This window comes from Bufo gargarizans, chromosome 2, assembly GCF_014858855.1.
Source record: "Bufo gargarizans isolate SCDJY-AF-19 chromosome 2, ASM1485885v1, whole genome shotgun sequence".
In the NCBI taxonomy this organism is placed as follows: Eukaryota; Metazoa; Chordata; class Amphibia; order Anura; family Bufonidae; genus Bufo; species Bufo gargarizans.
Window position 1 is genome coordinate 111,749,144 of NC_058081.1, and position 144,179 is coordinate 111,893,322.

Consider the following 144,179-nt stretch of genomic DNA (forward strand, 5'->3'; position numbering starts at 1 on the left):
TATGCTTCTCGGTGTACACGGATGAAAACATCCGGTGTCTAGGGGAAGCAGCCAATGGCAGGGGGTGATGCTAGGGACTCGGGAGGCTCGTCCCCGTCTGCCATTGCCCCCCCCCCCCCTCCGAAACCGGATGTTTTCATCCGTGTACACCGAGAAGCAGCAGCGGCGGTGCGGGGACCAGGAAATGTGCAGGGAGCTGGGTAAGTATATTACCTGTGAGGGGCCAGGCACATGGGGGGGCTGTTGGAGACATTGAATAACCCCTTTAATGCACAGCCAGTTCACACTAAGAGAAGCTAGTAATTTTTCACTGCTGTCATAACTATGCCGAGCTGAGGTTTGGAGGGAAAAGCCAGAAACAGTTAACTTTTTACTATCTGGTTTAGCTCTGTCAGACTTGTTTAGGACTGAAAACTGCTTGGTCATTCCCACTGACTTGCATTCCACTGACTTGCATTGAGGCTCAATAAAAGCAGCCTTAAAGACTATGTACACCTTCGAGGGCAATATTTTTTATGATTGCATTTTTTTTATATTCAGCCATTTGTGTCACAAAGTGTTAACTATCTAGCTGTGTGAATAGCACTTTCACTTTGTACTGGCTATCTAATGAAAAGATGTACTGATCCCCTAGGAAGGAATGCTGGCTAGCATCGATGTTGAAGCATTATATTCCAGTACTCCACACTCCCTGGGCATTAGAGCAGTTGAGCATTTTCTAAGTACCCGTGGATGTCAGTACCGCACCCAGAGCCTCTCTGTTCTCTCCTTACTGGACTTCACGCTGGCTTGCAATGTGTTTTCCTTTAATAGTAAAATTTACCACCAGCTCAGGGGCACGGCGATGGGGAGTTTGTGTGCCCCTTCGTATGCCAACCTGTTCCTGGGCTGGTGGGAAGAGACCCTGCTCTTTAGAGATGAGCGTTCTACTCTCATGGACCAGGTGGGGCTGTGGGCGCGGTACATCGATGACATGTTCATCATATGGAACGGTAGCGTGGATTTGTTCCGTTCCTTGGTGGACTTGCTCAACAATAACAATATTGGCTTGCACTTCACCTGTGAGTCAGACTATAAACAGTTGCCGTTTCTGGATGTTCTCATTTCAAAGACGAATGACGGTGAACTTGAAACGTCAGTTTATAGAAAACCCACATCTACCATCCTCTCCCGCTTAGGCGTGGCATCCCCAAGGGACAGTACCTCCGGCTTAGGAGGAACTGTTCTACTAGGTGTGAATTTATTAGGCAGGCAAAGGACTTGCAGGTGAGGTTTCAACAATGGGGCTACCCAGATAAAGTCCTGAGGAGAGCCTTTATTTCGGCGCTCTTTGAGAATAGAACGACTCTCCTGACTCCTAAATCCACTCAAGTGCAGAACACCAAAGTGATTCGTCCAATCACTACATTTGATAGGGCTGTAAGTGAGATCCGTGAGATCTTTCGAAAGAATTGGGGAATTCTTTTGCTGGATCCTGATCTGAGAGAGGTGGTGGGTGATCATCCACACCTTACCTATCGCCGCGGGCGTAGTCTCCACGACAGGCTAGTATCCAGTGAATTTATTCTGCCTACTTTCACTGACTCTGCATGGTTAAAATCTAATGTGAAGAGCTGCTACAGGTGTAGTGGCTGTATTGCTTGCAGTCATTTACGTACTAGGAAAATGTTTCGCAGTGCTGTTACTATGGCAAGGAATACTCCATTCACCATTTTATCAATTGCCGTACCCGTGGGGTGATATATCTCCTGTCATGTGAATGCGGCAGGGGATATGTAGGTAAAACTATCCGTGAGCTCCGTAGAAGGGTAAGCGAACACTTAAGTGACATTTCAAAGGCCAAAGATACACCTGTGGCCAATCACATTCATAGCCATCACAATGGGAAAGCCCGTATAACAGCAATGGGCATAGACTGTGTTTTCCCCCCACGGCGTCGGGGTGACTGGGATCGCGCCATTCTCCAGCGTGAGCTTCGTTGGATTTATTACCTGAAAACTATGGCCCCATTAGGCATGAATGAACAACTCAACTTCAGCTGCTACATATGACATCCCATTTAACTTCAGCTGCCACATATCACATCCCTCCTTTTGTTTAACATATGTATTGTTTTGGGTTTTCTTTGTCGCTCTGGTTCTCATACTGTACTCTAGCTAATTAGTCTCCTGACTGAGGCTGGTGTCGTTCTAGCCAGCCAATCACAGCTCTGTACATTGATCATTTTTTTAATAATGTGTTACTAGGGGCAGTGTTATACTACAGCCTCCAACTTGATGCCTGGCTCACTAGCCTTTGGCATCTGGGTTGCTACAGACACAGCCCGCCCCCTGATTAGATATTAAATCGCCTTCACTTTGGCACGCATGCGCTTGTTGGGAGGTGCGGCCGCAGTGCGGAGTTGTTTCCCCTGGGTCGGAGCAGTCCGATCACGTGACTATGTCATGTGGTCTGTGGCGTCATTGCAGGGCGCCCGATCACAGGGTGGTCGCGTGATTTGCGGCGTCACTCCATGACGTTGCGTCTCCTGGGACGCATCGCAGCACCGGCCGGCCTCTCCCTGCGTTCCACCGGCCATGTGACTTCCTTTACTCGGAGTCACGTGGGCGGAAGTTGGGCGGATCCGGTACACTGGCTCGCTGGTATGGGTTTTAAAAGCGCTGACAGGTAAGCGTCCTTTGCTGACAGCTGTTCTTTGGATAATCTATATCCTGGGTCATATCTGGACCTTTACGCGCGTCACCCACTGGTGAGCCTGTACTTAAGCTACTTGTGGTTTGTGGTGGTCTTGGCTCCACTGGCCTCGCCCGCTTGATACTTGCTGGAATAACCGTATACCAGCTCCAACCACTGTATGCTCATTCCTTTTTCACAATTTTTTAGTTTTTTTTCAATGCAGGCTCTACCACCAGCCTGACATTGTATTTGTACATCTCTCCTAATGAATTCGCATTGAATGAAACGTGACACGTCGGGAGTCTACCATTATAGGGTGTACTAGGGATTCCGTCCGTTTTAGGGAAAGGTATCTGGACGGGGACGCTCCTTGCGGGGCAAGTACCTCGTATAGGTAGGTAGGGTGTATTAGCCCCCACCCCATCACCATGGTTGACTAGGGACTTCTTGCTCCCGTTTCCTGCCTTACTGAGGTCTCTATGTTTGGAATCATCTAATTTGGTAACACATCTATGCAAATCCATTGTATGGGAAGCCGCACGCATCAAGTGACTCCACCATCCACGTCCACAGCACCTGATGGGTGAGAATGTTCCTTTTTTGCCTGCTTTCCATTAGTGTTACCTATTTGTTTTTGTATGTCCTGGCCCTATTAGTCTGTTTAGAGGCCCTCCAGGCTGATGCTATATAGGAATAAATGCTAAGTTTTACCCCTTTGTCCCCTAGGGGATCAGTACATCTTTTAGCTTATTATTGGGAGTAACCAGTCAAGTGCATTACTTGACATTATAGACTTGTGGTTATCTAATGAACCTAATCTCTAAATTACCAAAAGATCATAAACACTTATTTAAGCCCATTATGTGGCTTAAATAAGTGTTTAAGAGGTCAGTGATAAGGAGCCCATCAGCTGAGCTGCCTGATGGAACACAATAAAAATACAGAGCCTGCAAACTAGAGAATCTCAAGGCTGTATAGAGAAAGGGGCTCAAAATTTCTAATAAAGACCAATTGAAAAAATGATATTTAGCTCAAAATGAGTACACTGCAATAATAATAAAAAAAAAGATCCCCAAAGTGTTTATAGCCTTTAAACTACAACATTGTTTCTGTTAGCCTGTGCTTCTCCAGCTTCACCCCTCCCACTACAAGCTGGACCAGTTAGAAACTGTATAAAAGTATAGCAGTCAGAGCCCTTAGTTGTCTGCAGATAGGGACCAGTGTTTAGTAGGAGAGACTCTGCCAGACTGTGTGACCAGAAGAAGATGCTGAGACAGGGATGCTCTGCCACAGACCCTGGGCTAAGCCTTTGGCCTGGGAGCAGCCTTCTAAGAGAGAGAGAGGAGGTTAGTTAGCTCAGGCCTTTCCTCGGCACCAGGGAGGAGACTGTAGAAGCCAGCTCAGTAGCTTACCTGTATGGTTTTGCACTTGAGTTCTTCCTGTAAAGAAGCACACTGGTTTATTGCAGACCCTGACTCTCTGTACTTATTTACCATTAGGGTGCACCACACTTCGACGGTGTCCGGAGGACCCAGTGTAGCATTAAGGCCACCCTAAACCTGGCCACCCTACAGCAGCATAATGCATACCTGTGTTATATGGCTTTCTGATCACTGGATCGGAGACCACACCAGTTTAACCCCAATACTACTATTGTACTAATTAGCACTAACAGTACTAAAGCTAAAGAAAATACACAAGAAAGATGAGGATTTCTTCATATTTCTATATTTCTGATGCAGAGTTGTTCCATCACTTCTCAGAGGGGCTCTACAAATTACATCACAGACATAACATACCGGCAGCAGACTGGATTTGCGGCAGAACATGTTCATGGCAGCGAGCGTGTCCTGGCAGATGTAGAAAAAGTAGGAAATAATGTACACTGGACACTATGGACATTGTATTGTCTTGTAGTGGGTAATTAGATGGTACTACCAGTGTTACGTCATTCTATGGTAAGAGGTACACTTTAGGTATAGGCACCGGCTCCCTCTTGCTAGTGCTGGCTGGGCAGGTGCATTACCATCCTGGTGGCATTACTAACTGCATTATCATATAGGTGCTTTTGGCAGCAGTGGGCCTTGGTCAATTGCCCAATACACCCATAAGATAATCCAGCACTGAGCCCATTAGATGACTGTTACCAGTGATCTGTACACACAGGCATGCAGAGGGTGTTATGGACTATTGATACAAAATGGATACTTGCTTGTTGAGGACTATGTTTAGCTAAGATGGCGGCCAGGCATTCAGCCAACACCTATAAACTAGAATCTTACTTTGTGTTTTTATCATGTGTTTCTTTGTGATTTCTGTTCAGCTCAAGCAAGCAGTTACAAAGAAAGAAGAAGTAACGGTTTCACCCAGGAGCAAGGGGGGATGGAGGAGGAATTTCCTCTGGCCGTCAAGGTTACAGAAAAGTATAGAGTTCATAGCCAATAGAAAAGATATACTTTATCTTTCACCCCCCTCCCACTCCTTCCTCTCGTGAAACCTATGTATTGTCTGCTGTTTTCAGAAATAAACCAGAGATACTGATTAACTCCATGTAGTGGGTTGTCTGTCTGATCTCTCCGTGCACGTATCTTAATTAATTTGGAGCAGTACATCAACCGAACTGGCAGCTTGGCCAGAACCAGAACAAGGGAATGCAGATCCCCTCCTCTACATAGGAAATCACTGTCGTAGTAAAGGATCTGTCCGTCAGTGTGCAGGAGTGCGCAGTGCCATTAAAGACAACACGTCAGTTAATGGGCATCTACCACAGGGATCAGTCCAGAGAAAAAATGTAATTTTAATATATGCAAATGAGCTGCTAGGTGCAACGGGGGCGTTGCTGTTACACCTCAAGGCTCTGCTCTTTCTGCAACTTCTGCGCCATCTCCACTCTGATTATATAGAAAAAATTCACAGGACTCGGAAATATAATGCAACTTAATAAAGAATATTTATTCCATCCATATGAAATTTATAACAGATAAGGCCAACGTTTCGGTCCGTCCCGGACCTTGATCATGGCCTATAAAAATACATATAATACAAATGAAAAATACATATGAGCAAAAATTACAATAAATAAAAAAAATTGAAGGAGGAGGAGGAAGGGAATGAAGAAAAACAATAATGATAATGGGGAGTAGTCTGTGAAGAACATAGGTATATATCATGTAAAGAAATCATCAGAAAAACTGTAGACAAATAGACATATAAAGACCAATTAATGTGATTAGAAAAGTAGAGTAAATCAAAATGTGTGGCATGGTAGTTTAATAAGGCCTCTTTCACACTTGCGTTGTCCGGATCCGGCGTGTACTCCATGTGCCGGAATTACACGCCGGATCCGGAAAAACGCAAGTGAACTGAAAGCATTTGAAGACGGATCCATCTTCAAAATGCGTTCAGTATTACTATGGCACCCAGGACGCTATTAAAGTCCTGGTTGCCATAGTAGGAGCGGGGAGCGGGGGAGCAGTATACTTACAGTCTATGTGGCTTCCGGGGCGCTCCAGAGTGACGTCAGAGCGCCCCATGCGCATGGATGACGTGCCATGCAATCACTTCATCCATGCGCGTGGGGCGCCCTGTCGTCACTCTGGAGCGCCCCGGGAGCCACACGGACGGTAAGTATACTGTTTCCCCCGCTCCGCACTACACTTTACCATGGCTGCCAGGACTTTAGCGTCCCGGCAGCCATGGTAACCATTCAGAAAAAGCTAAACGTCGGATCCGGCAATGCGCCGAAACGACGTTTAGCTTAAGGTCGGATCCGGATCAATGCCTTTCAATGGGCATTAATTCCGGTTCCGGCCTTGCGGCAAGTGTTCAGGATTTTTGGCCGGAGCAAAAAGCGCAGCATGCTGCAGTATTTTCTCCGGCCCAAAAAAACTTTCCGGTCCTGAACTGAAGACATCCTGATGCATCCTGAATGCATTTCTCTCCCTTCAGAATGCATTAGGATAATCCTGATCAGGATTCTTCCGGCATAGAGCCCCGACGACGGAACTCTATGCCCGAAGAAAAGAACGCAAGTGTGAAAGAGCCCTAAGTAATCTGAACAAGATCCTACTGGTCATAAAAAAGGCATAAGAGAAAATGGCCTGATGCTGTTTAATATATAGTCTGCGCAATATACTCCTGGTAAAGAGAGACTGACATGAGCGGAATTAGCCTACTGCTTGAGTATAAAAAAGTTGGTGAGAAATATATTATGAGCCCAGAGTATAGCCAGAAGTAGTGCTGAAGTATAGGTAACCTGTCAGTACATTTATCAAGTTATGAGGAGAGATTTAGATGTACATACCGGAAAGGCAGGAGCGCGCTGTGTGCTGGATGGCATTGCGCTTACTGTACTGCGCATGCCCCATTTAAAAGCGGTACTTTGGCGCTCTGGATGTGTCACATGATTAACGTCTGACATCACTACGTACGCGCACATGCGCGGACAGCTAACTGTGGGTAAAGTGGGCTGATATCTGCCAGTGATACAGCGCAGAACCGTGTAGATAAATGGAAATCAAGTAAACGGCCAATGTAGAATAAATAGCGACCTGACTATGTGCGAAAAGCAGTCACCAGACAGGACAAATATCACAAAACATCTAAATCTTACAATAGGATTAATAATTTATGTTCAGGCGGTAGTATAGATTAGCGAACACCTGAGGTTACTGTACCCACAAAAGAAACATATAGGTCATACAGACAAGCAAGGTGTATGTTCGGATATAATCGCATTCATGTGGGAGAAAAGGTAAGTAAGTATACAGGGGCACTGCGCCAACAGTGGGTTAGTAGATGCAAATATATTAATTGTATATGAACATGTATTTACTAATGAGTTACTATACCTTCAAAATAGCATCACTTAGTCTGTGGAAAAAGAGAGTGACAGTTAAAAGAGATAAAGAGAAAATGCTCGGGTTACGAAATTACATGATCCAATCAAAATTACATGATCCAATCAAAAACTGTTGAGTCCCATTGGACACAGACTCATCAATAGTCTCATCCACAGACTCCATTCTTACACCGCTTTCAATCTTCTTGGAAAAAATATTGACTCCTTTGACACGACTCACTAAATCATACTTATTGGACACTTCACACTTTCTTCAGATTATTTCAACATTACAACGTATTCCACCTGACTCTTGGTTGACTTAGATGTAAACAGTCCTTACACTTCAATCCAACATGAAAAAGGATTAGACTCAACTTCTGTGCTCTTACAAACATCCTCATTAAGTGCTGTTGCGCTCTGTTCTGTATAATAACTTTTTTATGTTTGGTGATAAATATTACCTCCAAAAAAGGGGACCGCAATGGGGGCTAATGTAGCCCCCCCCCCCCCCCCGTGCTAACATCTTTATGGCTAAGTTCGAAGACAATTTTGTATATCCCCACTCATTATATCAGAAATATATGCCATTATGGCACAGATACATTGATGATATCTTCTGCATTTGGACAGGCGATAGAGTCATTTAACTTGTTTCATACTTACCTCAATAGTATTGATAGTGACCTTCAATTTACTGCTCATACCAATGAGACCAGTATTAACTTTTTGGACACCAGTATTATTAAAAACTAGGATGGGGTCCTAAATATAGATTTATATACTAAACCCACTGATAGAAACACACTTTTATTGTATTCTACACTGACCAAAAATATAAACGCAACACTTTCGGTTTTGCTTCCATTTTGCATGAGCTGAACTCAAAGATCTAAAACATTTTCTACATACACAAAAGACCCATTACTCTCAAACATTGTTAACAAATCTGTCTAAATCTGTTAGTGAACACTTCTCCTTTGCCGCGATAATCCATGAATATTGCACTGGTGTGCCTTAGACTACCCACAATAAAAGACTACTCTGAAATGTGCACAGTTTTGCCTTTTGCCAGTAAACCAGTCAGTATCTGGTGTGGCCACGATTTGCCTCACGCAGTGCAACACATCTCCGTCGCATAGAGTTGATCAGGTTGTTGATTGTGGCCTGTGAAATGTTGGTCCACTCTTCTTCAATAGCTGTGCGAAGTTGCAGAATATTGGCAGGAACTGGAACAGGCTTCCTCACTGTGACGTAGTCGGCGCAGGCGCAGCGAGGAAGCCGGCACCAGGATCGCATCATTCACTCACTGCGCCTGCGCCGAAGACCGAAGTGAACGGCGCAGGCGCGGGATTTCGCCAACGATGCAGGGAACAGTGGCATCAATCAAGAGGAGCGGGGCGGGCACAACACAGGACCTGGGCGGAATACAGGGTGAGTGGACGGAGCCTCTAGGTGCTGATTTTACGCCCACATAGCACCTAGAGGCTCATTAGCATATAACAAAAGTGCATTTTTAACTAAAACGGCTGCAGGGACTAACGTTAGAAACACACTGTTATGTAGTGCTGACATGGGCGCATCGCTATGTCAGTCAGCTACATAACAGTATTTCTGGTGGTAGAAACCCTTTAAGTTGCATTATATTTCCGAGTGCCGTGAATTTTTTCTAACTAATTCCGGGACATTTCATCCCATCACTGAGCACCGAATCCCTGGACACGGTGGAGTGCCTGCCAGTTCTAACACTCTGCACTGTGATAGACAGGGCCAGGCAGTGAAAAGGTGATCACTGACCCTGACTTCTTCCAAAGTCTCACACTGCAGATTACGGACGCCTCCTAGGTCCACTATTGCAATAGGTCTACAGCAATAGTGGACCTAGGAGGCATCCGTGATCTGCAGTTTGTGACGTCACACTGAAGACTCTTCTCCCTGGAAATCCAACAACGCGGCTTTCTGCCATGCGTGCGAGCGGCCGGCCGGCGCCGCACATGTGAGTTGTAGGAAGCTGAAGACCTATTGCGAGATTTACATCGCGGCAGCCTGGAAGTCACTTGCGGAGTTAGCGGGAAGCAGATACAACCCGGCTTGGTTTGAATCGCCCCCATATTATCATTGAGGCAAGTACTGACTGAATGTGATATAATATTGCCCTTCTTGCGCACTTTTGAGGCAGTTATTGTAATTTACCTTACATTCCCATTTCTACTCTCACCAGCTACAGCTCAAACTTGTGAGAGACTAAGGGTCAATTCACACGTCCGCATCCGTTACGCAATTTTGCGCAACTGGTGCGGACCCGATCTTCGGGTCCGCAGCTCCGAAAAAGATAGAACATGTCCTATTCTTGTCCACAGCTGCGTACAAGAATAGGCATTTCTATAGGGGTGACGGGCGGGTGTGTTGCGGATCCGCAATTTGTGGGTCCGCAACACACCACGGACGTGTGAATGGAGCCTATTAAATAAATGTAGCGGACTACACAATCTTTATCAGCACGGGTTCAGATCTACCTTTTTAGTTTGTACACACTAATACCGGGACATAGGCAATAACCCGGGTAGAACCCAGCAGCGACACTATTATAATTAGAGCTATTTATAACGACATTGGCTCTTGGCGGCAGCGCAGGTATTCCATCCTTGATTGATATATTAAAACAGGCATCCTCAAACTGCGGCCCTCCAGCTGTTGTAAAACTACAACTCCCACAATGCTCTGATGTAGGCTGATACCTGTAGGCTGTTTGGGCATGCTGGGAGTTGTAGTTTTGCACCAGCTGGAGGGCTGCAGTTTGAGGATGCCTGTATTAAAACCTCATTTTTCTCAGCAATGCGGGCACATATGAATATGGGACCCACACAGATGCCTTCAGCTGCCAAGTGCACATGGAACAGGTCAGCCAGTGTCATAGGGACAAATCTGCTGATGGATGGCCTTTAAAGGAGTACTCCAGAATTTTGATATTGATGGTCTATATTCAGGATGGGCTATTAATATCTGATCACTGGGGGTCTACCACCCCACAACACCACCATAGTTCCCAAGCAGCTCCAGCATTGAAATTACACAGATTTATTTGCTATGTAGTGGTTGGGATGGAGCTGATTACTGATTCAGTGGGAGTAGTACTCCATTAGCTGTGTAATACTAGTGCCAGAGCTACTCTGGGACAGCTGGTTGGTAGGAGTAGGGGTGTCGGAACCCTGCCCATCAGATATTAATGCTAGAGATGAGCAAATCGACTTTAGATGTTTCATCCGAAGTCGATTCGCTCATCCCTAATTGATGCATAGACTTATCCCTATCCAGACGGTTGGACCTCGAGCGATCACGAGAACAGAGGCCCCAAAATATGACATGAGAATTGTACGGTGGTGCGCATGAGTGACCACTGCTCTGTTCACTTCTATGGGATTGCCGACTACATTGCTCTTATATCTCTGGCAGTCCTTTAGAAATCAATGGAGCGGGGGTCCCTCGGGTGCGCCACTCTTCCATTCTCATGGGGAACGTCAGGGTCTCCATTCTTGTCTTCACCGGGGATTTCCAGTGGTCCACCGACCAGCACCTTCATGAGGGTGGAGATATTAGGACGTTTCACGCTGGTCTTTGCATCCTCTTGCGCTGCTCTAGAATTAGCCTAATTTATGATGAACCGTTTCTAGGCGTACGTTGGTAAATTTGCCGGAGCCGGGACTGCCCCTGCTCTGCCCTCGTACCACTCAACTGTCAAACTTCTCTACACCAACTATTTGACTTAGTAATGTCACTAGCCGGTCAAAAAGGGGACTTGTGATTAGTTTTATGTCTAAAAATAGTTGATAACTAGTGGGAACACCCCTTTAAGTGCACTACTTCCTCTAAGAGTGCTATGCTTCTTCATTAGGGGGCTTCACACGTGGCAGATTTTGTTGCAGAAATTCTTTGCGACTGAAAATCAGTTCCATTCACGGGCCTTGCAGAAATCCATGTGCTGGCCATTAAAACCCCATTCACATGAATGAACTGATTTTCAGCAGCAGAAATTTCTGCAACAAAATCTGCCGCGTGTGAAGGCGCCCTTAGGCCTCTTGCACACGAACGTATGTGTTCCGTTCCGTGGCATTGGAGACCGCAATTTGCGGTCCCCAATGCACGGAGAACGTTTGTGCGGCCTCCGGGACAGATCCAGACCTATTCAATGTGATCAGTGCAAGTTCTATCTTTTTGCGGAACGGAAGTACGGAACGGAACCCTACAGAAGCACTCCGTAGTGCATCCGTAGGGTTCCGTTCCGTGCTTCCGTTCTGCATTTCCGGACCCATTCAAGTCAATGGGTCCGCATCCGTGATGCAGAATGCACACAGAACGGTGCCCGTGTATTGCAGATCCGCATGTGCGGTCCGCAATACGGCAACGGGACACCTACGTTCGTGTGCAGGAGGCCTTAGACTGAACTACGGGCAGCATGAACTTAGTGACAGGTATGCTTTCCAGCCTTGTTCACACACCGCAGTTCTGGTGCAGCTTTCTCTAGTGATAATAGCTTATTCTCAGAGGTTGGGGAAAATTTATTTATAGTGGCCATGGACGAAAAATCCGCCAGTGTATCCTTGGCCAATCAGAGTGTAGAACAGGGTGAAATAAGCGGCTGCCAGTAGCGGGGAAGAATGGATTGGGCAGGATACAATCCTACATGCCCGATCCTACTTTCCAGTGATTTGGGAACTCTAAGTGCAGACAATTAGACATCTGGACTATACAAGCAATATATACGGGTGACCATGTGTTTGTCTCATTGGGCCCAAAGCCTCCCTTGAAAACCAACTCATGGGAGACAATTAGACCGCTTTCACACAGTCTGTGTCTGATCAGTGATTTCCATCGTGAGCCAAAACCAGGAGTGGAGTCTGCACAGAGATAAGGTACAATGGGAATATTTTCTACTGTTCTGTTTTTGACCTGCTCCTGGTTTTGGTTGACAAACACTGATCAAATCACTGACCAAACACTGACTGTGTGAAAGCGGCCTTAGACTACATGCACACGACCCCTGTGTGTTTTTTGCGGTCCGCAAATCGCGGATCAGCCAAACACGGATGGCGTCCGTGTGCGTTCCGCAACTTGCGGAACGGCACGGACAGACTTTAATATAACTGCCTATTCTTGTCCGCAAAGCGCGGACAAGAATAGGACAGGTTATTTTTTGTGGACCATGGAATGGAGCAACGGATGCGGACAGCACACGAAGTGCTGTCCGCGTCTTTTGCAGCCCCATTGTAGTGAATAGGACCGCATCTGAGCTGCCAAAACTGCGGCTCGGATGCGGACCAAAACAACAGCCGCGTGTATGAGACCTTATGAGGAGTAGCACGGCACAGCTGAAGTCGGGATTCGGTTTGTCCACCTATGTAAAGGAAGTGTGAACCTCTAACGGACTATACACCAAGACAAGAGTCCAGTCCAGGCCCTTTCTAAGCATTTGGCCAGGTTCACAATGGCATATTTTGGCTACATTTCCCAGCCCAAGCGCGAGTCTAATGACCTGAGAGCATCATGCCTGGACTATGGCCACAAGCCCTGACCCAACCCTGGCTCTAGGGTTGCCACCTGGACACAGAGGGGCCATTGCCGGTATTTAATCTGTGTTGTTGTTGCTGGAAAGGCCATTAATCCTTTAATGGATTCTCAGTATAAGGCCTCCTGCACATGAACGTATTTTCTTTCCGTGTCCGTTTTTTTTTTTGCGGACCGTATAAGGAACCATTCATTTCAATGGGTCTGTAAAAAAACGGAAGGTACTCCGTGTGCTTTCCTTTTCCGTATGTCCGTTCCACAAAAAAAAAATAGAGCATGTCCTATTATTGTCCACATCACGGACAAGGATAGTACTGTTCTATTAGGGGCTAGCTGTTCCGTTCCGCAAAATATGGAATGCACACGCACGTCATTCGTGTTTTTTGTGAAACCGTTTTTAACCGCCGTAATCTCGCTCATTTGGCGCATGCACAGTTTGTTCCCTGAGGCTGATACCAGCATAGGGAAGAAACACCATGCCGACAAGCGCATGTGCGAGATTACGGCGATTCAACCGTGTGACGTGGGGAGCAAGTAGTGGATTTGGAGGATGCGGGGGGCGGTGCTCGGCTCATTCACAGTGGGTGTGGCTGGGCTCCTTACTAGCCTTATTTGCATATATATAAAAATCATTTTTTTTTTTACTAAATAAAAGCATTCAGAGCTATGGGGAATGTATATTGCGGACGCGCTAGTGGCGATCTAGCAGCACATGTCCTCAGCTCTATAGGCTAAAACTAGCTGACAAAATCCCTTTAATTTTCTGTTTTACCACATTTAGGCCTCATGCACACAACCATATGTATTCTGCCAGCTGCAAAAGCCGGATCCGCAGAACACAGATGATGTCTGTGTTGCAGCCGTTTTTTTTGGGAGGACTTACGTGGTCCGCATTTTGCAGCCAGGTACAGGACATGTTCTACCTTTTTGCACAATCAATGGGTCCACAAAAAAATGCAATGCGGACGTCATCCGTATGTTGCAGACTGCAAAATACATCCGGCTTTGGGCCACCTTCCCAGTCAGTGTTTTGATCAGTGATTTCCACGAGTGGAGCCTCCAAAAGGGTGCGGATCTTTGGATAATTAGCATATTATAAAAGTTTGATTTCTGGCGTAATGGGGGCATAGATAAAAGTAGGCATAGGCTAGTTAGGGTTGGGTGCAGTGGGACCTGTTTTTGTGTGTTTTGCTGCTATGCCAGGAGCTGGACCCATATTGAAAGAAAAGGTCATTAAGCCCTCAGTGTCACCAACTGTGCGCCTTGGGGATGCAGCTGGCACCTCTGCCCTGTACATGATTTATCAAAACCACTGCACTGACTGCGGGCACCCACACACATCACACCCTGGCATACCGGGCAATTCCTTCCCGCATTTAACTGCAGCAGAAGGCAGCGATCCCTAGTCAGCCAGCCGATTGGCTAAGACGCAAGCGAAACTCCGCCCACCATCCAGAGACACTAGAGACTGGCAGGCAGTATATAGCGGGACCTGGAAACAGCTACTGCGCATGCGGAATAGTAGGTCCTGTGGACTACATAACCCGGCATGCTTTGCGGTGTGCGCTGTTGTACTGCTCCGGTTGCTGTGCGTCTCCTGGTGTGTCAATGACGGCCGCCTGGGGTTTATCCCGGACAGTATGACGGATCTGGCAGGTAATGTATGAGTCTGCTGTGGTGACGCTGGGTGTGCATGGGGGCATTCATGAGTGGGGAAGGACGCACTAGCTGGCTGGAGTCATAGGGGCTTATCCACACTGATAGACCCACCACAGGGCGAGTTCTGGGCAGTTTCCTGGCCATGGACCCATTTCAATGTTTAGTTCACGGAACCACTTCCTTGTGACCGGGTCACCACCATGCTGGAGAGCGCATCGTCCATCACCGGGCTGCTCCTGGACCATCACCGGGCTGCTCCTGGACCATCACCGGGCTGCTCCTGGACCATCACCGGGCTGCTCCTGGACCATCACCGGGCTGCTCCTGGACCATCACCGGGCTGCTCCTGGACCATCACCGGGCTGCTCCTGGACCATCACCGGGCTGCTCCTGGACCATCACCGGGCTGCTCCTGGACCATCACCGGGCTGCTCCTGGACCATCACCGGGCTGCTCCTGGACCATCACCGGGCTGCTCCTGGACCATCACCGGGCTGCTCCTGGACCATCACCGGGCTGCTCCTGGACCATCACCGGGCTGCTCCTGGACCATCACCGGGCTGCTCCTGGACCATCACCGGGCTGCTCCTGGACCATCACCGGGCTGCTTCTGGACCACGGGGAGAAGTTGCTCTTGGAGCACGTTTTGGTCCAATTTTTTTTAACCCCTTAAGCCATGGAGGATATCTGTGTGAGGGCTTTGGTTTAGGCCCCTTTCACTCGGGCGAGATTTCCGTGCTGGTGCGATGCGTGAAGTGAACGCATTACACCCGCACTGAATCCGGACCCAGTCATTTCTATGGGGCTGTGCACATGAGCGGTGATTTTTATGCATCATTTGTGCGTTGTGTGAAAATCGCAGAATGCTCCTCTTTGTGCGTTTTCCACGCAACGCAGGCCCCATAGAAGTGAATGGGGTGCGTGAAAATTGCAAGCATCGGCAAGCAAGTGCCATGGAGATGCCGGCTGCGCGAACAACTGGATTAAGGTGAGTTAAATTTATATATATTTTTTTAACCCTTCCAGCACTATTATACTATGCATTCTGTATTCAGAATGCTATTATTTTCCCTTATAACCATGTTATAAGGGAAAATAATACAATCTACAGAACCTCGAACCCAAACCTGAACTTCTGTGAAGAAGTTCGGGTCTGGGTACCACATTCAGTTTTTTATCACGTGCGTGCAAAACACATTGCACCCACACGATAAAAACTAAACGGAACGCAATCGCAGTCAAAACTGACTGCAAATGGGTACCTACTCGCGCGGGATTGCCGCATTGCACCCGGGACGCCTCCAGAGCCAAAACGTGACCCCCGTGTGAAAGAGGCTTTAGGCTTTTTTTTGTTTTCTTTTGTGGGACAAGTTTTACTTTCTAATGACATTTGAATAATGTAGACAATGTAGTGGGAAGCTGGGCAAAATTCCAAGTGGTATTGGGGTGGGAAAAAAAATGCTATTCTGTCACAGTTTTACTGGTCTTGTGTTTGTCATTGTCCGTGAGGTAAAACTCCCTTATTGCCTGCATTCTCTGGGTCATATAGTTTTTCTTTCTTGTTTTAGTAATAAAAAAAAAAATAAATACATTTTTCTTTTCTTCACCTTATTCCAACCCCATACTTATTTTTTTTCTTCTTTAATAGTTGCATAACTTTTTATTCCGGGATGATCTGTAGGTTTTTTTTTATTTTTTTTTTTTATACCTTCTTAGGCTACATTCACACATCAGTATTTTTCTATATCCCGAATTTCGGTCCGTTTTTTGCGGATCCTGAAAATGTTTTTGTATGTCATCCGTTTTTTGCAGATCCATTGACTTTGTCTTGTACCAGGATCCGATTTTGCGGATGATAATAATAGGACAAGTTTTATATTTTTTCGGACATGCGGAACGGAACAACGGAAACGGACAGCACACATTGTGCTGTCCCAATTATTATTATTTTTTTTTCAGGACCCATTAAAAATGAATGGGTGCACAACTGGTCCAGATCTGTTCCACAGAAAACGGAACAGATCAGGAAAGAAACAACGGGCGTGTGAATGGACTCTTAGGCTACTTTCACACTAGCGTTCGATCGGATCCGTTCTGAACGGATCCGATCATAATAATGCAGACGGAGGCTCCGTTCAGAACGGATCCGTCTGCATTATATTGGCATATAAAAGCTAAGTGTGAAAATAGCCTCGGACGGATCCGTCCAGACTTTCAATGTAAAGTCAATGGGGGACGGATCCGCATGAAGATTGAGCCATATTGTGGCATCTTCAAACGGATCCGTCCTCATTGACTTACATTGTAAGTCTGGACGGATCCGCACGGCCAGGCGGACACCCGAACGCTGCAAGCAGCGTTCAGCTGTCCGCCTGTCCGTGCGGAGGCCAGCGGAGCGGAGGCTGAACGCCGCTAGACTACTGCAGTCTGAGCGGATCCGCATCCATTCAGACTGCATCAGGGCTGGACGGAAGCGTTCGGGTCCGCTTGTGAGCCCCTTCAAACGGAGCTCACGAGCGGACAGCTGAACGCTAGTGTGAAAGTAGCCTAAGAGTGTTTTGGCTTTGCTTTTTATTCAGTTAGTTTTTTTGAAAGTGAGGTGAGTTTTGATTTATTTTTCCATTACATGTGGTGTTATCCTATGGAGACCTGCCACCTGCTGGCCGCCATAAGAACTACAGCTCTGATACGCTTGGTTTCTTAACCAATGACCCGCATGTTCCATGGCGTACGTCCCGTTGACGAATCTGGTGCACGCTCCTGTGCAGGAAGATAATTGCACCATTTTGATAAATTCCTCCCTGTTTATCTTGTGTTCTATATTGAAAATGGGCCGGACCTGCTTATCTTCTGCTATGTATCTATATACTGGTTTTGACTTTTTTATATTGGTCTAGGAGGATTAGGCACCAATAATGATCGTTCATGAAATGTACACTATTCAAGTGTCTCAAGGAGATGGAAGGACCATTCCCAGATTTGAGGGAGCTGCACAAGAAGTTGCTGCAAGCTGCACCCCTACATGAAGACGTCTCTGCTTGTGCAGCACTATTAATGCCACGTCTTGCAAATGAAGCCTCTAACAGCTCAGGTAAGGCAGCTTGGTGCATCTTTGTCATGTCTAAGGGCATCCACCGGCTGGGGGGCATCTGCACATGGCAGCAGTGTCTCATGCGGCAGCTCCTACCGAAGTCACTTGAATGGGTTGTGCCGCAGTATAACGTCACAGCCGCGTGTATAGATGTACATTTGTGTCTGGGGGCAGGCATCACAGCCACTATATCCTGCTACGGAAAACGGATAACACAAATCAGATTAGTGGCCTTCTTGAGTTTGGGCCATTAAAGGGGTTTTGCTCTGGCATGATATTGATGACTTACCGTATTTTTCGCCCTAAAAGACGCACCGGTCCATAAGAGGCACCTAGGTTTTAGAGGAGGATAAAAAGAAAAAATATTTTCCATTACACCTCAGTTCAGACCAGCAATCAGCCTCACAGGAATTGGCTGTGTTCCCTTACTAACCGGTGGGCGGTCACCCGCTATTGCGGACGCCTTCAGCAGTCGGGGCAGGTTCCCATGCAGCACGATAGAGGCTGGGAAGGGGGCAGAGCCACATTATAATAGAGGAGGATCGGCCTGGTGAGTCACGTGCTTGCAAACCCCGGGATATCTTGTGGCATCATAAGATCCCGTGAGATTTTGTCCCTGCAACCAGGAAGTGCGGTAAAAACTGATTTTAAATTCAAGTTCCTAGCTAGAAACCGAGGATCCTTGTCGGGAAGGTCCGGATCCGGGCTGTTTAAAGGTCATGGAGAGTCTACCTCTGCACCTGTGGTATGGATGAAGGGTATGTACGGTGATATGTTCTGTTCTATTGAATACTGGCTTATGGCAGTCTGTTGTTTTTCAGGATAAACCTAAGGCCTCATGCACACAAATGTATTTTGTGTCCGTTCCGTTTTTTTTACAGGTGGGATGCAGACCCATTTATTTCAATGGGTCTGCAAAAAATGCGGACAGCACACCGTGTGCTATCCGTATGTCTATTCCGTAGCCCCACAAAAAAAATATAACATGTTCTATTCTTGTCAGTTTTAGGCATTGTTACAATGGATCGCCAAAATGAACGGATGGCATACGGATGTCGTGTGTGTGTTTTTATTTCGGACCGCAAAAAACACATACGGTCGTGTGCGTGTAGCCTAAAAAGGCATCCTCTAGAACAAAATATAAAGAATGTGGATTGTGTAAAGCAAAGTTGGCTCCTACCTATACTAAGCTACTTTGTCGCCCTTGTATTGAGTCTACAATTGCAGAAGAGTTGCCTTCCATGATGAAATGCATGAAGGAGTTAATTAAAGAGGAAGTGGGGAACGCACTTAAAGGAAACCTGTCACTGGGATTCTGTGTATATTGCTGAGGACATGGGTTGCTAGATGGCCGCTAGCACATCCGCAATACCCAGTCCCCATAGCTCTGTGTGCTTTTATTGTGTAAAAAAACAACAACAATTTGATACATATACAAACGCAAAAACACAAATACAATCGCACTCTGCAACCAGCACTCTGCCCTGCCTCTATGCTGGATGTTGAATGAGGCATTAGTGTACATTTTGGCCACAGCGTAATAAGCCACTCACCACGTCAGGGTCGCCTCTGAGTGGTCCCTAACACTAGTTCCTACCTGTTATAGGCCATGACAGCCACACAAAGTCCAGGGAGTGCAGGTACAGCATTCGCCATAGCAATGTGCACCTGCATACAGGGTTGTGCTGACTGAACCCCCCACATTTTTTTTCTTTGTAGTATATATTGGAGGTGTGGCGATCTCCATGCAGTCATGCACACCTGACCAGTTAGACTGCCCTGGAGGGTGGTTTTAAAGTCAGTATAAAACGGAGTCTGCTTTCATAGCACCTACCAGTAGCCATTTGGCTCCAGGAGAAGTATATAGTGGGCTCAGCATGCATGTTGGTACTTGCATCCCTGGATCCAATGAAAGCTGTAATGGCACCGGACGGGGTTAAAAGCAGAGTGTGCCTGGCGTGCATGCTGTACCTGCACTCCCTGAACTTTGTGTGGCTGTCATGGCCCATAACAGGTAGGAACTAGTGTTAGGGACCACTCGTAGAGGCGACCTTGACGTGGTGAGTGGCTTATTACGCTTTGGCCAAAATGTACACTAATGCCTCATTCAACATCCAGCATAGAGGCAGGGCAGAGTGCTGGTTGCAGAGTGCGATTGCATTTGTGTTTTTGCATTCTGTATCTGTATTTCGCCATAGCAATGGGCACCTTCATACAGGGTTGTGCTGACTGAACCCCCCCACATTTGATTTGATACATATGCAAATTAACCTGAGATGAGTCCAGCGTGAAGGAACCCAGCACCGCCACCGCATCCTCAGAATCTCCTCCTTGCTCCTCGAAGTCAGAAAGCTAGAGCGCCGTAATCCCGCGATGCGCGAGCTAGTACATGCGCAGTTCCTTCCCTGAGGCTGATGCCAGCACAGGGAAGGAACACTATGAGGACATTGTGCATGCGCTAGCTCGCGCTTCACGAGATTACGGCACTCTAGCTTTCTGACGTCGGGGAGCAAGGAGGAGATTCTGAGGATGCGGGGCGGTGCTGGGCTCCTTCACGCTGGACTCATCTCGGGGACAGGACTCATCTCAGGTTAATTTGCATATTTATCAAATCGTTGTTTGTTTTTTGTTTTTTTGCACAATAAAAGCACACAGAGCTATGGGGACTGGATATTGCGGATGTGCTGGCGGCCATCTAGCAACCCATGCCCTCATCTCTATACACAAAATCCCGGTGACAGGTTTCCTTTAAGTGCGTTCCCCACTTCCTCTCTAGTGAACTTCTTCATGCATTTCGAGTCTTCTGTAATTGTAGACTCAATACAAGAGCGACAAAGTCACTTACTATAGGTGGGAGCCAAGATTGCTTTACACAATTCACATTCTGGTGACAGGTTCTCTTTAAATCCAAGAAAGTTCCTCATAAGTCCCAGGATAAGTCTCCATCAGTTTACTCTGAAAACTCTAGCTCAGAAGATGATGAGTTTTTGTTAGAAAGTGAGGAACTGGGCTCGGATTCGCCTTCTGAGGAAGACAGGGGTGGTAAACTCCTTTTTTTTTTTTTTTTTTTTTCTCTCCCTATTCAGGATATGGATCAGCTATTAAAATCTGTTAGAGCTACTATAAACATCAAGGAACAAAAATGTATTTTCCATTCAGGATGTAATGTTTGAAGGGCTAGAAGGAAGGAAGAAACTTTTTTTTTTTCATTCATAAAAATGTATCTACTTTAATATCTAATGAATGGAAAATCCAGATAAACTGAACTTTATTCCATCATCAGTTAAGCGAAAGTATCCCTTTGAGGAGTCTGAGTCAGATTGCCAATCTTAGGATCGGGCTCCAAAGATTGATGTGCCCATAGCAAGTTTTCCATAGATCCTCCCTTCCTTTTGACAATTTATGGCAGTTAAGACACTGGATTTCCTATCCATAGTGTCTTTTAACTATGGCAGACAGTTTTCTTAGACATACATGGGAATCAGTGGGGGCCTCCTTTTAAGCCCAATATTGCTGCTACTTGAACAGCCAAAGCCCTTATCTTATGGATTAAGCAGCTCGAGGCTCAGATCAAAGATAGTTTCCAGAGAGCAGTTATTGGAGAATATTCCAGTAATTGCTAAAGCGGCAGACTTTTTAGCGGATGCTCTTAGATAATCTAATTTATGGTTAAAGAATTGGTCAGGAGAAGTGGCATCAAAAAACCGCCTATGTAATATTCCTTGCGAAGGCAAGTATTTATTTGGTTCAACCTTAGATAATATTTTGAAAAAAGCTGGTGATAAGAAAAAGAGGTTCCCTTTCAACCAATTATATTGCCTGGTTACCGCAGGCAATATAATTATTTTCGTCAGAATAAAAGATTCCCCGGTAAAGATAGGAGCCTGGGTAGGAAGAATAACAGGTGGAAATTCTCCTATTCTAGATCAAAAGGCTTCCTGTTCAGGGGTCAGTGCTCTCTTCCCAAGAAGGATAATACACAATGACGCCAGGGTGGGAGGAAGATTGTCAAACTTTCTCCCCGCCTGGTCCAGAATTTCCAACAGCAGTTGGATTTTAACCTCTCTAAGAGAGGGGTTCAAGTTGGAGTTCCGTTCTCCGCCAGAAAAAAAAACTAATTTCAGAAATGGGTAAAATAATTCAGGGGGCGCTAGAAAGTGAGTTGGATATGTTGTTAGGAAAAGATGCTCTTATTCCTTGCCCTCCTGGAGAAGAAGGTTCAGGTTATTATTCCAATCTCTTTCTAGTAAAGAAGCCAAACTGGGATTACAGGACAATTTATAAATTTGAGGTTTGAACACATTTTTGAAATACAAGAAGTTCAAGATCTGTAATATATCTTCTTTACAAGGATTGCTTTATGGTAGTGCTGGATATAAAGGATGCGTATTACCATCTGCCCGTTTATCCTGGTCATCGGAAGTTTCTGAGAGTGGCACTGTGATTTAAGGGGAGAGTAAGTCTCGCGCAGACGCAGTGTCCACTGAGGGCTGCACCAGTGCGATTTGCTGGAGACTGAAGGAAGAGCGAGCATCGGACGTCACTGGGCTCAGTGCATGCCCAGTGACGACGATGAAGCTCCTGCCCTCAGTCTCCAGCAAATCGCACTGGCACAGCCCTAAGTGGGTACTGCATCTGCGCGAGACTTCGCTCGGCCGTCAGGGAGGGGGAGGAGAGGGATGAGACGCTGTGGGCGGTTAGGGATTCAGGAGGAAGGCGTTTTGGGCACTGCAGGGGGGCGTTACTGGGCACACAAAGTGGAACATAACGCCCCTCTGGGCACCTTCAGGATTAATTAGCATAATTATAAAAGTCGTTTTTCAGCAAAACTACTGGACAGATTACCTTGAATCAGCTTTGCTGTTCTATACTGTAATCTGTGGAGCATGACTGGTTTAAAATCTGAATTTGTGTTATGAGAGGTGACAGAATCCCTTTAAACATGAAGAGAGCATATGCCTTCAGTCAAGCAAGCAAGAATAGTCAGATGACTGGATTATGGAGGGCTTCTCGTATCTGAAAGAGTATGGGAGAGGCTCCTCCTTTTTTATACTTGTGGGTTTCCTGTCCTAGGAGGCGGACCCTCTCGCTTGGTGCTGTCATGGACTCTGTAAAATTAAATTACCGGTGAGTGTAATTATCATTTTCCATCACATTATACACTGCTCATTTCCATGGTTACGACACCGTACAATCAATCAGCGGTGGCCGTGCTTGCACACTTTAGGAAAAATGCCAGTCTCCCTGGTGGCTGGGAGCATGCATAGGCTGATCCTGTGCCGGCCACTTTGTATTTGTGCTGAAGAAAAGGCTGTAATTATGGAAGCGAGCAGTGTTTAACGTGATGGGGAAAAATGAATCCAACCAGCAAAGGAGGCAGTATGGATAATAATACATTAGTATAGTAAGTGCCTTGTATTAACTTTCTCTACATGATAAATGCCATCTGCTGAAGTGAGACAACCCCTTTTAACAAAAAAAATAAAATAAAAATTCTCTCCTCTTTCTTCTGAGCCATTCTCTGTGGTGCTTGTCCAGTCCTCCTTGCACTGTTTGTTGAAATGACAGCATTGATAGGCCAAGGATATGGTACATGACCACTGTGGCCGAAGTCGTGTCTTTAAACATGGCGTCCGCGTGCAATGGGCGTCATAACCACTGAGACCCACAGCGCATGTATTTGATCAGCCATAAAGGGGCTATTAGTGGAATATACCAGTACAGGCCACTAAGCAGCATTGTATTGTTATATAAAAATGATCTATAGCCATCAATGAACACAGTGGGCAATCTATTGCCAGTTATAGTCACCCAGGTTGACTTAAAGGGGTATTCCTATCATACACAATGTGGGCATATCGCTAGGATATGTCCCCATTGTCTGATAGGTGCAGGTCCCTCCTCTGGGACTCTCGCCTACGTTGAGAACTCTCCGGGCAGAGTGGTGGCTGGAGGACCCCAGCCACCACGGCCCCATAGAAATTAATGGAGGGCGATTGCTCATGCGCAGTGTGCCCCCCACCACCTTCCCTGCTCCATTCTCTGTGTAGGTGTGGGTCCCAGAGGTGTTTCAAAGGTGAAGGAAGCCTTTCACACATTAGTAATGATATACACGAGTTTGCATCGACTGTTTCATTCTCTGCAGTTTTGCCTGTGCCTAACCTTCAGCATGACAGGAAGATGCGCATTAAGGAATTCAATGTATGGCTTGGTGACTGCTGTCTGAACCAAGGGTTTGGCTTTGTGTCTCATGTTAGCTCTTGTTGGAATGGAAAAGAACTGTACAAGAAAGATGGTTTGCATCTGTCTCTCAAGGAAACGAATGTCCTCGGTGAACAGTTCAAAGTATTTGCTAAGGAGCATTTAAACTAGGAAAGGGGGACAAAGGAGTGATAATCCAGCAGTCCGACTGCCCCCCCCCTCCTTCCCCGAAACAATGCCAGAAGATGCCAGTTGCGCATAGGTTAAGAAATGACAAGCTCAGAGTCTTGTCTACAAATGCTTGCAGTTTAGGGAATAAGATCAACGAACTTAAGGCTATAATATAGATTTAGTGGCTGTTACTGAGACATGGTTCAATGGGAGTAATGACTGTGATATACCAGGGTTCTCTCTATATAGGAAAGACAGAGAAGGCAAGAAAGGGGTGGCCCTGTATGTGAAGGATACCATAAAATCAAATTTAATACAAGTTGGCAAGACCAATTTAGAGTCTGTTTGGGTTATGTTGCAGATTGATAATCATAAGGTAACTCGTGTAGGTGTGATATATAGACCACCTAGCCAAATCAAAGAATTAGATCTACTAGTTGAGAAAATGGCTAAAATGACATTGAAAGAGGAAGTTATCATTATGGGAGACTTTAATCTTCCTGATTTGTAAACTGGAAAACCAAAATAGCTAGTTCTGCCAGGAGTACAGCTATTCTAAATTCCCTACTGGGATTATCTCTAGAGCAAGTAGTTGAGGAGCCAACCCAGAAGGAGGCCATTTGAGATTTAGTATTCACAAATGGGAATTTGGTATCTGATATTACTGTAGGGGAAAGCTTGGGATCAAATGATCACCAGTCAGTGTGGTTTACTATAAGTAAATGGGACTACTTAAAAGTTGCACTATTGAAGGCAACAGATAATTGCATCAGGCTTGTCAGTAAAAGCAAAAAAAAAAGGAAGAGACCACTGTGGTACTCAGCAGAAGTGGCCAAAATCATTAAAAACAAAAATAGCATTTAGTAATTATAAATATAAAAAAAACACAAGGATAACAGTCAAATTTATAAGATTAGGCAGAGAGGCCAAGCAAGTTATAAGAGCTTCTAAAGCACAGGCAGAAGAGAAATTAGCTCAGTCAGTGAAAAAGGCGATAAGGCATTCTTCAGATGCATAAATAAAAAAAAGGAAACTAAAACAAGGAATTGCCAAATTAAAAACAAAAGACAGAAGGTATATGGAAAAAGATAAAGAACTAGCTGACTGCCTCAGTGAATACTTCTGTTCAGTTTTTATGAAGGAAAAGGACCTCAGTTAGGAAGGAAGACTAATGACTCTTTTGATGCATGTGTCTTTACAGAGGAAGAGGTTCTAAGTCAGCTGTCTAAAATTTAATACAAATAAGTCACAGGGGCCTGATGGGATACACCCAAAGCTATTAAAAGAGCTTAGCGGTGAACTAGCAAAACCATTAACAGATTTATTTAACCAATCACTGGTAACAGGAGTTGTCCAAAAAGATTGGAAATTGGCCAATGTTGTGCCCATTCACAAGAAAGGTAGTAGGGAGGAATCGGGCAACTATAGGCCAGTAAGCCTGACATCAATAGTGGGGAAATTAATGGAAACCATACTTAAGGAGAGGATTGTGGAACCTCTAAAATCCCATGGATTGAAAGATGAAAAACGGCATGGGTTTACTTCAGGGAGATCATGTTAAACTAATCTATCTATATAATATATATACAAACCGGATTCCAAAAAAGTTGGGACACTATACAAATCGTGAATAAAAACTGAATGCAATGATGTGGAGGTGCCAACTTCTAATATTTTATTCAGAATATAACATATCACGGAACAAAAGTTTAAACTGATAAAATGTACCATTTTAAGGGAAAAATATGTTGAATCAGAATTTCATGGTGTCAACAAATCCCCAAAAAGTTGGGACAAGGCCATTTTCACCACTGTGTGGCATCTCCCCTTCTTCTTACAACACTCAACAGACATCTGGGGACCGAGGAGACCAGTTTCTCAAGTTTAGAAATAGGAATGCTCTCCCATTCTTGTCTAATACAGGCCTCTAACTGTTCAATCGTCTTGGGCCTTCTTTGTTGCACCTTCCTATTTGCGCCAAGATGCGCCAAATGTTCTCTATAGGTGAAAGATCTGGACTGCAGACTGGCCATTTCAGTACCCAGATCCTTCTCCTACGCAGCCATGATGTTGTGATTGATGCAGAATGTGGTCTGGCATTATCTTGTTGAAAAATGCAGGGTCTTCCCTGAAAGAGATGATGTCTGGATGGGAGCATATGTTCTAGAACCTGAATATATTTTTCTGCATTGATGGTGCCTTTCCAGACATGCAAGCTGCCCATGCCACACGCACCCATGCAACCCCATACCATCAGAGATGCAGGCTTCTGAACTGAGCGTTGATAACAACTTGGGTTGTCCATGTCCTCTTTGGTCCGGATGACATGGCATCCCAGATTTCCAAAAAGAACTTCGAATTGTGACTCGTCTGACCACAGAACAGTCTTCCATTTTGCCACACTCCATTTTAAATGATCCCTGGCCCAGTGAAAACGCCTGAGCTTGTGGATCTTGCTTAGAAATGGCTTCTTCTTTGCACTGTAGAGTTTCAGCTGGCAACGGCGGATGGCACGGTGGATTGTGTTCACTGACAATGGTTTCTGGAAGTATTCCTGAGCCCATTCTGTGATTTCCTTTACAGTAGCATTCCTGTTTGTGGTGCAGTGTCGTTTAAGGGCCCGGAGATCACGGGCATTCAGTATGGTTTTACGGCCTTGACCCTTACGCACAGAGATTGTTCCAGATTCTCTGAATCTTCGGATGATGTTATGCACAGTTGATGATGATAGATGCAAAGTCTTTGCAATTTTTCGCTGGGTAACACCTTTCTGATATTGCTCCACTATCTTTCTGCGCAACATTGTGGGAATTGGTGATCCTCTACCCATCTTGGCTTCTGAGAGACGCTGCCACTCTGAGAAGCTCTTTTTATACCCAATCATGTTGCCAAATGACCTAATTAGTGTTAATTGGTCTTCCAGCTCTTCGTTATGCTCAAATTAACTTTTTCCAGCCTCTTATTGCTACTTGTCCCAACTTTTTTAGGATTTGTTGACACCGTGAAAATTTGAATCAACATATTTTTCCTTTAAAATGATACATTTACTCGGATTAAACGTTTGATCTGTTATCTACGTTCTATTACACATAGCATCCACATCATTGCATTCAGTTTTTATTCACAATTTTATATAAATATATATATATATATATATATATATATTTTTATTATCTTTTTCTTTTTTTTTTTTTTTTTCTTTGATTGGGTGACTAAAATAATAGATGGAGGAGGTGCAGTAGACATCGCTTATCTAGACTTTAGTAAGGCTTTTGATACTGTCCCACATAGAAGGCTTATCAATAAAGTGCAGTCATTGGGCTTGGACTCCCATATTGTTGAATGGATTAGGCAGTGGCTGAGGGACAGACAACAGAGGGTTGTAGTCAATGGAGTATATTCAGACCAATGTCTTGTTACCAGTGGGGTACCTCAGGGATCTGTTCTGGGACCCATATTGTTTAATATCTTTATCAGCAAAATTGCAGAAGGCCTTGCTGGTAAGGTGTGTCTTTGCTGATGACACAAAGATTTGTAACAGGGTTGATGTTCCTGGAGGGATACACCAAATGGAAAAGGATTTAGGAAAACTAGAGGAATGGTCAAAAATCTGGCAACTAAAATTTAATGTAAGTGCAAGATAATGCACCTGGGGTGTAAAAACCCAAGAGCAGAATATAAAATCGGTGATAGTCCTAACCTCAGTATCTGAGGAAAGGGATTTAGGGATCATTATTTCAGAAGACTTAAAGGTAGGCAGACAGTCATAGAGCAGCAAGAAATGCTAGCAGAATGCTTGGGTGTATAGGAAGAGGCATTACCAGTAGAAAGAGGGAGGTGCTCATGCCGCTCTACAGGGCACTAGTGAGACCTCATTTGGAGGATTGTGCGCAGTACTGGAGACCATATCTCCAGAAGGATATTGATACTTTGGAGAGAGTTCAGAGAAGAGCTACTAAACTGGTACATGGATTGCAGGACAAAACTTACCAGGAAAGATTAAAGGACCTTTAACATGTATAGCTTGGAAGAAAGACGAGACAGAGGGGATACTTTTAAAGGGAACCTATCACTGGGATTTTGGGTATAGAGCTGAGGACATGGGTTGCTAGATGGCAACTAGCACATCCACAATACCCAGTCCCCATAGCTCTGTGTGCTTTTATTGTTTAAAAAAAAACGATTTGATACATATGCAAATTAATCTGAGATGAGTCAGAGCTTGAAAATATGACTCTTCTCTGGTCACACAAGTAAGATATGTTAATTTGCATATGTATAAAATATTTTATTTTTTTTTTTTTTTTTTTTACACCATAAAAGCGCTCAGCTCATAGCCTGAGAGAAAATAAAGCCTCTCCGGCTATGAGGGAGCTATGGGGACTGGGCGCCGCTCTCCAAGTCTGTATAGTTAGTTTAGATTTTTTTATTCTAGTGAAAGGTCCTCTTTAAAGAAAAACTGCTACAAGGGGACATAGTTTTAAACCTTTGCTCCTCCTAATTTAAAAGTAATATCAGGAAGTATTACTTTACTGAGAGAGTAGTGGATGCATGGAATAGCCTTCCTGCAAAATTGGTAGCTGCAAATACAGTGGAGGAGTTTAGGCATGCATGGGATAGGCATAAGGCTATCCTTCATATAAGATAGGGCCAGGGGCTATCCATAGTATTCAGATATATTGGGCAGACTAGATGGGCCAAATGGTTCTTATCTGCCGACACATTCTATGTTTTCTTAACCAATTCTGCTCTCTAATTTTAGCAATCCATGAAAATGCTGGAACAGAGACTAACCTGGCCACCACATGGGTAGCCCGAGATGTTACCTTGCTTCAGCTCTCCCTCATCCAGATCCTGATCATCAAAGCTGAAAACCTCTGCACTGAACCGCAAGTTAGATGTCAGTATTCCCGAGTGCTGGAGCTGCTGCAACACAATGGAGCTGACACAACAATTGTAAGAACTAAGCATGTGTAAAACTTGACAAAGGGATCATGAATATCTGATCTCGTAGAGACCTGTGGGTTGGCAGTCTTCGCCCACCCCAATTGGCGTCTTTGTGACCACTCTGGCATTACTGCTTGGTGGTGAGTGTCTGGAAGACGGGGCTCTCCTCATACTCCAACTCCATCCCCATCCTCTTCAGTGGAATGTAAAGCCTGTTGTCCGTTTACTGCTGCTGTGAGGGTAAAATTATATCTGAAGAGTAATCCTCATTAGAATAGTAGGTTGAGGATTGGAATGATTGACAGCTTTGTTGTTCTCTTGATGGGTCTAGATAAACATGGCAGCAGAGCAGCAGTGCCTTGATTAGTATTGGTTCTGACCAGCCACTCAACTGGTGGTATAAGGCTCCTTGCAGACTAGCATGTGTCTTGCTGCCAGTCCGCAGCGCAGCTCCTGGCCTGACCTCCCAGCACTGACTGGGTCACATAGCATTATATTGACTTATGATGCTATGTAACCTTTACAGTTCCGGATTGTATTGGATAACACTGGCAGCATTATGTCAGTGTCATCTAATGCATTCCAGAACTGTAAGGGTTACATAGCATTATATAAATTTATGATGCTATGTGACCCTGGCGTGACGCACACTCGTCTGCAAGGGGCCTAAGGGAGGTGTGGTGCTCAGTCACTCATTCAGATTGGTCACACTGATGGTCTGAGAGCGTTAAAGGGGTTGTCCAGCCGTTAATATTGATGACCTATCGTCAGGACAGGTCATTAATATCTGATTGGGGGTCCAACACCTGGCACCACCAGTCAGCTGTGAGATGAGGAGGCGGCACTCCATGTGAGCGCCGCTTCCTCTTCATTACACTACGTCTCGTCTCCTGTGGAGCGGCGGCATAGTGTAATACAAGTACCCGCTCCATTCACCTGAATGGAGTGGGTACCTGTATTACACTGCACTTCCGAGACGAAGTGCAGTGTTAGGGCGCATTCATGTGACAGTGTTTTGTGGATCCACAAAACACGAATACCGGCCATGTGTGTTCCGCAATTTGCGGATCGCAGATGGCCGCAACTATAATAGAAAATGTCTATTCTCTTCCGTGATTGCGGGTACCCGGAACGGAACTGCAGACTGCACACGGTGAGCTGTCCACATCTTTTGTGGACCCATTGAAACAAATGGGTCTGCAACGTTTCGGAACAGATGCGGACTACTTCATACGGCCATCTGAATGAGCCCTAATGAAGTGGAAGCAGCGCTCGCATGGAGTGCAGCCTCTTCAAACAGCTGGTTGGCAGGGATCCAGGGAGTCGGACCCCCGCCGATAAGTCATTGATGACCTATCCTGACGATGGGTCATGAATATTAACGCCCTTTAAGCAAAACTGTATGCCATGTTAAGTCTAGACAGGAACTGGCATAAATGAAGTGATTTCAAACATTTTATCCAGGAAACCATCCACTTGTTCATAAACTAAAATACAAATATATAGAATATGCACACAGGTTAGTATGTGGTAAAAAGATTTTGTATTTAATTGTCCCCTTAAAAGGTCAGTGTTAACACCATAACATGCTTTCTCATGGGCCAATATTAGTATCGTAAACACAATCTGTTATGGAACATGCCCCTCCAGATAAATAATTGCTCAGTCCATTGGAGGTCTTTTGTTTGCGTTTGTTGCTATTGGAGCCGCGCACCAGTCCTGCAGAGAGGAGGACGCACATGGGCACTAAGCAGAAAGGGTGTCTGTTATGATTTCCTTCTAGGCATGCCCACTCCTCTGGCCTCCATCCTGCACTTCCAGTGTTGAGGATCCAGTCTGGCTTCTTCTGTCCTTGCTCTGTAAAGTTCTGGACAGGGTCACGTGTGCCGCTGCAGCCAATCGTTGGCCTCAGTTGTGACGTGTACCTAAACGGCACATCACTGCTGGGTCACATGCCCCTTGGGGACTTGTCACCTCTGAGGCCAATGATGCACGTGACCCTGTCTGGATGTGTACAGGCCTGTGACAGGAGGGAGCTGACCAGACACTCTGCTGGAATGGAGAGGCGAGGACCAGGTGAGTGACTTTTTTTTTTTTTTGACTATAGGATTAGCTCTGTACTGCCTAAGTTAAAAATGAACATAAAATCTGATTCAACCCTTTAAAGCGGAGATGTCTCCAGTGACTTTACATGGGCTAACACAGCCGTCCAGTTATCAGCAACGAAACATTGGTGATCGCCCGTCCCCATAAACATGCATTACTTCTGGGCAGCATATCACTGTTCAGATAGCACAACCTGCTGCCCAGAAACCAAGAGATGGGTGTCTGCACCAGCAATGCCTTCACCTGATGAACCGGCATCTGCTCGTTCAGTGAGTGGTTAGTGGCACCTTCTGAAAGTTGCCCCCATCATTGGCCCATGTAGAGGAGCCTTTAGGAATAACTTCTAAAATCTCATTTCAAATTGCCTTCCATTGCAGGGGGAAAGGTGGTAAAGGCCCCCATATAGACTGGTGGCCGAACCCGCCATTCTGATGTGTGTGGCGAGCTCCCCCCAAGGTGGATCAGAAGTGACTATTTTTGGCTGATCTTTTTGTTCTCCTGGGTGATAAGTGTCTGGCAGCAGCTTTCTACCTTTTTCTCAATAAATACACACACGTTCAGCTTTTCACACAAAATCCCGCCATGGAGAATCCTCAGCAGTGGGCGTAAGAATAGGCCAACCTCTCTGGCGCACATTAAACTGTCACCTTTCTTTTCTGTGCAGATTGGACTGTTGCAGACTTCTGATAAGGTGCTATCACACATCTCCTCCAAGTGCCTCTCCTATTTGGTGCTATATCAACTTAAATTCAAGGTGAACAGAACTTTCCTCTTTTTTTTGCTTTCATAAATTGACTGTTACTGAACATCTGTGATTAAAATGGGTTTGGTTGTGGAAGTTGAGGAACAAGCTGACAGACTGCATGGTGTAGTCTACTGAACTGCCCATGTTACAACATGCATTATTGATTGCCCGATGTGTGGTCAGCATGCAACTGATCTTCATCATGATTTATAGTCTTGTCCAAAATTAACAGATTGGGGAAACTCCTAGTGGCTGTTGGTTCTTTTTGAGGTGTGTTACAAAAATACCATGGCACCTTTTCACTATTAGAAGGTGAGGGTGGACCGATACAACCATCCCAGGTATTGATCATACCATTATCGGCTGGTATGGTAAGTGTTGCCTCCTTCAGAATTGTTTATGGCCTACTCTTCCGAGTTCTACTCAAGTAGTAGCTGAGACCAAAGCGATTCTCACCTTCAGAAGCTTGATCCATCCTTTTTAACACTGATGGATCATCCGTATCTGATTAGTGGGGAGATCCGATCAGCTGTTTGAAGAGACCATAGTGTTCTTTGCGCACCACAGCCTCTTCCTAGGCCATGTGATGCCACGTTCATTGGTCACATGGCCTACGTGCAGCTTAGTTCCATTCAAGTGAATAGAGTTAAAGAGGACCTTTCATCTGTTTAACCCTAGTCTAATTAGGGTCTTACCTTTTTATAGGGCGGCCCCACTGATGTACTTCACCGCTCCAGTCTCCGCCTAGTATAACCAAGTCGGCTAATTAGAATATAAGACGCCGAAATCAACGGGGGCCAACAAAGACGGACAAAAAAAAGTGCGATGCCATTCGTGGGGGCCGCCCTATAAGGGAAGACCCTAATTAGACTAGGGTTAAACAGATGAAAGGTCCTCTTTAAGCTGCAATACCAAGCACAGCCAGTGTATGGCACTATACTTGGTAAGCTGTGAGGGGGGAGGGGGGGGGGGCTTCAGCACTCACCGGCCTCTTCAAAGAGCTGATCAGACCCTCGCCGATCACATGCTGGTGATTTATCCTGAGGATGGATCATCAGTATTAGGTCTCATTCACACGGCCGTTGCCCCTCTGTTGCAGTATCAAGGCCCGCATACAGCGATCTTCCGGAATTGGAAGCTATTTATTTGCAAATATATGTTGCAGAGTGAAATTAATCCCTTGGGTTAGGGTTAGCCTAACCCTGGGGAATACTTAAATTATCTCCGTGACTGTAGGGCTGGAACGCTGACAGTGAGGCTGCATGGGGAGGGGTGTCGGGGGTTTCCTACAGTTGTTATTTATGTTAGCAGTGATTATGGCTTATATAGATAGGGCCGCTAAGTATAAGGGCGTCTTCACACTTTTAGGCAGGTGGTCTGTCACTTAATATATTTTCCACGCACTGTCCCTGTTTCCCTAGAACGAAGTGAATCCTCATTGGCTTCAGTTCTGCCTAAATACCTTCAGCGATGACCCAGGATCCCCCGCCCTGATGCAATGTCTGATGTCTCTGATGGCTGTTTACAAAGGAATCCTTGTGGATGAGAGGATCAGAAAGGCAGGTAGGATTATATTTCATGATTACCGGTGCAGAACACGACTAAAGCCTGTGTTAGACAGTCTGATTCTGCCGACGATTGTTGGGAAGAAAGCGTTCCTTCCTGGCCATCGCCTGCTTGCTAGGAGAGGAGACTGCTGCTATTACATGCAGTAATCTTTGCCTCAGTATAGGGCGGAGCAATGCCGTCGCTCTTCTCTATTCTGAATCATTGTTTTCCAACAGCAGATCGTTAATTTTTAACCCCTTAGTGATCACCCATACGTGTTTTTACGGCGATCACTAAGAGGCCTTAGGCTGGGCCACCTTTTTTTTTTTTTTTTTTTTTTTTTTACGGTGGCCCAGTCTAAGCACTGCAGGGGTCCCCCTTGCAGCTGGGAGCGGAGATCCGGCTCTTGCATGAGAGCTGTGGCCCTGCTCTAACAGCCCGGACCAGCAGGAGTGCAGATCCGGGCTGTTTAACACTTTACATGCCACGGGCAATGGCACCCACCGCATGTAAAGTGCTGACAGAGGGAGCGGACTCCCTCTGTCTCCCATCGGCGCCTCGCAAATGCGATCGTGGGGTGCCGATGTGTGTGAAGGCTACCTGGGGTCTGATGTAGGCCCCAGACCAGCCTTCAATAATTTCCAGCAGGCTGCGCCTCTCTCAATGTTAGAATAGCATTGCTATTAAAATGCAATTCACTATAGGGATAGTGCATTGCATTTTAAAAGCAATCAAAAACTGTCTGTTATAGTTCCCCCCCACCCCTTTTCAATAAGAAAATTGCAAGAAAAAAAATCTTCCCCATATGTTTGGTATTGCCGCGTCCGTAACGACCCTGACTACATAAATATCGATGAAAAAGGGAAGAAAAACACTTGGCTAGTAAGGCCCAAAACAGGCTCGTCATTAAGGGGTTAAACATGTCAAAAGATTTGGATTGCATCATTTTAAATTACTTACAAGGTGGTACAAAACCCCTGACTTTCTCTTCAAGAGAGGACTAGCGACTACAGGAGCATGTTGGAGATGTGGAGTAGGAGTGGGCTCTCTGTCGCATATTTGGTGGCATTGTCCTCGGATTAAGTCCTACTGGGGAGAAGTAGAAGCGTTAATTCAGAAACTTACAACCTCAGATTTTAGACTTGCCCTAGAGATGGTAGCCCTAGCTCTTCCCGCCCCTCAATACTCTCCATCCAAAAGAAATCTAATTTCACACCTTATAGCCGCAGCCAAAACGGTAATTCCCCTACATTGGCTAGATGTAAATCCCCCTTCCATACAAGAATGGAAAGCTAAAGTAACTCAAATCTGCCGGTTTGAAGAGATGACTAGCTGGATTAACAGGACTCGCGATAAATTTCTGAGGTTATGGAATCCTTGGAGGTCCCCCCCCCCCCCTTCTCTCTCAACTTTGTCTATCCTTTCTACCCTTTATTCTCAACTTCTTCTTATTTTATACTGTTATTTTACTTCCCCTACATAGCTCAAATATGTAACTTCAAGGAAGAAAACTAGAATTGAAGGCTTCCTTTCTTCTTTATATTTCCTTAAATATCAAGGGGACTTGAACAGCAATGACAAGTGATGATAATCCATGTATGCTTACAGTTAATTTATAATGTTTACTATTGTGAGACATTGGATACTAATATCGCATGGCTTTGCATATATTTGACATGTCAACTGATTTTGTTACTTAACTATTTATAAAAAAAAAAAAAGATTTGGATTGCCGCTCCTTCAGCGGCAGTATCACACTGCCAGATGATCGCTAATGTTACTACAAATGCTTGTTAGCGATCATCTGGCAGAAAATCTGCCTGTCTAAGGCTACTTTCACACTTGCGCTTGATCGGATCCGTTCTGAACGGATCCGATCATATTAATGCAGACGGAGGCTCCGTTCAGTACGGATCCGTCTGCATTAATAACTTAGAAAATTTTCTAAGTGCGCAAGATGCCTGAGCGGATCCGTTCAGACTTTCAATGTAAAGTCAATGGGGGACGGATCCGCTTGAAGATTGAGCCATATGGTGACCTCTTCAAGCGGATCCGTTCCCATTGACTTACATTGTAAGTCTGAACGGATCCGCACGGCCAGGCGGACAGCTGAACGCTGCAAGCAGCGTTCAGCTGTCCGCCTGTCCGAGCGGAGGCTGAACGCCGCCAGACTGATGCAGTCTGAGCGGATCCGCTCCATTCAGACTGCATCAGGGCTGGACGGAGGCGTTCGGGTCCGCTCGTGAGCTCCTTCAAATGGAGCTCACGAGCGGACCGACGAACGCTAGTGTGAAACTAGCCTAATACAGGCTTAAGATAGCAGACTACCTTAAAACCTATTTTAGGGTGGGTTCACATCCCATTTTATGCCTCTGTTTGACGTATACGTTAGAAAAAAAAAAGGGGGGCAAAAATGCAGCACACCACATTCTTGTATCCTGCAGAGTCCACTGTTAAAATCCAAGCGTTTATTGTATTTTGTTAAAATCCATTAGGCTACTTTCACACTGGCGTTTCTGGGTCTGCCTGTGAGATCCGTTTCAGGGCTCTCACAAGCGGTCCAAAAAGGATCAGTTCAGCCTCAATGCATTCTGAATGGATAAGGATCCGTTCAGAATGCATCAATTTGGCTGCGTTCAGCCCCCATTCCGCTCTGGAGGCGGACACCAAAACGCTGTGGAGCCAAACGGATCCGTCCTGACTTACAATGTAAGTCAATAGAGACGGATCCGTTTCAGTGACACAATATGGTGCATTTGAAAACTGATCCGCCTCCCATTGACTTTCATTGTAAGTCAAAACTGATCAAATTTTTTAATTTTTTTTTTGTTCATGGTAATGCAAACGGATCCGTTCTGAACGGATACAAGCGTTTGCATTATAGGTGCCGATCCGTCTGTGCAGATACCAGACTGATCTGCACCTAACGCATGTGTGAAAGTAGCCTTAGCCGGCCGGAGTACAAAGCAGTCTACTCATTTTAACATAAGGGTCCATTCACACGTCCGAAATGTGTTTTGCGGATCCGCAAAACATGGACACGGCAATGTGCGTTCTTCTTTTTGCGGACCGCACATTGCCAGCACTAATAGAATATGCCTATTCTTGTCCCCAATTGCGGAATGAAATTGCGGATGTGTGATTGGGGCCTGAGAGTTTTGGTCCTGACTAAGACTCTTATGTTGAAACCTGTGGACTGCTTTGTACTCAGGCCGGCTAATGGATTTTAAGAAGATACAATAAATTGGTCTAAATGTAAGACCGCAAGGAAGCTGTTACATTTTAAAGCCTGTGCCTCTTCATAACCACAGCGGATCCACCACCAGGTATAGAGTATTTATTTACAAATGCTTCATTCATATTCACTGGACAGGCTTGTGGATGACAATAGCCATATTCTGGGCACGTTGATTAAGATGTGTGTGTGTGTGTGTGTATGTTCCGCGATCACTCAAACACAAGCATCGATTTCAACGAAACTTGGTATACACATCCCTTGCTACCTGGAAAGAAATCTTGGGGGGTGGTGTCACAGCTCTCTAGCATGTACCGTTCCTGAGATATTCCCCAAAAAATGCAAATATGGCACATCACATGACTTACATTAGCCAATAGAAGCCTGCAGGTCTTTCTCTTCATATCCCAACTGCCATACACACAATCACATGTCCCTATCAGCCAATAGAAGCTTGCAGGTCCTTAGTCTCCACATAATACACAGTTTTACGCCGGGTTTCCATAACAACCCAGCCATTTTTCCCCTCACCCATGCGACTAGGACCTCCCATCCTGGACAGGAAACCTGAAGAGCTAAAATGGTTCACACCTCAGTTCAGGTTTCCTGTCCTCCGGATAGGAGGTACCTGAGGAGCTCTGGCTCCTACCGTTGCTTTGGTTCTCACATCAGGAGGCTGGGGTTGTCCGGGTCTACTATACCATAAAGGGACCTATCCCGGGCGGCGATCCTTGGGAGCTGCTGCCCGAGCCTCATTGGGGAGCCGCTGTGGCTGTATTCAGGCGGCTCCTGGCCCATTGCAGCAGGGTGCCTGGCGCTGCGCTTCCAAGATGGCGGTGCGTGCTTCTCTTGCGTTCAGTGCATGCGCGCCGGGACGGCCCCTTCCGACTCACCGAAAGAGGTGTGGGCATCTTCATGCGTTAGATTAGGCTTTTTTTGACTTAAGAGTTAAAAGGAGCCAAGGCGTGTTTGATAAATTGGCAGCAGGAGAAGGAAGGCAGCCAGCCTTGTGTGCTCACAGTGTTGTGCAGGATCTGGGTTTCCACCAGCATGTCTGAACCAGGTAATGCAGGACTCGAGGCCCACAAGCCCGGTATTGGTCCTGAGGAGTGCGGAAGCTTGACTTTACTATTGGTGACATTTATCCTCTCCTAAATCATTTTGGGTGTTTTTGCTTTATTGTTGTAGGTAGCAAAAATCCTAAAGAAATTATCCGGAAAGACTAAACATAAAGAATGTGGAGGATGTAGAGTAGCTTTAGCAGCCTCTTATGTTAAACCACTATGTCAAGCATGTATAGATAAATTGGTTATGGAAGAGTCTCGCCTCTTATCTAGAAATATTAAGGCCTTGGTACGGTCAGAAGTTAAATCTACTATTAAATCACTCAGTCTGAGTCGCCCAAGGTCCTCAGAAAGGTCTACCTATAATAAGGACTCTGATTAGGATTTATTTATTTTTTGGGGGGGAGGACGTGGATAGAGAATCAGGCCAGGCCTTATCGGATTTCTTCTCTTCAGATGAGGATTCAACGGGGAGGGCTTTTTTTTTTTTTTTTTTTTTTTTTTTTCACTGAAAGATCTCGAGCCTTTACTTAAAGCCACCATGCAATTAGAGGATATAAAACAACCTGAATAAAAAAATTGGAGGAGTCAGTAGCGGGCATCTGGGACAGAGCCCCCTCGGTAGATGCCCCGGTAGCTAAAATAGCCAAAAAATTGGCTCTACCATTCGATGTTTTAGGCTGCTTAGGAGATCCTTTAGATAAAAAAGCAGATGTTTATCTTAGACGTGCTTGGGAGTCTGCTTCAATAAGTCTTAGGCAGGCCATTGCCGCCTCTTGGGTCTCCAGGTCCTTAAGGCTATGGTTAGATTAGCTGGAGGCTCCTATTAAGGACAAAATACCTAGAGTGGAATTAATATCTTCCCTCCCTACATTTTCTAAAGCCGCAGACTTCCTGGCGGACGCTTCTACTGATACGATCTGTTTTTCTGCCAGAGCATCTGCCATGTCTATCTGTCTTAAATTGTGGAAGGGGGATCAGGGTTCCAAGTCTAGACTCTTCTCTCTTCCATGTGAGGGTTCTAGGCTGTTTGGTTCCTTGCTTGATGACATCCTAGAGAGGGCCTCAGATAAAGAGGGGTTTCCCGGTTCCTCAGAAGATATCTATTTTTTTTTTTGTAAATCCCAGGCCAGTTTTAAAAGACAAAGGGGTAGGTAGAGTGATAGGAGAGACAGGGAGAAATTTCCTAAAAGATCTTTCCTTTTTTTTTTTTTTTTTCCCCAAGCCCCAGGACCAAAGACCAAAGGACAAACGGCAATGACGCCAGATCTCAGGTGCGGGGAAGGCTTTCTCAGTTTCTCCCAGCCTGGAGGTCCATTTCTCAGAACAAATGGAACCCAAATGTGATAAATAGGAATTCCAGACGGAATCTTTCTCATCCACCAGATTTTTTTGCCCAGACAGCGTGTCCCAAAAATCCGGAAAGAAGAAATGCTTTGGAGTTAGAAATGTTCTCCCTATTGCACAAAGGGGTAGTTTGCCCGGTTCCCAAAACAGAGGGGCAAATGGAACATTCAGAATGATTTAAAATCTAAAAAAAATTAAGCAAATCTCTGGTCTACAAAAAATTTCATATGGAGACTATAAAATCAACTGTAGATCTCCTCTTCCAGGATTGTTGAATGGCGAGCTTGGATCTGGAAGATACAGATTACCATGTTCCAATCCGTGCTTCCTACCAAAAGTTTTTAAGAACAGCAGTCTGGGTACAGGGAGAGATACTGCATCTCCAATACAGAGCGCTGCCCTTTGAGGTTTCTCAGGCTCCCAGAGTCTTTACCACAGTAGTAGTGGCTTTTGTAAGACTGTCTGGAATTGCGCTAGTGCCCTATCTGGATGATTTTTATTTATTTTTTAAATAGTCTCTCAATCAAAATAGACTAGAAAAAGATCTAAAATTCCTCTGCTCCACTTTGAAAAATCTAGGCTGGAAAATAAACTGGAAAAAATCATTCCTGATTCCTTCTCAAGCTTGCATTTTCTTAGGAACTAAGCTGGACTCCTGTCTGCAAAGAAGTTTTCTTCCGCTTCCAAGGAAGGAGTCGATCAGGGAACAAGTATGGGCAGTCTTTCTTTCTTACCAGTGTATTTTCAGGGAAGCACTGGTGGCACTCGCGCAGATTACATCAGCAATTCCAGCAGTACCTTATGCACAGATCCACTCCAGAGAGCTTCAGGCAAGCATCCTAAAATCATGGGACCAGCTCCTTTTTATTCCTTGGATCAGAGTTTCCACCTTTCTTCAAAGACAAGACTCTCCCTGTTGTGGTGGACAATTCTGTAGAATCTATCCGCAGGGGTTCTATGGACATTTCTAGACCCAACTATAATTACCACAGACGCCAGCCCTTGGGGTTGGGGGGGCCCACTCCCAGAACAGATGCTGGCAGGGGAGATGGGACTTAAACACGAGGAAAGCATCCTCCAATTTCAAGGAGTTAAAGGCAGTAGAGTTGGCACTGAAGGTGGCTATACCAGAGGTAAAACACAGGAAGATTGTCTTCTATTCCGACAATTCTACAGCAGTGGCCTACATAAACCGTCAAGGGGGAACGAGAGTCCCTTCCCTTACTTCTATGCCAGAAGATCTTTTTTTATATAGCAGAGGAGAGAAGGCTTTTTCTGTCAGCAGTGCATCTAAAGGGGAAGGAGAACGTCATAGCAGACTTCTTAAGTCGAGTCTCCTTTAAAACAAGGAGAATGGTGTCTAAACAAAGACCTTTTTTTTGCAAATAGTTCAGGTACGGTCTTCCCACTGTGGCCCATTTTGCCTCAAGAGCCAACAGATGATTAGAGGTTCTTCTCCCTCAACTATTTGGATGGCCCGTTAGCACAGGACTGGAACCAGGAATTACGGTATGCCTTCCCTCCATTTTGCCTTATTCCCCAGGTATTGAACAAAATAGAAATAGAGGGGGCCTCGGTTATCCTGATAGCTCCAATGTGGCCAAAGAGGTCCTGGTACTCCAGTCTGCTAAGGATGGCAGTAGAGCCTCCGTGGACCATTCTGTTGAAGGAGCATCATCTTTACCAGGGTCCACTAGTCCATGCCAGCTCAGAAATTCTCCATCTTTTGGTGTGGATTTTGAAAGGGAAGTTTGGTCTAGAAGGGGATTATCCACCAAAGTAGTCTCCACATAGAAGCCTGGTCACATGATCCTTATCAGCCAATAGAAGCTTGCAGGCCCTTATTCTCCACAAAAACAGTTTTACACCAGGTTTCCATAACAAGCCAGCCATTTTTCTTCACTGCTGTAGGTCAGCTTTAAAGGGGCAGGGCGCTGTGGATGACACGATTAAGGGAGCGGAGTGCTGTGGAGGGGGCAGGTAGGGTGGCAGGTCCCACTAAGCCATGCCCACTCCGCAGCCAACGGGGATTAAAAAAAATGAAGATAAAAATCTATTTCTGTCAGCTGCAGGGGTGGGAGGGTGACTTTCTCCCCGCAGCTCATGCTCAGACAGCACAGTGCTGCTGTCTGAGAGTGAGCTGTTCAAAAGAACATCCATGTGTCTGTCCAGGCCCTGCGCCGGATGGAGGATAGGGAGTTTGAAAGCCGGACTGTCCTGCCTAAAACTGGACCTCTGGCCACCCTAGGGGCAGGCTGCTGTGGAAGTCACAGTTAAGGGGACAGTGCGCTGTAGAGGCCACTGTTAAGGAGATGGGGCACTGTGGAGGTCACTAATGAAGGGGTGGGCACTGTGGAGGTCTCTGTTAAGGGGACAGGGAACTGTGGAGGTCACAGTTTAGCAGACTGTACCATTTTGGAGGTCAGTGTTAAAGGGCGGAGTGCTGTAGTGGTCACTGTTAAGGGGGATGCTGTCTATATCTTTTAATGGCACACACAAACCTTAAATGAGATATACCCGTGCAAAGCCGGCTCCTTCTGCTAATATATAATATATAAATATATATATATGTGTGTGTGTGTGTGTGTTGGATGCCCACTGTCCCTCCAGTACCAGCTGTGCCCTCCAAATCACTCTCATGTAGTTGTGAGAGTGGGCCCTACTATAGCTAGATATGCTGGGTAATCTTAGTGAGGGCCAGTGTGCCCATTCTTGCATCCAGAAGCCATAATAACATCCGACCATGTAATCTAATTTAAGGGAACATGTCACCTCTACTATGCTACCCTCACTGAGTGTTTCTAAATGTTTGTGTTACCCTAAACATATAAATTACACTTTTAATTTAATTTGCAGACAAATTCAATAAGTATTATGCATTTTTGTACTTCCTGCCTTTTATGCAAATTAACATAAGTCATATCTTACTTGTGTGACCAGAGAAGAATCATATTTTCAAGCTCAGACTCATCTCGGGTTAATTTGCATATTTATCAATTTTTTTTTTTTTTTTTTACACAAAAGCACACATAGCTATGGGGACTGGGTATTGGGGATATGCTAGCGGCCATCTAGCAACCCATGTCCTCAGCTCTATACCCAAAATCCAGGTTTCTTTTAAGGGTCCCACCCAGTGCACCGTAGTGAGAGGGATCTGGGATATCCACAGGTTAGGGATGACGGCATGAAATGTCTCATTCAGCAAATCGGATGTAATTAGTGAGTATATTGAGCCGGTTTTGATGTCATACAGTATTTTATAATGGGCAATGTCAAAATCATGCTGCGGCACTGCAGCAGAGGTGGATGGTGTAATAGACCTATTTACGTAGACTTTTTTTGTTGTCCTTTTAGTGACTCATTTTAGGCTACTTTCACATTCATGTTTTTTGCGGCTTCGTCATGGATCTGCAAAAAACGCTTCCGTTACAATAATACAACCGCATGCATCTGTCATAAACGGATCCGGTTGTATGATGTCTTCTATAGCCACGACGGATCCGTCATCAATACCATTGAAATTTTTCAATGATCTGTCCCCATTGACTTACATTGTGTGTCAGGACGTCTTGCTCCGCACCAGCATTTTTCTGTTCTTGATGGGGACACAACCAAACGGAACCGAATGAATTCTGTTTTGTTCTGTTTTGTCCCCTTTTGACAATAAATGGGGACAAAACTGAAGCGTTTTCTTCTGCTATTAAGATCCTATGACTGATCTCAATAGTGGAATTGAAACCGCTAATGTGAAAGTAGCCTTAACATTTTTATTCTTTTGGCAATTTTTATTTTATTTATTTATTTTTTCCTGCACTGGTTCCAGCCTCAGTAACCTTTGTAACTAGGGGTGTATTGTGCTTTTTATTTCCCCACAGGTTAGCTTCTTCTTCTAATCTGATGTAATGCATCATTTGCATTTATTTATTATTATTTTTTCTAGATTATCTGCTGCAGATTATGGCTGCTCTGGAAAATGTATTTGAAGGATTCTGCTCCACCTGGATCAGCCGCCTGTCAGTAACTGAATGCCAACCTCCTCCACCAGAGTCCAGCAGTCAGCTCTCCTGCCTCTTGGATCTATTAGAAGTCATGGTTGCCTTAAGGATGGAGCTGAAATTAAACATCTCCCTCTGTAAACAAGTTTTATCTGTGATTCTTCCTCAGGCCTTGAACCTAATGTCCTGTCCTGTTCCTTACTTTGTTAAGAAGCAGGTCATCCTGGTGCTAAAACGATGTCTTCTGTATAAAGCTGGCGAAGACTTCTTGCCGTCTCCTCACAATATAAATAACCAGCAAGCTGTGGTGTTGGATGAAGATCTGGCAGTCCTGGCTACCACACTACTGAATGCAGTACGGCAAGGATGGCTATTGCAAGTGCCTTCAGGTGACGGGTCAAGCAGCTTTAGTGGTGCTAATGAAGGTGCAGAGCATGGTCCTGACCTGGTGATCCTGGGAGCAGCCAGTCTATCTGTTCTCAAAGCCCTGGAGATTCAGTTCCGTAGTAAAGCCTACAGTAGCCTTGGGCAAGGTAAGCTCTGCAGTTAATGGTGAACATTGTATTGTGGTAGTCAATATACAGTGCTGACGACCACTAATCCCTAAGCAGAAGTAACAGGAACGACAAGATATGGAGAGGTGGTGGCCGAGATGTTGAGTGGCGGTGGTGATTTGCTGTGTGTCCAGGGATGTTACCGGCATATAGCTCTTGTAGATATCGGCAAGAAGGGGGCACTCTCCAATGCTGTAGTAAAAATCTTCTTTATTTCTTCCTCAAAATGCAGCTAAAATTGTGGGGCTTGGGTGGACCACTATATTTCATGGGATGTTAATGTGGCGACGGCCGTTTTGCACCACTCATTACCGGCATATAGATGTGTTTCTAGTGATGAAGTCACATTACTGACTGGTTGTGGTAAAAAGTACTGTGCATCATTTGTTTTCAGGTTAAAGGGTTATTCCCATCACAGACAATGTGGACATATTGCCACTGGCCACTGCTCCCATTCCCTTCTGTGGGGCTGACTGAAATGGCTGAGCCAGTGCTTGGCTATTTTTGGCAGCCCCATAGAAATTAATGGGGACCAGCACCTATCAGACAATGGGGATATATCGCTAGAATATCCCCCCCCCAATGTCTGAGATGGGGAAAACACTCATTTGTTGTCTTATTTTTTTTTATTTTTTTATTTTTCCCTTAAAGAGGACCTTTCATCTGTAAAAACAATGTGAACTAAGTATGCTGACATGTAGAGCGGCGCCCGGGGATCTCACTGCACTTACTCTTATCCCTGGGCGCCGCTCCGTTCTCCCGTTATGCCCTCCGGTATCTCCGCTCTGTAAGTTATAGTAGGCGGTGTCTGCTCTTGTCCTGTGGGCGTCTCCTTCTCCTAGGCTGCAGCGCTGGCCAGTCGCCAGTCGCAGCGCACAGCTCCCAGCTCCCAGGCTGTGAGCTGTGCGCTGCGATTGGCCAGCGCTGCAGCCAATTATCAGCATATCGGCAAGGTTGCAAGGTTAGATGGCAATACTGGTTAGATGGCAATACTGATAATGGCCAAAATCCTTAATATCGGCCGATTTCATACTTTTGTCCCGGTATCAATACGATACCGGGATTTGACATTTATCGATACTAGGCTCATGTTCCCTCAGCAGCACAGGGGAGAAGGAGTCACCCCCCCCCCCCCCCCCCCCCCGTGCCACAGTTGCTGCCAATAAGAAGAGAGACGGGAGAAGGAGGGACGGGCGCACTGCGCCACCAATGATAATAGAGGACCTTTCATGGGTCCAAACATAGTTAGTTTACAATCAGGATATTTTACTCCGCTATACTGTGTGTGTGTGTGTGTGTGTGTGATATATATAATCATGCATGGAACCATAACATCAACTCCTATAAATATACTAGACGCCACACAAAATAATAAGAAAAAAACTTTTATTAATAATCAAACATCAGGACAATAACCATCTGACATGAATGATAAAAACGTGTACTAGAGAAGTGCAAGAATGTAAGGAAGGGATCCCTCCAACCACAGGAATGGATGTAAATCAATAATCCAGCTCAACAGACTCTGCGGTGTACGTTACCACACGCCCATAATATTGAAAGTAATAGGTGTCAACTGGCATCCTCAAACTACATGTCACTGAGGACATCAACAGTAGATCCCAAGTAGAAACCGCAGAGTCAAACAAGTATGGTTGAGAGCTATGGTATATTATAGTATATATGAATAATACATACCAGGGTTGGCGGGAACGGCCCAACGTCTGTTTCGCAGTCGCACTTTGTTAAGTGCACCAAACAAAGCGTGACTGCGAAACTGACATTGGGACGTTCCCTCCAACCCGGGCGACGCTCTACATATCCTGATAGTTTACAACGTTTGGACCCATGAAAGGTCCTCTTTAAAGGATAACTGTCACATTTAGACCCTAATTTCAATTTTCATATATGTAGTTACTAATAACATGAGATTCCAGAATCAGTTACTATTAGACGGACTTACCCCATATTTAATAAGATTCAGCCCTTAGCAACCAGTCTGCATAAAACTGCAATTTCACTATTCAGTTAAGATGGCTGCCACTGCCCTCACCCTGAGGCTAATCCCGCCTGCCCTCACTAGCCCCCCCAAAAGTGTCAGTAACCAGAGCCCTCCCCCCTAAAGGGTTAATCTCCTGCAGCACAAAGGGGTCCTCTTACCACATGTTGCTTACATTTATACACTGAGCAGACGGCAGATCTCCCTTCCCTGGTCTGCGCTGATTCAACTCTGCATTCTCCAGCTCTGCTGAGTGAGGGAGCGTCTGCCAAGCGCAGGGACAGGAAGAAGTGCACACAGCCCAGGCACTGTTATCAGCTGCTGGGGAGGACCTGGCTTTAATCATTTACTTACAGTCCCTGGCTGTCAGTAATCTGACCTTGCACGCTGCGTGCTTCTGCGTCCTCTGTCCTTCAACACATAGACAGACCATGCCTAGCAACACTATTTTAAGCAGAGGTAAAAGTAGGCAGTACAGGGAACAAAACTGTGGAATTAAGGAGTAATTGAATACACAGTGAATAGTTTAAATAGGGCCACCAAGGAGATATTAATCACCACAATCCAATACTCTGGAAAAAAAAAAATACGACAGTTATCCTTTAACCTTTTAAAGGATAACTGTCATATTTTCAACAAAAAAAATAATGCAGCAGCATTATGCATAAAGCAATCTTTAGTTTCTTCACTTACCACTGTTTTCCTTGAGTTTTCCCCTTAGTTACGGCTGTTTTGAACCCTACATTATGAGAATCTTCTCAAGATTGCTGCTTTGCCAGTTCTGAGGCCAAAACTGCAGTCCCTCAGGTCACATACAAACTTGCTGTAACCAGCAGCTCCCTGCCAGCCAATCAGATTGAATTACTGAGAGACCCACCTCCTCACTCTGAAGCCTAATGCAGGCTTGCAGTGTGAAGGACCGCCCCTCTGTCTTCCTAGCCGGAGACAGATGAGCCGTACATGGGCGTAGCTATAGGGGAAGCAGCTGCTTTGGGGCCCAAACGCAGAAGGGGTCCACCCAGGATGAGGATTAAAAGATTTTATGGTCAGGGCCCCCTCAACAATGTTATACAATAACTATATATACAGTGACACTGTAGGAAAAGGATTGAGTGGCTGAAAGGCCTAGTATGAGAGGGCGATCTTGACTAGCCACAGAAGTGGGGGTTGCACGGGAGGAGGGGGTTTCCAAGTTTCTGGAGGGATGGGGGACCCAATCAAAAGTTTGCTGTGGGGCCCAGTCATTTCTAGTTACGCCATTGGTGCCATAGCAACTGTCTTTTAAGGGAGCAGTGGAAAGGGACAGAAGACATTAATGAAAGCTGTTATTATAAGGTAATTACAGATCTTTTGGCAATCATTGACAGACTACCTCAGGTATACATGCCTAGCTCTAATAAACTAGCAAATAAAACAAAAAAATGACAGTTATCCTTTAATACAGGAGGCAGGTGCCGGCAGCAGAATCGCATAGCTGGCACCCTACCTCTGACAGGCAGCTGCGATTAGCAGCAGTTAACCCCTTGCGGAACCTGAGAGGTTAACTGCCACTGATCTGCTGCAGGCACCCGCCTCCTGTATTAAAGGTTAATTATCGTTGGTGGTGCAGTGTGTGTCGTCATCCCCCCTCCCCCAAGTATTAAAAAACATTGGTGGCGCAGTGCGCCCCCCCCCCCCAGTATTAAAATCATTGGTGGCAGTGGCCACAGGGTCCTCTCCCCCTCTTATTGGTGGCAGTGGCAGTTCTGATCGGCGCCCCAGCAGTGTAATCCTGGGGCTCCGATCAGTTACCATGGCAGCCAGGGCACTACTGAAGCCCTGACTGCCATAGTAAGCTCCCTGCTACTGTGTCCATAGAGCACAGGGCAGCAGGGAGAGTGTGAAGTCCTATTCACCCTGATAGAGCTCTATTAGGGTGAATAGGACAAGGGATTAAAAGATTCCAGGTTCTAGCCCCTAAGGGGGGTAATGGGTATTAAATAAAAAGTAACAAAAAAAACACACCAAAATATTAAGTATAAATCACCCCCCCCTTTCCCAATTTTATACAGGTCCTTCTAAAAAAAATTAGCATATTGTGATAAAGTTCATTATTTTCTGTAATGTACTGATAAACATTAGACTTTCATATATTTTAGATTCATTACACACCAACTGAAGTAGTTCAAGCCTTTTATTGTTTTAATATTGATGATTTTGGCATACAGCTCATGAAAACCCAAAATTCCTATCTAAAAAAATTAGCATATTTCATCCGACCAATAAAAGAAAAGTGTTTTTAATACAAAAAAAGTCAACCTTCAAATAATTATGTTCAGTTATGCACTCAATACTTGGTCGGGAATCCTTTTGCAGAAATGACTGCTTCAATGCGGCGTGGCATGGAGGCAATCAGCCTGTGGCACTGCTGAGGTGTTATGGAGGCCCAGGATGCTTCGATAGCGGCCTTAAGCTCATCCAGAGTGTTGGGTCTTGCGTCTCTCAACTTTCTCTTCCCAATATCCCACAGATTCTCTATGGGGTTCAGGTCAGGAGAGTTGGCAGGCCAATTGAGCACAGTAATACCATGGTCCGTAAACCATTTACCAGTGGTTTTGGCACTGTGAGCAGGTGCCAGGTCGTGCTGAAAAATGAAATCTTCATCTCCATAAAGCTTTTCAGCAGATGGAAGCATGAAGTGCTCCAAAATCTCCTGATAGCTAGCTGCATTGACCCTGCCCTTGATAAAACACAGTGGACCAACACCAGCAGCTGACATGGCACCCCAGACCATCACTGACTGTGGGTACTTGACACTGGACTTCAGGCATTTTGGCATTTCCCTCTCCCCAGTCTTCCTCCAGACTCTGGCACCTTGATTTCCGAATGACATGCAAAATTTGCTTTCATCCGGAAAAAGTACTTTGGACCACTGAGCAACAGTCCAGTGCTGCTTCTCTGTAGCCCAGGTCAGGCGCTTCTGCCGCTGTTTCTGGTTCAAAAGTGGCTTGACCTGGAGAATGCGGCACCTGTAGTCCATTTCCTGCACATGCCTGTACACGGTGGCTCTGGATGTTTCTACTCCAGACTCAGTCCACTGCTTCCGCAGGTCCCCCAAGGTCTGGAATTGGTCCTTCTCCACAATCTTCCTCGGGGTCCGGTCACCTCTTCTCGTTGTGAAGCGTTTTCTGCCACACTTTTTCCTTCCCACAGACTTCCCACTGAGGTGCCTTGATACAGCACTCTGGGAACAGCCTATTCGTTCAGAAATTTCTTTCTGTGTCTTACCCTCTTGCTTGAGGGTGTCAATGATGGCCTTCTGGACAGCAGTCAGGTCGGCAGTCTTACCCATGATTGCGGTTTTGAGTAATGAACCAGGCTGGGAGTTTTTAAAAGCCTCAGGAATTAGTTGATTCAGATGATTAGGTTAATAGCTCGTTTAGAGAACCTTTTCTTGATATGCTAATTTTTTTAGATAGGAAATTTGGGTTTTCCCTTTCGCCCATGACAGCACCCTTGAGAGACCGCCTCCATCCAGGACAGGAAACAGGAACTTTCGTGGAGAGCTCATAAGGAGGAGCATGGCCCCGAGACCACCAGTTCCTGTTTCCTGTCCTAGACAGAGGACGGTTCGTGGAGAGAGGAAAAGAAAAGCTAGGCTGCAGGGCCCCGGAGGAATTGTTCTAAAGTGGGGTTACCTGTTCCGGCATAAGTCTCCTCTAGGAGCCGCCGGCCGGAGTCTGGTGTCTGCTGCTGGGGTCTGGCTTACGCTGCGCTGGCGATACTCTGCAGTCCCGGGCTCACCGAGAGGTGCGTTCGGCACGCCGGTCCTGCCCGACAGTGCTCAGGCGGGCCGGGGCCTTCTTCTTTGCCGCGCGCAGGGGGAACTAAAATCTCGTGGTGCAGCGAGATCCGGGTCTCGGTAGAGACTTCCGGTTTTTGGAACGCACGCAGCGTGCGTTCCGGAAGTAGGAAGAGCCTTCTCCTACTTAGGCCGCAGAGGATTTCCAGCAGGACCCGACCGAGGAGATCGGACCCACAGTCGCACGGTCAGCAGCAGCCCAGCCAGCCAGCCAGCCTTACAGGAAGCCAGATTTCCTTTGGATCCGGGGAGTCACTCTCTATCCCACAGCAGTATGGAGGAGGAGAGTGCCCTACGCGCCGATCAACAGGAGGGTCATGAGATCAGACCGGTACTCCTGGTGGGGTAAGGGGGATCATTCCCCACCATTTATTTCATTTTTTAAGCTAAATCTCCTTTCCCTCTTGTTTCTTCCTGCATTTAGACTACAAAAGAGGGCCCTAGAAAGGCAATTTCAAAGACCAGAGGGAAGGAGTGTGCCGTCTGTAAAAAGAAACTGGCCCCCTCTTGGTTGAAAAAGCTATGCCAAAGTTGTATTGAGAAACTAGTGGAGGAGGAGTCCCCATCCCTTCTACAGAGTATTAGGGAGATGGTAAAGACGGAGGTCTCGGATTCCCTGAAAGATTTCAAAAAGAGCTTTCCCGCTGTAGCCTCTACCTCCCTGGGAACCAGATCAAGCACGGCTAATAGATCTGACTCAGATCCTTTAGAGGAAAGCGATACGGGAGAAATCCTAGATAGCCCAGACTCGTCCCAGGATGAAGAATCCACGGGCAGGCCACTTTTTTCCCCCGATGATACGGAAGCTTTACTAAAAGCAGTTCGTGCGACTATGAAAGTAGACGAACCCAAAGACCCAAGATCCGTTCAGGATATCATGTTTGGTGATCTCGGGCAGAAAAAATCTAGAGTATTTCCCGTTAACGAGAATATAAAGTTTTTAATACAGAGGGAATGGAAAAGACCCGATAAAAAAAATTTTGTGCCAAAAAATGTAAAAAGGAAATATCCCTTTGACGAGGCAGACTCAGTAAACTGGGACAGACCCCCTAAATTGGATGCACCTGTTGCAAAAATTTCAAAAAAATCGGCCCTTCCGTTCGAGGACTTAGGTTCTCTTAAAGACCCTATGGATAAGCGAGCAGAGGTTTACTTGAAAAAAGTTTGGGAGACCTCAGCCCAAGCATTCAAACCAAATATTGCCGCCACATCCACTGCTAGGTCTCTGAAATTATGGCTAGAGGAGTTAGAATCTCACATTCAGAACAAGACCCCGAGAGATCAATTGTTAACCGTTTTCCCCACTCTACTTAAAGCAGTAGACTTTATTTCTGATGCATCAGCCGATGCTTTAAAATTAAATGCTAGGTCAGCTGCTCTTTCAAATTCAGCCAGACGAGCTATTTGGCTAAAAGGTTGGTCGGGAGACACGGGATCTAAAAAAAGGCTTTGTGCAATTCCTTGTCAGGGCGATTATCTTTTTGGATCCGTCTTAGACGACCTTTTGGATAAAGCCTCGGACAATAAAAAAGGATTCCCTGTCTCCAGACCCCCGAAAAAACAACGTTTTTTTCGCAAAAACAAGAAAGATTTTTTTAGGGGGCAGAGGAAAGACTTCAGAGCTGACAACAAGAATAGGAAAAGCAAGGGGTTTCTCTTCAGTTCCCAATCCTCCTCAACCTCTAAACCATCACAGCAATGACGGTTTCTCTCCCGTGGGGGGCAGACTTTCTCTCTTCCTCTACGCCTGGGAGAAAATCTCCTCAAGTCCCTGGATTTTAGGCGTTATAAAGGAGGGGTTTGGTCTAGAGTTTGTCTCCCGCCCACCGGACAGATTCAAAATCGCGAATTTTCTAGGAAACCCGGGGAAAAATCTAGCCTTACAACAAGAGATTGTATCCCTACTTCGGAAAAATGTTCTAATTCCGGTGCCGGAGGCAGAGAAGGGCGAGGGTTTTTACTCCTCCCTTTTTCTGGTCCCCAAACCGGATGGAACATTCAGAACTATTATAAATCTAAAGGATTTAAATCAATTCCTCTCTTACAAAAAATTCAGAATGGAGTCGATCCAATCAGTCATAAAACATCTATTCAGGGGCTGCTTCATGGCTACGATAGACGTAAGAGATGCGTACTACCACATTCCCATTCGGCTAGACTGTCAAAAATTCCTCAGAGTCGCGGTTTCTATAGGAGGTCACATCCAGCACTTACAATACACAGCCCTTCCCTTTGGGATTTCTCAAGCTCCCAGACTTTTTACGAAAGTCATGGCAGAAGTCATGGCTCATGTAAGGGAAAAAGACATTTTACTAATACCTTACTTAGACGATCTCCTGGTGGTAGCAGAGTCAAAATCCATTCTAGAAGCGCACCTCAAAAAAGTAGTGCAGATCCTAGAAGACCTCGGCTGGCAAATAAACGGAGAAAAATCCCATTTAATTCCTTCCCAAGTTTGCATCTTTTTAGGGATGATGCTGGACTCAAAGAAACTACTCTGTATTCTACCCCAGGACAAGATTCAGAGATTAATACAACAGGTTCAGTCCCTGATATCGGCAGAGAACCCTACTATCAGACAAGCAATGGCGGTCTTGGGCAGAATGACCTCAACCATACCAGCGGTCAGTTGGAGCCATCTTCACTCCAGACCCCTACAGTGGCAAATTCTGAAGGAGTGGCAGGGCTCCCTCCGCCCATTAGATACACCTTTCACACTCACCCCCCAAGTGATCCAGTCCCTTCACTGGTGGCTGAACCCCGTAAACCTGTCCCAGGGGCTCCCTTGGTTCCAACAAGACTTTGTTACCCTTACCACCGACGCAAGTCCTTCCGGGTGGGGGGCCTGTTGCCAAGGGTACTTAAGACAAGGTGTTTGGGAAAGAGAGCAGAGTCTAGACTCCCAAAACATGAGGGAACTGAGGGCGGTCTTTTTCGCCTTAAAAGAGTTTCTTCCTTTACTACAGGGAAAGTCTATAAAAGTTTTTTCAGACAACGCCACAGTGGTCTCCTATCTGAACAAACAAGGAGGAACCAGATCAGAAAATCTTATGCGGTTAACAACGGATATCTTTTCCCTTATAATTCCTTCTGTGCCGTCCCTTATGGCAATACATCTAAAAGGTTCAGAAAACAAAGTGGCAGATTTCTTAAGTCGAAATACACTAGACCAGGGGGAATGGTGTCTGAACCAAATGGTGTTCGATCAAATAATTCGACTTTGGGGTCGTCCTCATCTGGACTTGTTCGCCACCAGAGAAAACAGAAAGTGTCATCGTTTCTTTTCCCTCAGCACGAGAGATTCACCAACAGGGATAGATGCCTTCTCCCTTCCCTGGCCGAACCAGCTCCTCTACGCCTTTCCTCCATTAAGGCTTCTTCCAAGATTCTTACAGAAGCTGAGACAAGAAAGAACAACAGTGATCTTAATTGCTCCTTTCTGGCCCAGAAGAACCTGGTTCACCTGGTTGAGGAAGCTATCCTTGACGGACCCTTGGATTCTCCCGGAGTGGCAAGATCTTCTATCCCAAGGACCAGTCAATCATCCGAGTGTGAAGCAGCTACACCTAACAGCATGGCTCTTGAGGGGGAAATCCTAGAAAGTAGAGGACTCTCCAAGAGCGTAGTTTCCACTTTACTATCCTGCAGAAAGGATGTCACCTCCTCTATTTATCTCAGGATTTGGAACACCTTCCAGAAGTTTGCCAAGGATCCAGTGAATCCTTTAAATCCCCCACCTATGTGTAGGATTTTAGATTTTTTGCAAGCTGGACATGAAAAAAATTTGAGGCCAAGTACTCTTAGAGTACAGGTATCCGCTTTGAGTGCGTTCTTTGATTCTCCCATCGCTAGCCACCCGTGGGTCCGAAGATTCTTTAAAGCCATCAGCAGGCTTAGGCCTATACCTGGACCTTCAATTCCCCCCTGGGACCTCAACTTGGTCCTTACTAGCCTCACAGAACCTCCCTTTGAGCCACTTAAACAGTTACCTATAAAGATTTTGTCTTTCAAAACAGCGTTTCTTGTGGCAATTACCTCAGCAAGGAGGGTTGGTGAGATTTCAGCCTTCTCTACCTCGCCTCCGTACACTAACATCTTAGATGATAGGGTTCTCATTAAACCAGACCCTTCCTTCTTACCGAAAGTGGTTTCTATGTTTCATAGAACGCAGGACATTATCCTTCCTTCCCTGTGCCAAGATCCGAGAAATGAAAAAGAGGAAAAACTGCACTGTTTAGATGTAAAAGATGCCTATCTCATTATCTGGAGGTTACTAGTCAGTGGAGGAAAACCTCAAAACTCTTCATTCAGTTTAGTGGGAAAAATAAGGGCCTCCCAGCCTCTTCTAAAACCCTTTCCAGATGGATCGTAAGAGCCATTAATTTGGCCTATTCTTCAGCTGGAAAGGCGCCCCCGGGGGGTTTTGGTGCTCATTCTACAAGATCAGTCTCCACCACTTGGGCAGAAAGGGCTGACGCTACCCTAGAACAAATTTGTAGAGCAGCCACATGGCAGTCGCCTAGCACCTTCTTCCGTCACTACAGATTGGACCTAGGCAATAGAGAACAGCTAGCCTTCGGTAGGAAAGTCCTCCAGGCGGTAGTCCCACCCTAAGAAATAAAGGGATTTCTATTCTAATCGTCTCTCAAGGGTGCTGTCATGGGCGAAAGGGAAATTTAAGATTACACTTACCGGTAATCACTTTTCCATAAGCCCATGACAGCACCCGGGTTTATTCCCACCCTGATATTCATATAAAAAAATAAAAAAATATATATATAGGAAAAAAAAAAAATATATATAAATATATATATACAAAAAAAAAAAAGAGAAGAGTGTGGTCTAGGACAAGTTCTTGCGATTAACTGGTGGTCTCGGGGCCATGCTCCTCCTTATGAGCTCTCCACGAAAGTTCCTGTTTCCTGTCCTGGATGGAGGCGGTCTCTCAAGGGTGCTGTCATGGGCTTATGGAAAAGTGATTACCGGTAAGTGTAATCTTAAATTTCATGAGCTGTATGCTAAAATCATCAATATTAAAACAATAAAAGGCTTGAACTACTTCAGTTGGTGTGTAATGAATCTAAAATATATGAAAGTCTAATGTTTATCAGTACATTACAGAAAATAATGAACTTTATCACAATATGCAATTTTTTTTTAGAAGGACCTGTATATAAAATATATAAACAATAAATAAACACATCGCTACATTCAAAAAGTCCAAATTATTAAAATATTAATAATAATCGGTTGCCCCGACCAAGAAAGTCATCGCGTTGGCGCGGGATCTCGCTGAGGGGGAGAGAAAACAGATAGGCGGGCAGAGGAGGAGGCTGGGCGGGGATAAGAGCCGAAGAGGCAGAGCTGCCTGGGCTCCAACCCGGTGGACTCCGCCCTGGGCACTTGCAAGCCCTCATCAAAGTTCGTTTTTGGCATATTTAAAAGTCCACCAAAGCATATAAAGGTACTGTGTTAATCATCTGTGTTGCGGCTACAGCGGTATGGCAACTGTTAAAAAGGGGTAAATCTGCTGACAGACTCCCTTTAATGAGAAATAGAACAGGTGTTCCTAATTCTTTTGGTGAGTGTATATAAATGTTTTATTTATACAGTGGATATAAAAAGTCTACACACCCCTGTTAAAATGTCATGTTTCTGTGCTGTAAAAAAAGGACATTTCTGAACTTTTTCCACCTTTAATGTGACCTATAAACTGTACCACTCAATTGAAAAACAAATTGAAATCTTTTAGGTGGAGGGAAGAAAACAAAAAAAGTGTGGTTGCATAAATGTGCACACCCTCTTATAACTGGAGATGTAGCTGTGTTCGGAATTAAGCAATCACATTCAAAATCATGTTAAATAGGAGTCATCATACACCTGCCATCATTTAAAGTGCCTGGTTAACCCCAAATAAAGTACAGCTGCTCTAGTTGGTCTTTTCTGTAATTTTCTTAGTCACATCCCACAGCAAAAGCCATGGTCCACAGAGAGCTTCCAAAGCATCAGAGGGATCTCATCGTTAAAAGGTATCAATCAGGAGAAGGGTACAAAAGAATTTCCAAGGCATTAGATATACCATGGAACACAGTGAAGACTGTCATCAAGTGGAGAAAATACGGCACAACGGTGACATTACCAAGAACTGGATGTCCCTCCAAAATTGATGAAAAGAAGAAAACTGGTCTGGGAGGCTACCGAGAGGCCTACAGCAACATTAAAGGAGCTGCAGTTATATCTGGCAAGTACTGGCTGTGTGGTACATGTGACAACAATCTCCCGTATTCTTCATATGTCTAGGCTATGGGGTAGAGTGGCAAGACGAAAGCCTTTTCTTAAGAAGAAAAACATCCAAGCCAGGCTACATTTTGCAAAAACACATCTGAAGTCTCCCAAAAGCATGTGGGAAAAGGTGTTATGGTCTGATGAAACCAAGGTTGAACTTTTTGGCCATAATTCCAAAAGATATGTTTGGCGCAAAAACAACACTGCACATCACCAAAAGAACACCATACCCACAGTGAAGCATGGTGGTGGCAGCATCATGCCAAGGGGCGGTTTTTCTTCAGGAACTGGGGCCTTAGTGAAGCTAGAGGGAATTATGAACAGTTCCAAATACCAGTCAATATTGGCACAAAAACTTCAGGCTTCTGTCAGCATGACAACGTCCCAAAGCATACATCCAAATCAACAAAGGAATGGCTTCACCAGAAGAAGATTAAAGTTTTGGAATGGCCCAGCCAGAGCCCAGACCTGAATACGATTGAAAATCTGTGGGGTGATCTGAAGAGGGCTGTGCACAGGAGATGCCCTTGCAATCTGACAGATTTGGAGTGTTTTTGCAAAGAAGATTGGGCAAATCTTGCCAAGTCAAAATGTACCATGCTGATACTCATACCCAAAAAGACTGAGGGCTGTAATAAAAATCAAAAGGTGCTTCAACAAAGTATTAGTTGAAGGGTGTGCACACTTATGCAACCATATTATTTTATTTTTATATATATTTTTTTTTTTCTTCCCTCTACCTAGAATAATTCTGTTTGTTTTTCAATTGAGTTGTACAGTTTATAGGTCACATTAAAGGTGGAAAAAGTTCCGAAATGACTTATCTTTGTCTCATTTTCTTTACAGCACAGAAACCTGACATTTTAACAGGGGTGTGTAGACTTTTTTTTATTTTATTTTTTTATCCACTGTGTGTGTAAAATATATATAATTTTATAATTATTAATATTTTTTTGAAATATGTTTAAAGGGATTGTCCTGCCAGAGCTATGTGGTGTGGGTGCCTGAAACCCGCCCCGCAATCAGCTGGATGAAAAGGAGGAACTGCTCTATGCGAGCGCAGCTTCATCTTCATTACACTGCTTGTCATCTCGCAAGTGCAGTGTAATAAAAGTACTCACTCCATTCAGGTGAATGGAGCCAGTGCTTGTAATTATACTACTTCTCTTGATAGTTCATGAATGTATATAGCAGAACAAACCCTTTAGGCCCAGGCCATTTTTTTTTTTTTATTTTTTTTTTTTTTTTTTTTTTTTTCGGGGGGTGGGGGGGATACATTTTCTGTTGGCACCATCTACTTTTGAATTTGATGTGGTGTGAAGCTGTAAAAATAAAAATAAAAATCCAGATGGGGTGGAATGTAAAAAAATAAATAAATCTGCCACAGTATAATTACAGCAATGCCACGTTTGCAGATTTTTTTATTTTTTATTCTTTTAATACTGAAAGATGATAAAAAAATATTCTCCTTTGCATCTCCATATTCTGATCCCAGTTTCTGTTTTAAAATTATGTCTGTTAATTGAGGGCTCATTTTTTGCGTTTATCTGTAGTTTTATTATTTATGCCACTTTGGAGTGTGTGGGTGATATTTATTTTTATCTTTATTTTGAAGAAAGAGGGATGATTTTAAAAAGCCTTCCTTATTTAAAAGTCATCCTAGGGGATCGGCACATGCTATCTTTATTTCCCGATTTTTTTATTTTTTTTTATTGATAACAAAGGGGTAACAGGTTACATTGTATACACATGTAGCCCAATAATTTGATGATGAAAAAGAAATGCAATGTATACACATTACAATAGAAACGTTTGACAATATACACAATCTCTAGTAGTCAAGTTACGTGTAAGCAGTTGTCATATAGTTACCCAGGGAAGGGGTAGAAAGGTAAGGAAGGAGAGGGGGAGGGTAAGAAGGGGAGGAGATGAGGGAACAAAAACAACAATACAACACAACTGTGTCGGAGAAGAACAAAGCAATGTTAAGAGGAGCAAAAAATATAATTGTGCAACCACTTATTCCAATACTGCAAATAGGAATCTTAAGAACCCCTACAGGAAGCTATCGTACCCTCCATTGCGCAATTATAGCTTACCCTGCGTATTATATCATCAAGTGAAGGAATTTTGGCGGAACGCCAATGTTTAGCTATTAATGTCTTTACTGTTGTAAGAATATGAAATATTATGACCCTATTGACTCTTGGAAAATCCTCAATCCCTATAAGTAAATAAACAGAGAGCAGGATCTTTGGGCATATCTGTGCCCAAAATCCTGTTTAGTAATGATAGTGTTTTATCCCAAATGACCATAAGCGCTTCACATCCCCAAAAGATGTGTTTTATGTCACCCATTACTTTTCACATCTCCAACAGGTTGCTGATACATCTGAAAGGAACTAGTCAGGGTTGAGAAGGGGGACCAACTGTCCTGAACTCCAAATCTGACGGACTTTGGTAATTCCCGCAGCTATAAATTTGAAAAAGAGATATCTGGTATTAGCAGTTTCACCATATGTAAGGTGATGTCAAATATATTCCATTAAACCAACTGTTTCTTTACCACAGTTTTTTTTTTTTTTTTTTTTTTTTTTTTTAAGCCATGTATCTAAACTTGCTTTCATTGGTGGCAAAGACTGAGTCAGTATTTATTTATTTATTTATTTATTTTTTATTTATTTTTTTAAATAAGGATTGCCAATAAATCGTCCTTTTTTAAGGGTGAAGGCCCAATAATATATTTTTCTATCTAAACCCATTGTGGTACATTATCCCCTTGTAACCAGCACCTTACTTGATCAAGTATTGCAGCATGGTAGTAACAAAGTAAATTAGGAAGGCCCAAACCGCCTTGCGCCTCTGATTTGTATAAAGTAGATGCAGCTACCCTAGGCTTTTCATTATTCCAAACAAAGGCATTCAATAATGACTGTAAGCCAGCAATGTATTTTTTGGGTATCACAATAGGGAGATTCCTAAAAAAAAAGTACAGTATTTTGGGCAAGAGCATCATTTTAGCAGTTGCTTCCCTTCCCACCCAAGATACCTCCACCTTAGAATAGGCTGCTATATCAGATTTGATTATCCTATTCAAAGGAACATAGTTGTGAGCAAACAATTCTGTAGAAGGGAATGCAAGTGTTATTCCCAGGTACGGCAAACCTTTATGTGACCACTTGAATGGATATTGGGATGTTAGCTGAGAAGCTAACCTGGGAGAAAGTCCCATATTTAACATGAGGGACTTGTTAGCATTAAGCTTATAATATGAGATGTCACTGAATTGCGAAAAAAGGTTCATAACTTCTGGAAGAAACTTCTGGGGATTGGTTAAAGCTATAATGACATCAGCGAATAACCCTATTCTGTGGTCTACCCCATTGATTTTAATGCCTGTAAACCCTTTTGAGGACCTGATAGCCTCAGCCAGAGGTTCCATGACCAATGTAAATATTAAAGGGGAAAGGGGACACCCTTGTCTTGTCCTGTTTGTAATATAGAATGAATCCGATAAATGACCAGAGGCCAGTACCTTTGCTGATGGGGTAGAATATGGCTTTTTGGGCCATGCCACTGATCCCAATTTTTTTTTATTCTTAGTACAGCTTCTAGGTATCCCCAATGTACTCTGTTAAACGCCTTTTCCGCATCAAGGGAAAGCAGCAGAGAAGGCGTTCGACAGGTCTCCACCCTCCCCACCAGGTCCAGAAATCTCCTTGTGCCATCTACTGATTGCCTACCCTTGACAAATCCCACTTGATCACCATGAATCAGTTTAGGAAGGATTTCTGCCAATCTAGTAGCCAATATCTTTGCATATAATTTCAAATCCGTGCTTAGAAGAGAAATCGGGCGAAAATTCTCAGTTTGTCCGGCGTCTTCCCCAGTTTAGGTAATGTAACTATCGTTGCTGAAAATAATTCTTCGGGGAAGGACCCAGAGTCACGAACCTAATTGAATAATCTGCAAAGGTATGGCACCAGATTGGGGGAGAATTGTTTAAAATAATCATTGGAGATTCCATCTGGACCCGGAGTTTTATTGGATTTGAGGGATTTAATGGCCGCAGTAATTTCTGCAGATGTAAACTCTGACAATAAGATTTCCAACTGAGATACATCAATTAGTGGGAGTTTCACAGAATTAAGGAACATTTCAATGGCTTTGGAATCAGGTTGGGATGTATTTTTGTCCTCCTTGAAATTATACAATTTGGAGTAAAACCCGGCTATGGAGTCCTATATAGAGATAATATATTATATATTGCCTAGATGCCAAAAGAGAGGTAGCCCTGTTATTATGGCCATAGTATGATGCTTTTAAGTCTTCTTAAAGCTAGCTCATACTTATGAAGCTGAAGAAGATGTAACCTGTGGTGCAAGTCCTTAAGTTCTTTTTCTCTTCCCTGTTCATAAGATTGTTTATTCATTTGGGTGAGCTGTATAATAGTCAGTAAGCTGCACACACTTGGCCTCCCGTTCTGATTTGTCCCGAGACTCTATACTAATATACAAACCGGATTCCCAAAAAGTTGGGACACTAAACAAATTGTGAATAAAAACTGAATGCAAAGATGTGGAGATGGCAAATGTCAATATTTTATTTGTAATAGAACGTAGATGACAGATCAAACGTTTAATCCGAGTAAATGTATCATTTTAAAGGAAAAATACATTGATTCAAATTTTCACGGTGTCTACAAATCCCAAAAAAGTTGGGACAGGTAGCAATAAGAGGCTGGAAAAAGTAAATTTGAGCATAACTAAGAGCTGGAAGACCAATTAACACTAATTAGGTCAATTGGGTATAAAAAGAGCTTCTCAGAGTGGCAGTGTCTCTCAGAAGCCAAGATGGGTAGAGCATCACCAATTCCCACAATGTTGCGCAGAAAGATAGTGGAGCAATATCAGAAAGGTGTTACCCAGCGAAAAATTGCAAAGACTTTGCATCTATCATCATCAACTGTGCATAACATCATCCGAAGATTCAGAGAATCTGGAACAATCTCTGTGCGTAAGGGTCAAGGCCGTAAAACCATACTGGATGCCCATGATCTCCGGGCCCTTAAACGACACTGCACCACAAACAGGAATGCTACTGTAAAGGAAATCACAGAATGGGCTCAGGAATACTTCCAGAAACCATTGTCAGTGAACACAATCCACCGTGCCATCCGCCATTGCCAGCTGATACTCTACAGTGCAAAGAAGAAGCCATTTCTAAGCAAGAGCCACAAGCTCAGGTGTTTTCACTGGGCCAGGAATCATTTAAAATGGAGTGTGGCAAAATGGAAGACTGTTCTGTGGTCAGACGAGTCACGATTCGAAGTTCTTTTTGGAAATCTGGGACGCCATGTCATCCGGACCAAAGAGGACAAGGACAACCCAAGTTGTTATCAACGCTCAGTTCAGAAGCCTGCATCTCTGATGGTATGGGGTTGCATGAGTGCATGTGGCATGGGCAGCTTGCATGTCTGGAAAGGCAGCATCAATGCAGAAAAATATATTCAGGTTCTTGAACAACATATGCTCCCATCCAGACGTCATCTCTTTCAGGGAAGACCCTGCATTTTTCAACAAGATAATGCCAGACCACATTCTGCATTAATCACAACATCATGGCTGCGTAGGAGAAAGATCCGGGTACTGAAATGGCCAGTCTGCAGTCCAGATCTTTCACCTATAGAGAACATTTGGCGCATCATAAAGAGGAAGGTGCAACAAAGAAGGCCCATGACGATTGAACAGTTAGAGGCCTGTATTAGACAAGAATGGGAGAGCATTCCTATTTCTAAACTTGAGAAACCTGGTCTCCTCGGTCCCCAGACGTCTGAGTGTTGTAAGAAGAAGGAGAGATGCCACACAGTGGTGAAAATGGCCTTGTCCCAACTTTTTGGGGATTTGTTGACACCATGAAATTCTGATTCAACATATTTTTCCCTTTTAAAATGGTACATTTTCTCAGTTTAAACTTTTTGTTCCGTGATTTATGTTCTATTCTGAATAAAATATTAGAAGTTGGCACCTCCACATCATTGCATTCAGTTTTTATTCACGATTTGCATAGTGTCCCAACTTTTTTGGAATCCGGTTTGTAATAACCACGAATAGAAGCTTTATGAGCACACCAAATCAGCGCAATGCCCGTATGTTCCCGATCATTAAGAGTAGTACAGTTCAAGAGCCGTTTTGGACTGGGGTAGGTATTTGGAAGAATGTAAAATCCTTCCATTAATTCTCCAAGGTATGGTGGGAGGAGAGTCATACTGCTCAGAGATCGTAACTGAGATAGGTCACATAGAATGGTTGGACCATGCCCCTATCGTGCAGGATGTCACCCTTCAATAGGTGTTATAGTCTGTCAGGAAGAGATCTATTCTAGAATAGGTTTTATGCGCAGAGGAGAAGAAAACTATAATCCCTTTCGGTGGAGTGTTTCAACCTCCATACGTCTAATAATCCTTTTTGCATTAGGCAGAATACCTTAGAGGGTGGGTTGCTTTAGTTCAGGCCACATAAGCGATTTGAAATCCCCCATGTAAAGGGACCCCTTCCTGACCGTCCCCACCCTCGCGGAAAAGTCGCTTGAAAAATCTAAGTTGATTCTTATTGGGCACATATACAGCTACTAGAGTGTATTGCGTATCTACCCCTTCATCTGTGTGAGAATCTATTAGCTTGAATGCTATAGTATTGCTAAAGAGACTCCCCTCCTCCCCCCCCCCCCCCCCCCTTGTCTGCAGTTGCTGAGATTATAACCGGAAACCACTTCTGTTTTGAGTCTGAAGGTCGCCTGCAAGCAAATGTCTCTTGTACACAAAGAATGTCAGATTTAGTTTTAATGGCCTCCCGCCATAATTGAGATCTTTTGAATGGGCTATTTAAGCCTTTAGCATAATTGAAGTAAACTTAAGTACCATTGTAATGTACCAGTAAGACTGCTAGTTGGCGACTTTCACGTTTTCTGTCTCCAAGCATTTTTAAGTTGCAGTGAAGCATTTTCTCCGGCTACAAAACAAAGAATAAAAACAACAAATACACAAACATTAAGCTGTAGGTCAAAAAACATGTGTCCCATCTCAAGGAACACCTAATGCCTAGATCAGATGGAAAGTGGCATTACTAGGAGGGGAGATGCAAAAAGTCCCAGATTCGACCAAACAGGCCTGAGACAATGAAGGATTATTCCCTGAGGAAAAAGAACAAAGAGAGAAGCTTATTTTCTCTCGATTAAGTTCAGTCATTTGGAGAATTCCTTTGCCTGCCTGTGGTCCATTCTTCTTCCAAGAGCATAGGAGAGGCAGTTTTTGGCGGAGTCGCAGATCCACGAGGTGCAGATAAGTTCTATTTAGAGATCAATTGTAGAGCTTCTAATGGAGTGGATACCACCAGCTTGCCTCATTCTGTGGATATCAACCATTTAGCTGTAAAGCCCCATCTTTATGGAATTCTGTGTTCTCTCAGGATTTTCATAGCTTTGTGGAACTCCCAACATCTACTAAGAGTAGCTGCGGACAAGTCTGTGTAAAGAGACGGGGCGAAATCTTTCTGGCACTACCAGACTATTGTGTGCAGCAGCCATTAGGTTTTCTTTAATATGGAAGAAAGTAATGCGCGCTATTACATCCCTAGAGATGTCTGCTCACAATCTTTTAGGTTTCTGTATTCTATGAGCCCTATCAATGAAGAGCTCGGTTGGAGATGCAATAGGTAACAGAACTATAAAAGTCTGTCAAGAATTCATGCACCTGGTCAGGTTTTCACCTCTTCAGGAATCCTATATTGTTGCGACGAGACCTATCTCCCAGGTCTATCACTTTTGCACGGAGGGTCGCCAACTCATCTTTTTTTCATTGGTGGTTTCCACCCGCTTGTTATGAGCTTTAGCAAATTCAGACATTTTATTCTCTAAATGGGTTGCGCGATTTCCCACTTCTGAAATTTCCTTCTGCAAAGGTGTTAACATAATACGAAAGTCTGCTTGTAAAGAGGACCTAAAGTCATTCATTAGCGCTTTAAGGAGCGATTCTGTAACGGGTCTATCTGTGCCAGTGTTGTTAATATTAGAATAATGCTGTGGGTACATTGCGGTTGAACATTCCCCATATCTGTGATCCAGTGGCACTGCTTGTACTAGGGGCTGAAGGGCCAGAGCTGAGCTAAAACGCGGCTCACTCATGCTGTGCTGGCCATGCCCCCTGAGCATGCGATCTTTAGATTGATTCTCCTATAGACTGCTGTAAATTTTGGGCATTTGCAGTCGAAGGGCTCGTGCACTCGAGTGTGTGTGCCCCATGCCTGTATTGCGCTCAGCAAACATCCCATTGACGTGAATGGGTCCGCAATCCGTAAGATAGAGTGGTGCAGAGGCATGGATCAGAAGCGCTACAAAGTGCTTCCAAAGGATTTCGGTCTGTGACTGCACCGCAAAAAATTATTTTTGCAGTGCGGAACGTATCTTGCGGATCACAGGCCCATTGAAGTGAATGGGTCCACATCTGCAAACTGACTGCACAATGCCAGTACCTGTGCATTGTGGACCACTATTTGTGGTGCAGCACTCTTGGGGAAAGCTACCTCAGATGGCGTGGCTACAAAAAACCATGGCATCTGAGGATTAAAGGGGTTCTCCGGGAATTAAGAAAATGCAAAAAATAATTTTATTATAAATATATTCCCAAATACCTTTCAGTAGTTATAATGGCTTGTTTAGTCTCTTGAGCAATCATTAGGGGAAAAAAATGGCCGCCGAACTATTAATACACTCAAAACTGGTCCTAATCACACAGGAGTTACTTCAGAGCTAAAGAGCTGCCTCGTCCTCCTCTCTGCTCTGCTTGTCAGGAATTATGATCCTGAATACAGATGGTAAGATCTTCAGCTGAATCTCTGTAGAAATGGAGATCATGCAGAGACATGAATTACAGAGACGAGGGTAGGGATATGGATAATGAGCAGCAGCACTTGTATGCAGTCTCCATTACCACAGCCTGTCCTGTCCGTCATCTCTGTACTTCATGTCTCCTCATGAACGCCATTCCTACAGAGATTCAGCTGAAGATCTTATCTGTATTCAGGATCATAGTCCCTGACAAGCAGAGCGGAGGCTGGGGCAGCTCTTTAGCAAAGTGTTGTGAAGTAACTTGTCCTCCTGTGTGATTAGGACAGGTTTTGTGTTTACTAATAGGAGGGTGGCCATTTTATTACTTTTAATTAGAGATGAGCGATTTTCATGTTATGAAATTAGTTTGCGCTTCGTTTGGTGGTAAAAGCAGAATTGCGTTATGGATTCCATTACCACGGACCATAATGCAATTCTATGACTAAATGTATAACGGAATGGCTTTAGAGGCATTCCGTTATAATAGAAGTCTATGGCTTGCATAACAGATCTGTCTCGTTTCCGTTATGCAGGAGCACCGTTACAGTACTGTATGGAGCCGGCGCTCCGTACAGTATTAAAATGTATTGGCTCCGATGAGCCAAAGTTATTGCTTCGCAAAGTCTTATGAGATTTCGCGTAATAACTTTATTAATTAATTTTGTACTGTAAAAAAAAAAAATTCCCGGTACCACATAGCTCCTGCTCTGTACAGTATTGGAACTAAGTTTTATGCAAATCGACTTTGGATGTTTCATCCGAAGTCTATTTGCTCATCCTTAATTTATAAGGAAAAAGATGCAATATCGCTGAGACAGAGGTTTCACCACAAGGTGGCACCAGTTTTACAACCCAGTGCAGCAGTGAAGCTGTACTTTCACTTGGGCTTTGTTCACATCACTGTTCAGCCTTTCCGTTCTCCTGCTCAGTTTAGAAGCAGGAGAACAGAAAGGACGGAGAAGACTCGTAACCTGAGCCGAACGGAACCATAGACTATAATGGGGTCCGTTAGGTTTCCGCTCAGAGGAAGATTTTTGAAGCGGAGACAAGTCCTGCATGCACAACTTTTTTGTCTCCGCTCCAAAATCATCTTCTGAGCGAAAACCTAACCGACCCCATTATAGTCTATGGGGTCCTTTATGATCCATTCGGCTCAGTTATGCGCCGAATCCGTCCTTTCCGTTCTCCTGCTCCTAAACTGAGCAGGGGAACGGAAAGGCTGACCGGCGATGTTAACGAAGCCATAGACTGCCGTTTCTTTTGTAGGGTTTTTGGGCAGTTGATTACTATGACATGTTAAGGTGCCCATACACCTTCAGTAGCTGAACACTTGCTCGGCTGACGGCTATCTCTCCTAAATCCCACATACACGCTTGACTCTGCTCAATATATTTGGGGATAGAGATATCAGAAAGCAGCTACCAGTCTTCTCTGTTGGCTTATCTCTCAAAACAACCTGAAGGCCCCTTAACACTGCCAGAGCGTCAGACAGATAATCACCAACATGTGTTTAAAGGAACGCTTGTTAGAGGTCATCTGCTTGTGTAAAGGTGCCAGAGATGAACAAGTGAAACGGTTGTTCATCGCGTAATAGTATTGCTCGTGCGATCACCGAAACGGCACTCTACTGCCGGGAAACAATGATTCCGTATGGGGATGAGTGATGGCATTAGCTATCATTCGTCCCCATACTGTGGAGGAGATTGCTGCATGTAAATGTAGCTTTCTCCTCCACTGAGGAGCAGGGGTGATTGCTGGGAAGGAACTCTTCCTTCCTAACAGTCATCTGCTGTATCCAGTAGTTTAAAGGGGTTCTATACCTTTTTCTTACTTATGATCTATCCTTATCAGTATCTGGTGGCGGTCTGACACATGGGACCCCCGGCGATCAGCTATTTGAGCGGGCTGAGGTGCTCTCAGTAGTGTTGCGACCTTTTCACTGCTTCCTGCAGGCCAGTGACATCACAACTATGTCACATGGCCTGGGCGCAGTTCATTGAAGTGAATGGGGCTGAGCTATACCCAGGTCAGTGAAAGTTGCAATTGAGTTTTTCTTGTGTCAGTAATAAGACTGGATGGGATTTTGTGAACATTTAAAGCTACGTATCTGATCAGGACATGGAGAGCAGCTTCAGTTAAGGTGGCAGTACACCTTCAATATCTGTCCTTCCGGCATACACATGTACACTTGTGGAGAATAAGCTGCTCCCTTGAGACCCAAAATAAAATCGGCATGTTGAAATTTAACATGACTTTTCATTCCCTGCCCAAACATCACGAGTCAGGGGAGAGTCGGTATACCTCTGTACACCTAAAATCAGCAGGTTAAACAGACCTTTACATCCTGGTATTGTTTAGTAGCGTCACCAGGTTACCCACCTTGGGAGGGATATGTATACATTGATTTAAAGGGAACCTGTCACCGGGATTTTGTGTATAGAGCTGAGGACATGGGCTGCTAGATGGCCGCTAGCACTTCCGCAATACCCAGTCCCCATAGCTCTGTGTGCTTTTATTGTGTAAAAAAACTGATTTGATACATATGCAAATTAACCTGAGATGAGTCCTGTCCCTGACTCATCTCACATACAGGACTCATCTCAGGTTAATTTGCATATGTATCAAATCAGTTTTTTTTACACAATAAAAGCACACAGAGCTATGGGGACTGGGTATTGCGGATGTGCTAGCGGCCATCTAGCAATCCGTGTCCTCAGCTCTATACACAAAGTCCCAGTGACAGGTTCCCTTTAACCGCTCCAGGACCGCCGTACGCAGGATTGCGTCCTGCCAGCGGCCCTGCTCTTCTGGGTGGACGCATATACGCGTCCTCCCGCGAGAGCCGAGATTTCCTGTGAACGCACGCAGGCGCGCGCACTCACAGGAACGGAAGGTAAGAGAGTGGATCTCCAGCCTGCCAGCGGCGATCGTTCGCTGGCAGGCTGGAGATGTTTTTTTTTTTTTAACCCCTAACAGGTATATTAGACGCTGTTTTGATAACGGCGTCTAATATACCTGCTACCTGGTCCTCTGGTGGTCCCTTTTGTTTGGATCGACCACCAGAGGACACAGGTAGCTCAGTGAAGTAACATAAAACACTACACTACACCCCCCCCCCCCCCCCCCGTCACTTATTAACCCTTTATGAACCACTGATCACCCCATACAGACTCCCTGATCACCCCCCTGTCATTGATCATCCCCCTGTCAGGCTCCGTTCAGACGTCCGTATGATTTTTACGGATCCACGGATATAGGGATCGGATCCGCAAAACACATACGGACGTCTGAATGGAGCTTTACAGGGGGGTGATCAATGACAAGGGGGTGATCACCCATATAGACTTCCTGATCACCCCCCTGTCATTGATCACCCCCCTGTAAGGCTCCATTCAGACGTCCGTATGTGTTTTGCGGATCCGATCCATGTATCCGTGGATCCGTAAAAATCATACGGACGTCTGAACGGAGCCTTACCCAGGTAAACATTTAGAAGTGCAGGCCTGGCCTGCCACTAAAGTTGGCCATTCACATTAAAGGGCTATTCCAGTATTTTCATATTGATAGCCTATCCTCAAGAAAGGTCATCAATATGAGATCGGCGGGAGTGCGGCCACTGATCAGCGGTTTTAAAAAGATGTGCCCTGGCCTCCTCATAGCTTGCTAACCTACGATAGCGGCTGTCCTTAATATGGCAGCTCAGCACATTCAATTAAATGGGACAGAGCTGCACCTAGGCCATGTGACTGAGGAACGTGACATCACATGGCCTAGGAAGAGGCCTAAGTACTTGTGGAATTATGTGGCATATTTGTACATCTGATTGGCAGGGGTGCCAGGACTCCCACCTATCAGGTATTGATGACCTATCCTTAGTATAGGTTATCAAAATCCCGGAGAACCCTTTTTAATCTTTGTCAGCTGAACCTGCAGATGTTGGTGGGGCCTGCTGAGTCTCCTTTGACAGCAGATGTCAGGATTTCAAAACTTCTGATTCTTCTTTGGGGTATCGGTGCCTGGTAGCAGGTTGAGTATGCATGTGTACAGGGGTTCTGAAAAGATGGCATGAGCATTGGGATGACGGCTTATGTATATAACCAGCATAACACTTGAAGCGAAGTCTGTATTTGAAGGTAATGAACGTGTTTTGTATTTTTGTCTCTAGAGTATACAGAATTTTCAGAAACCTCCATGTACATGGCTCTCTTGTTGACTTTCCTAAAACAACATCTTGGATGGAAGGAACCAGAGCACTTCTGTGAATGGGTGTCCCTCACCTTTATAGAGCAGGATGATGACATGTTGGAGGTAGCAAAGAGTTTGCTTCAGATGTACCTACACAATCCAAGGTGTGCAGCTTTGTGTGTCACTAAGGCCTGGTGCGCATGGCCGTCTTGTGATTTTACTATGTTGTACAATGCCATAATCTGTAACCTGCTGAGTGCCCATACTGTACCTCTGAGTGCCTTACATTTTATCTGGAGTCGCACAGGGATTTATTTTCTAATGCACAGACTATTTCATGGATGGCCCCACGTGCCTGCAGACTAGTAGGGACTATGTGTGCCGCTGCGCAATTGGTAAAGGGGTTATCCAATGGCTGAACAAAGCAAGAGTTTTTGTAGACCTTTTGATACGTCGTAGATCTGAAATTTTTGGATTGGTGGTAGTCTGAGTGCCACTGATTGCTAGAATGAGGAGCGATGAGCACGCAATTTTCGGGCTCTTCTCACCACAGAGGACAGAATCCTGATGGGCCCATAGACTTTCTATTAACTGCGTCTTGCTCCCTCTCCCGCAGCGAGGAGAGGCCGCTCCTCTACTCTTTCTAAGCAATCTGTTAGGCTCTTGGCGCTTAGACCCCATTTGATCAAAACTATTGCTATGTCTCAAAATCAAAAGTTTGACTAAAACTTACTGACCCTTTTTAAAGTAATGGTCATTTAAACTTTTTATAAAAAATGCATATAGACAGTAATGTTACGTTTTGCAGTATACTTTTATTAGGGAATTTTGTGTTATTTTATTAAAATCTAATGAGTGTTGCGAAGTAGAATCTGCCCTCGACATTATACTGAAAACGGATACAGAGGCAAGCATCTTCTCTGCATCAGCCGCTGCCTCCCTACATTTATATAAAACCGGGGTAGGTAGTCTCCGGCATCCCAGCTGCTGTGGAACTACAAATCCCATCATGAATACTTGCTCTGCTGTTCTCGGAACTCCCATATAAATGAATGGAGCATGCTGGGAATTGTAGTTTCACAACAGCTGGAGTGCCAAAGGCTGCCGACCCCTGATTTATAATCTATTGTAGGAAGCAAATTGATGATTTTCACTAAAGCTGGCCATACACAAACCTGTAAAATCGTAGAATGAGGATGCAGAGTTCAGCCGAAACACGTGTGTGTGTGTGTGTGTGTGTGTGTGTGTGTGTGTGTGTGTCCCCCAACTCTCCCGTCATGATGTCAGAGACCAGGATCGGATGAAATGAGTGTTTTTGGCTGATCCTCTGGTTCTCCAGTAAGATAAGCCACTGCCAGAAGTGTCTGATGGCAGCTTTCTCTCCATATAATACATAGACCTGTTTGGCCGAACGTGTATGTGGAACATGGAGAGATGTCAGCTGAACGAACTTTCAGTTGGCCGCTATTGGATGCTGCCAGCACTGATTGCTGCAGTCCCACTCCCCTCTCACTTACCAGGGACGTACTGGAAAACAGAGGGGCTGCAGTGATTCGCTCAGTATAGGTACAGTATACACATACTGTCAGCACCATGCTCCTCTATCTTCCCAGTGCTTACTAACCAGGGTCACGATGTAAAAATATGAGCGTGGGGTGCCAGCAGCAGTTCCAATAGGCAGAGAGTACGCAGAAGAACATCTACCGGGACGGTTCGTGAACGCGATCAAATGTTCGCGAACTGCAAGTTTGCGGCGGGTCCCATTCATTTTAATGGCAGGCGAACCTGAAAATCCTTCAGCTCATATTTGCAGCTAAGAAATAATTACTAGAAGTGCACATAGTCCTACAACATGGACAGTGACATACAAGATGTATTATTCAAATTTGCGATCTCCATTATTTTTTTTCAATGCAAAATATCGGCAATATAATTTTCGCATATGCTCCTGCGCAAATGCACTATACAGTACCCAAATGCACTATAAAGAAAGTATATTGGTATAGAACACCCCGCATCAATCAGTTATATTTTTTTGGGGGGGGGACTGGTATATCACACCAGTAGAAGTTATTTCTTCCAAGAACGCTTGTCCCTCTATATACCTGCAGAACCGCACAATACAAATGCACCATAATATACTTTCTAACATAGAAAGTATATTATCACATTGTACAAGGAAGGCAATCCATTACAATATACATAAAGGTAAAACGTAACCTTTAATAATTTTACTATGAGGGTCCATTCACATGTCCGTGTTTTGTGGATCCACAAAACACTTACGGACACCAGCATTGTGCATTCCGCAATCTGTGGACTGCACATCGCCGGCACTATGATAGAAAATGCCTAATCTTGTCTTCTTCTCCTCGTTCTTCTTCTCCTCGTTCTTCTTCTCCTCGTTCGGAAACGGAAGCACGGATGCTTCCCTCAAAATGTTAAAGGGGTTCTGCACTTTGTTTTAACTGATCTATCCTCTGATTGGCGGGGGTCCGACACTCAGGACCCCCGCGATCAGCTGTTTGAGAAGGCAGCGGCGCGGCCTTCTCACTGTTTACCGCTGGCCGAGTGACGTCACAACTAGTATCAACTAGTGTGGGCGAGGCTAAGCTCCATTCAAGTTTACAGAGCTTAGCCCCGCCCACGCTAGTTGATACTAGTCGTGACGTCACTGGACCTGCGGTAAACTGTGAGAAGGCTGCTGCGCAGCTGATTTTCTTAAATCTTCATGCTCTCATCTTGGGAGGACATTTTGGGGTTGTGGTACCAATTACCAGCTTTCCATAGTGTTATGGACTCGGGTTACAATTATTTCAACATACATTGGTCATCCTCGAACCAGTTAATATTGTAACTTGGGATCACTGTTATTAACATAATTACACATTTTTTATTAAATAAGTTGAAATGACAATTACACTTTAAAACTGTTGTGAGTGCCCCAAAATAAATTGTACTTGCCTCACTTTTGCTTACAGCAACTGATTGGCTGCAGCAGTCACATGCAGGTTGCTTGTAATTAAGTCTTACTGAAGTACGCATGCGCAAGCATTCTCTTCCTCTTAGACATGCTAGTCCCACCTACATTATATCTGAGCATGCGCTGAAGTGCTCTTAACACAAGGCACGTCAGCCCTGCCACTTGGAGCACCACAGTACTTCTTTTTTTTTTTTTTTTCTTTTACTTTTGATACAACTCTTTCTTAATGTTTAGGTCATTGAGCAATCTTGCAAGCTATACAGGCTTGTGTTGTATCAGCCCAGTTACATATTTTATTTGACCTAGTAATTTGATGACCCATTACATTTGTTTGACCTTGTGTGTCACTATGTCATTATTCTGGGTGTGTATATATTTTGCTTGGGCTACTTTCACACTAGTGTTTTTTGTCATGGATCTGCAAAAAAACGCTTCCGTTACAATAATGCAACCATCTGCATCCGTCACAAACGGATCCGGTTGTATTATGTCTTCTATAGCCATGACTGATCCGTCATGAACACCATTGAAATTTGTGTCAGAGAAAACGGATCCATCCCCATTGACTTGCATTGTGTGTCAGGACGGATCCTTCTTACTTTGCACCACATGGCGGACAGAAACGCTGCCTGGTGTTCGCCTCCAGAGCGGAATGGAGGCAAACGGATGCATTCGGAGCGTATCTTTTTCCAGTAAGAATGCACTAGGGCAAAACTGATCTGTTTTGGACTGCTTGTGAGAGCCTATGATGGATCTCAGAAACGGAAAGCCAAAACGCTATTGTGAAAGTAGCCTTACTGCTATGTATATATGGTTGAAAAAGGCTCATATGTAGCCGAAACCTCACTGATCCGAATGGATTAATGTCCTTTTCTGCTTGGTAATCCAGGACGTGCGCTGCCTAAACAAATAGTCTAAACAAAGACTGGATCACCACCAGAAAGAAGAGACAACCTTTCCAGCTGTCCTTATAAAGTTTTTAAATGTATTTATTTTATTTTCCCATGTTGGATGACTCATTATGTGTAAACACATGGACTGCACATCCTCATGCTATGCATTCATCTATTGCAGCTAAGCACATTTTGTAAAAATGTTCATGAGGTTCTTAAAGGGGTTGTCCTTCCAGTACATATTGATGATCTATCCTTAAAGGGGTTATCCGAGACTCCGAGACTAAAAATGTCCCCCATATGCCCGGGCCCCTCACACTAAATATGCTTACCTGGCTCCCCACTCTGCTCCTGGTCACCGCACCGCCGCTTCTCCTAGTGCACGGATGAATCCATCCGGTGTTGGGGAGGGCCCCCCCGACACTGGATGTTTTCATCCGCACATGGGGAGAAGCGGTGGCGCGGGAAGCCAGGTAAGTAGAATGAGTGTAAAGGGCACAGGCATACGGGGGACAATTTTTAGTCTAGGATAACCCCTTTAAGGATAGGTCAGCAATATCTTATCGTGGGGTCCGACTTCTGGCACCACCACTGATCAGCTGTTTGAAGAGGAGGTGGCACTCGTACAAGCGCCACTTCCTCTTCAAGATTACACTGTGCGTCGTTTCAGAGGCGCAGTGTAATTACAAGTGCTTGTTCTGCTCACTTGACTGGGGCAGGTACTTGTATTTATACTGCGCCGCTGCTGCAAGAGAGACAGCACACAGTGTAATCTGGAAGAGGACGCAGCGCTGGTTTGAGCAGAACCCCACCAATCATATATTGATTACTTATCCTAAGGATAGGTCATCAGTTTATATTGACTGCACAACCCCTTTAATGTATATTGATCAGAATGTAGAAGCCCACTTTATGGTGACCTTTCAACTGTGTCCCTACACTAAACACAGTATACACTACACATACTGTAATATGTTTCTGGTTGTATGTGTGGCTTTATTTATTTTTCCTTTTTGCGGCTTTATATGTTGGATTAAAGGGTTGTTGCAGCAATAACGTTTAACTTTTGCATGCCTCCTTGACCTTCTGTGCATGACAAGCATGTTGTTGTTTTTGTATTCTTGTTTTAGACCGTGCACTGCGACTAGTGATGATGAAGATATTCTAAAATTGCCATCACATCAGTGCGGGATGAACCCCCATTGTATCTTCCTGTTTCTGCTAAAGAATTTGTTGTTTGATGCATCAGTCCTGCTGGACTTCCTGATCTCCTCCGAGACCTGCTTTCTGGAGTACTTTGTCAGGTACTTGAAGCTTCTAAAGGAAGACTGGCCTCAGTTCTGCTCAACCTGCACCTTTCTTGACAAGTTGGCCTCTCTCCAATTACCTACTGTGGCCAGTGACTCTGTCCATCCTCTGCAGACAGTGGGCTTGTCACGTGCACAAGAATCTTCTGTGGCCGGTCCAAAAATTGGTACGCCATCGCCATGTTTTCACCAGTCTGAAAGCTCATCCTCTTTAGGTGCTCTTCAACGCCTTGTAGAATATGACAGCTCTGAAGATTCAGAATCAGAAGCGTCAGGCAGCGAGCCATGTCCAGTCATGGCACACTGTGCAGGCGGTGACAGCTCAGATATAGATAAACACATGAAGAAGCTGGGGCTGACTGCAATGCGTCTGAGACTCCATACTACATCGGCAAGTAAGCAAACTTCTACGTACCAGGCTTTGGGCATCCAGCACAAATCTGCACAGTGTCTGCTCGAGCTTCAGGGAGCCATTAACAGACTCCATAGAAAGAAGCTGTTTCCATACAACCCATCTGCTTTACTGAAGCTGCTCACCCATGTGTGTGCACTAAGCAAAGATCAAAGCACTGAAATGTAACTAAAGCAATGGAAATGCATGTAATTTGGATCCATTTTCCATGCACATTCGCTAAAAGTTTTTGGAATTTTTTTTATTTTTTTTTCCAAACGGAAAACTGACCCATATTACATGCATGTAAACTAGAGATCGTTACACGGACTATAAATCAGGAACACTCCTTCCTACACCAGATCATTGACGCGTGTCAACATGCCACCAGTCACCGGGCAAAAGAGCAAATGCTCGTCAGGTGATCAGATCTTTCATTGTTTGTCCACTAACCTGAAGCCACCTCTGACCCTGAAAACAAATAAATTGGTGAAAATTGTAGCCAGATATTTATGATGTAATAAATTCAGTCATTTTGTGGACAATCCATCATTTTTTTTTTTTAGGGATGAGTGAACTTCATATTTTGAAATTCGTTTTCTTTTCATGTTGTGGTATAATGTGAATTGCATTATGGATTCCACGGACCATAACGCAATTCTATGACGGAATGGCTTTAGAGGCATTCAGTTATAATAGAAGTCTATGGCCTGCATAACGGATCTGTCTGGTTTCCGTTATGCTGGAGTCACCCATCCCTAGTCATTTTCTTCAGAGTAGTTGGTAAAATACTGCACATTCATCTTGCACTGACTTCCTCATTATGAAAGAAACCTCTGTCCACATTGTCAAGGTCAGAGAATAATTTCCAGGCAAAGAAGGGTCATGATGTAAATTTGGTTAGAACTAACCTAAAGTAGTTGCTCTGTAGGTGCTACAACCTGTCACTGAGGCGTCTCTCATGCAGTCACACTGATTCTGTTAGCAGGCCAGAACCAAAAGTCCATTGATTGGTATAATTCCTATTTAAAGAAGCACTCCGGTGTTTTATAGCAATGGTATATCAGCGGTGTGTTTCATCTCCTCCTTTCATTATTTTGTTCAGCCTCTCTTGTAGCTTCCACGTGGTCAGAGTGAAGTCATGTAACCAATTTCACAGGCTGCAAGTCCCATTACACAGACCTGAGGTTGGTCTACCACGATGTGTCTGTCTTCCGCTAAACTACGAGGGTACGTTCACATCAGTGTTCAAAATCTGACAGGCTGTTCCGGCAGAGTTCACCATATCCAGAATGGCCAGAGAATGCTGGAAGCCGCCAGATCCCCATTGACTATAATGGGATCTGACCACTTTCCAGCATGAATGCTGGGTTTCGGACGGACAAATACTGCTGCACGCAGAGGTGCTTGCCTACTGGACAGCCAGCATTTTTTCCAGGATAGGCTGTCTGATCCGCCATTGCTAGTAGGAACCTAGTGTAATCTGACGTCACTCCTGTAGTACAGCCTCCGAAGTCCTAGTTTCATTCCTTATACCGCCCTGCCTCCAGCAGAGTGAGTAGTCTCCTCTGTAGGATAGCTAGGTACCAACGTGTGATCCGGTTCATGGTTTGCACAGAGTGCGGGCACCATGGAAACCGGAGTAGTGTCTTCACCACATGAGACCGTGTTTTTACATTCAGTACAGCGCTTCCTCCTTTTAGATTCGAGCAGAATCGCCCACTATGGAGGACAAAGCAAAATGGCATCTGGAAAAATTGCATTAAGTAATCAATTTCTAATGCTTTATCATTTTTGTAATGTCTATCTTACGGTGAGTAGGATGGTATAAAAATATATAGGACAGAGTGCTTCTTTAAAACATGACTGCTTGTCTGCTGTTAGTGATGTGAATTTTGTCTCATGGAAATAAAAGTATAAGGCTACTTTCACACTCCGTCACACTCTGCCGCTGCGCCTGCCGTGAAGAATGAGAATCGAATCATTAATCAAGTTGAAAATAAACTTTCACACACACGCTGGGCGCCGGGCCCCTTGTCTGCGCAGCGAAGTCTGCGGCCCCGAAGCAGCCAGGAGGACAGGAGGAGCTGCGCAGGCGGCAGCAGTAGAGAAGAAGAGGCAGAGCACTGAGAGCAGCACCACGTCCATGTCAGGTCCAGCACCAGCAGTCCAGCGCCCAGCCAGCCCAGAGCCAGAGTGTGGTAGCTAGTAAGTTGAACTTGTAACTACTTTGTCTTTGTGACTGAGGTTGGGTACTAATGGAATATGGCTACTCTGTGGGGGCTGGGGCAATAAAGGGGCAATGGGCATTCATTGATTGGCATAACTAGTGTGTGGACACTAATGGGGAATAATAACAACAACATTTTACTGTGTGGCGTGGGGGCAATAAGGGATGCTGGGCCTGGGAGCATAACTACTGTAAAGGGGAAATAATGGAGCACAACTACTGTTTGGGGGTACTAAGGGGCATACATACTGAGTGAGTGGGACATCCGACGTTGTGTGGAGAGTGTAGGAGTCTTATAAGCCGCTGCTGAGGGAGGAGGGAGGGGTTGTGGGGAAGTTGCTCTGGGCATTCATAAATGCGCTCTGGCTGGGGCTGGGGCCCATACATTTCTAGCCATTGTCTGCGCCTCCCTGGCCCCTGGCCCTTATCTGTGCCCCCTGCCTTTGTCTGCGTACTGGCCCCTGTGTGCACCTCCCTGGCCCTTTCAGTGCAGCCCCTGGCCCTTATCTGCGCCCCCCCCGGCCCTTGTCTGTGTCCCCCTCCCTCCAGCCCTTGTCTGTGCCGCCCGGACCTGTGCCCCCCTGCTTGCTGTTCTGCCATCTACTACTGCATTTTTTATTGCTCTTATGTATGCAGAGGGTGTGCGCTTATATGTGCCATAATAACCACTAGTACATGGCAGAACTGCGGGCAGAAAGGGGAGGCTGCCATGTACTGCAAGCTAAAGACATTATCACCCCCCTTGCCAATGTTTTATATAAAGATAAATAAACAAAACAAAAAAGTCTTCCCTATTTAAATATAAAAACATGGTTTTGGTGACCATAAACCCCCCACACTCCTCCCCAACACTCACACGCACACACCAAACAAAAAAAAATAAAAAATGAATAAGGGCCCATGCACACGACCATATGCCCTTATGGTCGAAACGCGCTGGGGGGCCCTTACAAAAATTTGCTGTGGGGCCCAGTCACTTCTAGTTACGCCCCTGATTATTGGTGTGCCCCCCGTGTTTTAGTATTTTTGCGAAGTGACGCCATCTAATCATAACTGATATTCAGAATAATGGATCGGTTTTTTTTTTTTCTCCTTATGGATCTGAAGAAATAGAATAAGGACTCTCACACTCTGCGATATTGCAAACAGTGCTGTATTCTTTACGGAGTAGGCTTTCATTAAAAATATGAATGTTTCCAGCCTTAAGCCTTGATCAGAGTACTGGGGTGCAGCACCAGAGGGGTAAGGAGATGTAGCAGCAGGAAAAAAGGAGCGGAGGCCCCGTCACAATAGCGCTGTAGGGATGTGGGCAACAGCCTGGTATGAATGCGATTCGCATCCCTACAAGGGCCATTGTGATAGGGCCTCTGCCCCCTTTTTCCTGCTGCTACATCTTCTTACCCCTTTGGTGCGGCACCCCAGTACTCTGACCAAGGCTTAAGGCTGGAAATGTTCAGATTTTTACTGAAAGTACTGCAATTTGGTGAAGTGTGAGTCTTTAATCTGGCTTGGGAACAATCTCCTGCAATGACCCCTCTTAAAGACCTGTCACCAATAAATGCAATCTGAAAGTAGTGTGTATACATACATACTTTCAGATTGCATTTATTGGTGAAGGCTCCATTGCAGGAGATGGTTCCCAAGCCAGAATAAAGACTTACACTTCACCAAATTGCAAACAGTGCTGTATTCTCAGCTCTCTAGGACACAGGTGTCAAACACAAGGCCCGCCAGACCTCGTCATGTGGCCCACGTAGCTGCCGCCGGCTGCCAGCCTTCACCTTTTGTTATCACTTCCTGCAGGCGGCCCCTGCAGGAAGTGATAATAAATCGCATAAGGAGCGCTGTGTATTACCGGTACTTACAACTACAAGCGCTCACCGAGAGGAGGGAGGAGGCAGGCTGGGAGGATGGGCGCTGGCAGTGCGAGTCATACGTCACGCGCCTGCGCTGCCCACTTTATGAATGAAGCAGGCGGCGTGGGCGCATGACGTATGACTCGCGCTGCCAGCGCCTGTCCTCCCGGCCTGCCTCCTCCCTCCTCCCGGCGAGCGCTTGTAGTTGTAAGTAATACACAGCGCTCATTATGCGATTATATGCATAACAATTTACTATTAGAGATACGATTATACAGTGAGCGGGGCCCGTGTAGTAGAATACAGTCACTGCACGGGCCCCGCTGTCATTATAAAAGCAGATGCCGGCCCCTAGCCCGTGTATTGAGGGTCATTCACTACAGGGACACTTATGGAGGGGGATCTGTGGATGACACATAGCATAAGATGCTATATAACTGTCACCCACAGATCATCCCCCCCCCCCCATAACTGTCACCCACAGATCCCCCCCCCCCCATAACTGTCACCCACAGATCCCCCCCCCCCCCCATAACTGTCACCCACAGATCCCCCCCCCCCCCCCATAACTGTCACCCACAGATCCCCTCCCCCCCATAACTGTCACCCACAGATCCCCCCCCCCCCATAACTGTCACCCACAGATCCCCCCCCCCCATAACTGTCACCCACAGATCCCCCCCCCCCCCCATAACTGTCACCCACAGATCCCCCATAAGTCCGATACAACCGGCCCTTTGAGGGTGACCAAACTCCAAACTGCTGATGCGGCCCCCGATGAATTTGAGTTTGACACCCCTGCTCTAGGATGTTCTGGCGATATTCCCCCAAAAATGACCTGCATTAGCCAATAAAAGCCTGCAAGTCTTTCAGTGACCCATTGGCTGATAAGGGATATGTCACCGTGTGCACGGTCTATTTATGACTGTGTTGTAAGAAAACCTGGATAAATTTAATATGAACTTAATATTGACTGACACACCTCATCTGACTGACTATTTAAGGACCTGCAAACTGATAAAACCTGTGATCAGTTGTTATGGAAACCTGGACCTGCAAGCTTCTATTGGCTAATAAGGGACATGTGACCGTGTAAATGGCAGTTCGGATTTAAAGGGAACCTGTCACCAGTTTTATGGTGCCCTAACTAAGGGCAACATAAATAAGTGACTGATTCTCTTAGCAAAATGCTGCATCACTTTCTTTAATTGACCCAGTCAATCTGCCAACATCTTGTATTGAAAAGCTCCAGCTCATAATGAGGAGTCCTGAATATTCATGAGCTCCTGACTCTCCCCGCCCACCTGCTGCTGATTGAGTTTTTTCCCATATGAATCAGCAGCAGGTGGGCAGGGGAGTGGCTATAGCTCTGAATTAAAAATGCGCTGGACTCAAATCAGCTCATCAGCATGTGGCATATTTATGTGTATATTATGAGGTAACCATCTGTCACACCAGTAAATACATCTAAGGTACTTTTTAGTAGTTAATGATTGATTATAATCTAACAAATTATTTACAAATATACACATGACAGGTTCCCTTTAAGTGAAAGGTTTGCAGGCTTGTATTGGCTAATGCAGGTCATTTTTGGGGAATATCTCTGGAACGGTAAGTCCTAGAGAGCTTAGAGCCGGTCTAATCCCCCCCCCCCCCCCCCCCCGTCACTTATTAACCCCTTATGAACCCCTGATCACCCCATATAAACTCCCTGATCACCCCCCTGTCAGGCTCCGTTCAGATGTCCGTATGATTTTTATGGATCCACATGCGGACGTCTGAATGGAGCCTTACAGGGGGGTGATCAATGACAGGCGGGTGATCACCCATATACACTCCCTCTCACATGAACTCACCATACCCCTCATGGAATCCAAATGCGTAGACATTTTTAGACATTTATATTCCAGACTTCTTCTCACGCTTTAGGGCCCCTAAAAAGCCAGGGCAGTATAAATACCCCACATGTGACCCCATTTCAGGAAAGAAGACACCCCAAGGTATTCCGTGAGGGGCATATTGAGTCCATGAAAGATTGAAATTTTTGTCCTAAGTTAGCGGAAAGTGAGACTTTGTGAGAAAAAAAAAAAAAAAAATCAATTTCCGCTAACTTATGCAAAAAAAAAAAAATTCTAGGAACTCGCCATGCCCCTCATTGAATACCTCGGGGTGTCTTCTTTCCAAAGTGGGGTCACATGTGGAGTATTTATACTGCCCTGGATTTTTAGGGGCCCGAAAGTGTGAGAAGAAATCTGGGATCCAAATGTCTAAAAATTCCCTCCTAAAAGGAATTTGGGCACCTTTGCGCATCTAGGCTGCAAAAAAGTGTCACACATCTGGTATCGCCATATCTTGGTCAAATGCCAACTTTGTATAAAAAAAAATTAAAAAAAAAGGAAAAGTTATCTTTTGCCAAGATATTTCTCTCACCCAGCGATACCACATGTGTGACACTTTTTTGCAGCCAAGGTGGGCAAAGGGGCACACATTCCAAAGAGCACCTTTCGGATTTCACAGGCCATTTTTTACAGATTTGCCAGGGCAGTATAACTACGCCACAAGTGACTCCATTTTGGAAAGAAGACACCCCAAGGTATTCCGTGAGGGGCACGGCGAGTTCCTAGAATTTTTTTTATTTTTTGTCACAAGTTTTTTTTTTCTTTTTTTCCTTACAAAGTCTCATATTCCACTAATCTGCGACAAAAAATAATTCTAGGAACTCGCCATGCCCCTCACGGAATACCTTGGGGTGTCTTCTTTCCAAAATGGGGTCACTTGTGGGGTAGTTATACTGCCCTGGCAATTTAGGGGCCCAAATGTGTGAGAAGAACTTTGCAATCAAAATGTGTAAAAAATGGCCTGCGAAATCCGAAAGGTGCACTTTGGAATATGTGCCCCTTTGCCCACCTTGGCTGCAAAAAAGTGTCACACATGTGGTATCGCCATACTCAGGAGAAGTTGGGGAATGTGTTTTGGGGTGTCATTTTACATATACCCATGCTGGGTGAGAAAAATATCTTGGTCAAATGCCAACTTTGTATAAAAAAAAATTGGAAAAGTTGTCTTTTGCCAAGATATTTCTCTCACCCAGCATGGGTATATGTAAAATGACACTCCAAAACACATTCCCCAACTTCTCCTGAGTACAGCGATACCGGATGTGTGACACTTTTTTGATGCCAAGGTGGGCAAAGGGGCACATATTCCAAAGTGCACCTTTCGGATTTCGCAGGCCATTTTTTACACATTTTGATTGCAAAGTACTTCTCACACATTTGGGCCCCTAAATTGCCAGGGCAGTATAACTACCCCACAAGTGACCCCATTTTGGAAAGAAGACACCCCAAGGTATTCCGTGAGGGGCATGGCGAGTTCCTAGAACTTTTTATTTTTTGTCGCATGTTAGTGGAATATGAGACTTTGTAAGAAAAAAAAAAAAAATTTAAATAAAAATCATCATTTTCCGCTAACTTGTGACAAAAAATAAAAAGTTCTATGAACTCACTATGCCCATCAGCGAATACCTTAGGGTGTCTACTTTCTGAAATGGGGTCATTTGTGGGGTTTTTCTACTGTCTGGGCATTGTAGAACCTCAGGAAACATGACAGGTGCTCAGAAAGTCAGAGCTGCTTCAAAAAGCGGAAATTCACATTTTTGTACCATAGTTTGTAAACGCTATAACTTTTACCCAAACAATTATTTTTTTTTATCAGACATGTAGAACAATAAATTTAGCGAAAAATTTATATATGGATGTCTTTTTTTTGCAAAATTTTACAGCTGAAAGTGAAGAATGTCATTTTTGGCAAAAAATCGTTACATTTCGATTAATTACAAAAAAAGGAAAAATGTCAGCAGCAATGAAATACCACCAAATGAAAGCTCTATTAGTGAGAAGAAAAGGAGGTAAAATTCATTTGGGTGGTAAGTTGCATGACCGAGCGATAAACGGTGAAAGTAGTGTAGTGCCGAAGTGTAAAAAGTGGCCTGGTCATGAAAGGGGTTTTAGCTAGCGGGGTTGAAGTGGTTAACAGTGACCTTCACAGTGCTCTCCCCTTTAACAGAGACATCCACAGTGCCCATCCTTTTAACAGTGATCATCATAGTGCCCGCCCCTTTAACAGTGAACTCCACAGCGCCTGTCCGTTTAATAGTGGCCCCTGCCCCCATGCATGTAGCAGTGTAGTTGTGCTGTCATACGACTGAATATTTAAGGACCTGCTGAACCATGTGATCAGTTGTTATGGCAACCTGTAGTAGGACCTGCGATCTTCAATTGGCTGATAAGGGACATGTGACCGTGTGTATGGCAGTTGGGATAGGAGTGAAAGACTTGCAGGCTTTTATTGGCTAATGCAGGTCATTTTTGGGAGTATCTGAGGAACGGTACATCCTAGAGAGCTGAGACCCGGTCTAAAACCTTCCCGGACACCTTATGTACCAGTGTGCCGGGCCAGGGACCAGCCTCCCTAGCATAGTCACTGTGAGGGGCCCGGCGTATGGGGAATGGGTCCGCATCCGCACCACGGAGAACACACAGCCAGTGCCCGTATATTGCTTACGCACTTGGGCATGATCCCTTAATGCAGTATTTTCAGGCATGGGTGGATTAATCTAAGGCCCCTTTCACACGAGCTAGTTTTCCACACTGGTGCGATGCGTGAAGTGAACACATGACACCCGCACTGAATCCCGACCCATTCATTTCAACTGGGTCTGTGTACATGAGTTTTTTTTTTAGCGCATCAGTTCTGCGCAGCATCTTCTATATTCTGCATTTTTCATGCAGCCCTGGCCCCAAAGAAGTGAATGGGGCTTCAGTGAAAAACGCATTACAGCCCAGATGTAATGCATTTTTCACTAATGGGTGCTAGGAGATGTTGTTTGTAAACCTTCAGGGTTCTTTTCACGTGCGTGAAAAACGCATCAAAAACAGATTGCACTTGCATGGAAAAACTGAAGTACTGAATGAACTTGCTTGTGAAATGGTGCGAGTTTCACTGAATGCATCTGGAGCCAATCCGTCTCATTCATGTGAAAGATATACCTTCCTCATAATCAACACTCCAGGTTAAACTAGATGGACTCGTACTAATTATGTAAGGCTTGTTTTCCCTTTACCTTTGGTAACGATGCTGGGGAAGTCATCGACCTGTGACAAACAGATGTACATAGGGGCAGATTTACAACCTTCCTGTGACATGGTTTTGGTGTTAAAGTAGCAAAAACCTAGTTTGTACGTTTTTGAACGGCGTTTTGACACCACCTTCACCATTCTCCGGAAAAGGACATGAACATCGATCGGCCCCAACACACTTATTATTTACACCAGAAACTGGCTGGAGGAGACTCCTCTGGCAATGCAGGTCCCATCAAGACTGGCATAGCACACACTGGTCTTCATAAAATCAGGACCATTGTCCCCAAAAACATATACTCTGTGGTAGCCTTTTATTGTCCGCTCACTCTATAGGAAGGTGCAGCCGACTACACTTTCCTATACAGTAAAATAAAAAATCATACCTGCCTGGTAGATGTGTAAAGGGCACCATCTGCTGGGCCCAAAAGGTCTTTCTGGCTATGTTCAGTGTATGACCTCCTGCACACAACCGTTTTTTTTCCCCATTTGCTGGCCCTTTTTTGCATTCTGTATACGGAACCATTCATTTCAATGGTTCCACAAAAAAAAAAAAACACTGAAGGTACTCCGTATGCATTCCGTTTCCGTATTTCCATTCCGTTGAAAGATAGAACATGTCCTATTATTGCCCACAAATCACATTCCGTGGCTCCATTCAAGTGAATGGGTCCGCAAAAAAAAAAAAACGGAACACATACGGAAATGCATTTGTATGTCTTCTGTATCCGTCCATAACCATCTATTGAAAATGTTATGCCCAGCCCAATTTTTTTTCTATGTAATTACTGTATATGCCATATGAAGGAACAGAAACAAAAAACGGAACAATGGATCCGTGAAAAAGACCGCAAAACACTGAAAAAGCCATACGGTCCTGTGCAGGAGGCCTCTCTCTTCATACACTGATCATACGGAGGGTATGGTATTTTACTGACCTTTGGGAAAACCGGTCTAGTTTTTAGCATCAGGCGAATGAAACAAATAACAGTCTTCTCATGCTCCCTACTTGTAAATCAGCGATTATAGGTATGTCTTTTTGAAGAGGTGCTGATTCAGATCAGCAGAATGTCACTTTCAGGCCATGTATATTTGATCTCCATCAGCTGAACAATTTCTTCAAACTTCTTATCAGTAGGAGGTGAAGGAATGTTCTGAACAGCGAATTCCTCAGTGCGCCTACAGGCCACAGCAGCATCGCTCCGTCCTTGCTCTGCCTCTTTCGATAGCCCATTATAACCATACTTGATGTCAAGCACTCTATGTGCTTCAGAAATATGAAGAATTAAGTAATATTTATTTGCTGCAAACACAATGGGGAAAATAGTACCAGTCTTGGTACAAAGGCCGATGGCGTAAGAAGTACCAAAAGGTATTAAGAGTGCAAGTCTCGTAAAATTTTGCAGCTCTGCAGGAGATCCATGTGACGGAGACTAAAATCTAAAGATTTCAGGTGTAATTTACACAAATTTTATGACCATGTCTGGTTTAGTAACTACTTGCATCCCCCTTGTACTAACAATTCTGGAGAATCTATTCTTCTGACTCTGTTTCATTCCTCTATTATTCCTTCTAGAAGTTTATGAATGAAGCTAAGCAGTTACAAGTTGGGGGTGTCCCCTACACAGTCTGACACTATCCGGTCATGTGCACCTCTCCATCACCTGGTAACACCCGGGTAGCCTTATTGCACACTGCTGGCAATTCATTCAAAAACTTCCAGTAGGAATAATAGAGGATAGCACAACACAGAGTTATAAAATTAGATGCTCAGGGAAGGCAAGTAGTTACACCTCAGGAGAGGTGACAGGTCCTCTTTAAGTCTGTTGGACCACATAGGCCCCGCCCCCATAATTTTAATTATTTTTTTTTAAGTGGCAAAACCACTTTGGTCACACTAAATAAAAACAAAAAAGTGGCTGGGTCTTAGCCAACATGACTGTTGGTTGTTTTGCGGATCAGCAAAACACAGATTTCGACCGTGTGTATTTCACCGAATGGAACAGCTGGCCCCAAATAGAACAGTCCTATACTTGTCCTATTATTGTCAGCATTACAGATATGTCCATGTCTGTTCCTCAAAAAAAAAGGGACAAGAAATACACACAGAGGCCATTCAGTTTTTTTTTTTATTTATTTTTTTGCTGCCCCACTTAAGTGAATGGGTCCACAACGGACAAAAAAATAAAAATACATTTGTGTACATGAGCCCTAAGGGAATGGGTCTCCTTCTCACACTTATCATAATTCACTAGAGAAAATTGCTGTAAATTGAACTCTATGCCAGCCCATAGGTAGTGTAGACTTCACTTTGTGGCGCATGGACAGCCCAAGATGCAACAAATTTATTAAGAGGCGTTCTCTTATTATTAAATTTGGGCTTTTGACTAGACTGGTGTATGAAACTGCATCCTAAAGGCCCCTTACATGGTCTGACACAGCAGGCAATTATCAGGAATGAACCTGTCATTCCCCATAAATGCCCGCTTCCCAGAGAAGGCGAGAGCTGCATTTACATACAGCAATTATCTCCGCCGTATGGGGATGAGCCATCACTACTGCGATCACTTGTCCCCACAGGCAGATCCCTGTTTACAACCATCTGCTGCCCCGGAACGATGATTTAGGCGACCACATCAGTGAAGCTTTCAATGAACGGTAAAATTGTGCGGCCAGTGACTGCCGCGGGTGGCCGTGTCTTGTCCGCATGCAGTCCGAGAAAAGTTCTTTAATATACCGGGGATGGTTAGAAGAATGTGAATTTTTCCCTGATCATGATGACGAAAATAAGCACTCATGAAATAAAGAAAGAATCTAATAATTTCTAACAATCCCCTCCTAGACATAACGTGCTACATGCCAAGTAGGTAAAGTACTTGAATTACCACTCCCCGCCAATAAACCAGGTAAAATCCAACACTTTATTATCTTTGTGGTTTTATTTACACGTGGACAAATTACAGATACAAAGTTAGTGTGTAAAGAAAATATGGGACCGGCGTTAACCATGTGTATCCGGGCCAGTCCACTGCAGGAAACACTATTGGCTCCAATTTATCAACCTGCCTAGAAAAAAGACAGCATAGCAACCAATCACAGTGCAGCTTTCATTTCTTTTAGTACTCTTGAAAAATAAAAGGCGCGCTGCCATTGGTTTGTACGGGTACCAAGTTTTCTTTTAGACAGCTTGAGAAATCTGCCCTCATGTCTTTACAGCTATTTCCCTGGTCTTCATAAACATGGCTGCAATACATGTCTGGGAATACTGCATATAGTAAAACATGTACCTAACCGCAGCTGATCCTGGTTTACAGGCAGCACGTGACTACAAACTGTATAAAAGGGCTAGAGGAGAAGAAGAGGGGACATGGCTAAAATCTCCACATTTGGCAAAGTCAGATATAGTAGCTATTTGGGGTTTTAGAAATAGGCTGTAATTAGAAAATATACTATAACACGTATACATTAAAGCTATAAGAGCGCCATCTCCCCTCTAAGGGCATGAACAGCATGTTTTGGGGGGGGGGGGGGGGGAATATAATGTCAAGTATGCACTGGCTAACAGTCTTATAAAAAGTTGCATATGTATTAAAATACCTAAGTCCTTTGCTGTTTGTTGAAAGCAGGCACAGAAGTCAATGGCAAAAGGAACAGCTAGCGCTTCCTGTGGCCATTGGTGGAACAGACGGTGAGTTCTCCTGCCGTCCCCTCCTGTGCAGCTCATGTATGAGGTCACAGCATGAGCACAGTTAATCGCGTGTGTATTATACACAGAGCTCCTCTTGTGTTCCCGTATGTGGTATAAATAGAGCCAAGGAGGAGGTGGAGGCAGTGTCATCGTCGTCAGTGCGCTGGGAAGTTAACCCTCTGGTCAACGAGGGTTTAGTGCAATTCAAATTCTTTGTTCCACTCTTCATAGCTTGAAAACGGAATAAAAGCAAATGTTCCCAGGCTACTGCGATGCTGAGCTGGCACCAGATCTACTTGCCTCCTTGAGTACACTGTAAGACATCTCACCCCACACTAACAAATGTAAATGAACTCCCAGGGGAGACTCTGATACTTGAGAATACTGTCTCCTCCGGAAAAAAATATAATAATATGAAATTAAACCGTTGCTTCTAAAGCAAAAAAGAACAAGCGGTCACTTTAGGTGGAATTTTTTTTTTTTTTCTTCTTTCAAAGTTTATAGGTTTTGGAACTGAAAAATGGCTGGGCCTTGCCTCAAACATAGTCAGTCCTAAAGAAGAGGACCCTGCACCTTCTGAGCAGTGGTGCCCATCCAGCTGTGGTCTGTCGCCCCCCTCCCCCATCCCCGTTCCCTGCTGCATCTCTCACTAGAAATTCAGCAAGAATGATCCTTTTACTCTTTATCCGCTGTTATCAGGGGTGGGGTGGGGTGCGACTGCCTATGATGAGCTGCAAACCTAGCGGTCGTGCTGCCCATTTATGATGCGCTTCTTGCCATCCCCATTGGATAATGGCTGCTCTTCATTTTCCTCACTGTCCTCTTCTTCATTGTCACTCCGATCATCACCAGACATCTACACAAGGATAGGAAGGGTTGATAATAATGTGTTAACCAAGCAGGAAGGCTGGCACAAATGAGATACTAGGAAAGTTTACTCTATATAAAACCTTAAAGGGTTGTCCGGCGGATAAAGATTTCTTTGAAGAGAGGAAGAATGGGTTAAAAAATAATAATAAAACAAGCATTACTCACTTCATAGATCCCATGTTGCTCCCATTCCAATGTCTCCCAGCTCCCCAACTGGTCTGTACTTCTCGGTCCCTCACAACACACAGGAAATGAGCACTAAGCCAATCACTGGTCACCTCTGCGGCCTGTGATTGGCTGAGCAGTCATTTCCTGTGTGTCTAGAGAGACCAGGATGTACAAACCAGAGGGGGACTGGGAAGTGCTGGAATGACAGCGGGGGGTGGATGGTTGGGGAGGTTCAGTGAGGAGAGTATTGCTTATTCTAATTTTTTTTTACCCATTCTGCCCCTTTTCTAAAACATCTGCTGATAACAGTTTTGATCATAGTATACATTTCTAATAAGTAGCAATAATTCTTCACCACATTTCACAGGCTGAAAAGCGGTCCTGATCATGGTTATCAGACACAGTTGCATGGCTTCTGACAACATATTAGAGGCCTCTCTTATAAGAAACTGTGTACCGGTGTCAGTTGGACATGATTGTCCTCTGAAGTTCCTACCTGAAGGGTACCTATCATTTCATTGTGACACATCTGAGAACCCCACTGACTGCGAAGGAGAAGTGGTCAGCTGAGCTTGGTTCTCTTCTGAACAGCATTCCTCTGCAAAGCCACTTCAAGGGGTTGTTTCATCACAGACCGATCAGCAGGATTCTGACTGCTGTGACCCACACCACTCACTAGAACAAAGGGACAGCAGTGCTAGGAAAGACCTACCACTTTGTCTACAAATGGCTCCACTATATTTTTCTTCTAAGAGGCAATTGTTTCCTAGATTGGTTAGGGTCATAGTAGTCAGACCTCTGCGCAAGAGACATTAAAAGGCAAATTCTGGTCCAATGTCTGTAATGAGACAACCCCTTTAAGAGAAGATGATCTGCTCTACCACCAAGATAAGGTTATAAACTTGACAAGTACCGTGCTGCCATGATTTTATAAATATACAAAAGGCTTGGTACCTCATCACAGAGCAAAACATGACAATAATGAGAGTGATGCTTATTAGGGGTTATGTTTATCACCCTTGCATTGAGGCCGGTGCTGATAAATGCTATGCTTTCCACAGATGAGCATGTCGCTCCCACAGCGGCTGCTGCTGAATGCAGAACATTCTTTTGTTCTCTGGGCGCTGGTAAGTTTCCTGCTGGCAGTACTTGGCTCGTGTAAGATCTGTGGCTTATTGCAAAACTCTGCTTTTAAATCCTCACTTGGCACATACACAAAGCGCAAGAGCATAAGCCTCTGGATGCCTGCACATGCAGGGAGCTTTGTTTCACCAGCCCTTAAAATTGGCCCCAATAGAAGGGGAAGTGAAGTTAGAGTCAGTTTATTCATAGAAAGAAGACCAGCTGAGTGGAAGGCATCCTGTTAGAATAACGTGACGAGAGACTGATAATGTTCTGTGATTTAGGTCTTCCATAGGGTTTTAAAGTGTGACCGTTGATTGACTAGATGTCAAGCCGCGTCTGACTCCTGGCCACTGCACTTGCTCCTCTGCACTGATGAATGTAGTTTTATTACCTTAAAAGGGAACCTGTCACCGGGATTTTGGGTATAGAGCTGAGGACATGGGTTGCTAGATGGCCGCTAGCATATCCGCAATACCCAGTCCACATAGCTCTGTGTGCTTTTATTGTGTAAAAAAAACGATTTGATACATATGCAAATTAACATAAGGTCATATCTTACTCGTGTGACCAGAGAAGATTCATATTTTCAAGCTCTGACTCATCTCAGGGTAATTTGCATATGTATCAAATCGGATTTTATACACAATAAAAGCACACAGAGCTATGGGGACTGGGTATTGCGGATGTGCTAGCAGCCATCTAGCAACCCATGTCCTCAGCTCTATACACAAAATCCCAGTGACAGGTTCCCTTTAAAGAGGACCCATCACCTCTCCTGACCTGCCTGTTTTAATAGCTTCATGCCTTCCTCATGTAAAAACAATTCTGGAGCCTCTATTCTTATGTCTGTATGTTGTGCCATTCCTTTATTATTCCTACAAGAGGTTATGAATGAATTACTAGCAGTCTGCAGTAAGGGTACAGAGGGGAGGTTACCAGTTTAGGGTGTGTAACTGCACAGACTGACTATCCAATCAGTGCTGCCATTTTCAAACTGTGCAGGGACACCCCCCCCAACTGGTTACCACCCCTCTGTACCCTTACTGCAGACTGCTAGCAATTCATTCATAACTTCTAGTAGAAATAATAAAGGAAGAATAGATTCTCCAGGATTGTTATTACATGGGGAAGGCATGAAGCCATTAAAACAGGCATATCAGAAGCGGTGATAGGTCCTCTTTAAACTGACCACAGATATCTTATTTTAATCCCTACACCCCTAGCACTGTGCACATATGACTTGGCCTAACGTGTAAAAGTTTTAGGTTGCTTTCAGACCTGCAAGTGGTCCATGAAACATGCTTCTTGTGATGGCCGCATTTCCTGGACTGACCACGAGTCCGCTGAGCTGAACTTTGTGCATTACAGTGATCTATGATGCTGCGAGTTCCAGCCGAACCACATGTCTACTACCCTGTACTCGAGTATGAAATAGTAGACTCGTGATCAGGCATTATAGATCACTATGATGCAGTGACATCGGCTCGGATGCTCATTCGCTGGCGATTGCATCTTTTAGGTGGCACATAAATCAATGCTTGCCGGCAGCATGTGTAAACAGGGAAATGCTGCTGACAAACAATGAATTTGTATGGGGATGAACAATCAAGAGTATATAGAAGGGATGGTTGCTGCCTGTAAACGCAGCTCTCCTCTTAGATCAATCATCAGGCACCTAATGGTTGGCTCCTGATAATTGCCTGTGCATTGGTCTGTGTCAAAGGGCCTTTACTCCTCATGCACATAGCAGAGACTATATGGGGGCACACAGAGTCCTCGCAGCACCATACTACTGAGTTGTGGGACCCTTATGAGCTTCACCATATGGTACCATTCACCAGCACCATATTACAAAGCATTGCTTCTAGGGAAGAATACCGTGTCTGACGGAACTACCGTACTGCTTGTTTTTTACATATGGACGCGGACACAAAACACCTCCATATGAAGTCAGGTACAATAGGTTCTCCTATACTTCTACAGGTGCCGTATAACAGTTGTGTACAACCTGGGGATGTACATTGGCCTACTACAGTAGTGTGCATGGGCGCGTATTGTGAAACCACAACAGGAGGCTGCGCTTCCTGCCAATGTGAGACAGGAAAATGTGTCATAATATACTCCAAAGCCAGTGATCAAGCATTCTGTCTGCTACACCGGACTCGCACTGGGTAGTTTAATGCAGTTTTTGACGCATTACCAGACAAAAAAAAATAAACAAAAAACCCTGCATAAAACTGCCCTGAGTGAAGCCTGGCCAGAATGTTTTTGCCCCTAAGTTACTTTTAGTGTCTTATGGAGAAGGCGGAAGGTCATATTTTCTTATAAAAGGAGGATTAAAATGACGTGGCTGTTATTATTACAACTTACCTTTCCTGAGATCATTTTGCGCACCATCCTAAAGATAAGGTATGCCCAGTATATATGAAGGAACTGAAGGATAAACATGACCATGTTGAAGAAGTAGTAGAGGAAGAAGCGTGGGCAGTAGTACAGGGGATACACCACCGTTGCATAGATTATCCTGCCAAACAAATGTATCCGTTATTTTTTGTACAATAAATGCTATAATGACAAATACTACAGTTACATGCATACATTTATTATGTAGGACCCAGGCCAACTGATCATTGGCATTATGTCCAGCCACATTCAGCTTTCCAAAAATTTGTGAAAGTAATCTTTTTAAATCTACAACTGCACAGGTACCAGAGAAAATAATGGCTCCCCGGAGGTAACTGCAGCCACGTAACAAGTCCTTATAATTGTGCTAAATACTGAGCTTTTCCAAGGCTCGGCTCTACTTGACCTCCATAATCTAACTCGTGAGTGGAGCAGTTAGAGAACTGGGCACTATTCCATATACAGAACCACATCAGATAAATATTACCATACAATAATTTGCTATAAAGCAGCCAGACACGCAGGGTCACATAACCACTCAAACAATATTAAACAAACAACCTCCAGGTCTAGTGCTCTAAAGTTTTTAATGTCTGCTTCCCTCATGGTCTAGGGCAATCAAGAGGTTAATGGCTATATCCCTGGTGGTCTAGGGAAGTGAAGGTATAAATGACAGCATCACTGGTGATCTAGAGCAATAAAAGGATTACTAGCAGGATGCCTGCTGGTCTCAAGTAGTAAAAAGGTTAATGTCAACATTTCTGGTGGTCTGGGGCAGTGAAATGGTTAAAGGCGTTTTCTGAGACTTTAATAATGATTACCTATCCTCAGGATAGGTCATCAGAATCTGATTGGTGGGGGGCTGACACCTGGGACCCCTGCCAATCAGCTTTTTGAGAAGGCACCGGTGCTCCTGAGCGTTGCGGTCATCGCCATGTTCATTCACCAAGCACAGTGACACTGTATAGCGGCTGTGCTTGGTATCACAGCTCAACCCTTTTCACTTTAATGGGGCTCAGGTGCACTTAGGCCACGTGTCTGATGAACGTGTTGTCACTCAGCCTAGAGAAAGCAGTGGGAAGGCCATGGCACTACTGTGAGCACCGCTGCCCTCAAGAACAGATGATAGGCAGGCTTCCCAGGTGTGGGATCCCACTGATCAAGTATTAAAGTCTTAGAAAACCCCTTTAATGTCAGACTTCCTCGTGGTCTAGGAAAGTGAAGGGACACAGAATGGCTTAATGTCATTATACCTGGTGGTCTAGGGCAGTCAGTGGTTTAATTCCAATACCCCAGTGGTCTAGAGCAGTGAATGGGTAAATATAAGGAACCCGGGTGATCAAAGACAGTTAAGGGGTTAACGTAAGGATTCCTGGTAGTCTCAGACAGCCAATGCTTAATATTTAGATTGCTGGTGGAAAGGTTAGGGTACATTCACACATCCATATGTGTTTTGCTGATCCGCAAAACACGGACACCAGCAATGTGCGTTCCGCATTTTGCAGACCGCACATCACCGGCACTATAATAGAAGATGCCTAATCTTGTCCGCAATTGCGGACAAGAATAGTACATGTTCTATTTTTTTCGGGAACGGAATTGCGGACCCTTAAGTGCGGATCCGTATTTCTGGATCCGGACAGCACATTGTGCAGCCCCATACCAATGAATGGGTCCGCAATTCCATTCCGCATAATGTGGAACAGAATTGCGGACGTGTGAATGGAGCCTTAATGTTCCATATCTTGGGTCAAGTGTTGTCCTAGCTGTTTTCAGCTTCATGTTTCCTCCCTGCACTGATCATAGGGAGTGGATAGAGAGGACTGCGCAGCTGCAACTGTATGGCTCTGCAGTTCTCTCTATAATTGCACAGAGTGATTCAACACCACACTGCCCAGTCGTTAGGGAAAGCTCAGGGAGTCTGCACAGGTGCATACCTATCCCTGAGTGGACATTGTTTCCATGCTGTGTGACCGTACAGGTTAGAGCGTGCACTGATCATGTCCTTAATGATGTGCTCAGAAGGCGGAGGGGGCTAGCCTAGCCCCTTGGAGATCCACATCACTTCTGACTCTCCCTATCCCAGTGATATTGTCAGGGTCAGGCATTCTCACTGTTCACTGCGCGAGTGCAGTGAAGGTCTCATGCAGTCTTCTCCAATCTGTATTGCACATGCGCTGATAGTACTGCTGCCAGCACATGCACAAGCTTTCAGGACCAGGCATTATAGCAGTAAGTATACCTGACCCTATCTATCTCACTGGGAGGTGGTGGTGCTCCAAGGAGGTAGGTCAGCCTCTTGGTTCTCCGAGTGCATCATTTCCATATAACTAAAAATAAAATCTCTGAAATGGTAATACGATTGCAGAGAGAAAAAGTCATTTTAGTCACCATGATCAACCCTACCAAGCAGTATTCCTGGTTTAATAGGGCTGATTATGGTGACAGATGCTTTAATCTTTGTAAGGTTCACTTATTACTGATACATAAGTCTGTTCACCCTTATATTGTTTTGATCAGGACTTGAAGAGGAACCAAGGGAAAAAGATTTGCCTGTGGATTTTTTCCTTGTTCCCTCATATTAAATAGGGAAGGGAGACCAGATCTCCTTGCCGCTAGTGACAACAGATGTTAACTACTAGTCCGTGGTCCTCCACTTGCCTACATTCCAGGGTCATCCCAAGATACTACCTCCATCATATACTCCCTGATTCCAGCTAAGCCTGTCTTATGAATCATCAGAATTAATATTTTGATCAGATCCATTATACTCAAAGATGAGAAATTACCAGAATGGGAAGATAATGAGCCGACTGATGGCAAATACAACTGCAAATACGGCAAAGATAATGTTGCAAGCCTTGCTCCACGCGGCGTAGCTACACATTTTAGCAGCCTTCAAAGAGAAATAAAAACAGGGCAGGGATGAAACCAGGATAACTATACTAGGAGAGAAAGCTGCTGTCATCATCATCATCATCATCGCACCTCCAGCAAAATATCGGAGACGTCATGCACCAGCAAGGTCAGAGTTCCCACTCGGATGTACTTGACTCCCCATGAAAAGTTCAATAGAAAAATGGTGGCCAAGTGGTGAACAACTTGTACCTTGAAGTCCTGTAGTAAGAAACAAACAAATTTCTATTATTTCAAAGAGAATAGTTATTTATCATGTTGACCCTTCACTTCATATTATTAAAAGCAGAGGAGAAATCTTTCAATTTCCTTTGAGCTTTCTGAAAATTCATGGGACATTGCTGGATTTGCGTCCTCAGTCCTTAGAAATGTTTTGATTTCCTGTCTCCTCCTTCGGCAGCTTAGAAGGAGGCGGTAAACATATGTATTGCATGATGCAGTTGCGTCCAGTATTCCGGGGCACTGCCCAAATTGATCTGCTGAGTAGATAGAGGTTCCTGGTAACATAAGGATTTAAGCAGCGATAGGATATCGACTTACCTTTCGTCTAATATCAGAGGCAACGCTAAATAGCAGGGACCAGTAGAAGCCCAATTCCAAGACATAGTACCAGTACTGCGATGCCAGAACTTCCTAAAATAACACAGAATTGGGGAATACGGTTATGTATATGTTTGTTCACACATTTAAGATTTCCTGCATTTTTCTTCTACATTTTTATGTTAAAAATGCAACTGAAAGACATGCCATCCATTCATACGATGTGCAATTATTATTTTATATATTCTTTTTTATTATCAGGCAGATTATTGGAAACAAACATTTGTATGAACGCTCATTCTGGATAACTGGCCCATGTAAAGCTGCCCCTATGACCGGACACGAGCATATGCTCGTTTATCGGGTGAAATTATCGTTTATGGGGACACCAAAATCATAGTTTCTAGGCAGTAGATCATGCTGTGTTAACCGGGACCTGCTGCCCAGAAACAACGAATCTGTAGGACGATTGCCTGTCCTTGTACACTGGATGTGTTTGCAGCATGCAAATGCAGCTCTCACTTCCTCTGACAAGCAGGCAATTCCTTGGCGACCATTGCCTGCTCAGTTGGTACATGTAAATGCGACATAATTGCTCTCAGCCAATCAGAATGGCCGAATGGCATATAGCAATGCTGTACGGCTGGGAGCACCTGATGCTCCCCATGCAACGCTCCTAGTGCTTCCACTGAAAATCCCTCATTCGTGCTTTGCAGGGAAAATCCTAATGGATTTTATCTATTTTGCATTTTACCCTTTACAAAGCTGTAGGCAAATCTAAATTTTTGATTGCAGCCTTTAGCAATTTGAACTTAATTTGTGGATCTACTGTATGGTTATTATTATTAATATAGCACTGACATACTGAAGGACACGGCATGATCATAGAACAAGATGCATGGCAGGTCTACCGAATGTGGGGCCTTGTGCTGTGACAGCATCGCCCACCACTGGACCAATGTCCTACAAGACCTACATGAACCTGCAGAGCTCTTCATTCTTATTAGAACAGTTTTAGGCTTTGTCCATTTTAAACAGTTCTCTTACCTGCTTTGGGTATCCCACCCATACCTCCCAAACATCATGAAACCAAGGTTTCTGCAACAGAAAAACATATTTTTATAGTATCTTAATGTCTTATTACAGGGTTTTCAATATATTTAGCCACCACAACAATGCAAAAAAAAAAATCTCTCCTAAAAAGCTGGCATTACCATAGCACTCCATGTTGTTGGCCAGTTTAGAGTACTAGCTGCACTCGTGCTGGTAACAGGACATGCATGCCGCTAGTAATGAGCGTTATTAATCTATCGGCACCGATGTCTGACCCGAGTGCTGCCGCTGCTCTGGGAACATGGCCGCTGATTGAAGATTCTGTTCATCAGCGGCCTCCATTTATTTACAGTGGGAACTGACAGGGGAACTAGAAGATGGTTCAGTAGAGCAGAGAAAGAGCTACAGAGGGAACCATCTGAAATCTCGTCTGACAGATTCTACTCTGAATGGGACTCAGCAGCCTGCAATGTATGTGGACACAAGCGTGCTGCAGAACACCAAAAGTTTAGAATTTTAAACAGAACCATTTATAAAAATAATTTTTATCATATAACAGATGAAATTCCCCCAAAAATATATGCACAGGATCAATCTGCATAATAACTCTGTACTGGAATTTCAGTTCAATCAGTAGAAAGCCTGTTATAGAGCAGAGGGAGCTGAGGAGATTGATGTATTATTTGACCACTCACAGGACTTCTAAGCACATGTAATACTAAATGTGTAACCATAAAACTATATAATTGGCTCTGCTGCCTGCAGATTGTAATGGAGACAGGTTCCCTTTAATGCACTAGAAAGTCCAGCAAGTACCATCTCCTTCAAAAATGGCTGATGATGAAATAGACGAGTGAAATCTATGGTGCAGAAGTCTGTGTTGCAATGTTGATTTTAAAGGGTTTGTTCAACTTCTTTTTGGGAGGGTGGGGCAGACCTATCCCCACCTTACTAGACAGACCTGCAAAATCATTTTTCATAAAACAATGATGCGTTGTCATAGCCGATCATCACAGGAACCTGCTTCCCCCTCCTGTACGTGTCGGCATGTCACTCACTAGCCACACAGGGGAAATGGGCCTAGCGATTCAGGACATCAGTGGGCATGTGGGCGAAAGAGGATGGACGACATACCACAGAGAATGAGGGAGCAGGGAAAACTGAGCTGGAGAGGAAAGTGGAGGATACCAGAACCGTTGATGCGCCAAGATATACAGGAGAGGGGGGACAGCTCCCTGTGACTATGCTTCCTGAAAACTGCTAAACATCTGTCATCACGTGACCACCCCCAGAGATTTGGGAATATTTACTAATGGAAATAAATCAGTTAGTACCTGACCTTTATATTAGGAGTGCAATGGTCTATTTTTTCTGCATCCAGGCACCATTATATAAAAAAAATTCAAGGTGTGAACTGTAACTTACATCATAGAGGACAGCGATTCCCCCGATCAGAGCACACAGGTAAAAGGTGAACCTCCAGCTGGAGACGAAACAGATGTGTACGAGTTAGTCTGGTACAAGTGACATACACGGCATGAGGCACAGAAAAGCTCCTGGCTACAGAAATAATGCGCTGGGCCGGTTACCCTCTGGTTAGGCCCTATCCCAACATATGCACCAGGTGTACCTATAAAGCTCCATTCTCTTGGTGGAGGCCAAAAAGTGTTCTTTTGTCCTCCACAGGGGTGGTATACATTGGTACCACCTGTATCCTACTGTAGCACTATTGTTATTTTACCTATTACAACCAAACAGCCTAAACTGACTGCAAGTTAGGCCAGGTTCACATCATCACTATTTTTTCCTTAGTTTTTTTCGGTAGTTCCGCTATTTTGCACCATTACAGCAGCAGAACAATGGCAATAGCAGAAGCACCGGACAGGGCATGTGTCTGACCCGAACGCAGCTGAACAGACTTAATTCACCGTTTTTTTTACCAGATGAAAAAGTCCGTTTTTTTAACACATTCTGCGACAGAGGCCCTGAATGGAGTCTACAACGCACATGTGAAGTTGTCCTTACAGAAATCTCTGGACTAACAGTTGCCAGCAAGGAAATACTAAAATTATTTCTAGTGCTTAACTGCTTATTAGAAGTCCATGGCTGGGGCTACTCCATGGGCATGAAATTAAAAATGATGCCAATATCTTTATACAACTGCTATATTAGAGCTGGGTTCACACTACAGCAGAGGCTTATAGACGTTCAGCAACTGTTGGCAGTTCCACCAGATTAGATGGGAAGCAAAGCACAGCATGCAGCACTACTCTTCCCACCAAAACAATGGACACCATGACGGAGTCCCAATGGACCCATTATAAGTGATTGGGGTCCATCAGGCTGGTGTCGGGCCATGTGAAAGATTCGGCACTGCAATCATGATTGCCATTAGGAGCGGATTGGCCATAGACTCTAAAAGGAGATTTCCTGGTAGTAGGGTTGCCACCTTTTCTTCAAGCCAAACCCGAACAGAAGGGAGGGAGGGCCCCCTTCCAGGCCCCACCCATGCCCCGCCTCCAGCCACGCCCATGCCCCGCCTCCAGCCACACCCATGTCCCGCCTCCACCTCTGGTCGCTGTCACACCGCGATCGTTACGCCCCTGAAGAGGCTCATTAGCATATTATAAGTCTTTATTCTAAGAGAACGGCGGCAGCGGCCGGCAGGGAGTTATAAAACATACTGTTATGTACTGCTGACATCAGCCCATCGCTAATGTCAGTCAGCTACATAACATAACGTATTTTCTGATGATTGACAGATTCAGAAACCTGTTAACAGTATTTCTGGTGGTAGAAACCCTTTAATGTAGCTGACTGATATAGCGATGCGCTAATGTCAGCACTACATAACAGTATGTTTCTAACATTAGTCCCTGCAGCCGTTTTTGCTAAAAATGCACTTTTATTATATGCTAATGAGCCTCTAGGTGCTATGTGGGTGTAAAATCAGCACCTAGAGGCTCCGTCCACTCACCCATTATCCCGCCCAGGTCCAGTGTTCTGCCCGCCCAGCTCCTCTTGATTGATGCCACTGTTCCCTGCATCGATGGCAAAATCCCGCGCCTGCGCCGTTCACTTCTGTCTTCGGCGCAGGTGCAGTGAGTGAATGATGTGATCCTGGTGTCGGATTCCTCACTGCGCTTGCGCCGACTACGTCACAGTGAGGAAGTCGGCACCAGGAAAGCGGCCCTCACTCACTGCGCCTGCGCTGAAGACATAGTGAACGGCACAGGCGCAGGATTTTGTCAACGCTGCTGCAAACAGTCACATCAATCAAGAGGATCTGGGCGGGCAGAACAGGGAACTGGGCGGGATAATGGGTGAGTGGACGGAGCCTCTAGGTCAGGCATGTCCAAACTGCGGCCCTCCAGCTGTTGCAAAACAACAACTCCCAGCATGCCCTAATAGCTGTAAGCTATCCAGGCATGCTGGGAGTTGTAGTTTTGCAACAGCTGGAGGGCCGCAGTTTGGATATGCCTGCTCTAGGTGCTGATTTTACACCCACATAGCACCTAGAGGCTCATTAGCATATAATAAAAGTGCATTTTTAGCAAAAACGGCTGCAGGGACTAATGTTAGAAACATACTGTTATGTAGTGCTGACATTAGCGCATCGCTATATCAGTCAGCTACATAACAGTATGTCTGGTGGTAGAAACCCTTTAATAGCTGTTACATTTACACACTTCAAATGTTTTATATACCTTTTTAGAAGTGTCTATCTAGGACAGGTGTCAGGACTGTCTTGGTCACTGCAGGCAGGGCACAGTGGGCACAGGCTGCTGGAGCTGGACTGGAGTCTGGAGAAGAAGAATGATTTCAATTCTCCCTCCCTGCCTCTCTCTCTGATGTCACTTCCTGTGGACCTGACTTCCTTATCAGAGAGAAGGAGGGAGGGACTGGGAGGCAGAGGAGGAGCGAGGGAGACTGAAGCTGCTGAACGGTGAGTGAACACAGCGCTGCCTGGCATCACTGTAGTGGGTAGACTAGAGGAGGGAGGAGGGACTGGGAGGCAGAGGAGGAGCGAGGAGAACGGAGACTGAACAGTTAGTGAGCCGCTGCACTGCCTGGCATCACAGTAGTGTAGACTAGAGGAGGGAGGAGGGAGGAGGAAGGAGGAAGGAGGAGGAAGGAGGGGGAGGCTCGGGAGCTGCGCTCAGCTGATCACCCTGCCGCCGCAGTGAGTGACTTAATAATCCTGTGCCCGGGTCTGAGAAAGGCTTGTACCCGGGCACAGGATTACAAACCCGGACTGTCCGGGTCAATCCCGGACGGGTGGCAACCCTACCTGGTAGGCTGTTGCCCAGGGGGGCCGCCTGAGCCCTCTTCACTGCCGGCAGCCAGGTAATTAATGATCTGTCATTGGGGGTGTCAAGTAGTTATGCATCTGACCAGCGACCACAGGTGCCCTCCTGATTCCCGAATTCAACTGTATTGCCATCCTGAGGCAACTGGAATAGCAGGACATAATGTGGCAGCTGGAGCTAGCCACCACAGAGGGTCAGCTTCTGAGGAGGCATTTTGTGCTGCTGGGGCATTATTTGGTGCTGTACAGCGGTTTTTGATGCTGCTGGGGAAGGTTATTGTGTTGCACTGAAGTATTTGGCTCTGCTGGGGCGGTGTCACGACAGAGGGGAGGGATAAGTGCTGCCCTAAACTCCGCCCCACCTCTGTCCCTGCCTACTTGCACGGCCAGTCCTAACCAACAATCTACAACTTGCCTGGAATCCCTCACTTAGATATGTGCAGGGGCCTAAGATAAGAGGAATACCGTTACAGAGTCAGGCAAGTCAAAGCCAGGAGGCCACGCAGGTACACAAGGTACAATAAACGTCAAATCCAGGGAGGTCACAAGGTCAAGGTCAAAAACAGAGCCGAGGTCCAAGAACACAGAAATGCACAATAGGAAACTGCTGGTGAGGGTTGCAAGACCAATCACAGGCAACCTGTGGCCAGCAGGTTAACTGTTTAAATAGGTCCTCCTGATGGGTCATATGACGTGGCCAGCGTCACATGACCCGTCCCCTGTAACTCAGAACAGCTGAGCGCCGACTCATCAATATCGGTGCTCAGTTCCCCACGTGCTCGTTGGCTAGGGGGCGGAGAACGCGTGCCACGCCAAGGAAGCGTGTGCGGCCAGGTCCGCCCTGCCCACTGGTTGCTAGGGAGATGAGGACGCCGCCAGGTTGTGTGTGGCATTGCAGCTAAGCCCTATTCATTCTAATAGAGCAGGCTGCAATAACAGCAGACACAACCTGTGGCCAATGCAAAAAACAGATACTATGCGGTATATATAATGTAATATGTTTTCTATATTCTGCAAATCCAGTTTATTTGGTATGGCGTCATTCTTTCAGGAAGCAGCCCAGGCACACCTCCTGCTAGTGCCCAAGCTCACCCTCATGCTGGGAGCAGGGAAAAGGGGGCAGAGTTATGGCCTGTATGTGATGTAGGAGGGGTGGGTGGACACATTGTGGCAGGAGGCGTGCCTGGGCTCCTGCCCCTCTGGGCACCTTGCTCGGTCATTTGCACACCAAATAAACTGGATTTTTAGAGGATAAAAAAACATCTATTGCTGGAAGAAAGGCAATGGCCTTTACTACAATAGCGATTATCCTAGTGACAGATTTCCTTTAAAGCTGACCTACAGGTTTTAGACCGGGTCTCAGCTCTCCAGGATGTACAGTTCCTGAGATATTCCCCAAAAATGACCTTCATTAGCCAATACGAGCCTGCAAGTCATTCTCTTCACATCCCAACTGCTATACACACAGTTTTACTCCAGGTTTCTATAACATCCCAGCCATGTCTCTTTACTGCTGTAGGAGAGCTTTAAGCTAGAGCTACAGGACGGCAACAAGTCGCACGACACATAGGGCACAACTACGCTGCTACATGCATCCATCTTGGATGGATTTTTTGTGACTGTTGTGTCGCAGTCACAGCATGTCGCAGTGCGACACCATAGCCTATCATTATAAAAATTATTGTACGACAAAATGTCGCGCGACACATGCAGTCATGTAGCCCTAGCCTTAAAGGGGCAGGGCACGGTGGAGGTTACTGTTAAGGAGCAGGGGATTGTGGAGGTCACTATTAAAGGGGCAGTTGCTGTGAGGGTCGCTTAAGGCAGCAGGGTACTGTGGGAGTCACTGTTAAAGGGGCGGGTACTATGGAGGTCTCTGTTAAGGGGGCAGGGAACGATGGAGGTCACAGTTAAGGGAACAGTCTGCTATCTTGGTCAGTTTTAAGGGGCAGGGTGCTGTGGAGGTCACATTTTAAGGGAACAGAGCTCTGTGGAGGTCACTGTTAAGAGGACGGGTGATTGTGGAAATCACTGTTAAGGAGACAGGGTACTGTGGAGGTCACTAATAAAGGGGTTGGCTTCTGTGGAGATCACTGTAAAGGGGTGGACGCTGTGGAGGTCACTGTTAAAGGGGCAGGGGACTGGAGGTCACTGTTATGGAAAACACTGTCGATATCTTTTAACATCACACACAAACATTAAATGAAATAGATGAAATATACCCGTGCGAAGCCGGGTCCTTCTGCTAATAAAAAAAAAAAAATATATATATATATATATATATATATATATATATATATATATCATACATATACACACACACACACACACACACACACACACTGCAATTTTGCTAGCGAGTCCCACTGCTGGGAACCGCACCTATATCGAGAATGGAGCCCGCAAGTGAAAGAGGGCACAATGCGCAGCCACCCTCCACTCATTTTCTATGGGGCTGGCAAAAATAGCTGAGCGGGGGCAGCGGTACCCTCCCATTCACTTCTATGGGGAGCCGGTTTGGTGGTGGCCGGACCGGAGTCCTCCAGCCACCACCTTGCGGGGCTCTGTTCTCTATATAGGTGGGGGTCCCAGTGATGGGACCTGTACCTCTAAGACAATGGGGGCATATCCTAGCGATATGCGACCATTGTCTATGATGAGACAACCCCTTTAAAGAGTAAATGCCTTTTTAAGTACCTAATAAGCTACATATTAAACCAGTGTCATAAACCAGTATAAAAGTTGAGTGTGAACCCGTTAAGCATGTGAAGGAGGTGTACAGCAGCACTTGTCACATAGTGCACCAAGACAAGCAAACTTACATCTCCAGCTTTTCATTCAATCTATATTCTAATTCTCTCATTTAATATTTCACAAGGGGAACATTAACAAACAGGAACTTAACCCCCGTGGGCCCATTGCTCTTGTAATAAGATTATGGCGGCTCTTAGCAGTAGCAGCATCCAGTTCAGTAATGAAGGCTACCCGCTCCCCTGGTAATGCGTAATTACAGCCCCCAGAGAACTCATGCTGCCTCTAATTACAATACATTAAAGCTGAGGCCCTTCATGTTGGCTAGTGTAATGGAAAGCTTTCCAGCTAAATAGAGACTATGGATAGCGCTGGGTATCATGTCTTGCAGACTGTACGTGAGTGCAGAGACAGGAAAAGATCTATACCATGGTATTACATGGACCACCACCCAATAATTATACATAATGCAAGACGTCTAATTACACAAACACTCAACCAGGAACAATGAAGATTAGAGAATACTGTTGTGTATAAATTGCAGGGATAACTAATGTGGAAGCCAACTTTTAATTTTCATTAGATGTACTGTAGAACACATTAATATGACTGCTATATAGGTACATGGTATGGTTGCATTTAACAAGTCAAGAGCTGTCTCACAATGACAACCCTTTTTTAAATTGAAACCAGCCCAGGGATCACCTGGTCTAACCTTCAAAAAACTTCAGAAGCTGCAACCAGACCAAATTGTATGGCATCACAAGCCAGCCATTGAAATGAATGGCCAACCATTTAATGTTCTAGCCAGGTCCACGAGAATCACTTTGTACTCCCAACTGACTAAGGGCTCATGCACACGACCACTGGGTGTTTTGTGGTCCGCAAAACACGGATATAGGCCATATGCATTCCACATTTTGCAGCCTGGAAGGGCCGGCCCCAATAGAACAAGTCCTAATAGAAAGCGGACAATAATAGGACATGTTATGTTTTTTTGCGGAACGGCCATGTGGACATAAGGAAACAGAATGCAGAATGGACACTGAAAAAAGACATTCATGTGCATGAGCTTTAATACAAGGTCCATCCCTACATCTAAATAGAAAAGGGCTTATCTTGAAGAGATATTTGGGCAGATTTACTAATACTGTCTAAAAGTATGACATTGTAAACTCAGACCGTCTTAGGCTGGGTTCACATAACATTGTTGCCATCCATTTAACGTATATACAGTCAGGTCCATAAATATTGGGACATCGACGCAATTCTAACATTTTTGGCTCTATACACCACCACAATGGATTTGAAATGAAACGAACAAGATGTGCTTTAACTGCAGAGTGTCAGCTTTAATTTGAGGGCATTTACATCCAAATCAGGTGAACTGTGTAGGAATTACAACAGTTTGCATATGTGCCTCCCACTTGTTAAGGAACCAAAAGTAATGGGACAATTGGCTTCTCAGTTGTTCCATGGCCAGGTGTGAGTTATTCCCTCATTATCCTAATTACAATGAGCAGATAAAAGGACCAGAGTTCATTTCAAGTGTGCTATTTGCATTTGGAATCTGTTGCTGTCAACTCTCAAGATAAGATCCAAAGAGCTGTCACTATCAGTGAAGGAAGCCATCATCAGGCTGAAAAAAAAAAAAAAAAAAAAAAAAAAACAACAAGAAGATAGCAAAAACATTAGGCCTGGCCAAAACAACTGTTTGGAACATTCTTAAAAAGAAGGAACGCACCGGTGAGCTCAGCAACACCAAAAGACCCGGAAGACCACAGAAAACAACTGTACTGTGGTGGATGACCGAAGAATTCTTTCCCTGGTGAAGAAAACACCCTTCACAACAGTTGTCCGGATCAAGAACACTCTTCAGGAGGTAGGTGTATACGTTTCAAAGTCAACAATCAAGAGAAGACTTCACCAGAGTGAATACAGAGGGTTCACCACAAGATGTAAATCATTGGCGAGCCTCAAACACAGGAAGGCCAAATTAGAGTTTGCCAAACTACATCTAAAAAAGCCTTCACAGTTCTGGAACAACATGCTATGGACAGATGAACAGATGAAACCAAGATCAATTTGTACCAGAGTGATGGGAAGAGAAGAGCATGGAGAAGGAAAGGAACTGCTCATGATCCTAAGCATACCACCTCATCAGTGAAGCATGGTGGTGGTAGTGTCATGGCGTGGGCATGTATGGCTGCCAATGGAACTGGATCTCTTGTATTTATTGATGATGTGACTGCTGACAAAAGCAGCAGGATGAATTCTGAAGTGTTTTGGGCAATATTATCTGCTCATATTCAGCCAAATGCTTCAGAACTCATTGGACGGCGCTTCACAGTGCAGATGGACAATGACCCAAAGCATACTGCAAAAGCAACCAAAGAGTTTTCTAAGGGAAAGAAGTGGAATGTTATGCAATGGCCAAGTCAATCACCTGACCTGAATCCGATTGAGCATGCATTTCACTTGCCGAAGACAAAACTGAAGGGAAAATGCCCCAAGAACAAGCAGGAACTGAAGACAGTTGCAGTAGAGGCCTGGCAGAGCATCACCAGGGATTAAACCAAGCGTCTGGGGATGTCTGTGCGTTCCAGACTTCAGGCTGTAATTGACTGCAAAGGATTTGCAACCAAGTATTAAAAAGTGAAAGTTTTATTTAGGATTATTATTCTGTCCCATTACTTTTAGTTCCTTAACAAGTGGGAGGCACATATGCAAACTGTTGTAATTCCTACACCATTCACCTGATTTGGAGGTAAATACCCTGAAATTAAAGCTGACAGTCTGCAGGTAAAGCACATCTAGTTTGTTTCATTTCAAATCCATTGTGGTGGTGTATAGAGCCAAAAATGTTAGAATTGTGTTGATGCCCAAATATTTATGGCCCTGACTATCACGAGTTTGAAAAACAAAAACAAAAAACTTTAACGTGTACGTTAACATAGGTTTTTTATATACTGGACACTGCAGAATAGAATGCGTGGTGTTACGTTTTTGTTTCCTCCCCCCCCCAACGTATACATTAAATAGATGGCAAAAATGTGATGAGAACCAACCCCAATACAGTACCAGATTTATCCTGGTGGCTGGATGATAAATCGGTAGCATCTTTAGACTGTCTAAAAAGTTTATGCCACCTATAGGTTGGCTTTGTTTTACTCCAAAATGTTAAATGCTCCTCAAAAAATGTCACGCCCCCTTATCACTAATCCAATGCTCTTTCTGTTATGCCATGCCCCCTTGTCAGACACGTCATAAGTGTCAAACCCCTGATAAATGCGGTGCAAAGCATGTATGCCAGTTTTGGGCACCAAAACATTTTCAATAGTAAATCTACCTCATGGGGGCACTGTCCATAGACCTTACAGGGAAACTTCCTGGTGGGCTGATGCCCAGGGGGCCACCTGAGCCCTCCTCACGGCTGCCAGCCATGGTAAGTATTGATCGGATGCTCCCTTCCTAAGGCAACTGGTATAGGAGGACAGAATGTGGCAGCTGGCGCAAGCGATCACAGAGGGGCAGTTTTTGTGCTGCTGGGGCAGCATTTTGTGATGCACTGGGATGCATAATGTGCCGCAATATGGTATTGCTGGCCCTGCCCACTTGTGTTGACCCACCATCTGGGGTCGATTTGGGCCCCACTATAAAATAGGGCCACTTTTAGTTTCTTTTCCAGTCCGCCCCTGTCCATTGAACTCTAAAAGTAAAGTACTAACCATAATGTTTGTGTCACTGATGTCATAACGCCAGCTTCAGATCTGCATGGCTGGTAGAGGACAGCAGGGTCTGTGTGCTGAGCCAGGGGCATGTTATTGGCATCGCTACTTACATTGCCATCTGATTGCTTTGATTAGTAGCTGGTTTATTCGATTTCAGTGGTATCTTTGCATCATGTGTCCTTTGCACCAGTTCTTTCCACTGTCCTCCCCTCCTTCTATCCCCTCTTTTCTGCATTATAAGCACTGCTATATTTGCACTTCTCAGCCATAACCACAAGCAACTCTGGGCTCATTCAGCCTTCACTGGCGCTTTTCACACAGTACAGCACTGACATGCAGACAACCAAACTCCAGTGATCCAGAAGCTAAATCCGACTCCGGGAAATAAAGGTCCCTAATACCAGAATGCTGCGACCGCCTGCTCGATCACCTCTCTTATTCCATATTCATTCGGAGTATGTGATGTACGCTGTGCCCTATGTCGATCCCATACTGTATACTGCCCCTCAGCGATGCTGGCAATGAATGCTTTCCTTTCTAGGTCTATAGTTACTTGCAGTAACAGAGTATGACTTGTGAGTCCCTGAGCCGGCAGGGTGTGGTCGCCCAGAGGGCCCATATTGAGTTTCCCAGGCGGGAGGATAGCTCACATGGATGTCATCTCATCACGTGAATTATATAAGCACAGTTCATCGTCACCGCACTAGGACATTTACGGGAATGGGATTCTTTCCAGGGCAATCAGCTTAAGCACAAGAGAAATAAAAACCAGATGATCCAATATTAACTGACTTTTCTCCGGTTGTTGGCAGCTATTACATTTTTGGATCTGTCCACAGTCTGTATGCACTACTTATAAGCTGGTGAAAAATGCTGATAGGATCATTGATCCCAGAGACTGCAGCTCCTTCATGCCCATAGTAACATATGCACGTAGGAAAACCTCTCTCGGGAACTAGCTTGTAATCATCTAATTAAATACATGTTGTCAGGGTGCCCAATGAAGGCGAATGCTCGTTATCTTCCGACCCATACATCTAAGAATTCAGTTATGGATTCTGCTACCACGGACCATAAGTAACGGAATCCATAAAGGAATTCTTAGATAACCCGAACCTTGTACGCCGAACTTGAAAACAGAAGTTCGCTTATCCCTTCAATGAGGAGAGAGAAGAAATCTGCTGCCAGACACCTCTGGTGGGGACGTATCTCCTGGGAGAACAAAAGGATTGGGCAATAAAAACACAAAGCCCCAGACCCTTCCCTCGTCAGACATCTGTACATCCCATACACACACACAAATAGTCAGCGAGTCCAGATGAGAACAGGGGGTTCGGCCGACATCCATATAGCTGTATGGAGCCCTTTAGACTTTGTTCACAAAATCCTCTCCAGAAAATATAACACCGCAAAACCGTATTAGTAAAAAAGGCCATAATCAATAATCCTAATAAATGGCACAATGGCACCACAAGCCCCAGTGCCATTTCGTAGTCACTTCTTCTGGGGGGGGGGGGGGGGGTTGTTCTGGTGATTAAATAAAGATTATGGCATTTGGCATTGGCCCACCAGGAAAGGCCAATCCGCCCCTGGCTTTAAAATATTGTTGGCTAAGCATTCCCAAACCCAAAAGGACCCTTTCTCACCAGGATTCCTGGAACTTCTTCATCACTGCTGGTCGGTCCTGATTCCTCCTCCTTCTGAACCATCTCTCGACCTGTACTGTTGTACGGTTGCATTTCTTAGCCAGGCCATAGATATCTGTCTGTGGGAGCAAAGATGGCAGATTACTACATATAGCTTTACTTCCATAACCACACTAAAATTATAACAGAGTCCTCATTTCCAATCTTCTGACATTGTACAACTTGTACTGTACAGGGCACTGACAATACTCCAGCCCCAGGGCTGCCAACCAGAATTTCTCTTCTTCTGCACAACTTATCCTAAAATCACAGCCCTCCAACATTTTTTTACGGACAAATTGGAAAACCATAATGAATGATGAAGACTGTAAGTAATACACGTCTATAGCTAAAATGTACTGATGAACTGTGAGCTGAAAAATGCTGATAATCACCACCAAAATAATCTAGACCAGAACCACCAGCAAAAAAATAAAATAAAAAACACAGGCACGTCTTTTTTTTTTTTTACGGACACAGGAAAAAAAAAAAGTCACCTATTTTAACGGACTGTCTAGAAATTTTGGGACGCTTATCCAGGTGATCCCCAGCTTCTAGCAACTCTGGCTCACTTTTAGGCTAGGTCTACAAGACTACATTTCTCGCGTGACATTTTGTTGCACCAATGTCGTGCGACAATTTTTATAATGGCAGTCTATGATGTCTCACTGCAACATGCGACATGCTGCGACGCAACAGTTGCAGAAAATCCATTCGAGATGGATTTTTCTGCGACTGTCGCGTCGCAGTCGCAGCATGTCGCATGTTGAGGTGCGACACCATAGACTGCCATTATAAAAATTGTTGCACGACATTGGTGCAACAAAATATTGCGCGACAAATGTTGTAGTGTAGTTATGCCCTATCTGTCGCGCAACTTATTGTCGCACGACAAATGTCGTCGTGTAGACCTAGCCTTATATGTGACATTTTGGAGACTTGGGGACCAATTACTAGCTTTCCAGCTTTTATTGTCTCAAGCTAGAACAGTTTCAAGTTACCACTGTCGTCCCGGGCCAAACTCATACTATGATTTAAACTACTTCATTGCTCAGCAATTTTTGTAGCCTTTTTTTACCCACATAGTGTGTTTTATCACCTAGCATTTTTTTTTGTATGCCTTGTATTTTCATAGGAAAGTATACAACCCCTTCTCTGTCACTTCCTGTGTAGAGCGGTAGGGGGTGAAATGGAACATTACAAAAAATACTATGCAAATTTCAGGAGGGTTCACGTCACGTTTTTGCCATCCGTTTAACGTATACAAAAAATCTATAAGTTAACGGACGTTTCAGAGTAATGCCATAAATGTACATGTTAATGCATTTTTTTTTTAACTGCACGTGACGTCAACCCACCCTAAAAAATGCCACACTGGCACTTGTGTTTATATGCAAGCCAGGCAAACAATGGATGTTTATAGGTCAAAAACACCAGACAATGAGAGAAGAAACGCCAGCTCCAGAACACGCTGATATTTAAAAAATAAATAAAATCACTGGCCCAAAAGACTCGCATCAAGGGTCAAAAATGCCACTACAAAAAAAGCCTTCTGTCCTATGTTTAATATTCCTCACTGTTAGCATCTGCGATGGAGGTTCCGTTTAGGGCCTCCATGAAAAACGGCGGAAAGTAAAGTCCTGCATGAAAAAAAAATAATATGGGATCTGTTTGGCTCCATTCGGGTTAGCGATGTGCGGAATTTCGTTCTTTTAATTGTTCTGCTCCTCTAATGGAGGAGAACAACGAAATACAAAGCGGAGGTTTGAACTCGCCCTCAGAGGCTTCCTTGCAACATCTGGAGATACAATTTTCTACCTAAATAACGCAACAAAATATGCAGCAAATGCCGGAAAACCTCTCAAAACTGCCAAAAAATAGAAGCCTAAAAATATTTTTGCAGAAATCAGCATTTGCCTTTCCCTGAAGGCTGTAAATATTCAGAAACCTCCACAACCACTAAAACCTGTTTAGTGTGAAATAGCAAAGGGAGAGGAGGTGCCGCTGCAGCTTCTCGGTCTGTTTTTCAGCGACCATCATGATGGGAAACCCTAGAATATTTTTCTGCAGCATTTCAACAGGGTTTTGAAGACCATCAGTCACCTGCAGGTTGCCACAGATTGTGAAGATGGTCCTGAACCTTTTAAAAGGTCACATACCTGTAACCCATGTCAAACATTTATGGGCACTGCTGCCAAGAAAGCACTTGTTTCAGACTCCGCTCCCAATTAGATCTTGGCTATTACTTCCTAGTGTACATTATTATATGCTGCAGCTGGAACATGGCCATTAGAAGACAACATCCCCAAGCAGAGTGAATATCTGACCCTGGGCCCTGTTCACAGCGAACCAATCTTTGTTCATTGTTTCTGTGACAATGGGACGCTGATGCCGACCACGGCAGAACAGGGCAGGTTTTCAGAACTAGATGAGATCAGAGTTATCTCAGAGGACAGCCTCACATGACTAGAATACAAGGAGTGTCTACATAGGAAGCAAAAATGAAGGCCTGTGGATAATGACAAATACAAATCTGCTACATCTAGAGGAAATCTGTCACCAGGATAATCGCTATTGAAGTAAGGCCATGGCCTAATAGCACTCCGTACCTCATTTCCAGATGTGCCTTTTTTCCAGCAATAGATTTTTTTATCCTCTGAAAATCCAGTTTATTTAGTATGCAAACTAGCCAGTAAGGTGCCCAGAGGGGCGTCATTCTCGCAGGAAGGAGCCCGGGCACGCCCCCTGCCACAATGTGTCCACCCACCCCTCCTACATCACATTCAAGCCATAAGGCTACTTTCACACTTGCGGCCAAGGATTCCGGCATGCAGTTCAGTCACCGGAACTGCCTGCCGGATCCGTCAAAACGTATGCCAACTGATGGCATTTGTCAGACTGATCAGGATCCTGATCCGTATGACAAATGCATTGAAATGCCGGATCTCTCTCTCCGGTGTCATCCGGAAAAACGGATCCGGCATTTATTTTTATTCACATTTTTTGCAGTCTGAGCATGCGCAGACCGCAATGCTGGATCCGTTTTCCTGGAACACTTGGGCAAGTGTTCCAGAACTTTGGACGGAGATAAAACTGCAGCATGAACGCGAAGCCCCTGCCCCCAATCATTTCTATAGGGCAGACAGAAATAGCCCCATAGAACTGAATAGAGGGAGGCTGCGCATGCGCAGTGCGCACTCCATTCGTTTCCCCACTCAGTTCTACCCCGTTCCAATCGCAGCGCAGAGCTCACAGCCAGGGAGAAAAAAACCTCCCAGGCTGTGAGCTCTGCGCTGCGATTGGACAGCCCTACAGCCTGGGAGAGGGAACGCCCAGGGAGAAACAGGGAAGACTCCTCCCTGGTTTACCGATCGTAGGAATTGCCATACAGCGCGGGAGAAGGTAACTTGGCCACAGCGGGCGAACGGAGTGGCGCCAAGAGATAATAGTAAGTGCCGTGAGATCCCTGGGCGCCGCTCTACATGTCCAGATAGTTATCTTACCCTGTTCGGACCCATGAAAGGTCCTCTTAGTCAGTCAGAAACAAGACACATGCAGCGCACACCACTCATTGGACACATGTGGGACACGACACTTATTGGACACTGATGCATATGTCACATGCTGCACCACTGATACATAGATCATATATAGCACACACAAATCACACACAGGAAACACGCAATGCACACACCAATACATTTTTGCCTATCCCTATTAAGTGTAGCACACTTAATGGGTTGTTTCACTTCAGCAATTGTCAAATATCATGTAGAGAAAGTTAATACAAGGCACTTACTAATGTATTGTGATTGTCCATATTGCCTCCTTTCCATCACATTATACACCGCACATATCCATGGTTATTACCACAGTGTAATCCAGCAGTGGGGGCCGTGCTTGCACATTATAGGTAAAGGTTGTTGGCCTATGCGCACTTCCACCCTTTTCCTATAGTGTGTAAGCACGGCCACCACTGCTGGATTACACAGTGGTAATAACCATGGATATGTGCGGTGTATAATGTGATGGAAAGGAGGCAATATGGACAATCACAATACATTAGTAAGTGCCTTGTATTAATTGCATGATAAATGTCATTTACTGAAGTGAGACAAAGCCTTTAACCCCTTTAAGCATAAAATGTTTGGCATGGAATTTACCAAATCGTAACCTCCTCATTTTGTACATAATCTAAATTATATTTAAAAGGGTTGTCCTACCATAATGACCTATTGCCTATCTACAGGATAGGTGATCAATATCAGATTGCTGGGGTCTGACTGCTGGAACACCCACTGATCATGAAAAAACGTTCCCTTGATCACGTGGGTCCCAGCAGTCAGACCCCCACCAATCAGACACTTATCACCTGTCGTGTCATAGCTGTTGGACCTTTTCACATTCCCCATCCTTAAAGGTTTTCTTTGGGTGTAAAAAAATAAATACAAATTAAATAAAAATTAAAAATCTGGCCCAAAATATGTGTCGAACTAAAATAGAATGCTCGCCTGTTAAAGGACCTGTGTCCACTTTTCTAGTTATCCTCTATCCACAGGATCGGGGATAACTAAGTGATCTGTGGGGGTCTGAACGCTGGAGCCCCCACTGATCCCCCTTCTTGACTGAGCAGCCGGTCGAGCATATGCCCTACCTCTCCATCCATTCTCTATGGGGTCACTGGAGATGACAGTACAGTGCTGGCTATTTCCAGTGGTCCCAAAGAGAATAAAAGGAGCAGCAGGACATGTGTGGCCTGCCACACCATCAAAAAGGGGGAACTGGACCCATTCCTGGGATCAGTGGGGGTCGCAGAATCAGACCCCACTAATCATATAGTTATGCCCTATGGTGTGGAGAGGATAACTTGAAAACCTGGACAACCCCTTTAAAACCTCCACCACCAGTATCTCTTTACATGGCGGCAGTGATGCTTGTAAATACAGAATATCATCACTACCGCTATGTAAACCATACGTGTCAATACTGGAGAACATGACGCACTGTGCAGAATTTTTCAGTCACAAGTCCAACCCCCTTTGCAGGTCAACCTTTAACAAAGCCTAAGCAAAGGTGCCAGAGGAGCAATGTGAGCAAAGGGCACAAATGGAGGGTCATAACTGAAACAGAGGCATTAGGGTAACCTGAGGCAGGGTAGTAGTGTGGATCCTGGAGAAGAGGCAATATTAGCCGTGCATTTAGAGTGGGGGCATCTGGAGCTGGGGCATTTACGGGGGTGCACCTAAAGCAGAGGCATTAGGGTCGCCTGAGGCAGGGTAATAGTGGTGATCCTGGAGAAAAGGTATTAGGGAGGCAACTGGAGAAGAGGCACTAATTGGGGTGCACCTTAAGCAGAGACATTGGGGGGACCTAGGGAAGAGTCCCCCCAATGCCACTCTGAACTCTGCAGAGAGCAGCACACATACACAGATCTAAGTCTACTATAAACAAATCCCCTATTTCCCCCCCCCCCCCCCTACAGTCTCCTACAGCTCACTACTGTCACACACCTAAGAAATCAGCCCAGCACCTCAGGAGTCCTTCTGTCCAGTAACCAGTTTTCTGACAGGAGGGAGGATGGCCAGACATTTTCTCTCCTCCTTCACTGCCAGCAGCACCGAGGGAAGTTTAGAAGATACTGCAGGGCCTCCAGTACAATTTACACCAGTAGAAGGCTGCATCACTGTGCGAGACTGCCACCTATTGGCTACAATATTTCTCTCTCCTGAGAAACAAGATAAATAATTACTCCATCTCATCTCCAGGCACAGCAGACTGGAGCCTACCAAGGAATTCCCCCGCCTCCCCGGTGGGAGCCTAGGAGGAAGCACCGCCAGCATTCAGTCCGTGGGAGAGACACAGGGAGGCACACTAAGGACGTAGGTAACACTACCACATGATCTACACTAGTGTTATCTGTGGTTTTACATAGGGCTGCAGGTAACACTACCACATTATTAGCACTAGTGTCATCTATAGTTTTACATAGGACTGCAGGCAACACTACTACATTTTCTGTACTCAGATAGCCATGACTGTTATCTGTGCTGTTACATAGGACTGCAGGTGATATCTACTATATTATCTGTACTCAGAGTTATCACTGTGTAAGGGGGCCCACCGAGACTATCGATCAAGGGCCCACATGAACCTGGAGCCGGCCCTGCAGCTGGAGGCATTTGTGCCTGCATTGCTGAGAAAAATAATGTTTTATTATATGCAAATGGGACAGCGTTGCTGTTACACCGAGAGCAGTGATGGCTAACCTCTAGCACTCCAGCTGTGGTGATACTACCACTCCCAGCAGGCTCTGAAAAAAACAGCCAAGCAAGGAGGCATCTTGGGAGTTGTAGTTTTACCACAGCTGGAGTGCTGGAGGTTAGCCATCACTGACCTAGAGGATCTTCTCTCTGCAACTTCCATGCCTTCTGCACTGTGATTGACAGGACCAGGCAGTGAAAATATATCACTTGGCCCTGTCAATCAAAGTGGATAGGACACGGCAGTTGCAGAGAGAGCAGAGCCTCTAGGTGTAACGGCAATGTCCCCATTGCTCCTTCCTAGAGGCTCATTTGCATATATTAGAACATAATTGTTCTCACATGCTTCCACATATGAACATGGGACCCACACAGATGTCTTCAGCTGCCAAGGGCACATGTAACAGGTCAGCCAGTGTCATAGGTACAAATCTGCTGACAGATGCCCTTTAAACCCTGAAGGTCCTAGACCACCAGAAATACATATATTAACCCCTAGAGTGCCCCAGGCCAACATGGATGCAGACAATAACTTGTACAGTACTAGTCCCGGATGACCCTTTATATCTGGCTTCTTAGTAGCCAACTATTAATGTACAGTGCCGGAATAATTATTTGCCACAGTTCGGTATTGCCCGGCTAAAAGGGAGGAGCATTGGGGTCCAAAACTGTTGCACTCACAAAAATCTTAGAGGGAACATTGATGCAGTTCAAAATTACCTGAGGGCCATGGTCTACTGACATGAGGAGAAGTTGTGCATGGAAGGGGTCCTTTTTGCATCGGGCCTATGAGCTTTTAGCTGCACCCCTGTCTTCAGTATTCAACTCAGGACTCAGAGACAGGTCCATGTAGTATAGAGCTATAAGAGAACCCAGAGAAGTGTAGGGGACCTTACTGTGCCTCTGCAGGTCTCGTATTTCACCTGGAGCCACACAGGCTTCAGAATGTACAAATATGTAAAAGAATATTATTGGTGCACTGTACACTAAAAGGAGAAGATGCCTCTGACATCAATATCTAAAGGAGCACCAACCTGTCTGAGGCTTACATTTATGGGAGAGCTGCGGGTGATCCTATGACTATGGTCATCTGTTGCCCTGGAGGATCCAGCACCATGTATTCCAAGGAAGTTAAAGGGACATCATGCAAAAACAGTGAATGTGAAGCCCATCCCACTGATTTCACTGTAAAAGATGGACAGATGCCTGGAACCTATTTTTTCTGTGCGCCCGCTATCAATATGTACAGCAGCATTATCTATTTGCACTGGCTAATCCTCGGCACACATACAATAGACCAGATCTGTCTCAGTCATAGTTTAGTCTACTCTGTACCGCGCAGTCCAGCAGATCATTAATATCATCACCTCAGAAATCACACATTTCACCTAATGACAATGGAGGAAATAAGCTTAAAAAAGGGCAACATTTTGTGCAAGTTAAATTTTGCACAAAAATTTAGCAACTTTAAAAAAAATAAATGTTATTGTTTTTCAAAAATAAGGCTTCGTTCACACCACCGTTCAGCCTTTCCGTTCTCCTACTTTAGGAGCAGGAGAGCGGAAAGGATGGAAAAGGCACATAACTGACGCCAAACTGAGTGAAACGGAGCCCTTACGCCCCCAAGACTATAATGGGGTCCGTTATGTTTCCGCTCAGAAGATGATTATTTTGAAGCGGAGACAAAAGTCCTGCATGCACAACTTTTGTCTCCGCTTCAAAATCATCTTCTGAGCGGAAACATAACGGACCCCATTATAGTCTATGGGGTCCTAAGGGCTCCGTTTGACTCAGTTTGGCGTCAGTTATGTGCCTTTTCCGTCCTTTCCGTTCTCCTGCTCCGTTTAGGAGCAGGAGAACGGAAAGGCTGAACGGTGATGTGAACGAAGCCTTAGACATGTGCAAATTACATAAACCTACATCAACAACAAGAAGAAACTATCCCTTGATGAATCCGTGTCAATGCAAGTTACAGTCATGATAGCCTCTCAAAATATGAGACGTGCTCGTTCCCTCCTCTTCCAATTTTCCTTACATGCTTAGTTTTCCAGCCCTCAGAGCTAAGGTCAGATTTCCCAATGGGCCCCTCAACTCGTCCATTAAATACCACTGAGCGTGTCTAAAAGGGCGCCCTTTGCAAATGTTTATGTTTTACGCTGTTCTCGATACGATGAGGGCGGAGCTTGCTGGAAGGTGGCGGGGCCTCCGCGGCTCAACACATTCAATATAATTTAGGCCAGAAAACTGGTGTAAATTATAAGTACATTTCGGTTTCTAGTGCATGGACATCACAAATGCAACAAATTTGGTTGTCTCATTAGAACAACTTAAAAGGGGTTGTCTGGGTTCAGAGCTGACCTCGGTCATACCCTTCTTTTCACCCAGGCAGCCCCCCGGATGTTAGCATTGGAGCATCTCATGCTCCGATGCGCTCCCTTGCCCTGTGCTAGATCGCGCAGGACAAGGGCTCTTTTGTTTTCAATAACACATTGCCGGGCGGAAGCTTCAGCCCGGCAGGGTGTTCGGTGACGTCACAGGCTCTGATGGGCGTGCTTTAAAGCCCGCCCATCAGTGCCGGTGACGTCACCGGGTTTTTCTGGCAGCCCAATGGAGAGCCCGGTTAGTCACCGGAATTCCTGAAAATGCCTTTGCCTTTGAACTGCTCCGATGCTCAAGTCAGGGGGCTGCCGGGGTGAAAATGGATGTATGTCCGGTTTCAGCTCTGAACCCAGACAACCCCTTTAACCATATCCACAGGATAGGGGATACGTGTCTGATTGGCATGGGATCTGCTGATAATGAGAACGGAAGGCCAATGATCCCCATTTGAGTGAAGTGGCAAAAAGTCCATTTAACTTGATGGGACTGCCAGAGATAGCCAAGAACAAGCGCTTGGTTATATCAGTCAGCCCCATAGAGCAGCAGCGTACATGCATGACCACCAATACATTCAAATGGGGGAGCACAGGCCCCATCTCTTGTGATCGGCATGGGCCTTAGAAGTTGGATCTCCACAATCAGAAAATTATCTTGCTGCTGTGGATAAGGGATAACTTATTGTAATGGGACAACCCCTTTAAGAGGCTTGCTTCCTCTTAAGAAATTGATCACATCTTTCGCCTGCGGGGCACCAGTCTTTATCAATGTTTAATCAGCTGGGAGGCAGTATACATTCTGCATGTCTGTACAATATGTAACATGAAAGATTTGCACAGGCAAATTTTACAGCAACCCTTGTGACCCACTGGGTGTTTAGATGTGAGCAACATTCAATGAACTTTTCTGAGCAAAATACATTTTAAAGGTAAATGAATGGCCATTAAATGCAGCCACTTATTACTAAGGACTGCTTCTCATATCAGTGGCTGCAAGATTGAATCCAACAGAGAAGGTTTTCCATCAGTCTTGCACCTCATGGAAAAAGATGATCTGACAACAAGTGTTTAAGACCTTTCCTTAGAGGCTTGGGAGAAAGGACACCTGCTCCTCAGCATCATGGCCACATTATAGTGCATGAAGTGGGAATTAACATAGTAGTCACCATTCAATACTTAAAGAGGACCTGTCACCGCTCCTAACATGCCTGTTTATATAGCTTCATGTATTCCCCATGTAATAACAATTCTTATGTCTCTATGTTGTGCCATTCCTTTATTATTTCTACTAGAAGTTATGAATGAATTGCTAGAAGTCTGCGGTAAGGGTACAGTGGGGTGGTAACCAGTTGGGGGGGTGTCCACGCACAGTCTGAAAATGGCAGCACTGATTGCATAGAGTGAGTCTGTGCAGGTACACACCCTAAACTGGTTACCACCCCTCTGTACCCTTACTGCAGACTGCTAGCAATTCATTCACAACTTCTAGTAGAAATAATACAGGAATGGCACAACATACAGACATAAGGATAGATGCTCCAGAATTATTATTGCATGGGGAATGAATGATACTATTAAAACAGGCATGTCAGGAGAGGTGACAGGTCCTCTTTAATACATCTGATATAGCTTTATGATGTACACCCTGATACACACTTGAAAATCACTGCCAGTTATTTTTCAAGGCGATAAGTGATTCTATGAATCTAATTTTTCAAACTGATAGGTGATAAGTATCTGATTGGTGGGAGTGCCAATTTTTGGGACCTCCACCGATTATGAGATTGAGGCTCCAAAGTCCTCAGAGTGAAAAGGTCACATATGCGCACTGATGCTCCATTCGTTCCTATGGGACTGCTGCAGATAGATGAGTGCTGTACTTGGCTTCTCATTGGCAGCCCTATATACCATAGTTGAATGAAGCAGCAGCATACTTGCGGAGATCCCGTTCTTGTGATCGGGGTGCATTAGTGATAAGTGCCTATGGTCTGACAATTCCTTTAGGATAACCACCAAAAGTTTCAGTGGAAAAAAAACGGTCTTCTAGAGAACAAATGGGTCATCAAACAGGATAAAATGTAGGTCTAAATCGGGAGAGATGATCTTCACTACAAAGCATTTGACCATCTCTGGTTCAACACTTGGTATCCATAAAGAGTTGCCCATTTCCCTGTTACATGGAGAATTGTCAGAAGGTAACACTGGTGGTGGTCTTGGCTCTACAACTACCACGATCTACATAACCACCCTCTTAGATCTCTTCTAGGCGCCAAGGTGGCTTTACACTTAAGATTATGGCTGCCAGTTATTTCTCGAGGCAATAAGTTATCCTATGAATCCTTTTTTTTTCCAATGCAATTAGGGAATTATGGAAACAATGGGGATTTAGGTCCAAAAGAGGCACAGCTGTGATCTACCATACATTATGCAAGAGTATGCAGGTTGTATCAACCTTAGAGAATGGATGCTCTATGAATAAATGTGTCAGGGTTGTCATATTCCAGGGGACTAGGCTTAATTACATCTGGGCACTTTTTACTTGTATTATTTAGTGAGAAATCATAAGAGGTCAATCATTTTAACATATATCGTATCTCGTCTTGGTTATCTTTTAGTTCCTAGACCCAGCTTTTCCATCGTTAGATCTCGACTCCTGGCAAACATATCCAATTCTCATTTCCAAAGGTCTATTTATATTGTTAAACACATAAATATAGATGTCTATTTTTATGTTCACTATGTCTGGTCTGTTTTAGTATTCTCTCTGGCAAGTCTCACTCAACAAAACCTTTTCCACTCTTCTCAGGGCAGGTCTGTCGCCTCTAAAAACAGCTTCAACTTACCACCATGTAGGGTAGGCGCCCTATAACCAAACCTGTCTCGTAAAAAAAAAAAAAAAAAAAAAAAAAAAAAAAGGGACCTATGATAATTATTTTTTCAGTGTGCCATGGGTGGGGGCACGATCCGTTTGGTGCACCATTGCTCCACAATATCACCACCCATTTCTGTTCTCTTGTGACTGAGTGACAGTCCCTGAGATTTCAGAGCCAATAGTGATGATGTAGGGGAGGCCAGCTGCACCTAATGAAGTAGCCCTGCCCTCAGTGCACTGAAAACCTTATCTACTAAATAAAAAGATGCATTTCTCAGGATTAGAGCTATTTGAAGGGGCAGAGACGTTTGTATGCAACTAAACGTTGAAGAGGACGCAGCACTTGCACAAGAGTCATGGTCCCTTCAAACGGCTGATTAGCAGGGGTGCCAGCAGTCAATCCCTGCTGATCTGATATTGATGACCTGTACTGAGGGTAGGTCATCAATATCTATATCCTGAACAACTCCTTTAAGTCATGTGGTGTGCTATCTGAGACAATTATTTACATAGAGGATGGCAACATCATGGCAGATGCCTAGGATTAGGATGAACACATCACCCCTGGTGAACTCTACACTAGATAAGGGGTAGGCAGGCACAGGTGGAATCCGGAAAAAATAAAAAATAATCCCACCCGTGGGCCGTCAAAAAAGGAAACACACAATAAGGGGCCACTCCCTAGTAGATGTAATCAGTTGGAACAGTACCGGATGGTGTGTACCGTTAGATAGGTAAATTGAGGATAGGCATCAGTACAAGATAGAGTTAAAATATGGTAAAACCAAGGAATAATGCCATAAAAAAAAAAAATAATAATAATAATATATCAGTGTACACTCACTTCCCAGGGGGGTAGTCAACAGGATAACTTCAAGAAACCTGAGACTTTGAACCCCCCAGGATCACACGTAGAAATGTTAGAAATAGATGGCAGCCCACGCCTGGAGGCTTCTGATCAATCAATCACTTTATCGCAAACCATATATGGTCCAACGCGTTTCGGGAAAAAACATACAAATAATCAAAGAAAAAAATATTAAATAAAATGAAAAGTAGAAATAACAAATCTTTCGACATCAAGTCATAAGAATTTGGACAGCACATGTGAAAAGCGCAGGGTACATACCTTCAGGAGTAGTACATTACACTGTATATCAAGACCAATAAATATCTATGTGAACAAGAGTCCGCTAGTGGGAACAGAGCTATAGCTTATAATCGGGATCTAAATTATACATATATCTGGCGGTGCGTTCCACCCTGGAACACACCGCCATCTTCTTCCTGTGCTAGGGCTGTGCTCTCCACTGAGGAACGTCACGCCCTCAAACTTCCTTTGTGCGTTCCAGCGAGGAGCGCTCCACCCCCACACTTCTCTTGTGCTCTGGTGAATCGTTCCAGCGTGGAACGCACCGCTCATATCTTTTTCTGACCTCCTGCTCCGCCTCTATAGGGCCACCCTCTCAGTCTAATATTAAAAGAAGGCAGTATTTGGAGGGGATGAAAATATTCATATCACCCACTCAAGATACTAATGGAATGTCTATAGGGATAAACATTGACTAACGTAACCACATGATCCTTACAGATAAAAAAATTACATTTATATAAATATATATATAAATTAATGAAGTCAATAAAAATCAATATAAGTTGATACACATGAGAATAAAAACTAACAGGAATGCCCTGTCTCTATAATAGGTATACTATAGGCACATAAATAAATAATGGATCAAATTAGGGGGTATATACTGTATATCTAGAGTTAAAAATAAAAAGTATATATTAGTAAGGCTAACCCTAACCGTCTTATAATTACCCGTATTCTATTACAATTGATATGGAAAATATGTACCCCAGCCTACAATATATTGTCTATTATTAATTAATTGGATATATATCCGTATTCTGTTATGATGAAAAAACAACATATAGAATATGTACCTCAGCCTACACTCTATTGCCGATTCCTCTTAAGGGTCTGGATTTTTCGTATAGGATAGACCAATTAATAATTGGTCTATTCTAGTGATTCATTGAGGCCGAAAGGCGTCAGGGTATTAAAGCGGAAAATCCAATACATTTCTTTGCGAAACAGGGATTGATACGATTGTGTATCACATTCAATCGGAGTGACCCGTAGGCATGAAGGGTCCCCATCATGAGATATGGAGAACTGTCGGGAAACACTGTGGGTTGTTACTTTCCTGGTAATATTAGAATGATGTTCATTCATCCTTTCACGTAAGGACGGAGTTGTACGCCCAATGTAGAGGAGATTACAGGGGCACTGTAGGAGATAAATGACGTTTGTGGTCCCACAGTCCATTCTATGATTAATGGTGAAGAATTGCGATCTCCTTTACGCCGTGTGTAATCATGTTACAGCATTTGCACCTGTTGGCTTTACACTTCGAAACCCCAGGATCTTTTTGCCAGACAGTTTTCCCTGATAGTCTATTTAGATTGGGGCATGAAGGGGCTAACAGATTTTTCAGGGCCTTTGCTCTTCGGAAGATAATACTGGAGGCTGGGGGGATTAATTTGCCCAGGACGGGGTCTTTCATTAAAAATCAACCAATTCTCTGTCAAGGTTTTTCTGATCAAGGTATGTTCGGGATTAAATCTAGTGACCAGACTGAGGTGTTGGAGTGCATTCTTACCTTTCGTCCCTGGGCATTTTAGTAAACTTTTAGGCAATTCTTTTTTTGGGAAACTTTGGAGACTCTCCTAGTTGAATACTCCAATAGTCTCCTTGGATATCCCTTTTCTCGAAACCTATTCTTTAGTAAGTCCATCTGATGTTTCACAGTTCGATTGTCAGAACAATTCCCCCTGATCCTCCTTATTTGACTATAGGGGATATTGCGCTTCCACTTAGGGTGGTGACAGCTCTTGCAGTCTAAGTACTTATTGGCGTCCAAGCTCTTGAAATGAGTCTTGGTAACTATCTTTCTATTTTCAATGGCAAGATGTAGATCCAAAAAGACTACTTCTGTGGGATCATACTCGAGGGTAAATTACAGGTTCCAGCCATTTGAATTATTCATCTCGGTGAACTGACAGTTCATCAATTTCTCCCTGCCAGACAAAGATTATATCGTCAATGAATCTACGACAAAACTTAAATTCTGGGATGCGACAGCAGACAAAATGTATCCTCAAATACACCCATGAAAAGATTTGCATATGATGGTGCAAATTTGGTGCCCATTGCCATCCCTTGGACCTGAATATAGAAGGTGTCATTAAATATAAAGTAGTTGTGTTGAAGACGAAGTATGAACTCAATAACCCTCAGGATAAAGTCCTTTTGGGATTGGGGCATACAGGGGTCTTGGGAGAGTATGTGAGATAGCTGCAAACCCTAGTTCATGTTTAACATTGCTATATAAGGCAGAAACATCTAATGTTACTCATACATAATCCTCCTCCCATTGAAAGAACTCAAGTGATTATATAAGGTGGGATGTATCCAATGTTAGGATTGAAGCATAGAGACATACTTCTGTAGATGGCTATCCACATATGCCGATAGGTTGGATATCAGGCAACCCACCCGCGAGAGGATGGGCCTTCCAGAGGAATTCGTGGATTTTTGGTAAAAAATAAAAACGTGAAATGGACGGGTGTGAAGTTTTCAAAAAGGATCTTCCTTTTTATCAATGATCCCTAGTTTATAACCTGAGTATCAATTCAAAGAGGGATTTTTTGAAACACTTAGTGGGGTCTTCTTTCAATGATTATAATATTCAGAGTCTAACAATATTCTCTGTGATTCCGCTAAATAGTAACTTGCATCCATAACCACAACACCCCCCGCCCTCCTTATAACAATGTCTTTATTCTTTATGAGGTTTTTCAAGGCTAATCTCTCGTTGTCCCCGAGATTGTTTTTAAAAGGTGGGTCATCATAATCTTTTTTAATTTTGGTAGATGGATTACCCAGGGCGCCTTTTAGATCATCCATGGTCATGCTATAAGAGCACTCAATATGTGGGCCCCTACTTTCTAAGGGATAGAAAGAAGATTTTTCCCTTTAAACTACAAGGGATAGGGGTACAGTCCTGGGGATCATTAGGAATAGCAGGGGGTGTTTTAGTATCTGGCTGCTTTAGGGACTTCCCAGCAAAATGTCTTAGAGAAGTGTGGGGGTGGGGCGCTCCTCGGTGGAACGCACAAAGGAAGTTTGAGGGCGTGACGTTCCTCAGTGGAGCGCACAGCCCTAGCACAGGAAGAAGATGGCGGTGCGATTATAAGATATATCTCTGTTCCCACCAGCGGACTCTTGTTCACATAGGTGGGGAGGGGAAATGGCATTATATATTTTTTTTTTTATCTCAAATTTAGGGACCACTGAAATATATTGGTCTCGATATACAATGCACTAGGGCTGCAATGATTAATCGAAGTTATCGATAATATTCGATAACAGGATTCGTTGTCAACGAATTCAGTTATCAAATAATCGGCCGATTCGTTGCTATGCTTGCGGGAGCGGGCAGTCAGGCACTATGCCTGCGGGTCCTTAACCGGCAGTAACTTTTACTTTAAATGAGCAAATCTTTATTACCTTACAAAGAAGCTCCATTAACAGGCAGAGTGGGAGGTGGCGTAACGTCACTTACTCACGTGACGCACCTGCTCCGCCTGCTTCATTCATAAAGTGGGTGGAGCAGGCACGTCACGTGAGTGAGCGACGTTACGCCGCCCGCTCTGCCTGTTACTGGAGCTTCATTGTAAGGTAATAAAGATGCGCTGATTTAAAAGTTGAAGTAAAAGTTACTGCCAGTTAAGGAATAAATAGTCTACTGCTGTGAGCGGCGGGGCCGGGGCTGTTATGGGGAGGGGGATCTGTGGATGGCACTGTTATGGGGGGAGATCGGTGGATGACACATATAGCATAAGATGCTATATAGTGTCATCAACAGATCCCCCATAACAGTGACATCCACAATATGTTTTAAGATGGCCTTTGAACATAATTTTTCAAGTAAAATCATATAAACACCTTTTTGGTCATTGGTGTTTTTTCCTGATTAATCGATGAAATTAATCGACAACTAATCGATTATTCAAATAGTTAGCTGCAGCCCTACAATGTACTACTCCTGAAGGTATGTACCCTGCGCTTTTCACATGTGCTGTCCAAATTCCTATGGCTTGATGTCGAAAAGGTTTTTATGTTATTTCTAGATTTTATTTAAATATCATTTTTTCTATGATTATTTGTATGTACGGACCTTTATATTACTCCTGAAGGGGGCAACCAGACTTCCAAAACGCGTTGGACCATATATTGTTTGTAATAAAGTGATTGACCAGAAGCCTCCAGGCGTGGGCTGCCATCAATTTCTAACATTTCTACATGTGATCCTGGGCAGGGGGGGGGGGGGTTCAAAGTCTCAGGTGTCTTGAGGTTATCCTGTTGACTGCCCCCCCCCCCCCCATCCTGTGAAGTGAGCGTACACTGATTTTATTGCATCTTGTACTAATGCCTATCCTAAATTGACCTATCTAACGGTACACACCATCCGGTACGGTTGTTCCAACTATTTACATCTACTAGGGAGTGGCGCCTTATTGCGAGTTTCCTTTTTTGACGGCCCGCGGGTGGGACACTTGGGTGTGGGCCTTATCCCACTCACATTAAACACCTGTGCTGCCTTCCCATTGTAGAAATTAGAAATCTGTTCACCTGCATTAATTTGCTCATCCTCGTCTCTCCTTCCTTTATTTGACTTCACCCTCTTGGCACCTTATAGCTTGAGGTACTTCTTTCTAATCTGGGTGGACTACCCGCGATTAGTACCTTGTACCATAACCCTCTTTTTTATATATTTTTTTCGAACTGCACACTGCCATCTACAGAAACAGCCCTCACCAGATCTCAAATGATCGCCTGAAGGCTAAATGTACCACCAGCTATTCTTTATTGATTCTTCTGGGTCTCTCTGCAGTGTTTGTCAATGAAGACTACAACTTCTAATCACCATGCTTTAATGCCATTTCTTGCTTTTCTACCAACCTCTTTGGTTGCTCTTTCAGTGTATCATTTTCTAGTTCTACTTCTCCTCTTAGGTCCTCTCATCTTTTCTCCCTACACTATTGGACAAACCCATCAGATTTGGCATTCAGTACCAACTCTAGGCTGATGACACCCAATTATACACCCTGTGACATCACCCTACACTGCTACAAAACACCATTGACTGTCTACAGTCTCTTAACATCATGTCATCTCTATCTAAAAATGAATTTCTCAAAAACTGAGCATAGTAGAAATTATGATGGCTTCTTTGTTTTCTGGCATAGACCAGCTATAGGGTGTGGGAGGAGGGGACAGGGCCCATGTGGGCCAACAAATTTAACACTAGTTATGGCAGAAGTCTGATGTAAATTACTGCTAAAATCTATGCCAACTGCTAGCTGTAGTAGATATCAGATTCTGGCATATTACCCTCCCAAGATGTGCCAAATCGATTTTGAGGCATGTGCTTCTTAATAAATTTTGCACATCTTATGGTAGTGGACTTGAAACTAAAACCACAGTTACTGTACTGGTAAGGCCTTGTTCACATCTCTGTTAAGCAGATCCTGCTTCTTGATCCGGCACAAATGCAGACTGTTGACCGGACAAAAAACGTGGCATGCGTATCTCAATTTTTATTGATCCATAGGGTATACAGAACCCCGTCCTTGTTCGAAATAGGGGCTAGAGTGGATGCATCCTGTCTGAGGTGTGGACAGGGGCCAGCCTCGCTACTACACATGTTTTGGGACTGCGAGAAATTATCGAGCTTTTGGATAGGGGTATTGAAAAGGATTAAGGATGCATATCAAGTGGAGATACCAGCTACTCCTAGAACTTGTCTTTTGGGGATGGAAGTTATTGGGGATCGAGCAAAGTGCATTGGGGGTGCAGCGCTTATTCCAAGCTCGTAAATTGATAGCCATGCACTGGATCCGTCCACAACCCCCTTCACTAGCCGAATTCCTTAATAGCGTAACTAACGTACTGCGCTTACAAAGGGGGGTATATTTGTAACTTAACTGTGAAGTCAAATTTGTGGCAATATGGGAAAGATGGCTCTCTGTTCGGGCTGGAGTTCTCTCCCTTTAATTGGTTAGATGCTTCACGGGTGAATGTAGGCTACTCCGCTGCTTGTGATTGGAGTTCCAGTGATGTAGCGGGAAATGAATTTGAGTTCTCCTGGGCACTGTTCTGGATGATGACAAGATGCGTCTCTGGGGACTGTAAGGGCAGGAAAGCTCTAATTGATAATGGGCCCTGTGAATGGTCAGAAGGGCAGCTGTGGTTTCCCTTCAGATTCTGTATGGATGGCTACCCGGAATGGTGGATGGACCGTCTCTTCGCTAAGGGGTGGGGGGTTTCCCTTTTTTTTTTTTTGTTGTTCTTCCCAACTTTTGTTGGCTCTTTTTTATTGTACAATGTTGTAAAACGTTTAATAAAAATCATCATTTAAAAAAAAAAAAAAAAACGTTGCATGCAATGGTTTTTGTCTGGCCGCAATCCAGCAGGACCTGCTGGACCTCATTACGGTCAATGAGGATCTGGCTCAATCTGGCAGGCTGTTCTCTGATGGATCTGTTTGGCGGAGGTGAGAACAAGGCCTTACCCATCCACTACAGAATACAGGTTACATTTATCCCTCTCACCCATAAGTCTCTCCACCGTGCTGCACCCCCTACATCCTCCTCTATCGCCATCTACCATCCTAGCTGTAGATTAATATTCTCCATGATCGAAACCTTCAACTCTTGTCTCCAAGATTTTCTTGCGCTGCTCCAGTTCTCTAGAATCCAACCACTGGGTCAATAACTTTTTTTCACAAAGTAGTTTTTATAAAGTCACTGTTAAGTAGCTGCAGAATGAGTCCGCGCCATTATGTGCTCACGCTCTGGAGTCCTCAATACACATTAGCTGCCAGTTCCAGCATCTTCCAGCACCACCGCAGATAAGGCAGTGTAATGTAAATCTGGTTTGACTGGTTTATGTAAAATATATATATACATATATATACACACACACACACACACATACCACACGTATAATTTATATGTAATGTTCAGCACAAGCTGTGAATTATGATTCCTTAAAAAGATCTAAGGTTTGTCTTGTGGTTGCACACCAGAACGTGGCAGGATTATTTTAGGCAAGCCTAGCCATAATCATGTTCAGAAGAGGCTGACTACAGAAGTCCAACCTGTATATCTTGTGGTCTGTCTGAGCATTACTCACTGGTTGTTAGATGAGATGGTGGACTTTGTGTGATCAGTAACCTCCGGCACTCCAGCTGCTGTGAAACTACAACTCCCAGCATGCACACCTAACTTGTCTGTTCTTGTAATTTCCACAGAAGTGAAAAGAGGATTCTGGGAGTTATAGTTTCAGAACAGCTGGAGTGCCGCAGTTTGCTGATCCCTGGTCTTTATGTTTTGGGGGAGATTTATCAAAACTGGTGTAAAGGAAAACTACTAAGCCAGTTTTCCTTTACACCAGTTTTAATAAATCTGCCTCTGTCTGCGGTGCAGCCCAGCACGCGGGGACACTGCTCGCCCTCATCAGTATCAGATCACTTTGCTGTTCTCCTCTATGATGCAACTGCTAAAACACTTACTTGAGATGGGTGTTTAGAGCCAGAGATGTAGAAATTTTCCAAGACCGGATTAAATGAAGCTTTTAGTCGGACTTTGCACTTTATCCCCATGGCTCTGGCCACAGGTGTAGCAATGGCCCTGTGGAAATGAAAGACACACATTGTAAATCAGACTTTGACATCCTACTGATAACAACCTCTGGCCTCCTATTTGTCCTCAGAAATATAGCCCATGGAGGTCTCAATAATAATAACAGAATATATATGAAGTCCCGGGTTGTGGATTCCTTTTTGCTTGATGTAATGCACCATACAAATGCATCTAGTTATTGTCCAGACTGAATATGGAAATATAGGTGAGGCCACTGAAATAGTCAGTCAATAAAGGGTGTGCTAATATCAGCTGAACATAACTATATTAGTGCCATCTCACTACCTGAAGCCTTTATTAAGAAAAACTAACTTTTATTATATGCTAATTAGTTTCTAGGAGCAGGGGAGGGGGGTCCTAGAGGCTCCGTTTGCCCCCCTCTTTATACGCCCTTCTCTTGATTGACGGCCAGGCAGCGCTGCTCTCCTCCCGCTGGCTGTGTCTGCAGTGTAAATCTCGCGCCGTTCAGTATTCGCCGCAGGCGCAGTGAGGGAAGGATGCTCGGCGGCTGCTGCTCACTGCGCCGTTCAGATTTACACCGCAGACAGGGCCGGAGGTAGGAGACCAACGCTGCTTGCCCCTGTCAATAGCAGGGCATGGCGAGAGGTAGGAGAACAGAGCCCCTGCTCCTAGAGGATAATTAGCATATTATAAAAGTTAGTTTTTCTCAATAACGGCGGCAGGCAGTGAGATGACGCTAATGTTCAGCTGACATTAGCACATCGCTACTGTCAGCCAGCTTAATATCCATTTTTCAGGTGACCGAAACCCTTTAAAAGGAGCCCAACGCCTTCAATAGTTCAGCTGCCAGCTATTCCTCCCGACTCCCTCATACACATGCATGCTCAGCCTGGCCCAAGATACATGTTTCCTCAGTGGGAAGAGCTGAGTAGACCCTCATCTCCCTTGGGAACAAAGGATTTGGCTTGCTGTAATGCAACATGCCCAATGCTTATTTCCACTAAAATCATCTGTTGGGGGATAGTCGACACCTCTCCCTCCCCCCCATACTTTGCTCTTAGGTGTATGGGCACCTTAGAGGTACGACCACGCCACATGGTTGTGACAAGGCTGTACTGTGGTCGAGTTCCGCACAGCCCCTCTGTTTGGTCGGTCTGCACTGTTAATGGCCGTGTAGTACTGTGGGTGATGCCTTATTAGTTCAATTCGAGCCCTCTGCAGCTCCTATAGTCGTGCAGGACTTCACCACAACCATGACATGATCACACCGCATCCTAAAAATCTAGTTTCTAGATCCTCCCAGTAGTCTCTTCATGAACATATTTGAGCAACCTCTCACTTCCAGGTCGGCCCCTATTGTCCCTATTCACAGAAGAGCTCATCTCAAAGCTCTTAGGCCTCATACACACGTCTGTAGCCATTTATGAGGCCTGCAAATTGCAGATCCGCAAAACATGGATACAGGCCATGTGCGTTCCACATTTTGCCCATCTCCTGCCCTCTATAGAGTTTGCAAAACTGACTAGAACAGAACATGTTCTATTTTTTTGGTGGGGCATTGGAACGGAGTTAGGCTACATGCACACAAACGTTAGGGCTCTGTGCCAGTGGTGTGGACCGCAAATTTGCGGTCCACAACGCACAGGCACAGACCGTGGGGCAGCCGCATTCGGATCGCGGACCCTTTCACTCGAATGGGGTCCGCAATGCACATCCGACGGTCAGCACAGCAAAAAAGTAGTGCTTCCGTGGGGTTCTGATCCGTGCCTCCGTTAAGCATCTCCGTGATTGCAGACCCATTCAAGTGAATGGGTCCGCGATCCGTAATGTGGAACGCACATGGCCGGTGCCCGTATATTGCATACCTGCTGTTGTGTGCATGTAACAAATCCTATTATCCGCATTACGGACAAGGAGACTACTGTTCTGTTAGGGGCTGGCCCTTCCATTCTACATAATGCGGAATGCATGCGGATGGTATCAGTGTTTTGCGGATCGCAAAACATCCAATGGTCGTGTTCATGAGCCCTAAATTACATGCCTCCTCTGGCAGCGCAGGCCCTATCAAGACTGGCGTCTGCTGCTCATGCACATGGTCGTGTTTTGCGGTCCGCAAATCGTAGATCCACAAAACATGGAGCGCATGCCATCATTTTTTACTTCTGTAGAAATGTCCTATCTTTGCCCACAGACGTCATCCGTATTTTTTGCGGACCGCAAAGTGCACATGGTCGTGTGCATAAGGCCTTCTAGAGAAGTCTGTGGGAAAACGTCTGACAAGTTGTCACAGAGCGTGCTGCAAACTCAGAAAAAAGGGAGCAAACAATGTCCTATTGGCCAGAGCGTAATGTCAGGCAGCAGTGTTTTTTGCTTCAAAAAACGAAAAATAAAAGTTTACAAAAAAACACTACATTTCTGAAAAAAGTGTGCATCCACCCAAATACTGCAAAGGTATTTATAATTCCCTTGTACCTAAACTCTTGATAAATAAAAGTCTTAGGGGGTCATTTATCAGACTTTCCATTTTATGCTGCTCTGGTCACTATTGAAAAGTGGGTGAGAGGCGTCTGTGGTTAATTATGCTAATCTAGGTGTACAACAGATTTAGCAAGTACACGCAATCTTAGGGCTCATTCACATGACGGAATGAATGGGTCTGCATCAGTTTCTGCAATTTTGTGGAACGGGTGCGGACCCATTCATTTCAACGGGGATGCAAAAGATGCCGTGAGCTGTCCGCATCCGTAGTTCTTGTCTGCGTAGTTCGCAGACCAGAATAGTCATTTCTATAATAGGTCGCCCGTTCTGTTCCTTACTATGGGGGGGGAGGGGGGGCACATAAAAACTGCATCATCATCACTAGACAAAGGCATTATGTTTAAGGCTATGTACACCCATGGGGGAATTATTTTTTTTCTTTTTGCATTATTCTCATTTTGAACGAAAATATGGAAAGGCTTAAAAATCCCAATTGCCCGATGAATGAGTGTTTGCTTGTTCATTGGGCATTTGGAAGCAGCATTAGCCTGCCAGATGATAGAATGGCCATTCTAATACACCCTTAAGATAAGCTGCCCTACTACATTACATGTGCTCTAGATAACGTATAGCTGTGAAGTATGACATAACCTGGAATCTCCTGCTCTCTGAAGCCTCATCACACCACCGCCGGCTGACTCACCTCATTTACATGACATTGCTGAAAGAGGTCTGCGTGGACTCTAGCCATGGAACTGGAAAGCTTAAAGAAACATGAAGTAGCTGCGTCCTAACTAACCTAGAAAAACCCCGGGTTTAGCCCACAGTAAAATGTGCCCTTTAATTAGAGGGGGTACTGCACTACTGCACAAAGAGTGAGGATTATCTGCAAAAAGCTATATTTCTACACAAGCCTCAGAAGAAATGTGACACATTGATAATATATAGACAAACAGATGCTAGGAAACCGAAAAGGTCAGCCCCACTGAAAGCAGATGCATCATACGTTTCCTTTACCAATTCAACATATTCCTTTTTTCTAACCTTTTCTCATTGTAGATTTTTTGAAATTCTATTTTCAGTATATAATTATGAGGGCAGCCACCTCGCCTAAGCTAATGCAAACAGCAATACAGCAAGCACAGGGGCACAACTGAAGGGAGAGGGTTTTATCTTCTGCTAGCAGGAGGATCCGGCTTCTCACGGGTATATTTAATCTATTTCATTTAATGTTTGTGTGTGAGGTTAAAAGATAGACAGTAATCGCCCATAACAGTGCCCCCTATAGCACCCCTCCCCTTTCACAGGGAACTCCACGTCCCCCCCCCCCCCCCACACACACTTTAAAATGGGACCTCCACAGCAGTGAGTTTCACAGCACTCCACTCCCTTGACAGTGACCTCCACAGCAGCCCATCCCCTTAACTTTGACCTTCACAGCATCCCGCCCCTTTAACATTGAGTTTCACAGCACTCCACATTACCCGCTGCCTTAACAGTGATCTCCACAGTGCCCTGCCCCTTTAATGCTAGGGCTACATGACGGCATGTGTCGCGCAACATTTTGTCTCAACAATTTTTATAATGATAGTCTATGGTGTCGCACTGCGACATGGGACCTGCTGTGACTGCGACACAACAGTTGCAAAAAAATGCATCCAAGATGGATTTTTCTGCGACTGTCGCGTCGCAGTGCAACACCATAGACTATCATTATAAAAATTGTCGCGCGACACATGTAGCAGTGTAGTTGTGCGACTTATTGTCGTGTAGCCCTAGCCTAAAGCTGATCTACAGCAGTGAAGAAAAATGGCTGGGTTGTTATGGAAACCTGGAGTAAAACTGGTGTGTATGTGGAGACTAAGGGCTGTTTCACACGAGCGGATGCCGTGCGTGACATCCGTTCCGTGAATGACAGCCAAGACCCGGAGCAGTAAAATGATTGATAATGCTCCGTGCCTCTCTGTGACCTCTTTACTACAGTGAGATAAAAGTTGTCACCGTGATTTCGTAGTAAAAGGATCACAGAGAGGAACGGAGCATTATCAGTCATGTTACTGCTCCGTGTCTCTGCTGTCCGCATCGGGTCTTGGCTGTCATTCACAGGATCTTTGATGACGTCACTCCGGTCATCACATGGTACGTCACATGATCTTTTACCATGGTAATTCACCATGGTAAAAGATCATGTGACGTACCATGTGATGACCGGAGTGACGTCATCAAAGGTCCTTTACCTGTATTTAATGCTCACCACAGGTCCTATTCAACAAAGGAGACAGAAGGAGATGCCGGGCTTCGCGATCAAGTGGACTAAGGTGAGTTAAATTATTTGTTGTTACAAACTCCTCCTCATTGACCTGGTCCGTGCGCTCAGAGATTAAGGGGTGTTATTCAATTGTACTTCAGTGCCACTCCGCTCTTTTTCTCCTTATACAGACCCATTCAAGTTCAATGGTTCTCAATCCATCCCGGCCGCCGCATGGACATTGCCTGTGCATTGGGGACCAAAATTTGTCGTGTGCATGAGGCCTTACGGTACTTTCACACTTGCGTTAAAATTTTCCGGTATTGAGTTCTGACCTAGGGGATCAATACCGGAAAAAAACTGACCAGTTTTATCCTAATGCATTCTGAATGGAGAGCAATCCGTTCAATATGCATCAGGATGTCTTCAGTTCAGTCACTGTACGGTTTTTGGAAGGAGAAAATACCGCAGCATGCTGCTGTATTTTCTCCGTTCAAAATTACAGAACACTTGCTGAAATGCCGGCATTATTTTCTATTGAAATGCATTAATGCCAAGTGTTCCGGAAAAACGTATGCGCAGACCTTTAAAAATGTTAAAACGATAAATACCAATGACAAGCGGAGAGACGGATCCGGTATTGCAATGCATTTGTGAGACGGATCTGCATCCGGATCAGTCTACAAATGGTATCAGTTTGCATACAGATTGCCAGAATCCAACAATGCAAGTGTAAAGGTACCCCTGTTTCCGTTCCTTTTTTAGCGTTCCATATGCCCCCATTGTCTGATAGGTGCGGGTCCCACCTCTGGGACCCGCACCTACAAGGAGGACAGAGTCGGGGAGAGTTGTGGCTGGAGGACCCCAGGTTTCCCAGGGTCCGTCCACCATCCGGCGCAGCTCCCCGCCTCTCCCATTGAAGTGAAGGGGCCACAGCTCCCATTCATTTCTATAGGGCCGACGGAAATAGCCGAGCTCGGCTATTTTCGGCAGCTCCAGAGAAATGAATGGAGGGCGGTTGCGCATGCGCAGTGCGCCCTCCTCCCCTTTCTCTGCTCCGTTCTCCTTGCAGGTGCGGGTCCCAGCAGTGGGACCCACACCTATCAGACAATGGGGGCATATCCCCTTTACTCAAATCAAAATAGTCTTTAAAATGTTGTCTCTCGATTATATTTCTAGATGAAGAACATTCCCCTCGGTAAAGGAGCACTGTCCTGCAGAGCCTAGTGGTTTGGGGAGGCATGTTGTGTCTCGCCAAAAAATGTGGAGCATCTACTACTCTGAGTCATTTGCACATGTGAAATTCCAGTTTCAGATTTCCCAAGGAAAATGTGATTTCAAGTCAAAGAAGGTGCAAACGGGAAGGAAAGTCTGACATCCCCCAGATTTCAGTTCATGGCAAGCCTGGATGTGAGCTCAGGGTACATCTGCCTTCCTAGCTCTTCCTACACGCCCCATTCTTCCTGATCGCTTGTGCCTGCTGAGCGACACACGGAAATGGCTCTGACTCACGATGCCCCCAAGAGATGTGGTCTGAGGCCTCAATAGCAGGTAGTGTGCACGGAGGAGGCAGATCATTTTGTGAAGGGGAAGATCCAGCAAACACCACAGCACATAGTATGACTGATTCACGGAGGGGACATTTACTTAAACTATTTTACGCCACGTTTTGCATGGCAAAATGTGCAACATTTCCCCCTTCACACCACTTTTCAGAAGTGGCGAGAAAACAGGGCGTGCCATGTGCGGGGTGTAGACGGCGCAGCAGGCCTACCACATTTATCACGTTGACACCAGTTTTCTGACGTATAGAAAGCATTAAATCTACGGCAGCTCGGAGGCCAACATAGATTTAATTGTGTCACACAACATGGCTGGAAGATGCGCCAAATATAGGAAAGACGTGCGCCTCTACATAAACTTGGCCTATTCTCCAGCAGCACAGGGTGAATCAAGACCGGCGTATATACTCCAAAGTCCTCCAAAGTCTCTAGCACAATTTAAACTACGCAAAATTAAGAGTATTTTTGTCGACCTCTTTAAATGTTTGGTCTTACAAAATAAAATCATGTACTAGAATGTCTCGTCTCAGATGAGCCGAAGTTATTACTTTGTGAAGCCTCGCGAGACTTTGGGTAATAACTTCAGAAACTAATTTCTACTGTAAAAAACCTTTGTACCCGGGTTCGGTTAAAGGCTCATCCGGTGGAGTGGGGGGGAATTATAGAAACTTTTCTTCATATTATCACCCCTTTATTACCAGAGACAATATTTGCCCCCGAGTACATGGTTTGATTCAGAACTGCATTAAAGCACCCATGAATTGTCACACATGCGACAGGTGTCTACTTTCGGGAAATATATGGGTATATAGGAATAATTATTGTAGGTTATAATTCAGATTTCTGAGTTTGCTAAAAGTGTGAACATTGTTCTGGCACTAAAAGGGTTCAATTAGAGCGTCACAGCAAATTTTTTCATGCACTAGGCCACGTCTAACTCCGTCCAAAACATAACTAAACACTTAATCCCACCCAGTCCCCTAAATGCATAGTAATTATTCCCCCTTCATGCCACCACACAGTAGTTATGCCAACATTGTGCCCCCTCACAGCAATATGCCCAGTTATGTGCCCCCCCACAGCAATATGCCCAGTTATGTGCCCCCCCCACAGCAATATGCCCAGTTATGTGCCCCCCCCACAGCAATATGCCCAGTTATGTGCCCCCCCCACAGCAATATGCCCAGTTATGTGCCCCCCCCCACAGCAATATGCCCAGTTATGTGCCCCCCCCACAGCAATATGCCCAGTTATGTGCCCCCCCCACAGCAATATGCCCAGTTATGTGCCCCCCCCACAGCAATATGCCCAGTTATGTGCCCCCCCCACAGCAATATGCCCAGTTATGTGCCCCCCCCACAGCAATATGCCCAGTTATGTGCCCCCCCACAGCAATATGCCCAGTTATGTGCCCCCCCAGCAATATGCCCAGTTATGTGCCCCCCCACAGCAATATGCCCAGTTGTGTGCCCCCCCCACAGCAATATGCCCAGTTATGTCCCCCCCCCCACAGCAATATGCCCAGTTATGTGCCCCCCCACAGCAATATGCCCAGTTATGTGCCCCCCCACAGCAATATGCCCAGCTGTGTCCCCTTCACAGGCAGTAAATAAACTCCACATACTCACCCCATTTCCCAGCAGCAGCAGGATACACAGAGCAGAGCTCCCGGCCGGCCCTGGACCCTGCCCAGACCTGCAGTGTGGAGCGCAGACAGGGGGAGGAATGATGGAGCAGGGAGTGGATGGCTCTCTGCTTTATCAGTACAGGCAGCTGACCCTGCATCCTATGGAAGCAGGGACAGCTGCCAGAAAGCTAGACATACCTCCCCCATACCAGGACTGCGGGACAACCACTGAAATCCGGGACTGTCCCGCAGGATCCGAGATAGTTGGGAGGTATGCCCTCAAATTGTCAAGTACCGGGTTCAAAGGAGAGCTGCTCCTGGTATTGTAGAGTCACACGGTACACCCCATGATATCACTCAGCCACCAATCAGCTCTGAAGAGGATCATGTGACACTCCATAGGGGAGAACTAGCAAATCTGTGGCAAAGATAAAATTGTTGCTTCCATGGGGGGCCATACCGCTATAAACAAGTCACCAAAGTTTCCTTGGCTCAAAATTAGGGCTCATGCACACGACCGTGCCAGCCACCATTTTATTTTATTTTTTCTGTAGAAGTGTCCTATCCTTGTCTGCAAGGCGGACAAGAATAGGACATGTTCCATTTTTTTTTTCAGGGGGAGTAGAACGGACTTACAGGTGCACACAGCACACCGTGTGTTGTCCACGTCTGTTGCGGCCCCATTGAGATGAATGGGTCTGCAGCCGATCCACAAACACGGATGGGATGCGGACTGAAACTACGGCCGTGTGCATGAGCCTTTACTGCCAGATTCTCATCCATTAGATAAAGAGTTGTCTTGATAATTTACCTGTTCAATAGCAAGGGGCTCATATTCTGTTTCTCCACAGGGGCCCTGTACAGTCTGTGGCCCCCTTGTACAAGTCTGCTGGGCCTAGGGAACTCACACCTCCTGCCAATAAGCCCCAACCAGTTTTCAGAAGTGGCAAGCATGGCAAGAAATCAAAGAGTATAAAGTGTGCACGGCTGATACTCCCCTCCTTACACTGCATTACATGGTTCTGCAATCCACTACAAAGCACAATTGTTTTGGTAATTGCCCCATTTTGACCCACCACTCTTTTAGGCCCGATTCAGACAGGCATGTTTTCTGTCTGTGTGCACAATAGACTGCGCTCAGATAGCACATGGACCCATAGACCCAATTCACAGCAAGGATCTGTGTGGAGAAACGCAGCCCTTGTCCATGTCCTACACGGACCTCACTGTGTATTAAGAATCACCTGTATTGCGACTACAACACAATGTATTATACATAGTAATCCTACTGACCAGTTCCCTTTAAAGAGGAGGTCACCTCTCGTGACATGTCTCTAGGAGACACAGGAGCGTTGCCTCACGCCACTTAGGCACTCTCCATAAGGAGTTATAGTATTATCTGAAACCGCTCCGGTCTGTTGTAGGGTACGTTCACACCTCCATTTAAAGGGGTTGTCCGGGTTCAAAGCTGAACCTGGGTATATATCCCGACATGAGCATCGGAGCATTTCATGCGCGAAACAGCACAGGGCAAGGACTTCTGTTTAAATTTTTAGAGCTTAGGGCATCGCTAAAGCCCACCCATTAGTGGCAGTGATGACACCGGGCTCACTGCTAGGCGGAAGCCAGATCTCCAGAAAAAGCCCTTACCCTGCGCGATTCAGTGCAGGGCAAGGTAGAGCATCGGCGTGCCGATGCTCATGTCAGAGGGGCTTATTGGGACAAGAAAGGGATACGTCAAGGTTCAGCTCTAAAACTGAACTACCCCTTTAACTGCCATTCATCGCTGGACCCCAGGACCTGTCACCTCTTCTGACATGTCTGCTGTAGGGTAGGTTCACTGGATCTAGCCTAGCCAGATACGGTCATTAACCGCCAGATCCCTTTGACTATAATGGGATTCAGTGGGGATCCAGCCGGCGAAATGCTGGTTTTCGGCGAAATGCTGCAAACATGGTTTTTGTCCAGCTGAAATACTGGTGTGAACAGACACATTGAAATATATTGGTATGTGTGCTGTCCATGGAAAATGCGATCAGCACAGGACAGTGAAAAACGGAAATATAAACCAGGCCTAAGGCCATGTTCATACAGCGGGTATTTGTTTCAACTTTTTGGTAATAAAAAAAAAAAAAAAACAACATGCACGGCTTTGAAAGCATGCAGCAGATTCTGTTCTATTCGGCTGTGGATTTCATGGATTTACTCCAGATTTTACAGCCGATTTTCCCTGGGTTCCATTGAGGACAAGGGTCTGTCTCGTGTGCACCCAGCCTAACAGTTTATCATTTATTCTTTGCAGTTTCCAAACTTTTGCACCAGATTAATGGATTTTAAGCTAACTCTTGTCTGCAGTCTGTCTACAGATAGACAAGGAAACCATTGGGAAGCTGAATTCTCCCTGTGGATTGCTAAATCAGCTGATGGCAGAGAGTCCAGTAACAAAGTACTATGTAAGCAATTCTCTAGATACCGTAGCTCCCAATATTTTTCCCTAACTATACATGGAGAGCGCCAGCTATACCGCTGTAGAGGTCACACACTGGGGCAGATTTACTAGAGATGGCGTGAACTTGGACCAGCTGTCTAGACCTGCAGCAGATTTATCAAAGGGGCTCAGGCTGGAGGATGAACACTTTTTGGCACAATTTAGGTGCACCGATAGTAAATGCGGTCCCAGAGGTTGCAATGTGTCACTGACACCTGTACAGGTAAGTTTACTCTCTTAAAATGCTCAGAGCGCAGCTGAGCCTGTGTAGTATGTACATTCCCTGCACCATTATCCGTAGCGCGGGCAGCAGGAACTGAAGAGACCTAAAAGGCTGCGCCGTGCTCCAGATCACTAAAGTCAGCCGAATAACTCGCTAGATGCCGCAGTCAATAGCAACCGTAGCATCTAGGCAGTTAGACGAGCGATAGGGCTCCCTCTGCCTCCATCGTCCATGGAAGCAGAGTTACTAACAAAGGCTCCCAAGACTGCCATGGCTGTATATCTATTAGGGCTCATGCACACAACCGGTGTTGTCCAGTGCCGGTATTGCGGCCCGCAAACAGCGGTTCTGCAATATACGGGCACTGGACGTTTTTGCTCTGCATCGTGAAATGCAATCCGGAAGGTGTGGAACGGAGGCATGGAAGCACTACAGAGTGCTTCCGTGAGTTTTCTGTCTGTGCCTCCGCACCGCAAAAAATAGAACTTGTTCTATTTTTTGTGGTGCAGACGGATCATTGACCCATTCAAGATGGTCTGCATTCATCTGTGCCAGCCACATGGACGATGCCCGTGCATTGAAGACCGCAATAACCAACGTAACCAAAAAGATGGTATCAATGAAAACAAACAAAAAAAAAAGCCCTAATACAGCTCCATCAGCACAAAAAGGAAAAGGAGTTCTGGCTCTTTGCATGCGGAGACATTACAAGATGAGTTATTATTGCGCAACCGTAGTAAACAACGCATAAATCTATACGTATATTGTATCGCCGTAATCGTACTGACCAACAGAATTAGGCCAAGTTCACACACCAGTTTTTTTGATCAGTTATATCCATCAGTCATGCCTCATTCACACGTCAGTGTTTAGGTCAGCAATTTCTATCAGTGATTTGGAGCCAAACCAGGATTGGAGCCTCCGCAGAAATAAGGTATAAGGAAAGATCTGCTCCTGTTCTGTGTTTAGAGCCGCACCTGGTTTTTGCTCACAATCACTGATGGAAATCACTGACCGAACACTGATGTTTGAATGAGGCCATAGGGTCCATTCACACGTCCGTAGAATGGGTCTGCATCCGTTCCGCAGTAATCCGGAACAGGTGCGGACCTATTCATTCTCTATGGGGCCGGAAGAGATGCGGAGAGCACATGTGCTCTCCGCATCCGCATTTCCGGAGCACGGCCTCGAACTTCCGAACAATTAGCAGATCCGCAATACACTACGGACATGTGAACGGACCCCAAGGCTCCATTCAGACGTCCGTAGTGCATTGCGGATCCACAATACACCCAGCCGGCAACCCCATAGAAATGCCTATTCTTGTCCATAATTGCGGACAAGAATAGGACATGCTCTATTTTATTGCGGAGCTGCGGACCGGAAGATCGGGGCCGCGGTCTGGAAATGCAGATGCGGAGAGCACATAGTGTGCTCTCTGCATCTCTTCCGGCCCCATAGAGAATAAATGGGTCTGCACCCGTGCCGGATTATTGCGGAACGGATGAGGACCCATTCTACGGCTGTCTGAATGGAGCCTTAGGGCTGTTTCACACGAGCGAGTTCATTGCGGGAATCACCCTCCGTGTGCGAGTCTGATCCTCATGCACACGACCGTTGTTTTGGTCCACATCCGAGCCGCAGTTTTTGTGGCTCAGATGCGGACCCATCCACTTCAATGGGGCCGCAAAACATGCGGACAGCACTCTGTTTGCTGTGCGCATCCGTTGCTCTGTTCCGTGGTCCGCCCCCCAAAAATAAATATATAACCTGTCCTATTCTTGTCCATTTTGAGAAGAATAGGCAGTTATATTATGGTTGTCCGCAAATTGCAGAACACACACCATTCGCGTTTTTGCGGATCCGCAATTTGTGGACAGCAAAACACAACGGTCGTGTGCATGTAGCCTTATCCTCATTTTCTGGGGGGTTTTTGTCGCGTAAGACACCAATTGAGGGTAATTTGCTAACAGTTTTCTGCCTCTTTTAGGTGTAATATTGACGCAAAACCCCTTTGTGACTTTTTAAATGCCCATGTGAGTTGCTGAGCAGGGGCTGGAAAATGTACAGTTTTTATGCCAGAAAAGGGCGTAAAGTTGCAGGATTTTTCCATCAAGAGCACAGGCTACCAAAGATGTGCCATAAATCAGGCGCATCTTCTGGAAGCAATGTCGGTGTAAAAGAAACTAAAAAGACTGTCGAAAAATGGAGGTCTTAATAAATGACCCTCATTGTTCTTTTGGCCCTTCTTGAATAAAACACAACTATCAACAGGCACAATGGATCATGCTTGCATGCAAAGTTTCTCAGGTACAAAAGGTAAAAAAAAAAAACTAAAAAGCCAACACCAAAAAACTATTGTGTAGCACCCTTGGGCGTCTTTCACACAGGCGAGCTTCCCGTCAGGATGTGATCTGTTTTACAAACTGACAGCATCTGGACTGAATCCTGCTCCATTCATGTCGATGAGTAAATGCACACGAGCATTGCTTTTCACCGAACATCTTTACATTTGGGGAAAAATCCACAGCGTGTTCTATACTGTCCTTTTGTCACCAGCTCTGGCCCAAAGAAATGAATGGGGCTAAAAAACTGAAGGCGTTTTTTTTACAGACAAATAGCCATTTCTATTAATGGAACTGAGAAAAATGAGGATTACATAAAGGAGGTTTTTTGTGGGCTCGTTCAACCCCCTTTAATTTGAGTTTCTATAACCTACTGAACCAACCACCCCTTAGTGTATGTTCACATGGGCCATTATTTTGTGCGTTTCTGCTGCTGGAGCAATATTCAGCGATGACACATTTATCACCTATTCTTGGTTATAAATTTTGTTCGGGAACCAATCCCTTTATGTTCCAACACATTGAAGCACGTGCCCGAGGCCTCATGCACACGGCCGTTCTGTGCATTGGGGACCGCAAATTGCGGTCCCCAGTGCACGGGCAACATCCGTGCGGCGGCCAGGACAGATCGAGACCCATTCAACTTGAACATGTTCTATCTTTTTGCGGTACGGAGGGACAGACAGAAACACCACGGAAGCACTCCGTAGTGCTTCCGTGCCTCCATTCCGCACCATAGCTCCGGATTGCAGACCAGTTCAAATGAATGGGTCTGCATCCGTGATGCGGGGAGCACACAGCCGGTGCCCACATATTGCGGACCCGCTGTTTGCGGGCTGCAATACAGCCACAGCCGTGTGCATGAGGCCCAAGGCTACGAATAAATCTGGCAGCAGATTGTGGATAGAACCTGTATCAATAGCATCTCTGCTTCACGTATAAGAGGTGCTCTAGCAAAATGCCTCAGTGTCGCCCACAGCAACCGAACAATCGCTGTTCTCATTTTCCACTTAGGACAACCTCTTCAAGCTGTCCCGGTATCTGCATGACTCAGGACATGTCGTCATCTTGAGTGCGTTTTATTTTTGTTTAATGCCTGTAGTGATACATTGTTAAGAGGGTTCTCCTGGAATTAAGAAGATGAAAATACGGTACCTAAATATTACTTTATTCTAAATATATTCCCAAATACCTTTCATTATCTATATTGGATCGTTTTGTCTACGGAGCAATTAGGAGAAATAAAATGGCCACCGTCCCATCAGTACACACAAGACCTGTCCTAATCACAGGACAAGAGAGCTGCCTCATCCTCCCCTCTGTTCTACTTGTCAGGGATTATGATCCCGAATACAGCTGCTAAGAACTTCGGCTGAATCTCTGAAGGAATGGAGCTCAGGACAGGACAGACTGGGGTAATGGAGACTGCATACAAATTCTGCTGCTCATTAGGCCTCTTGCACACAACCGTATCCGTAGAACGGATCTGCAAAACATGGCGTCCCTGTGCATTCCATTTTTTTATAGAACAGTACTATCCTTGTCTGTTATGCGGGCAATAATAGGACATGTTCTATCTTTGAATGGAACGGAAATACAGAAACGAAAGTCTTACAGAGTACCTTCCTTTTTTTTTTTTTTTTTTGCGGATCCATTGAAATGAATGGTTCCGTAAATGGTCCTTATACGGAACGCAAAAAAAACCACACACGTTCGTGTGCAAGAGGCCTTAGGGTCCATTCATATGTCCGTAGTGTATTGCAGATCCGCAATACACCCGGCCGGCACCCCCCATAGAACTGCCTATTCTTGTCCGCAATTGCGGACAATAGGACATGTTCTATTTTTTTTGCAGAGCCGCGCTCCTGAAATGCGGATGCGGAGAGCATATAGTGTGCTCTCCGCATCCTGTTCTGCCCCACTGAGAATGAATGGGTCCAAACCCGTTCCAGATATTGCGGAACGTATGCGGACCCATTTGCAGACGTGTG

At 44.9% G+C, this 144,179-nt stretch overlaps 2 protein-coding genes across 4 annotated transcripts in view; one reads left to right on the plus strand and one right to left on the minus strand.

Annotated features, from left to right (window-relative positions):
- The first annotated feature begins 14,616 nt into the window (after nucleotides 1-14,616).
- Nucleotides 14,617-75,055, plus strand: LINS1 (lines homolog 1). Of its 2 annotated transcripts, XM_044279412.1 has the most exons (8): nucleotides 14,617-14,734; nucleotides 17,635-17,828; nucleotides 28,963-29,156; nucleotides 31,918-32,007; nucleotides 33,420-33,561; nucleotides 43,133-43,720; nucleotides 68,915-69,098; nucleotides 73,941-75,055. In XM_044279412.1, the coding sequence occupies exons 2-8, from the start codon at nucleotides 17,663-17,665 to the stop codon at nucleotides 74,695-74,697; spliced, it is 2,121 nt and encodes a 706-aa protein (XP_044135347.1). In that variant the 5' UTR covers nucleotides 14,617-14,734; nucleotides 17,635-17,662; the 3' UTR covers nucleotides 74,698-75,055. The 2 variants fall into 2 exon arrangements, with proteins under 2 accessions (XP_044135347.1, XP_044135348.1); XM_044279413.1 differs by lacking the exon at nucleotides 28,963-29,156.
- Nucleotides 75,056-86,634: 11,579 nt separating this feature from the next.
- CERS3 (ceramide synthase 3) overlaps nucleotides 86,635-144,179 on the minus strand; it is a 162,778-nt gene continuing 105,233 nt past the window's right edge. For both annotated transcript variants that reach the window (XM_044279414.1, XM_044279415.1), the window contains 9 exons: nucleotides 129,127-129,244; nucleotides 108,933-109,051; nucleotides 97,921-97,978; nucleotides 96,490-96,540; nucleotides 95,443-95,535; nucleotides 94,975-95,103; nucleotides 94,776-94,882; nucleotides 91,954-92,107; nucleotides 86,635-88,276 (listed from right to left, as the gene is read on the minus strand). In XM_044279414.1, the coding sequence (XP_044135349.1) occupies nucleotides 88,160-88,276; nucleotides 91,954-92,107; nucleotides 94,776-94,882; nucleotides 94,975-95,103; nucleotides 95,443-95,535; nucleotides 96,490-96,540; nucleotides 97,921-97,978; nucleotides 108,933-109,051; nucleotides 129,127-129,244 (946 nt within the window). In that variant the 3' untranslated portion in view covers nucleotides 86,635-88,159. The remainder of the gene's footprint in view (nucleotides 88,277-91,953; nucleotides 92,108-94,775; nucleotides 94,883-94,974; nucleotides 95,104-95,442; nucleotides 95,536-96,489; nucleotides 96,541-97,920; nucleotides 97,979-108,932; nucleotides 109,052-129,126; nucleotides 129,245-144,179) is intronic.

Excerpts from the sequence above, each read along its gene's own strand:
- LINS1 (XM_044279412.1), top strand. The coding sequence starts at position 17,663 with ATGAAATGTACACTATTCAAGTGTCTCAAGGAGATGGAAGGACCATTC. Across the intron at positions 32,008-33,419 it reads TATATCAACTTAAATTCAAG|AACGAAGTGAATCCTCATTG; the intron begins GTGAACAGAACT and ends CTGTTTCCCTAG. Across the intron at positions 43,721-68,914 it reads CTACAGTAGCCTTGGGCAAG|AGTATACAGAATTTTCAGAA; the intron begins GTAAGCTCTGCA and ends TTTTGTCTCTAG.